Here is a 139,834-nt window from a genome sequence, read left to right on the forward strand (position 1 = left end):
GGACTCGGACGGCGCCGGGCGGGGCGCTCACCAACTTGGCCGACAGGGCAACGCCTGCTACTAGCCCCGCCCCGGAGAGTGAAACTCCGGGCTGGGGCAGGAGTGGGCGGGCCAGGCGACTTCCCGGAGCTGCGGAACCGCTGAGGTCACCTCACTATCCCTACTCTGTCCGCCCCACCCCGGTCGGTTCCGCTAGAAGCCAGCCCGCGCTCTGTGGCGGGAGGGGGTGCAGGACCCTCTCGCGATACTTGTTTCCTGGACCTCTGTGCCCCTCTATGGGGTCCTGACTGCCCGGGTGGACAAAGGGACGCCTTTCAGGCGTCCACTTCTCCCAGGACCAGTGCACCCGCTGTAGCCAGGACAGTGACCTCGGACCCCCTTTTGGATGCTCATGGGTCAGGTCGCTTACCGTTAGACGGCAAGTCTCAAAAAGAATTCACGTCTTCCTAGGAAATATTCCCTTAAGCTCTGGTTAACGTATCTGGGATAGGCTGCAGAGCCGTGGTCTCTGACACAGGATTACCATTCGCTGCAGACCCTAGGCTGGTAGCCAGGTGCACTAAGATCTGTGTCAGAGGGCACTGGATAGGGCAGATACGGTGGGATGGGTGGAAGATACACAACCACAGAGGAGCAACAGGAGACCCCCCAGAGTCAGGCAGGCAGGTCACAGGACATGTTAGAGAGACCAGGGCTGGCACCCTGGGCAGGGTGTTTTGGGGGAGTCCCGGTCAGGAAGGTATGAGTGGGGACAGCTGGTTCTTTAGAGGCAAGGAAATGGCAAGAACGATAGAGCTCTGGGTTTGGAGGGGTTGAGGCTGAACTGGTGCCTGGGAAGTCTTCTCTCCCAAGGGTGCATGTGGGGGGTATCCTTGACTGAGGGGGTTTGAAGTTGAGACATCGCTCACAATTAGCTGTCAATTAGATGCTCTCATTTACAATTCTACTGCGAGGGAGGGGCCTCATAGCACTAAATTGCAGGGCCAAGGTTTCTATGGGGCTAGGCCCATCTTGCATTTGCTAGAAGCCCAGGGACCAAGAATGTTGGGTGGGCACCACCTAGAATGCTAGAAGGCAAGTGGGAAGGAGGTTTGTACAAGGTAGGGTGTCCCCAATGGGCTGGGTTACAGTAGACAGGGTGAGGTCAGGTGTTTGGGTAGACTAGACAAGCATATTCTGTTTGTAGATGGCCTGCTCCTTAGACACACAGAAGAGAATGCCCAGGTGTGAGGGAGACCTCCTGACTGTTGGAGGGAGCCTTCAGGGTCCTATTCAAAGTTGATGGATTGGAAGCCTAAGGGGCTGGAGGGCCCCCGGAGGATCAAGACTCCACAGGGAAGAAAACCACATTGTTACACTAAACAGAGGCCGAAGCAGGGGTATTTTGAGTTCTAGACCAGCTTCAGTTATGTGGCAAGGCCCTGTCTCAACTGCCCATTCTGGAAAAACAGTGTATCTGAAATGCAAATTTGACTCGTTATATGAGTTATTTCCTAAATCTGGCAACTTGAGCAAGGAATAAGTCACACTACATTTACCCAGGCACAGCATGGCTGAGGGGCAGCAGAACGTGGCTGTCCCCAACTTGGGAGCCTTGCCTGAGGGGGGCCAGTTCCCTCCTCTGACTGTCCCCTACTCTGCCTCAGCAAAAAAGGCCCACATCATGTATTCAGGGTAACCCTGACCCTACTGACCCTCTCTGAGCCTGCCTGGGCTAGAGCCTACCTCTGCCTCAGCTCCTCCCAGGGTTGGTATGATTCTAGGGCAGTGCTCCTCAACCTTCCTTAATGCTGCAACCCTTTAATACAGCCCCTCATGTCGTGGTGACCCCCAGTCATGAAATTATTTTTGTTGCTACTTAATAACTTTAACTTTGCTACTATCATAAATTGTAATGTAAATATCTGTGTTTTCTCCTGGTCTTAGGCAACTCTTGTGAAAGAGTCGTTTAGAGACTCACAGGTTGAGAACCACCGCCTATAGCTTTAAATATCCCCATTAACAATATGGAAATCAGAGTACACTCTAGGATCTATGACAACTTTGGGGAAGGACATATTATAAGGTGATAGGCCTTTAGTTCATTCTCCATCCATCGCTGGCTCCTCTTCATTCCTGTCTCTGCATGAAGGTCACTTTAGCTAGAGTGGTCCTCCCTGGTCCCTCCTGGCCTGCAACCCATTCTCTATTTCTGTCTGGCCTTGTGTAGGGAGTCAAAGGTTGTCAGGAAAAGTGCACCCCGCTTCCTTTACCGGGCCATCCTTCTGTGCGCATCGATGAATCCTCGACCTGCCGCAGAACAAGTTTTGAGAAAATGATGACTGGAAAGTGACACCTGCCAGCCCCTTCCTCCATGCTGAGCATCTAGCAGTGCCCAAAGCCTCACCCCTCGCTTGCTTTTAGGACAGAGAAGTCATAGAGTACAAAGATAGTGAGCCTGCTGCCTGCAGAGCCTGGAGACCTTCGGCGTCACACCATATTGCTCAGGCTAGTCCATCGTCTGTGCTGAGAACCCTGCTACCTGGCATTCCAAGATCCTTTTCCACTAGCCAGTGATCTGTGGCATACAGATGACAGAAGGCTGTCACAAAGTCCCAGTCCAGGTGGTACAGAGAGAACCTCTCCAGCTGGCAACTCACAGTAAGGCAGGGCTCTGAGGCTTGCTTCTCACATGTGACTCTGTCCAGGAGTCCCAAGAGGGGTGTTGCTAAAGTGCCGGCCCAGAAGAGGGAGTTGCATTGAGCACTCTGTCCACAGGAAGACCTTGGACACTAGGAAGGAAGAAATGCAGGACTGGGCACTACAGAGAAACGGCTCACCACAGGTAGGAGTGTCGCAACAGTGGCTTCCAGAAAGAGCACCCAAGAGAGAGTAGAGAAGAGCCTGGAATTGCTATGTCTTCCACAAGAGGGCGGCCTGCTGGCTCCCAGTGGCCCAGCCCTGTGTAGCACTGGGATTAGGGAAGCATGGGAGGAGGATCAGGGGGCCTAGGGTGAAAGTTTGCTGGCCGAGTGAGGGGTGTGTGTGACTGTCAGTCTCTGAGGGTAACCCTCAGGTCAGGGATACAGCTGGAACATCACAGACCTGCTGGGCCTCTGACTTAGCGCCCTGGAGGTGCTCTGAGCTGGGGCAGCTGAACTGCAGAAACGACGGGCGTGTGTGCCCCTGCCGAGAGGAGAGTTTTCCCGGAGAAGGGTGTGTTTCCTAGGTCAGCCCCAGCGGGCTGAGAAAGAGCGCCGACTTTAGCGGCGACTCCTTTCTGGATGCTAGCGTGGACTAAATCTGCCCTCCTGTTTACACTCTAGGTGAACTCTGACCCTTGGATGAAAAACAAAAAATACCCCCTGGGGAAAAAATACCAAACACATGAAGGTATTATTAATTTGGGCCTCAGGGATGAGGGAGGGGCTCTGCGCAGGAACTTCTGGGGCAGGCTGAAGGGGGGGGCGGAGGATGGGTTAGAGGCCGGAGCCACCTTGACTCTTCAATTCCGGGACATCATAAGGAACCGCCCCCCCTCGTCCTCCCCCCCCCCCGTGCCTCGCCCATCTGAGTCCACAGCGAGGTCTTGGCTGAATGAGCCCTCCCCTTGAGTCGGCCCCAAAAATACACCGGCCCCTCTGGATGTCCAGGTGTGTCCCCTTCTCCCTGTCACCTGCCGAGTCCCTATCAGTTTCTGTGACAGACAATACTGAGTTGACTGAGCCCCCAGTAGCCTTCCTTTTTGTGTTGTGTGGCCTTTAGGACACCGGTGGCCGGCCTCTCCCGGCTCCCAAGATGGGGACAATTGGGCCTCTTGAGAAAGTCAAACTGATCCACTCCCCACGCCGGCCTCCGTGGGGTCCGGAGAGCTAGGCCGATAAGTGCCAGGTCGTTCAAAAACGGGGAACCTAGGCCAGAGCTGGAGCTCTGGATCCCCGGCGGGGCTCCGTTACCCGCAGGGCCCTGGCTTGGGGCCACCCGAGGGCGGCGCCCGCGGGGCCGCGCTCGCGCTCACGGGGTGCCTCGCCCTGGCCGCGGGCCGCGCCGGGGGCGCCCGGGGCGGCGGAGGCGGATGTGGGCGGGCGGCGCGGGCGCGGGGCGGGGAGAAGGCGGGCCGGCGGCCGGCGGCGGCGGCAGCACCGAGGCGGCGGGCGGCCGGCCCAGCGCGGTAGCGCACGCGAGTCCGGGACAGGCGGAGCGGACCGAGCAGCGGCCGGCGGCCGGCACCGCGGCGGCCTAGACCCGGCCAGCAGCGCGCGCTCGGCCGCCGCTGCCTCCAGCCGGCCCCGCCCAGCGCCCGCCCGCGGGATGCGGAGCGGCGGGCGCCCGAGGCCGCGGCCCGGCTAGGCCCCGTCGCCCGCACGCGGCGGCCCGGTGAGTGCCCGCGCCGCGCCCTGTTCCGGGCCGCGGCCACCCCGCTTTGTTCCCGGCCGCGCCGCGCCTCCGAGCAGAGCAGGAAGTGGCCGAACGGAGGCCTGGGCGGGGAGCGCGGGGCCGGGCTGATCGCGCAGGAGGCCCACGCCGGCGAGGGTGCGGGCGGCCGCCGCGTGACCTTGGGTGGCCGCCCCGCGGGGCCAGGCGGCGGGAGAGGGGCGCTGTTAGTTTGCGCAGTGGGGGCCGGTGTGCCCCGGGGCCTGGGGCTGTCTGGGCACTCGGCCAGCGAGGGTAGGAGAAAGGCTCGCCCCGCGGCCTGCGTGTGGTGGGAGGGCCCTGGGAAGGAGAACTCATTTCCCACGGACAGAAAGTTGTGCGCGGTGGCACTGTGCCCGGGCGCGCGGTGGGCACTGTGCCCAGGCTAGCCCACAAAGGACTGCTAGCCCTCATGGGCCCGGAATCTGCTTTCTGGACTAGGTGGTTTCTGGAGGTGCTGAGGCCTGGAGGACGCGTGGGCAGGGATCATAGTATCTGGGATTCAGGATACTGGTTGAGCTGATGGATTTGTCTAAAGAGGACTGATTTTTGAGTTAGGTGGTGGTGGCTCTGCTCCGTGGCCAGACTCTCCTCCCCCTGGCCCCTGGTCTTGCTCCAGTGGCTAGCCTTGACTGCTTAGAGCCACCACTCAAGTGAAGGGCGAATCGCCTTGGTGGGGCCCCAGCTGTGTGTGTGGGCCCGGTGTCCCAGAGGGGCTGAACTCTTAAGACTTAACAATAGCAACCATATGCCCTTAGAGCAAGGCCCTCCAGGGGCACAGAGGGAAGAAGGTCCCATGCTTAGGGCTGCTTGATGTGGACATTGGTTAACATTGCCGCGTCTCTTCACTCCATGCATATAAATTTATTTTTACAGGGCGCTGGACAGCTGACTGTCATCAGCAGACCTTGGGTCTGGGTGGGGGTGGGGGACATCCAGAGAGAGGTCTTGCAGTTCAACCCTCTGCCTCCAGGCCACACCCACTGTGACAGCCATCACCTGGGGTTCCTTTTTGGCTGTCTTTTTCATCCTGGCTTTCCATTGCTGCCTGCTTGCTGAGGGAAGGGTGGGTGCTTTTATTCTTGGGTCAGGTATTTGGCACTTGACACACGGCAGCCAGGCCTTTTGTCACATTTAGCTTCAGTCAAGGCAAAGCAACAGTGACTGGGTGCTAGATTGTGCCTTCTAGGCTAAAGAGGTCCCTAGGGCGTCGTCTGGGTCTGCTGTAGTAGACCCGAGCTGGCATCTCTTCCACACTGACCTGGTCTTTCCTGGGCCTTTCCCAGGACCCAGGTGGAGGGACGGTTCGCTAGTAAAGGCGTGCCGAATGCAGTTCCCAGAGTGCACAGACTTGGCGTTTAAGAATTGGGGCTTGAGAGATGCCCAGGAGATCCTCCAGCCTAGAAGCAGTGGTGCAGGAACTTTGCAAGATGAGCTGGCCCAGTGTGCTTCGACACAGGCTAGCTGGTGGGCCACTGCAGGACCCTAGGCCTTGTGTGTGGGCTGAATGCTGTAACTGTGGCTGTAACTGCTCTGCCCCGAGTGCTCCTTAACTGCACGCTGTCTAGACGTCTCTTTGTCCCTGGCCAGGCAAAACCACAGATGCCCGGTACACCTTAGCCGGATGAGTGAGGAGGCTTCAGAGGAGCAGGGACCTGTTTTTGAGAGAGTCTGGGGTTTTACTGGAGCAGGTTTTGCGTGTTGCCCTGAAGGAAAGACTGTCTGCATGGCCTGCTCTGCCTGGAGCCTTTTCAGTGTTTACATTCCTATGTTTCTAATCCGAGCAGGTAGGAACCCTGTGTTCTGCGTTAGGTGTCCTCGACTATAGGGTGATGAGAATGCAGGACAAGGATAGCGAACAAATACCCCTCGCTAGTGTGGGGCAGTGCAGAAGCAGTCAGGGCTGGCTGCCTGGAGGAGGTGGACTGTTTGCTGGGTAGCAGATCCTGCAAGCTGACTGTCAGGAGAGGCCTTCTGGGGATACAGTGTTTCAGCAGAGGCCGGGAGGGTAGGGGTGGGCCTCAGCCCTGCATCCTAGACGGTCATGCCTGGCTTTGGGTGCGGCGACTATGGAGGTGGGTCTCACACAGCAGTGTTTTGAGATAAATCAGGACACTGGCAGGGTAAAGGTGAAGAGGGAACCAGGGCCAGAGAGGGGTAGGCCCCATGAGGGGGCGTGGGTAATGGGGGTCGTCTGGAACTCACTAAAGCTGACCCCAAGTTGGATTCTGCCTCATATGCTTTCTTGACTTCTTCTAGACGCTGTGGCCAGGCCAGCTGGGCTCAGCCTGCTGAGAAGACACTCTGAGCATCCCTGGGTTACCCCAGTCTGTGGGGGCCACGGATACCATGAACGACGTAGCCATTGTGAAGGAGGGCTGGCTGCACAAACGAGGTCAGTGCCTGCTGCAAGAGCAGGTCTGGGCCTGGGTCTGCCCAGCTCTTGGGTGTAGAACTTGGGGGAGGAGCTATACTGCCCTAGCTGGCAACTTTGTGGCCATATCCAAGAGTACTTGCTGTGTCGAGGCCTGCTCAAGAGTGGCACCTCCCCACCATGGGGCTTTAGGTCGGCCTCAGGAGGAGTGTGCAGGCAGGCCCAGCTTTTCCCATAGTATGGAGGTCATGGCCTCCTCCTGGGGCCTCTTGGCCAGAGGCTGAGGCCCTGTGCAGGGCTTGCTTTGAGCGGCTTGGGGGTGGGGCAGACTGCTTCAGCCTCATTCCTGGCTTTCCTGGAAGGCAGCAAGGACATGGCTGCTGTTCCAGGGCTGGCAGGCTGGTAGCCTGGGCACTGCCCAAGGGCTCCTGAGGGCAGGCAGGGCAGGGTTGCTCCGCTTGGCCCTGTGCCCATCTCAGTCCTGGATTCCTGCAGTCAGGGGGCTCCTCATCAGCAGGGGCCCAGCAGGGCATGCTGCCATCAGAACTGAAGAGCTAACTGGCTCTTCCTAGGCCAGGGTCCCTCCCGGTCCAGCTTACCCACCAGCCCCTTCCTGCCAGCAGTGAGTTTCAAAGCCGGTTCCCCAGGACAGTCACTTGCTCTTTCTCCAGGGCGGGCATCTCAGCCCCTCCTGACTTCCTCTTCCTGCAGACCTGCTCCCACCGGAAGTTCTTATGATCCTTGCCAATGCGAGCCACCCCTCCCATTCCTCCTTCTGGCTCTCTAGCAGAGGGAATTGTGATCTTGGTGGGCGGAGGAGGACGCAGACACAGAAGACAGGGAGTGGGGACAGAAGTTGGTGTTAGGACATGAGATGCGGGATAGACAGAGCTCTGGCAGAACAGGCTTGAGAGCCACAGGCGCTAAGAGGTGGGGGAGGTTTTCTGGATGGAGACTCAAGGGGACTCAGGAGGACTCAAGCAGCTATGGAAGATGTGGTCAGCTGTTGAGAGGTCTCATTATGGCAGCTACTGGGAAGAATCTGACCTGTGCCGTTCATCTGGCTCCAGTCTGTCCCGCACCCACCTGCCTTCCTGTCTCCTCAGGGCCTCCTTCCCTGGCCCCCTAGGAGTCCTGCCTGGTGAGCTCAGCTCCTGGGCTCATGTTCTACTGTCTGCCCCACCTGTCAGTCTTCTTTGTAAGTGGGGCTCATCCCCTTTGGCTCCTGTTTCTCCTATACCCTGGCCACACACAGCTTATTTCATGGACAGATGGATATGTATGGCTGTTAGAGTTAGGGCCAGTCTTAGCGGGCCTCAAGTTACTGGTACATTCTCCAGGCAGGAACCCTTCTGAGGCCTAGGGAGTGTCGTATTGCTCCTTATGACTGAGCCTTCTGAGGGGGCCAGGTGGGACAGGACATCAGGCCCTGTGGGTATCCAGAAGCTGTGTTTGAACCTGATGTGGCAGCTGTGTCATTGTGCCTCTCCAGTAGAAGGTCATTGAGTTCCTTAGGCCTTGATTTCCACATTTATGGCATGAAAATCGTGGTGAGTGGGTGGGGAGGAGACTGTTATCTGTGGGATGGCCCAACTAGACACGACACCTACCCTGTGGAATGGACAGGGAACACCTGTCTGGGGTAGGAGCTTCCCACCCTCAGCAGCCTCTGGGGACAGCTGCCTGGTGACCAGCCTCAGGCCATTCTCGTGGTCCCTTATCCTCCTCTAGCTCCAGCCCAGGTGGTAAGGGCTCTGATGGGGATGATGACATCCATATTGTCATTCCTGCCCTGGGTTCTCCTACTGTGTCCTGCTCTGGCCCAGCCTCGTACCACTGCTTGGCCTACTGCTGCTTGCTGGGAAAAGCCTGTCTTGGTGACCGTGATTTCTCCCTTCTGAACACCCCTAGCTGTATATGTTATGGGCTCCAACTCATACCTGCATCATTGGTTTGGGATTCTAGCTCTCTCCCTGTCTTGAGTTGAAGCCAGAACACGTTAGGTCAACCTCTAACCTGAGGCCACTCTGACCTGGCTGGGGTGGGCAGGGAAGAAAGGCTACTACGATTGTCCCTCAGTTTCCCATGATCCCTTGCACACCTGGGTACCCCCCCCCCCCATCTTCTACTTTGTTGGCTCTGTAGGTTAGAGTACTTCTGACTGGTAATTGAACCCATCTGTTAGGTCTCCCATGTCCGGCAAGGGACTTAGAGAACATACATTGATTCTCAGCTAAACTCCCAAGCTCCCCATGGGCTGGCCATGCTTTCAGGGCTATTTGGGCATATAGAGAGGATGTTCCTCCTCCTCATTCCGTATCTACAGAGATACCAGATCCAAGTTTCTCCTACTCCGTGGGAGTTCACCCCTCAAGAAGAGTTCCCAAACTACTTCTTGGGAGCTCTATTTGTGTCCTGGACCAGAGGGTGCCCAGCCAAGTGCCCAGTGCCAGAGCAGACATTCTAACTATTGATCTGCAGCTGGACCTGAAAGCCTCTGGGCGTCCAGCAAGGGGCTCATAGACCTATGGAAGGCAGTGGGCTTGAACTAAAGATGAGCGGGCAGCAAGGTCACTGGTCTGATGAGCAGGTAGATGGGCAGTGAGGACAGCAGTGTCACCCAGGAGAGTGGACATGCCAGGACTCAGTACTGGTCACATGTCCCCAGTTGCAGAGATTTGGGGGTCAATGAACTCTGACAGTGTTTTGATAGCCAACCTGGGGTTAAATTGCAGGTGGCTAAACTTTTGTGACCTCTGATTTCAGTCCTCAGCTTGCAAATGAGCTCTGTACTGAGGCCACAGACTTATCTGTGTTACCCTTTTGGGTTGTTCCCCCAAATCCCTGATACCTGCTGGGCTGTGTGCACAGAAACTGTCCTATAGCCATCTACTTGGTCAGCTTAGTCATTATTGTGTCCCCCAGCCCACAGCAGGTGGCTGGAACAGGTGGGTCAGGAGAGGACACTGACACAGTAGATGGAGGGACTGTTGGGAGTAGGTGGCATATACCGGCTGCAGGGCCGACTTGTAGGCTCGCCCACTCAGCAAACCGGTAGTTGAGGGGGCCCAGCGTGGTAGGGACCATCTAGCTGTTCTCACTGGGTCAATGCCTGTCAGGTAGAGGAGGTTCAGATAGGGGTGGAGAGAAGCTGGAATATGGTATAGGGCTCTCTGGCTTTGGGTCTGGATCAGTGAGTGTTGAACTCATGATTTCTGGGGAGAGTCAGTGGTCCTGAGCCTAGTGGGCAGGTCAGCATTTAGGGACAGGAGTTGTGCTGGGGGGGGGGCTTAGCCTGAGGAGGGGTAAGTATGTGGCACCCGCTAGAGAACTGGACAGAGGGTGGCAGCTGAATGCCCTGGGCCCACCCCTGGAGGGACAGTCCACTGTAGTGTGTGGCTGTGGCTGAGTCTTGGCTGGTGCTGGGCTGAGTTTCCTGTTTTGTGAGCATGTTGAGTTCTCCCTTAAAACCAAACAACAAAAGAGGAAGCTGGGCGGCCTTCCACTGGGGTGTGAGGGGTCACTGCTGGCCCAGCCTGGTGATTCCGGAGTGAGCAGCACTTCTCTCTGCTTCCCGATCACTGTCCTCTAGTTGGAATTGTCTCTGTGGGGCTGAACCACGTGGAGATCCCAAGGAGGTGGGGAAATGTGTGGATATGGGACTCCACTGAGCTGCTGGGCCTGGGACAGCTTTTTTGCCCTGCCAGTTCTGCAGGGTGGTAGAGTGTCCTGTACAGAGGACACTGAGCCCTAGGAGGAGAAGGGGTGCTACATGGATGGGCAGAGCCGTGAACTCCTGCCTCTGCTAGGAGAAGCTTGAGTGGTTGCATCAGGCTGGTTCCTAGAAGTGCCATGGGTAGAGGGAGAACTGTCCTGTTCTTGGCTGGAAGTCCTCTCTGCCCAGTCACACCTGGGCCAGGCCCAGAGCCAGCACCAACCCTTAGGCCCCGCTGTAACAGTAGTTGAGACTGTCCTAGCCACCTCACTATGGCTGGTGTTCACCCACACCCAGCACTTCCCCAGAAGAGCCTTCCCAGCCAAGACCTCGGCCCAGCCCAGGCAGGTGGATGGAGGAGCAACCAGTAGCCCGTCTGCAAGCCTTTCTTCTGATGCCCAGGGACCTGTCCTTTGCCTGCTTCTCCCGCTGCCCCACCTCATTCCTTCAGTTGTTTTTGGAGATAGGGTCTTACTTTGCAGCATAGATTGGTCTGAACTCGCATGAGTTCCCCACCTCACCCTTTTGGGCTCTTGGTATAGGACTTAGGAGGTAGTGGTCCCTAAGACGCTGTTTTAGAGAAGGCTTCCTGCCCTTGGCCAGGGTCCGGCTGGTCTTTGTAGTCTCTGTTATCTGTGGGGTGAAGGCAAGGCTGGGGCTGGCTCTGTTTCCCAGCACAGCCTTTCTGCTCTATCTGAATGCCCCCACCCCTTTTAAGTATGCGTGTGTGTGTCTGTCTGTATGCATGCACACACACACGCACAGGGGAGGAGTGCTCACATGTGCTACAATATACATATGTTCTGAGGATACCTTGTGATGTGGATCGAGGGATCAAACTTGAGTCATCAGGCTTGAGGACAAGTGCTCTTACTTGCTAAGCCGTCATATAGAACTGTCTGGGCTTCTTGGGCTATGCCACAGATGAGGTAGAGAGGAAGATGGGTAACAGGAGGGCACAGCTTTTGGACTCAGCATAGGAACAGTGTGGGGTCTCTCAGCTGTGTCGTGTGTCGGGGGAAGTAGGATGGCAGCAGTGGTGTTGGACTGGCATAGAGATCTGAAAGCCAGGCAACAGGACAGAGGCTCCATGGCTTGCACAAAGACTGTGGGACTAAGCTGAATGGGATGATCTGAGTGGTCCAGGAGGCTCGGCATGTGTTGGATGTATAGCAGGGTGAGACTCTAGACTGGCCTTTTCTGGTCCAGGGAGGGTGGGGGCAGTGGTGTGGGGGAGGTAGGCATGTGCACCAAATACTCCCTGTGACTCAGGGAGGGGATCGGAGGTGCTATAGACACCCAGTGGGTTCTAGGAGGCTGGAGACCTGGGCACCACCATGTGAAGTAGACCCCGGAGCAGCAGGCAGGCGCATGGAGTCCGTCACCACATTTGCGAGGCGCTATGGTTGGGTGGTTGCTGTATCTTGGCCATTCTCAGCAGACGCCTGCCTGTGGCAGTTTGTCCTGGCAGACCCACAGCTCTGCTTATTTTCGGTCTGCTGTGACCTCTAGAGCCCATTTGTCTCCTCAACTTCTCCAGAGAGCTAGTGGGTACAGTGAGCCCTACCTCCTCCTAGAGATTTTAATGTTGTGGGCTATGGGGCTCAGTGGAGGGCCAGCCTTCTGCAGGCCCAGACTGGGCACTGGTACCCCGCCCTGGGAGACCCCCATGAGCACTCCTCAGAAAGGCAGGGCCCGTGGTGTACCTGTGACACCAGACTGGAGTTTCACTCTTCACCCCCGCCTTTGCCCAGCTCTTGCGCATTGAGTCTGTTGGGGGGGGGGTCCAGAGACATGGAACCCAGGGCCTTCAGGGAGGCCTGGGAGGCTGTTGGTGATGACCTTGCCAGCTGCTGACCACCCACTGCCCAGAAGGCAGCAAGAGCTGGGCTAGCGGCCCCAATGGGCTGCTATTAGCAGACCGCTTGCTCAATGTGCTGGAGAAGGTAAATGGGCACCCGGCAGCTGTCGGTGGGATGGATGTGCTGGCGGTGGGGGACGTTTGGTCGCTGCTGTCAGCTGGCGCCTGCTCCCCAGGCCTGCTGGGGCTCACTTTGCTGTGGAGAAACAGCTCGGTGCCGCCTGGCGCCTTGCCAGCTGCCGCCTGCCACTGCCACTGCAGCAAAGTGTTTACCCAGCATATCCAGCAGTTCCCCAAGAACCAGGGACCTGGAGAAAATGCTCACAGTGATCAGGGACCAGGCCAGTATCAGAGGACTCTAGTTGTGCCTAGGACATTGGTGACCCTAGGATGTGTCTGGAAGTATAGGTCATGGCCTTGGCTCTCATGTTGCCCTGTTAGAGTGCTCTGCTGTCGGGGGCCAAGCAGGGGAAGCCTCTTGTGGAGGTCCCATGTTAGGACCAACATCATCCCCTTCACTCTTCCCCCTCCTCCTCCTCCCCTCCCCTCCCCTCCCCTCCCCTCCCCTCCCCTCCTCTCCTGTCCTCTCCTCTCCTCTCCGTCTTTTTCTCTCTGTCTCTGTCTTTCTCTCTTTCTTTCTTTATTGAGAGAGGGGTTTTCTGTGTAGCTTTGGAGTCTGTCCTATAACTCCATCTGTAGACCAGGCTGGCCTCGAACTTATAGAGATCTGCCAGCCTCTGCCTCCCAACTGCTGGGATTAAAGGGGTACACCACCACCACCCGGCTTCTTTTATTTTTTAAGACAGGATCTCTGTATAGTCTTGGCTGGCGTGTTACTTCACTGTGTAGACTAGGCTGGCCTTGAACTGTAAGAGATCCTCCTGCCTCAGCCTTCTGAGTGCTAGGATTAAAGGTGTACACTACCTTGCCCAGCTTCCCTGTTTCTTTCTGGATGATTCAGGTCCAGGAGGTCCTGATGAAGGGATCTGGAGGTTAACCTCACAGATGCTAGGCCAGGTGGGCATCAGTGGGTGGCATCTCTAGGTATCCTTTCCTCCAGGATTGTACAGGATCTGGTCTTGGAAAGGTGGGTGGGCCTGAGGAAGGCCTTGCCTCTTCCTAGGTGCTACTGGCCTTGTTGCAAGAGGGTAGGATAGGCCTTTGGGTGAGGTGGGTACTAACAGCCACCTCTACATAGAGGTGTGTGGATGGACATGCACATGAGCTTAGTGGGGAGCTGGGTCTACTGTGTTGTGTGCCCCTGTCTGCTGTCTGCTGTTTTTGTTGGTCACCGAGAAGATGTTTTTAGGCTTATGGCCTCAAGGGCCATTGGGACCACACTGTGAAGGCGGCACCTAGTCATTTATCATCTGCCCATGTCTGTGTGAACACAGACCTAATAAGGAAACTCCAGTTGTAGCGCGGCACCTCTAGTGGGCCATGTGTACCTGCATTCCCAGAGGCTGCGTGACAGGTGGAGCGCTCCAGCTGGTGCTCTGCGCCCCCAGCTGGACTCTCCTTGCCCGGTCAGGGTATCAAGCATCCAGATGGAGTAAGGTAGTCAAGAAGATCCTGGTTGGGCCAGAACCTAGTACTTCTGCAGAGACCAGAATGGCTCAGTACCAGTCCCTTCTCGCTGGAGTATGAAGAGCTTGGGGGAGGCCTGCCAAAGTTCATGTCGCCAAAAGAGACCCCATGGTATTCCTAGATACCATGAGGCCATGAGGGACCAGGGAAGCCATCTCTTGTATTGTTTATCATATGTTGATAGAGTTCTGCAGAGGGGTGGGGCCTGGGGGTCTGTCTACACTGAACTTGTTAGCATGCAGGCCACATCCCTGGCTGCAGCTGGCTCAGCTGGTACCCCACTGACCACCTGGCTAGACCTTGAGGTAGGAGATGAAGAAAGAGATCTGTGTGCCAGAGCTGTGGCCCCCTTTCCTCTAGAAGGAGGCTGTCACAGGGAAAGATGTGGCGAGGTCACCTCACTTTACCTTTCTCCTTGGCCATGTGGCCTCTGTGAGACCTGGGAGGGGAAGGGCACCTAGGCCTTTCTGGATACCTGCCTTCTCCTCTGCCTGGTGAGTGCCCCTGCCTATACCTCCAGGTCCACATTCCGAAATCTACCTGGCCTGGGGCTGGTCATTTAGGCTAAGAGGTCAGGGTGGTGGTCTTCATGTGGGGGCCTGCACTGGGAGCCTGTACTGGGCACAGGGGGGTGGGCAGCAGTTGGTAAATCAAGATGAATTTCTGGGGCACGGGTGCGTTGCTCATCAGCTTCCATACTCAGTTAGTGTCCCGGGGAGCAGCAGCTGGTAAGATGGGAGGCACTCCATCAGGGGCCGACAGCTCCAGACTGGTGCTGGCGGGTGGGCACGCACAGTGGGTGGCCTAGGAAGGAGCAGGATGGGGTGGGCTGCTCACCCCCCAGTGGCTCTGCTATGTTACAAAAGCCCCTGCCTACCCACTGCGTCTTCTAGGCCCTGTGTGTGTGGTGGGGGGAGCTGTCGTGGTACTCCTGGGCATGTGAATACTTGCAGGTGTGTCCCACCTGGTCAAGAGCAGGCCTGGTGCCTGTAGGGGCTCAGGGGACTTTGCAGACTGGGTAAGATCCCTGTTCTGTTCCTGTTGTGTAGGCAAGTTGCTGAGGCCTTAGAGCCTCCTCCTGAGTGACCATTGCTTTAAGGCCCCCAGTGGCTGTGGGAGGTAGCTAGGCTTCTGGGAGCTAAAGATGGGAGGCAGAAAGGGTTCACAGGTGTCCTGGTGCTTGCATGTGAACTGTAGACCCTTGAAAAGAAGCAGAAAAATCTTGTCTATGCCCTGGAGGAGCACCAGCCACAGTCAGGAGGAGCTCATGCTTGCTCTTTCCATTGTGGTATTGGGATCTTTGTCAGTGCTGATGGCCGGCTTAGGAGACCTGCAGTGATGAGGGCACAGGATCCCTCACTCTGATAACTGCCAGCCCCTGCAGTGGGGGTCTTGGCCTGGTAGTGGCTTTATTCACTGCTCTCACCAAGAGCCTTCCTCCATCTCTTAAGTTTCCTCTCATCTTGGTTAGGGTCATACTGTAGCATCATGCAGATTAAGGCTGGTGTTTGGCAATGCCTCCCAGGGTGTCGACTGGAAGGGGCTAGATGGTGGAGATGGGGGAGGTGGATCATGTGTGGAGCCCTGCAATATGCTGCCCAGAGCCCCAGCTACTTGCACACTGGCCGGTCCTGAGAGCCTAGAGGGGGTCCGTGCTGGTGTACTAGACTGGGTAGACTGTATCTCACCTGGAAACCTTGATTTGGTACACACTGTAAGAGGATAGAGAAGGAAAGCTGGCCCGCCTCCCTGGTGCCTGAGACCAGGGTGTTTGACCTTGTGACTTGGTCTGTGCCGTGGAGCACCTGGTGGTAGGTAGCCTGGTCCAAGCAGTTGCTCACAACACATCCCTCCAGGTCCCCTTGTTTAGGGCTCAGTGGGGCAAACAGACTTTATCCCAGATAGAGCCCAGGGACCCCTGCCCTGTGGGCTGCCTCTCCTGTCCTCAGCCTAGTGTCCCCTCAGATGAAGAAGTTGCCTAATTAGTTAGTTCCCTGTTGTTCAGACTCCTTTGCTCGGCAAAATGTAAATTAAACATTTTTTCCGGGTGTCAGTATGAAAAATGACAGTCGCTGGGAGATCACAGAGGACATCTGCTCTGATTCCTGAGTATGGTGCCCGCTTATGGCTGATGTTGCAAAACTGGAGGGAACAATGTTCTGCGTACCTTGGTGACCAGGGCAGAACTCAGCTGGGTACAGCACAGGTCTCAGCTAGGACCCAAGGCCCCCTGTTCCAGCCGTGGCACCTCCTGAGTCTGCTACACAGGCAGAGCCCTAGAAGATGCTCCCAACAACATGCACTGGCAGCTTTGCCCTAGTGGCAGTGCCTTCAGGGGAGGCTGAAGTGGTCCAGATCCCTTCCCCACCTCACACTGCGCCCTTCACCTGAATCTGTGTGCCTGAGTCCTCTCAGGTGTCTGGGGCCACTGCAGTGGTGTTCACGTGCGACTCCTTATGTCACCAACCCTGCAGGGGAATACATTAAAACCTGGCGGCCACGCTACTTCCTCCTCAAGAATGATGGCACCTTTATTGGCTACAAGGAACGGCCTCAGGATGTGGAGCAGCGCGAGTCCCCCCTCAACAACTTCTCAGTGGCACGTAAGTGTCTTGGGTTGAGTGAGGTGGCTAGGCAGGCCAGTATGGAAGCTGAAGCTCTCTGTGCCCACTGAGAAAACTCAGAAGAGCTCCCTAGGTTTTGTCCTAGGGTGCTGGGCAGTGCTAGCTCTGAGTTACCTCCTCTAGGACTGGTGAGTGGCCAGCTCTGACTGGCCCAGGGAGCCCTTGCTAGGAAAGCTGGAGGTTCCAGCATGTGGTGACTGGACCTGATTCAGAGAGTGGACTGATCAGGGTCCCCCAATGGCACTAAACAGCCACTCAAGGGCATTCACTGGGAACTCTTGGGTAGTCAGTGGGAGGAGGGGCTCCTAGTTCTAGGAGTCTATAACATCTTAGGAACTATTTCTGTAATTCTTGGGAAGGCCATCAGAAGTCCTTTTCCCTGTGGGTCTTGTGGTCCCCTTAGCTGGAGTGCCAGTGGGAGTCAGTCCTATTCCAAGACTGGTGAGGGTGATAAGGTTAGGGATATTGTGACACTATCTTTGAGAGCTTGCAATTTAAGAAGCTATGTCCTTGTTCTCTGTGCCACATTGTGTTATGCCTGGAATTGACTAAGGGCTCAGCTAGTTTTGTAGGTGTGGTAGAGTTTGATAGTGATAAGTAGCAGTAAGCCTGAGCCATGAGGTTACTAATGGCAGACTCTGGGGTCATTCTTGGGCTCCAGTCTGGAGCGCAGTGTATGTCTGCCGTAGCTTGGTCTGCACTCTGCCCCTAGCACCTTTTTGATATGTTCCTGCTCTGCAGGTAGCTGTTTGACCTGCCTCAGATCCTAGAGATGTCCACTTTCCTTGACTTGGCCAGTCCCCGCATCTGCCCCAGAGCCTAGAGGTTTAACATAGTTTGCTACCTCTGCAGAAGGATGGGGAAGGAATCCCAGCTTAGTTATTGCAAGAGGTAGGAAAGGGGCCTCTCTGGAGCAGACCCATAGGTATGGGCACCAGCCAAGGGGGCTGCCGAGCAATGAGCAGGGCTTGGGCCTCAGGAGGTGGGTAGTGTATACCTAGCAGGGAACAGAGCCGGGTGGGACTGTGTTCATCAGCTTAAGTGCTTTTTCTTGGAGGTGGGTTTTGGTGGGAGGGGTTGAGACCCCAGCTTGGTGCTTGTATTCATCTGCTTGCCTAACAAGCTATCCCAGATGTGCTGACGGCAAGGCTCAGGGTGATTTTCCACCCCCATCCCCCACTCCATGTTGACACAGGCCTTCCCCAAGGCTGGGCCTCAAGCCCCTCTTGGCCCCTGGCTTGGCAGACTGCCCCCTGCTCATTCATTGGAGCTTGGAGGCCCCTCACATTGCCAGGACCCAGACGATGGAATGTGGGAGGCCTCTCAGCCCCTCCTGCCTTACAGAGTCTTGCCAGGAAGCCCTCATACCAGGAAGCTGCACACATACCCTCAGGGCCCCGGCTGTCCCAGGGATCCACCCTTATAAGTGTGCAGATTCTAGGTGTGTGCACCAGGCTTGCAGCAGGTGTGCATGTTCTGAGTATCCATATTCCAGTGTATGCTTCTGGTGTGGGTGCTGCATATGTGTGTAATTTTTCCAGGGACGCTATATGTGACTGGGGAAACAGCAAGATATTCCTGTACCAGACAGGGTGGGTGGGTTGTGTACTCCTGTCCCTCCTGGGGACATCAGTGTTCCTCCATCCTGAGGCCCAGCATGAGGTAAGGGTCAGAAGCTAAAGGAAAGAGGAACTCTAGAAATAGTTGCGGTGTAGGGCTAACTGATCTACCTAACACCTTCTTATAGGGCCTCACCTTGGAGCAGAGCATCCCAGCTGCCAGAACTTGGCTCTCTGTTCCTTTAGGGAGATTAGGACTAGAAGAGGGGCTGGAGCTAGGTGTGGCGGCTCATGCTGTAATCTTAGCACTCAGGAGGCCAGGGCATGATTGCCTCAAGCTCAGGACCAGCTTTGAGTACAAAGTGAATCAAACCAGGCCAGTCAAAATCTCAGAAAACAAAAAAGCCAGGATGGTAGTTCAACCTGTAAACTTAGCACTTAGGAGCGGGAGGCGGGATGCTTGCCATAGTCTGAGGCTTCCAGTCTACATGGAGTGTTCCAGGACTATACAACAAAGATCCAGTGTCAAAAATAAACAATTTGTTAAAATTAAAAAAAATTATTTTATGTGTAAGGGTGTTTGTTGTGTGTTTATATACGCATGTGCCTGGTACTTGTGGAGACCAGAAGATGGTGTCAGATCCCAGGAACTGGAGTTACAGATGGTTGTGAGCTGCCATATGGGTGCTGGTAATTGAACCTGGGTCCTCTGGAAGAGCAGTTAGTGCTCTAAACCAATGAGCCATCACTCCAGCCCTCAAAATAAATAACTTTTTTTAAAGGGAGGATGGAATGCACCTTCCTGGGATAGGGTGGGTGAGGTCTGGGGGATAGGGTCTGTCTGGCCAGGACTGTAAGGGTTTCATGGAGGGGCAAATAGATGCATCCCTGAGCTCTCCTTTAGAATGCCAGCTGATGAAGACAGAGCGGCCAAAGCCCAACACCTTCATCATCCGCTGCCTGCAGTGGACCACAGTCATTGAGCGCACCTTCCATGTGGAGACGCCCGAGGAGCGGTGAGTGGGAAGGGGTGGGAAGGGCCCCCTGCTTGAGAGCCAAAGGCCTCTGCTGCACCCATTCTGGAGAACTAGGCTGCTGCCACTTGCAGGGTGTAGGTGGCGAAATGATGGGAGAAGCCATTGTCCCTAGTACCTTAAGGCTTTCTGATACTCCTTAGTGTATGCAGACCCAGGTTCTGTGTGGTTGCCTGCAGCTTCAGGACTAGGTAGCCAGGCAATTGGTGGGTGAAAGTCATAGCAGAGCCCTTGCCTGGTGCCTGAGGCCTCACTTGACCGCTGCAGGGAAGAGTGGACCACCGCCATCCAGACTGTGGCTGATGGACTCAAGAGGCAGGAGGAAGAGACGATGGACTTCCCATCAGGTTCTCCCAGTGACAACTCAGGGGCTGAGGACATGGAGGTGTCCCTGGCCAAGCCCAAGCACCGTGTGGTGAGTCCGGGCTCTGTTTCTACTGGGGCTACCAGAGTTGTGGAGGGATCTTGGCAAGCCCTGTATCCCTGACTGACTGACTCCCTGTTTGGGTCTGGGTGCCCTGGCTGCCCTTACATGGGTTGAAGATATACCTCAATTGGCAGGATGCTTGTCTGGCATGCATGAAGCCACAGTGCTAAAAAAAAAAAAAAAAAAATGAAAATGAAGATGTCCACCATCTCCCAAGCCCCAGTGCTCTGACTAAATTTCACTGCAGGCTAGTAGATGTGAGAATGGGCCTGTCTTGTCTCAAGCTCTCTTGAGTTTGCTGTGGGTAATTTGGAGTCTTGTTTGCTCTAGACACTGTCAAGCTGAAGGTAGTGACATAGATATTTCTCCCCGTACGCTAGCTGTGGTGAACAAGCCTAACTGTCTACTATCCACAGACCATGAACGAGTTTGAGTACCTAAAGCTACTGGGCAAGGGTACCTTTGGGAAGGTGATCCTGGTGAAGGAGAAGGCCACAGGCCGCTACTACGCCATGAAGATCCTCAAGAAGGAGGTCATCGTTGCCAAGGTGTGCAGTGGGTGGTGCTGGAGGGCGGGTGAGAGGAATGCAGGGTGGATGAGTGCTCACTTGGTTTTGCCCTCTAGGATGAGGTTGCCCACACACTGACTGAGAACCGTGTCCTGCAGAACTCTAGGCATCCTTTCCTTACAGTAAGTAGTGGCTATCAGTCTGAGTTCATCTTAGGTAGGGCCGAGTGGGATAGAGTGGGTCAGTCACGTGGTGCTGCCTTCAAGGGCTTTAGGCGGACTGAGGGAAGGATGGGTGTGAGGTGCTGGCGTGGGACGGGAAGCGTGCTCACAACAGTCATGTGCAGGGAAGGAGGCATGACTTTGGTCTTCTGACTTCCATCCCCTTACTCTGCTCGGACCCATCTTTAAGCTGATTCCTCTAGAGGCCAGGTTTCCTCAGGGTTTGGTGAGTGAAGGTCAGGCATAGCAGCTCGATTGACTCCAGGGTCAGCATTTTGGGCTTGATGCCTTTAAACAGGGCCATCTGTAATCCATGAGGGGACAGCTACTGGGGTGGCTTAGCACACCGGGGCTAGAAACGCTGTTGTGCCAGACTCCTCCGCCTGGAGGCTTTGGGTAACCCCAGAACTTGGTACAGTCAACTTTTAAGCCAACTGCATTTGATCTCAGACCCCATGTCTCTCATCTCAAAATTTGCCATTTGACGTGGAGGCTTCCCTCTTGTGGCCCTTGCTCTTGGGAGGCTGAGGCAGAAGGATTTGCTGATGGCAGGACAGGACGGCGTGGAATAACACTTGAGACAAGTGTTACCTTGTCTCAGGACACTGAAGTGTGCCCTGATGTATCTTGGGGGTGGCTGGGTGGCAGTGTAATACCAGGATGTTAATACTTCGTCCGTGCTAAAGCTTGCTGTGCTTTATTGCAGGCCCTGAAGTACTCATTCCAGACCCATGACCGTCTCTGCTTTGTCATGGAATATGCCAATGGGGGCGAGGTAGGGCCATAGGCAACTTCAGCGCAGGGCACTTGGTGGGTAAACTTGTCCCTCTGAGAGCCTTGGAACCTCTCTGCAGCACCCCTGGCCGCGTGAGCAAGCCCATGGTCGCTTGCTTTGGGAAGTCCTGTTTCTGCTGAGTTAGAATCTCCAGATCCCTGGTTCTCTTTGGGGGTAATCTCTAACCTTCCCTCTGCCTTGTGGGTCACGTGTGGGGCCCCTCATGCAGTCACTCCTCAGCACTTTTCACCCCACAGCTCTTCTTCCACCTGTCTCGTGAGCGTGTGTTTTCTGAGGACCGAGCCCGCTTCTATGGTGCGGAGATTGTGTCGGCCTTGGACTATCTGCACTCCGAGAAGAACGTGGTATACCGGGACCTTAAGGTGTGTCCACAGACTGGGGGAAGTGGGGACCGGGGGCCTGGCCACGCTAACTGAGGCTTCTTACACAGCTGGAGAACCTCATGCTGGACAAGGACGGGCACATCAAGATAACAGACTTTGGGCTGTGCAAGGAGGGTATCAAGGATGGTGCCACTATGAAGACCTTCTGCGGAACCCCTGAGTACCTGGCCCCTGAGGTGCTCTGCCACTTCTTGTGTGTTCCCCCACCCCCACATATCCCAGACACATGGTGACAGAGTCCCCCATCCAGGTGCTGGAGGACAACGACTATGGCCGTGCAGTGGATTGGTGGGGGCTGGGCGTGGTCATGTATGAGATGATGTGTGGCCGCCTGCCGTTCTACAACCAGGACCACGAAAAGCTGTTCGAGCTTATCCTCATGGAGGAGATCCGCTTCCCACGTACACTTGGCCCTGAGGCCAAGTCCCTGCTCTCTGGGCTGCTCAAGAAGGACCCCACACAGAGGTAAGGGCCCTCCATGCTTCAGGCTCAGCCTCTGGACAGTACTGCTTCCCACTGGACTCACCATACTGCCCTGCACAGGCTCAGTCACATGCAGCCATGGCAGACCCAAGGGGTGGTCAGGCAGCTAGGGGATACCCACAGCTGCTCAGAAAGCTCCACCCTGCGACCATCCCCACGAGCCTGTCACCTTGCATGCAGTGTCTGACCTTGGACCCGTCTCCCACCCACAGGCTTGGCGGGGGCTCTGAGGATGCCAAGGAGATCATGCAGCATCGCTTCTTTGCCAACATCGTGTGGCAGGATGTATATGAGAAGAAGGTGTGCATCTGGCCACTGTGCCCCTCTCTGGATCACATGTGTGCACACGCACATACAAACACTCTTCATTTTCACTGGTTCAGATGCCCATGACAGGCTCACAGCTCTGTGGTAATCACATGCCCCCCAGAACCACAGGGATGTGCACAGGATGCTCACACAGGATAGGGGCACTCTGCTGCCCTGCAGGCCTCACTCAGTTGCTAGGCCTGTCCAGGCCTTGATTGGACTCCTGCATTGCCTGCTCCTACACCCTCACTCTTGCTTTTCCCTGGAGGTCTCCTGTGCCATGAGTTGAAAGCTAGCCGAGGGTGGCGGCTAATATTTAGGTATCTCCAGCTCCAGAGAGAGCACCACCCCATTCTCCTAGACAGTACCTGTTCTTTTTGGTATAGTGGAGGTCACTGGCAGAGAGCAGAACCCCTTGTACTCATCCGTAGGTGGGGTGCCCTTTGGCTCCTAAGCAGCCTTGGCACTGAGTAGCTGATGAGGCTTGGTAGGTGGGCTCAACACTGTATGTGTTGGGTGCCCTGTCACCAAGCCTGCCTTTAGTGTAACCAGCCCTCCTACCTTGAATGTTCTTTCTAGGCTACATGGGACCAGCAGCTGGAGCCCTGCCCTCTGACCATATGGGGGTGTGGCACACCTCTCCTGCCTATACCAACTAGAGATTCCTTGAGCTGACATGTAGCACTGCCCTTACACCAGACTTTGGGGAGATGGTATTTGAGGATCCTTGCCTGTGGGACTCTAGGGGACACTGGCAACTTATATACGCATCATTTTCTGGATTGCCTCTTGTCCCTGGGCTGTCAGTGGGGCAAGTGAGCTCACTTGAATCTGGTCATCTTTGTCTCCTTCCCTATGTATGAGAAAACTTCCAAGAAAAATGACAAACAGAAAAAAGACAGGACTATTCCTGCCACCGGGAGATGGGCACGGTTGCTGTCTTCTGCCTTGTGGGCCTGCTCTTCCCAGTTTCATCTATAGCTGCACCCTTTGCTAGTGGCTCACCCCTAGGGAGTCAGCACTACCTGGAGATGGAGAGGGCTGGAACATTGTGATTGGAATTTGGAACAGCTGACACCCATCATCTTGTGTCCCTCCACAGCTGAGCCCACCTTTCAAGCCCCAGGTCACCTCTGAGACTGACACCAGGTATTTTGATGAGGAGTTCACAGCCCAGATGATCACTATCACACCGCCTGATCAAGGTGAGGGCCACCCCGCTCTAAGGTGCCTCAGTGCCAAGCTTTTATTGACTCTGTTTTGGAACTAGAGTTATGAGATGCCATGTGGGTGCTGGGAATTGAGCCTGGGTTCTCTCAGAGCAGCCCATGCTCTAACCGCTCAGCCTTCTCTCCGGCTCCAAATGCACACTTTTAAAAAGCCCCTTCGGAGGGTGGTGTAACTAAGCTGGGAGTGAGCACTCTGAGGGCCTCCTCATATCCTCTGTTCTGTGGCGGGTGGGTGCGCTGTTCCAAGTCTGGGTCTGAGCCACCTCTTCTGTCCCATAGATGACAGCATGGAGTGTGTAGACAGCGAGCGGAGGCCACACTTTCCCCAGTTCTCCTACTCAGCCAGTGGCACAGCCTGAGGCCTGGGGCGATGGCTGGCAGCTATCACTCCTTTGCATTGCCGAGTCCAGAAGCCCCGCACGGATCATCTGTAACTGATGGTTTTGTTTCTCGGATGTGCTGGGGAGGAACCTTGCCAGCCTCCAGGACCAGGGGAGAGTGTTTCTACTGTGGGCAGCAGCCTACCTCCCAGCCAGGTCAGGAGGAAAATTATCCTGGGGTTTTCCTTAATTTATTTCATCCAATTGGAGGCCAGATGTGGCCTCAGTGCCCAGAACAATTAGATTCATGTAGGAAAATATTAAGGACTTCTGCGACCATGTGCAATGTGGGCTCATGGGTCTGGGTGGGTCCTGTCACTGCCCCCATCGACCTGGCCACTCAGGCTGCCACCTGTCTTTAGGGTCCAGGGCCAAAGTCCAACTGGAGGGCACCAGAAGCACCTCACTGTGGTATGCTAGCCGGCTCTCCCTGCGGTGGGAGGAGGCAGAGCAGCCTCAGCACTAGGGCTCATGGGATGGCCAGGGCTCACCTAGGTTGACAGAGGAACAAGAATTCAGTCTGTCGCTGTGTGTCATGCTGTTGAAAGGCATTTTACGGGGTTAATCATGGCGACAGAAGAGTGTCTGCCTCACACGAGCTCGTCCCTTAGCGCTGTCCTTAGATGCTTTACTTCTCCAGCTGTCCCCTGGCCAGACACTGTGGCCATTGCTGCACCGTGTCGTTTTTTACAACATTCAACTTCAGCATTTTTACTATTATAATAAGAAACTGTCCCTCCAAATTCAATAAAAATTGCTTTTCATGTTTGTGGTTTGCTTTTCTGGATGGTGTGAAGTGTGAACCCTGTTTGTGGGTTTGAGGTGGCAAGGGTCACTTGGGACCTCATCCCTAAGGCTCGCTCCAGGGATAGCCTTCAGGGGAAGATATCCCTCCAGTAAGACACTCCTGATGACAAGATCCTGTCTGTTTCTGGAGTCCACTGTCCTCTTGACCCTCCCCAAAGGATGCTATCCAAGCCACTGGCGAGCCCTAGCTGCTGTGTCTAGACAGAGCAGTAGGCAGGAAGGATCACAACTTGCTGGAGATACAGTTCAAAAAGGGCTCAAGAGGCCCTGATTGAGATCACATAGCACATCTGTGACTGAACAAAATGGGGCCATTATGGGTTTGGGTGGAGGTGACAGGAGCCAAGGTCATACTCTTATTAGAGTGTTCAAGCAGCCTCCAAGATATACTGAATATGCTGTTGGTGCCACCTGGTGGCTACTGGTGGCTACTGCAGCAAGAGATGAGTCAAAATATTAGAGGCATCCAAGTGCTGGGCTCCCTGCGGGTGTGGGAGTGGGAACCCAGTGGCTGGTGGCCTTACTGAGACGGTGTCTGGCTCTTGGAAAGATAGGAGTTGGTGGTGGTCTTGACCTCTGGAGGTGGCCGGACAGTGGTGGCACACGCCTTTAATCTTGGGAGGCAGAGGCAGGTGGATCTCTGTGAGTTTGAGGCCAGCCTGGTCTACAGAGCGAGTTCTAGGACAGGTACCAAAACTACACAGAGAAACCCTGTCTCAATAAAATAAGTAAGGGAAGGGTTATTTATAGGAATAGAAGTGACTCAGGAGACAAAGCATAGGTGACAGCTCACACACACACACACACACACTGCACAAACCACGGGCTGGAGAGTGGCCTGAGCTTCTTTGACAGAGCTTAGGGGGATTTTGCTTGTTCCAGGTAGTTCATGGGACCTGAGAATGCTTGAGACAGACCTAGGGAATCTGGTTAGTTTCAGGGACTTCTGAAACCGTTGAATTTACTTGCTGAGCTTCCCTGCAGGAGGAGTGTTTCACTGCTTCTCAACATCCTGTCTTAAAGAGCTCCCCCAAGACAGGACAGTTAAGTCCTGCAGGAAGCTGCTACACATCAGTCCAGTGACAGCAGCACTTGGCATGCAGTTTCCACGAGGAGAGGGGAGGCCTGCCCACAGATCTTAAGACCCTGGTGAGGATCCTCCCCATATCCCTTCTTAGCTGGGAATGTCGACTGCTTCTTGTCCTCTTCCTGGTTCTCAAAAACAACACTTTCCAGGTGGTGTTGGCACAGGCCTTTAATCCCAGTACTCAGGATGCATAAGCAGGTAGATCTCTGTGAGTTCGAGTCAGCCTGGTCTACAGACAGGACAGGCTCCAAAGCTACAGAGAAACCCTGTCTCGAAAAACCGAAAAACAAAATGAAAAACCCCAACAACAAAACCCGACACATTAACCCTTTCAAGGGTGCCCTGTTCCAGTGTGCAGGTCACACTGGCAATCTGGTGTGCAAACTCTGGCCATGCTAGCTCTAATCCCCAAAATCTCAATCTCAATCCTTTTCATAGGTTCTCTGAATCCCCTCCTGCACCACAGCAGGAGCTACACCCTGGGCTCATCTCATTCCCTTCTTTGGGGTTACCATCTGACATTGGGTGCTATCTAATGTCTTGGTAATTTCTTCTTTTAAAAAGTTGTAGAAGGGCTGGTGTGCTCCTTTGATAAAAATGCCCACGGTGTAAATATGACCTGAGTTTGATCCCCAGAATACATATAAAAAGCCAGACACGGTGGTGGCATTTGATTATCGTCCTAATGCTGGGGAGACTAAGACAGGCACGGGTCAAACCATTTCCAAGTCATCGCTACTCCACGGAAGGACGTTGGGCAGATCACAAGTCTGTGACACATAAGGTGCCATTTCAAGTGAAGTCACAGCTCTTGGGAACCCACCCACATCGCACCTGAAGGGTTAACAAATATATTCTGAATGGTGGAATCAGAAAAGTCAACGGGGCTGTGCATTAAGGCATTAAGATGCTTCTGAGCCTAACCTGAACCACAGGGACATCCAGAGGAAGAGCCTCCAGCCACAGAAGTGAGTGGAGCCAAGGAGAAAGCATGCTTAGCATGCTCGGGAGTGGACTGAACCCTAGAGGGGCAGGAGAGGTAAAATCTCCAGTGTTTTACATTTAGGGCCAGTCAGCTACTTATGAGGACAGCTTGAAGGTGGTGGGGGCTATGCAATGCTCCTAGCTGGTGAGAGAGATGGGCTACAACAGGAGCTCATACAAAACATGGCTGAGCAGGCTAGAGGACAGAATGGAGAGCCCGAGAGAAAGCTACAGCAGGATGAAGCCGCACCAGAAGCCATGGGAGTGACAGTGTGGTGTGGGGCCAGGGTTTGCTTTGGTTCCTGTGGGTACCTGGCAAGCCCCCAGCAGCCAGCTCCTTTCTGATACCTGCAGACGAGTGTTGATAGCTTTAGCACTTAAGACAGCCTCAGAATGTTTAAGATCCAGAAGATTGCCAGGCATAGTGGCGCACGCCTTTAATCCCAGCACTCAGGAGGCAGAGGCAGATGGATCTCTGTTGAGTTTGAGACCAGCCTGGTCTACATAGTTTGAGGACAATCAGAGCTAATAGTGAGCCCCTGCCACAAACACATCCATCCGTCCGTCTGTCCATCCTCAGACAGAGCTTCACTGGCTGGCCTAACTGGATGCCCCTCCTTCCCAGCCCTGCTATTAGCAGTCTAACTGCTACAGACCAGCAGCTTTCAGCACTACCTAACCCTCAGAACTAGCCAGGATCCCATTATCCACAGCAGTGAGGCTCTCTCCACCTGAAGCCTCCAACCCTCCTGCTTATAAAGGGGCTATGGGTAAACTGTCCAATCATACCAAGAAGCTAACCAACCTCATCTAGGGCAACACCTCACTGATGTGCATGGGGACCAACAGCCATAGCTGTCCTTACAGGGTGGGGCGAGGGGAGCTCTGTGCTGTCTACCCTCCCACCAGCCAAACCCTTCTAATTAGCAGAGCCAGGGGGCTGGAGTGCCTGGCCCACCACGACCTCCCAGGCCATCTTATCTCTGTGAACTCCTTCCAAAACCCTGCATAAACTACATCTCTGGCTGCCAGTGGTGGTGCACGCCTTTGATCCCAGCACTCGGGAGGCAGAGGCAGTAGGATCTCTGAGTCTGAGGCCACCCTGGCCTACAGAGTGAGTTCTAGGACAGCCAGAGCTACACAGAGAAACCCTGTCTCAAACAAAACAAAACACATCTCTGAAGATGCAGTGAGAACCGTCATACCCCTAGCATCAACAGGACTCCACTGGGCCAAACCTCTGGAGGGCAACAGCTCAGTAAATCACCTGGGGCCTGCCTACGTGGGTGTTGAAAAGGGCTGGTCATGTGACAGTGGCCATTCAGGGTGAGAGATCACCAGCCTCCTGAGATCCAGCTGCGCGAGGGCAGGAAAGAATTCTCTGGGCCTGGCTTGCCTGTCAGGTGGGTTGCAATAAGCAGGGGTCACACCATACAGGAGATAAAGTGCGTGCTGCTGGGAAAGCTGGCCCCTGAAGCTGTCACTGCTGCCCTCAGCACAGCTGACAGAAGAAAGGGAGTCCTCGTGCAAATATAAAGAGGTTTATTCACTTGTTACTGGGGTACAAAACATAATCTATAAAAAAGCCACCTCCTCTCTCTTCAGTGTGAGCATCTTGGTTGTCCATGGCCACATCAGTCTTCAAACATAGCACAGCTGGTGCAAAGTGTCTTCTCACCGTCATCAGCATAGCTGCATTTTCAAGAGAGAAAAGCCACCTAAGATGCCGAATGCTCCCTACTTACTGAAGCCCTTAATCCTAGGACACCTCAGCATGCGAACTTGTTGGAAGACAGACTCAGGAGACAGTAGCTTTTCAGGGACAGTTGGGGATGCCACTGTCACTGGGAGGAGGTGCAAACATCCTGTGGACCTGACATCTAGGCTTCAGTCCTTTCTAATTTACCAGATAGGTGAGCAGATGTCATGAGACACACACAGAGATGTGACATGAAGACAGAGTAACAAGATGGCCATTGACAGGAACACTAAGACTTAGAGCAAGCAGCCATCAGAAGCTGGGAGGCAGCCTGGCAAATCCTCCCTCCCAGCGTCAGCATGACCAGCCCTACAGGCACTTAAATCTTTTCCCCAGAGCACATCTGCATGGCACTCCTGGTTCCTCCAAACCACTGTAGAGTGGTGGCAAGGATCTGCCATGTGATGTGTGGTTTTCCATCTGATCCATTAGTTTTAGAAATGTTGGGTCTGAGCTTGTCTGGATCCACTGTACTGATTCCACACACATTTGGATGGGGACAAGCGGGCAGAGCTCTGCAGTATCCACCCACTGACCAAGCACTTCCAAACAAAGAGCTGGCCCAGCCTGACCTGCATGGACACAGTGGCACATGTGAGGCAATCCCCAAATGACAGGCACACTGGGTAAAAACTGAAGCTGAGAAACAGTGTGGACTACTGGAGTTCTAATAAGGACTCAGAAGACCAGACCACAAGGCTATTTAAGCCAGGCAGCTGCTTTAAGTAGTCCACAGACACTTGAGAAACATGAACTTCTTTCAAAAGAGTTACTGAGTCTTGAGAAGAGCTGAGCAGAGCATTTACCACCAAGTCCTGTCCTGTAACATGATGGCAAATGGTGCCTACAGAGTGCCCACCCAGGAGAGAGACCATGATTTCTGTAGCCCCACAATCAAAGCACTCACTCTGCAAGGCCACACAGTATACAGGCCAAGGCACCGCAGCCCCAGCAGGTATATATACATCGTCCACACAGGGCCCGGTCGCACTGGCTGCAGACTGCCTTCCCATCCACAGATCTCACGCAGGATGAACAAACGATGGGTGCTGTCCCAGGCAGTCCTGTGAGGAAAAAATACCCAGGCTGTCAAAACTGGAAATACACTGGAAGAGCAAGAGAGCAGTGTGCACCGACCTTCCCCAGCAACTGAGTCCTGACACCTGTCAGCCACCCAGAGGCACTCCCAGGACTGGTCATGGACTCCAGGACAGACCACCTGCCTGGTCCTACCACGAATGGGTCCACTCTTCCTGGAGTACTCTATCAGAACTCCGTGCCTCTGTCTAGGTCTCAAGATGTGGTTCCCTGTTTCACTGGTCAGCTAGGAGGTTTCTGTGCTGCCTCTGGGGCCGCCCAGATTCAGGGCTGTGGCAGAGTCCCGTTCTCACCAGTCACATGAGAACCACGTCTCAACAGGCAACGGACCAGCGTGTTCCTACTACAGATGGGACACAGGAGAGTGTAACATGAGGGCCAGGCTTGTTGGGGTTTCTGTCCTGCCCAGTTCCCATAGCCATTTAGCCCCAAAGAAAATCACACAGAGGTCTCCATAAGATTATAAATTGATTGGTCCATTAGCTCAGCCTTCTTATTAGCTCTTGTAGCTTATATTAATCCATTATTCTTATCTTTGTTAGCCACATGGCTCAGTACCTTTTTCAGTGGGGCAAGTTACATCCTGCTTCTTTGGTGGTCTGGGCAGAACTGGTGAGGGAGCTTCCTGCTTCCCAAAATTCTCCTGTTCTCAATGCCCCACCTCTACTTCCTGTCTGGTTTTCCCAGCTATACTTCCTACCTGGCTACCATCCAATCAGCATTTATTTAAGATATGATTGACAGAATACAGACAATTCTCCCACACCACTTCCCCCTCTTTTTTTTTTTTAAAACAAAGGAAAATATCCATAGTCCATTTTTTTTTGGGAATGTGGGCATAGTATTTCAAGCTACTTCCAGCTGGCTGGGGGGCGCTGATAATCTTATGGGGACCTAAAGAAAATTTAAATTATGATCAAGTCCTGACTGGGGTATCTTGTGAGTCTTGATCATTTCAGGAAGCAGTCTTGAATCTGTTCTGGATGTAGAACTCAGACATCTGGGCCATCTGTTCCTACTGGAGATTTCTCAGGTGGTCTTCCTTGATCAAACCTGATTTTTCTTAACTCAGAATGAATCCACAGCCTCTCATTTCCTGTGGAAACAAAAGCAAAATCTCTTCTCCAAAGTAACACACCTTTTGACTTCAATTTTGAAGCCAAGGTATTTTCAAAATACCTATCTTGGATTAATTCAGCAGTATTTATAAGCAAATATCTTTTAGCAGCTGTTGATCCTTCCTCAGCATTCAAACAATTCAAAGAGAGCACAATAGCATACAGTATCAAGATTCTCTGTATGTTTTCCAACTTTACGTGGCTTTATTTTAACCTTTATTTTATTTTTACTTACACTTTTTGAGACAGGTTCTCTGTGTATCTTTGGCTGTTCTGGAACTCTCTCTGTAGACCAGGCTATCTTTGAATTCACAGAGATCCGCCTGTCTTTGCCTCCCCAGTGCTGGGATTAAAGGTGTATGCTACCACACCTTGAACTCACAGAGATCTGTCTGCCTCCGCCTCCCAGGCATTGGGATTAAAGGTGTATACCACCATACTCAACTACTCTTTCTTTTTTATTTTAAGGACTCTAACCTTTTTCTTTTCTCTCCCAAGCCTGCATATATTTTTAAACACACAGTAAACAATTTAGAGGTTTTCTTCATCTTTGAATCTATCTTTACTGTATATCTCTCTTTTTCTGACCACATGAGTCTTTAATTTACTAAGCAATATGGGTAGGATTAAAGCTGTGGCTTTGACAGCTGGATCTAGCCCATTCCTTAGCTTTCTGCGATTCCAGCCTCATGGCGGAGGTACTGGCTGTAGCCATGTTTATTGCCACAATTCTACGGTGTTTCAAAGTCTCTGCCAGCAAGCAAGCTGCAGCAGTGTGCTCACAAACCACACTTAAATGTTCCATAGTTAGACCGCATGCCTGAAAGAGAGTTTGCCCTGGCAGGATGGCACAGAAAGCTGGCATTTTAAAACAGTGCAGCTTTTTTTCCTGCTACCGCTGAAAACCAGAAAGCATGCGTTCAGCTTTTCATCAACACCATTTAACTGTTTCGTGGCGGGACCTCTTATAAGAGCTGCAAGGTTTTACAGCTAAAGCTGAATCAGGAAGCCTCTCTTAGATGAGAGTGCTTGCTTGCCTCTAGCAAGCAAAGCAGACCTGAGAAATTGTTGCTACCAAGAAGCCATGTTTTATTCTTTTCTGTCTAGAATTACTTCCCAAACTCTTTCGGGCTTTATGTGAATGCAGTTGTCCCACGTTGGGCGCCATTCTGTAATATGATGACCAGGCTTATTGGGGTTTCTGTCCTGCCCAGTTCCCATAGCCATTTAGCCCCAAAGAAAATCACACAGAGGTCTCCATAAGATTATAAATTGATTGGTCCATTAGCTCAGCCTTCTTATTAGCTCTTGTAGCTTATATTAATCCATTATTCTTATCTTTGTTAGCCACATGGCTCAGTACCTTTTTCAGCGGGGCAGGTCACATCCTGCTTCTTTGGTGGTCTGGGCAGAACTGGTGAGGGAGCTTCCTGCTTCCCAGAATTCTCCTGTTCTCAATGCCCCACCTCTACTTTCTGTCTGGTTTTACTGCCTATACTTCCTACCTGGCTACCATCCAATCAGCGTTTATTTAAGATATGATTGACAGAATACAGACAGTTCTTCCACATCAAGAGAGCCCTGTTCTTCTTCTGATACAACAGTCTGAAGCTTTTAACTTCTACTCCTGGATATCTGTGAGGGGCAGGCTTCCCAACAAAAGGAAGCTTCCGAACCTTCTTCCTTCCTAATGCTGCAACCCTTTAATATAGTTCCTCATGTTGTGGTTATCCCTAACTATAATATGATTTTTGTTGCTACTTCATAACTATAATTTTGCTATTGTTAAGAACTGTACTGTAAATATTTTTGGAGATAGAGTTTTGCTAAAGGGTTGCAAGCCACAGGTTGAGAACCACTGCTCTGAGTGGATCCTGCTTGCTCAGGTAGTCAAAGTCCCTGAACAGAACATTTGCCAAGGTCTTTCCTAGGTGCAAAACCCAGCAAGTACCACTGGCAGCCACTCACCAGCTTCTGAAGCCTGAGTTTGGCACCGTGTCAGTCGGCCATCAGGTCCAATCAACATCTGTCCCCTTGTAGCTTGAGGGGCCCCAGCCAAGTCAGGCTTCAGTGACTCCGGCAGGTGGATGATGGAACAGCCTTCTCCCAATACATGATCTCTATAGGCTTGGGCCCCTTGGAAAAGGAGCTGCTTGGTTCTTTCTGGGGGGAAGAAGAGTCTTTCTAAAGACAATACTGCCAACAGCAAAGCCCTTGCACAGCCGTTCTATGACCCTGCAAGTCCCTCTTGGTGCCTGTCCCCTAAGTCGTGACACTGCCAGGGCCTCCCTGCCTCCAAGCTGAAAAGGCTCTCCTTCCTCTGGTTCCACTGTTGTGTTCTCCCAGAGCAGCCTTCAGTTCCTGAAGCCCAACCCTTCTGCCAGGCTGTGCACAACACTGCTGTTCCTGCCGGGCGGTGGTGGCGCACGCCTTTAATCCCAGCACTTGGGAGGCAGAGGCAGGCGGATCTCTGTGAGTTCGAGACCAGCCTGGTCTACAAGAGCTAGTTCAGGACAGGCTCCAAAACCACAGAGCAACCGTCTCAAACTTCCCCCCCCAAAAAAAAACAAAAAAACAAAACAAAAAACACTGCTGTTCCTTTCATTAGCCAATTTCAGCAGCCACAGCAAATCTCCTCCTCATCCCCCCAGCACTCCTGAGAGCTTGTCTTATAACCAGAGAAAACTCTGGCCCTAAAGCATTCATTCTCAACAGCAAGTGCCCCAAGGAGGCAGGAAACAGACACAGGTTTAAAACAGCACCGACAATCACTGTCAGGCCAGTGAACAACTGTACTTACTATAGGGGACATGGCCAGCAACCTCTTGACGAAGTCTGTCAGAATCTGCCAGGCCCTCCCACCCACCATCCCAGGATAAGTGGCTGCTCACACCTTTAACAGTGGCTTCCCTTTAGGCAACAGGCCCAGGAAACCTCAAAGCAAAACAGTGTTGCTAGTCCCAGAAAAACTCACTCCCACATACAGCCACAGCCAGGGGAGACCTGCCAGACCCAGGGCTCTCTGTGAAGTTGGCAGCAGCAACATCAAGCAAAAATTCAAAGAGAGTGACTGTTATCAGCCTAGCTACACTCAGTGCCACCTCCTACTCTAAGACAGCAAGTGGATGTGGGGTACATCCTAGCATTCAGGAGGCTGAGTAGTAGGACTGTTGAAGTTCAAGGTCAGCTTAAGATACATTGATTGGGGAATAGAAAGAGTTCTGTGTTGAGAGTAACCTTTGTCCTCAAGAACTCCTGACCCACAGAAGAGTCCAGAGTGTGGGCTGAGGCTTGGTATTCATCCTTCAGGCCTCAAATTGTGTGTCCTGTTTTATTATACAACACCCCAGAACCCAGCACCCCTCCCTGACCTGGCTGACTGGCTCTGGCAAGTGCTCCAGGACATAAGTCCTTAAAAAGGTAGAGCCGGGCTGAGGTTCCAATTATACGCAGGTCTTCTTTTTAACTGCATATTTACATGTAAAAAAAAAATGAAATCTGGCTTATTGTGAATGTGGAGGTCAGAAGACAACTTTCAGGAGTTGATTTCTTTCCTACAGCGTGTTCTTGGGCTCTGACTCAGGGTCAGGCTTAGCCATCTTCTAGATCCTGTTTGCATTTTGTTATTGCTGTTTTAAGACACCTCACTACGTAGCCCACGCTGGCCTCGAACTCAAGGGCTCCGCCTGCCTTTGCCTCGTGAGTGCTGGCATCAAAGGCATAGGTCACGAACCACCCCCCCACCCCCGCCGCCATGTCTCCATTTTCGAGGGCACGACGGTTTGCTGTTCAGTCCTCACACTTCTTCACCCCCGAGGTGTCGGCAGGGTACAGAAAGGGAAAAGGCCAATTAGCTACAAACTTGGGGCTGAATAGGGAGTTTGTACTTCCGAAGCCTGGGCTTTATGGCACATTCGAAGGCACAGCGGTACCACTCAGAACTACAGGTGAAAACTTTGCGCTAAGCAAGGTAAATAAATCGCGTTGCATCTACCCCAGAGAGTCATTACGGCAAAGCAGTGCTCAACAACACCCATCCGCTAGAAAGCCCACTTGAGAGGGCCTACTGCAGCGCACGCCTTCGCGCCCACCCGGTCCAGGCCCTCCGCCTGTCCTGAGCCAGGCTGGACCACTCGGCAGTAGTCGGCTTCGACTCGGATTTTCCCGGAGCGGCCTTAGGCCACCTCTACCCATTGGGGTCGCGACGCTCAGGCCAGTTGGGGTCTCCCGCTGCCCCACGCGTGCAGCACGGCCTGCTCTACCACAGAACCCCGCACTCACCGAAGACCTCGCGCGAGTAGCGTTCGGCGAACACACCGCGGCTCAACTCTCTCGGGCCCACATGGACCTTGAGCTGCAGTGGGGAAGCGTCCGCGAACGGGCAGCTCCGCTTGGGCATGGCAGTGGGTACCAAACACAGACCACAGCTGCGCACTGCGCGCCCAACACACGTCACGGCGCGCTCACACCGCCGAGGAGGGTGGGGCGGACGAGGGAGCGGCGCCGGATAGGCCGGGGAAAGGCTGGGGGCTGGGCTCAAGGGCGCGGGATAGGTCGAGGGAGGCAGTGGGTGGGACTCAGAGGCGCGGGAAAGGCCAAGAGGGATGGCCCCGTGGGCGGGATATGTGCGTGGCGTGGAGCAGGATAGGTGGTGGTGGGCGGGGCTAGTGCATGACACGGCTCAGGATAGGCCGAGAATTAAGAGGCGGGGCTTTGGCGGGTGTGGCGCGGGAATAAGCAGGGAGGCTAACGCGGGGGCGGGACTTAAGCAGGGTGGGACTCTCGGTAAAGTAGTCCGAGGTCTGGGATAGGGCTCCGCCGGCGGAAAGAAGAAAGTCCCCGTTGTCGCTAAGCAACTGTGGTGGATGGTATTTCTGGCTTACGAGTTACTAGCAGTAGGGTGGGGCACTTTGTCCGGGCGTGGTGAATCCTGGCACCCATCTTCCCCTCAGAGTTCCTTCTGCATCCCTGAGGCCTGACCTTGGGGGAGGGTTTACAGCGTCACCGTGGGTCCTCTGGTCAGAGCGGATTTTAAACTGCCATAGGGTCTTCTAACATATTGAACTCGGGCAAAGCAGCGATGCTGAGGTATTTCCACACGATCTAAACGTAAGGGCTACTTGCTGAGTTGCATTAAGTTTTGCTCTCGTCTCGGCGTGCGGGAGACCGGAAGCATGCTCAGCAGGCATTTATTCTCCAGATTTTGGAGATCGGAAAATGGGTTCTCTACAGGCCTCTCATCTTCCTCGATCTGCAGACGGAAACTTTTGTGTCCTTACTGGATGGGGTGTCTGTGTCCTCATCTCATAAAAACACTAAGTACTTTGAATTAGGTTCCACCATAAGTACATCATTTTAACTTGTTAAGACTATATCCAGGAGCCAGGTGTATTGCTCACGCCTTTCATCCCAGCTCTCAGGAGGCAGATACAGGTGAATCTCTGTGAGTTCAAGGCCAATCTGGCCTACGGGATCTAGTTCCAAGACAGCTAGGACTGTTACAAAAAGAAACGCTGTCTCGAAAAGTAACATTCTGAGGTCTTAGGAGCTAGGTCTTCAACATGAATAGGGGACACAATACAAGAACCAAGTAAGTGTACAGGATAAACCCTGTAATAAACATCTGATAAAAGTCACTGTTCTGGTGGAAGCTTCACCCCAGCCTCTGGCATAAAGAGTCTGGAATGTTCTGGTAGAAGTTCCATCCCAAATCCCCTCTCCATCTCTCTTCAAACCTTGCAGCCCTTCCCCAGAGATGCTCAAGACCACTCCCACAGGGTATTTAAGCTGTCCCCCAGAAATCAGACTGGTTTTTCAGTCTCTCTTTCCCATCTCCTCTCTGGGGGGCTGGAAAATCATCTGGGAACATTTTACCCATTAAACCTGGCTGTTTCAAATTTGGTTTGATTTGGTCTGATCTGGATTGCTGTGTCAGTGGAGAGGCTTATGGGGTGCAGAAACTTTTCAGTGACTAACTACTGACTTCTGTGCTTCCTTTCCCCTGGGTGGTGTCCCCTGTTGCAGAGCTGTAAGGAACTGACTCTATGTGGAGACACACATTCGTCTCCTACTATAAGGCTTAAATCCAGTGGGACAGTCGGGGACCTGGCTAGGGAACCACTACCAGCAAAGCTGCTCACATTAAGATAATGAACTCCCTGCACCGAATTCCCACTTCCAAATGCAGTCCCTGCAGGCTACCACGGGGTTCCACTGGATCTGACTGCCACTCTGAGTTAGAGAGGTGTAATTATTTCTTAGTTTCTTCTGTCTGTTTCCTTCAGATGGAGGCTAGAGCCTGAATATGCTTTTAAAATTTCTAACATTGGGCTTTCTTCCTCTTTTTCTAGGGCTCCCACCAAATGACATCCGAATCTCACGCAGGGAGACTCATTCTTTGTATGCCATTATATCTGGCTGCTGTCTCATAGTTCTGAGTTTGCTCCCCCTAGCTCACATCTGTTGGCAGCTGGTTCCTTTTCATACTGCTTGCTCTCCTGCCTATGGAGCCTAAAGTTTGTTCATCAGCCTGTTAGACACTAGGTCCCTTGGCAAGTTTTGGCTATGATGAATTTAGTTCCTGTAGACAAACTTGGATCAGACCATTTATGCTCACTCAGTGTTGGTGGCACTTGGGAGTGGGGCTCCCTGTTCCATGCTGTGAGTGTGTTAAAGGGAGAGGGGTCATGTGCTTTCCTCTAAACAAACCAGCAGCTTCCCAAGGTGTTAGGAATAGGGTTGTCGTGGTGATTTTCCTCCCACATGGTCCTTAGGGGAGCTCTGAAAAAAGGCCTTATCTCTAACCCCACCTGACGGGTCAGGGAAATTTAGTGTGAGCCTTTCGTGGGTGGTCTGGTGTGAATATGAAGTCTTCCCTCAGAGGTTCCACACAATGGCAGCGTGATTGAGGGGTGTTTGGATCACGATGGCTAACTTCAGTAGATGAATACTTCAGTGAGTTGATGTCGGAATAGGCTTTTCGGTGAGACCCAGTTGGAGGAGGTGCCCCCCTGACAGTGTGTCTGAAGGGTGGATGGTATCCCTGTCCTCATCCCATTTCTCTGCTTCCTTCCTGAAGCCTTTCCACCACGATGCATCTGCTCCACCACAGACCCACAGGGGCCAGCCTGGAACTGTGTTCTAAAATAAAGTCTCTCTCTCTCTCTCTTAATTATTTTGTCATAAAGGTGAAAACACAATGAGATATGTCCCTAGACTGGGATAGCTTAATAAGGTACCCCGAACTGTGGCATATTAAATTCAAAGAGGCCCCTCGGTGTCCCAGTGAGCACAAGGCAGAGGCAGTGCTAGTTAAGACCAGTGTGTCTGGCTAGAACGACAAGGTGCTGTCTGGGCTGCTCTGTCCCAAGAGGCAGGAAAGACTGTTGTTCCTGGATCCCTGGCAGCTCTGGACTGTGTATTCTCTGTATGTTCTCAGATGGTTAGTTCTGGAAAACGTAATATACCAGGTCTGTCTTTCATGGGCTTGATGCATTTGCTTTCTGAGCAAGCCCAGTGCTGTGGCTCCATACACCAAGGCTGTAGGAGTCCAGCTGTAATGACATCTTGGTTATAACACCCGTTATTGCTCTGGCACTCCTAAGCTCTGCAGGACAGTGTCACTAAGCCATCCCAGTGTGAAGTGCAGGCCACAGACACGGATCATCTCCTGATTGACATTGGACAATAGTGTTGTTTTAAAGGCAGGTGCCTTCCAGATAACCCTGGCCCACTTTTGTCTGGCTTTGGGCACATCTTTCCCCATGCCTTGGGAAGTGGCCCCTCCTGCTTTGGTGTTTTTAAGTTCGCAGTAAGTTGCACTTTGTGTGATCCTGGCTCTGCTGGCTTCTGATTTGGGTCTTGCAGACCCCATGCTGTGGGCAGTGCTCCTCATACAGTGACTTGGGATTTGCTCTCTGGGAGTGGCATCATACAGACAGACCATGGTCACCGGGAAAGGTTGCCATTAAGTGATTAAGAGTGATAAGGACAAAGTCAGGACAGGTGTGATAACTTCCCGGTGGCTCCTGGGTGTACGTTTATTACAACACGGCTCCAACTAAACCCATGCCATTGACAATCAGTCATCGAAGGCCTCTGTTTTGAGCACGTAGGCTCATTTTAAAAGCAGATTTTTAAAAAGTGTGCACAGTGCTCCTTTCACACACTTTAAGTTGTCGTAGAAATCAGTGGGTCAAGCTGAAGACGTACATAGAAAAATAAAAGTATGGGAAGTGGCTTCAGATTGTCTCGTTGAAGGTGTTGACTGCACTGTCAAGGGTCTTGGCTGCAGCTGCTCATTGAGGGCGGAGCTGTGCAGTGTGGCCTGCTGGCTTCTGCTTGGCATCTAAAACAGCTGGATCATGGACTCTCTGGACTTCCCAACGCCGACCCATTTGACTGAAAGAGCAACAAAGAGCACAACAGAGAAACCGTGAAAAAATATGTTCCTCAGGGCTTGGGGAAACAGCCCCATTGGTAGAGCTTTCTTGTTAGCACAAGCACCTGTGTTGATCCTAAAAGCCCAAGTTAAGATGCTAGGCTGGTGGCATATGTTAATCCCAACACTGGGGAGGTGGAGACAGAGCCTTGGGACTCACTGGCCAGCCAGTCTAGCCTGCTCTCTGAGCTCTAGACCAGCAAGAACTTCTGTCTTAGAAAGAGGTAGCTAGCATGCCTGGTTCCTAAGGTGACTCCTGAGGCTCTCCTCTGCACACAATGCATGCATGTTACAAAATGCCCTTTAACACTGCATCATGTGGTTTTCATTCCCCTGGCAAAGGTGCTGCTAGTTCACCAAATGGAGAATTTTTAAAATAATTTTTAGAATTTTAAAAATTTTATCTTATGTGATAAGTGTTTTGCTTGCATGCATGTATGTGTACCATGTACAAGCCTGGTGCCCACAGAGGCCAGGAGAAGATAGAGGATCTCTTGGAACTGGAGGTACAGATGCTGTAAGCTGCCATGTGGGCACTGAGAACCAAACCCTGGTTCGCACAAGAGCAACGACACTCTTAACTGCTGAGCTGCCTCTCCTGCCCCAGAAGGGGAATGTTTTAAACTGTACTGTGGGCCCTATAACAGGCCATTCATCCACAGGCATCAGAAAGTAGCTCCCTGTCCTATCCTTCTCTTTGCTTGAGTCATGTGGATGCAACCCTGAGTCTTCTCTGGGTGACAGAGTAAACACAGCCACAGGACAGGGACATCCTGCCTGCTTCTTTGCACCCTAAACTACACACTAGTCAGGGTCGCTGGGTCCCAACCTGGCTGGAGCTGTGGAAGGGACCCTCCAGAGATGGCACCTGTTCCCAGCTCCACCTCTTCCTATCTGTTCTGTTCTTGGGGTTACTACCTGGGAGGGGTCTTATTTCTTACTAGGCCTTGTGCTGGGATACCAGCCCCTTAGGGTATCCAAGGCCTCGGGCCTGGGGGTAGAAAGAACAGACCCATGGCACATACTTGCAACTCCCAGGTGATTCTCCACGAACCGCACATAGCTCTGGGCCTGCGGTGGAAGGTCGTCCCACTTCCTGGCACCAGTGGTGTCTGCTTTCCATCCAGGCAGTGTTTCATACTCTACCTCCACCTTCTGCAGAATCTCCTGGTTAGCTGGGGGCGGGAGAGTGGGGTTAGAAGGGTCCCACAGACGGTCCGGCTTCTGGGGATGATTGTCATCTGACCTAGTGACTCGGCAGGCAAGAAACTGCTGAGGACAAGTGGACCCTGATGGCTTTTTAGCATTGGGCAGTGAGCAGGGATTGTAGTGGGGCTCAAACATCAGCTGTGTTCCTTCCAGCCAGGAAGCATGACCAGCTCTGAGACACTGGCTGACTGATCTGCCCAGCATCCGCAGAATGTCAATGGAGGGACTCCAAGGCACAGCTGGAAATGATAATGGATTCTAGAGTCCTGAAGCCAAGGTATCCTTAAAGATACAGAACTCTCTTCTTCCCTGGTACTGCCAGCTCTGTCCCGGGGCACCATGGCTATAGTGGGTCTACCATTTCCTGCTGATGGAATATTCTGGATAGGCAGCCTTCTAGAAGGGTTCTCAAGTCTCAGAGCCAGATACTGACTTACTGGGTATTCCAGATCACCACAGAGCCCTAAGCCAGCAGCAGGACTCTATCAACTTGAAGGGTCACCCTTTCAAAGGTCAGGGGTCAGAAGAGCCAGAGGACTGGGCCTCAAGGATGCACATGGCTCCCCCAGCTAAGGGGTACTACTGAGTCTGTGTGGGTTTACTGAGAGGTGACAAGCAAGAGGCAGTTCGTCTGTAATATGCTGCAGGGGAGGGAGTCTCGGCTGATAAGATGCCCCTCTGACCTGAGGCTGACGGGCATAGATAGGCCAGATGCACAAGAAACTAAAAGCCAAAAACAGTGTCATTTAACAAAAGACAGTACGCATGGGTGCAGGAGCCACGCCATTCCTTAGATACCACCCAGGGATGAGGACACAGCTCAGGGCCTAAGCACCTGTTAGCATAGGTGGGCCCTTTGTTCTAGCCTCAGCAGCAGGAACTCACAAAAGAAGGAATCCACCCACGGAGCAGGTTTTCTCTCTGAAATGTATTATGTTTCATAGCAATCCAGATTTTTCAGAGCCGCTCATGTCTCCTGACTCTCCAGGCTACCCGTCTCCTTCGAGGTGGACCTTTCTGAGGCTGCTGAGGGTCCCCAGGAAGCTAGGGCAAGTGGCGGGGGGGGGGAATCTCAACTGCCTTTCATTTTAGCCTTGTCCCACGACACTTCCAAGCCACCAGAAGGCCTGGAGTTTCCCAGAGATGGGCCAGGCCTATCCAAGAAACTGAGGGACTACACCAGGTGTCTGCCAGTCTTTGGAAGCAAGAAGTGACCCTCATCTTAGAGTCTAAGCCCCTCCCCTAGCCACCTAAAAATTAGTGGATGTCTTTTCTATTGCTCAAGAAGTGTCCCACAGCCGGGAAAACCTGGGTTCATCTCACATACCAGGGAAATAAGGAATCCTCTTCCCATTGAGCTTGTAGGAGATGCCAACTTTAATCTCGCTCAGGACATCCAGAATGTCCAGCTTGGTCAAGGCCAGCCTGTACCCAAAACAGGAATAGCATACCATCATGGCTTCCGTCTGGTTTTCACCTTCTCCTTTCTCCTGCTGTTTGCACTGAACACGGTAAAGATTAGGTGATTCCTCGCAAAATGCAGTCACTGCAGGGGCTGGAGCACAGAGACATCTCCTCTGTTCATCTCCCGCAGCTGGAGCATTCCTGAAATCTGAGCTTTCTCTCTTGCCAGTGGGTGCCTCCTCTGCCTGGGCTCCCACCATGTTGTCCATGTTGCTTGGGTCATGTGGGGCCCAGGCCTCTGAGCATGGTACCCACTTTCCCTTCCACTTTTCCAGGATGGATCTGCTTGAACACCGCTCCAGAGCTGGGACCAGTGCAACATGGCAGTGGCCTTCCTTGGCCTTCAGCACTGCCTTGTACTGGTTTCCTTCCTTCCCTCTCTTTTTTGCTCTCTCCCTTTCCACACAGCCTTCACAGATGATCTCATCTGGGCAGGATGTGGGGTGCAGACCCCTGCCACCTTGCATCTACTTCACAAGGCCTCAGACACCTCTTCACCAGCCACACGGTTTACTTCTAGTTACCTGTCAGCTGTTTGCACCCAGGAAAGCTCTGGTTAAGTCTTGAAGCCAGCAGACACTTCCTAACACTGGTGGAGAAGCCTTGGCCCCCTTTCATAGCTGGGGAAGCAGCAGGGAAGCCAGCATCCTACAATCCCCTTTTCTGTCCCCAGGAGAGGGTCCTGAGCAATCAGACCTGCAGAGGCCCCCTGTGGTCTACCCTGAGCTCCCTGACACTCTTGCAGAAAACTGTTCTAGCATTCCAACTAAACGCATCCTTGGAAGCTTTTCCTTGCAGGCTCACAGAGGTGGGGGGTCCTGGGAAGCTCCTGCTGTTGCTGCAGGGATACCTTGCTTTAGGTCTTATCCAACCTTGACCCCCTCCCATGTTTCCTGACTCGGGGGAGGGTTTCAGGTTCTTCATAGAGAGCCTTTCTCACTGGGGTTCTGTCTCCTCCGGAATGTTAAGTCAGCTCCCAGAGGTACATGGGAACTACAGGGCTGGTCTGTCTCCCGGCCCTGCCAGGGGCATCCAGACTCTGCCTGCCTATCTGCTCCCCCAACCCAGGCTTTTGCCTCTTCCCAAATCCTTCTGAGAATTCCTCCTGTGGACAAGTCTTCTAGAAATGACAAGTCCTCTGGTCTATAAACTACCACTGTACTTTGTAGAATGTCCCCAAGCTCTGCAGACAAAGCCAGGGGCCATCACCCCCACATCCTCCTAAACACACCCTTCTTTTAAGCCTGCTCTGCTCAGGCCTGGTAGCTCAGCTCGGGATCACCCTCGCTGTGCACTTGGCCCCACACCGTGCTGCACAGCCAGCCAGCTCACACTAACTCTCAGATGGCCACTGCAGTGATTTTGTGTTGGTCAGGATGGAAGAGCGTCCCTGTGCTGGGTTCGCTTCACACTTATGTCTTCCTTGTCACTCCCTGGTGCTGGCCTTGCTTGGGGTTGGGACTTGGTGGGGTGGAAAGACTCCATACACATGTTGGGGCCCCAACCCCTGAGGTGAGTTTCACTTGCCCTGTGGGCACTGGGATCAGAGAAGTCTCCTATGTGATATAGCTTTTCTGGTACTAGTGTACAGAGGGGCTGCTTACGCAGTGAAGCCATTAACCATGTGAGCATATCTTAGGATCATCAGGTCCAGCCAGCCGCAGCGTCTCTTCCTGCCTGTGGTCACCCCCCACTCATGGCCACGGTTCTGTAGTAGATCTCCAATTTCCTATGTGAGAATAAAGGACTGTTTGTGCCAGCTGTGTTGGGCACTGGCCAGGACAGGTGTGGTGGGTGCCCACTGTCTCCTGTGCTCCTGGCTTCCTCTCTTCTCCATCTCCGTCAAGCTGAGGCACACACATGGGGCTCTGCTCCCCAGCACCACCCTAAGAGCACCCCAGAGGTCCAGCCTGTTCGTTGGGGCTCAGGCAGCTCACCTTCTTTCCTCTTGTTTACAAGAGGGTAAGTGAGTGAGGGTGGGCCTTGTCCTGCAAATTGGGGTAGGGGGCAGGATTTATTCCCACCCTGAAAATAGCCCCAACTTAGACTCTTTCCCAGGACAAGAGCTGTGACCCATCCCAATCAGGTGTCAGGGAAGGAAGGCCCGGAAGATTCTGAGGCCTCAACAGCTTCCGGAATTGCTCCAAGACTAGAGAGCTGAGGAGAGGGTACTGTGTTCAGCCTCAACTCCAAGTTAGTGCTAAAGGATTCCCACTCGTCTGTGAGCCTTGGTGGAATAGTGGAGTTTCAGACACATGCGCGCACACACACATACACACACACATTTTGTGAACTGTGTTGCCGATGGTATGGAAACAGACTGTCTTTCAAAGCCCCTAACACCCTCACTCTAAGCCTGTGCTGTAAAAAGACCCCAGTAGGACATGGAGAATTTTTCTTCAGGGTCCCCTCAGCATGCCTGCAGTTCCACCTGCCCACCATGCAACCCCAAATATTCCACCCAACCCCTGTGCTGGAACTCACGTTGATCTGCTCCGTGGGGAAGGCCCCAATGCCGACACGGGTGGTGTAGGCCTTTACTACACCATAGACATCACCTATGTTCTGAGGTGGGATGCCCAGGCCTGTGCACACGCCGCCCACGGTGCAGTTGGAAGAAGTCACAAAGGGGTAGGTCCCTGCAGGACAGAATAGTCAGTGACTACCAATCACCCTTTGTAGATCCCAGGGCCCAAGGGACCTTCTCAGCAAAGGGCAGTTGGACTCCCTCTGTGGGAATTACTAAAGCCATCATCTGAGGTCCTACCTGGGACAATGGCCTACATAGGATGCTGTGTGGCTCACATAGGAGCCTGTACTAAGGTGGCCTGGCCTCCCCAACAATGAGGGCAATAGACTGGTATGACACGGGGCTGGGGACTTGAGGCACCCAGCCTTGCAAGGCTTTCTTGTCCTATTTCTGGCCTCTCAACCTCGCCTTAGTTCAGCCTTTGATGCTCTCTTTATCGGGCTGAAGTTGGGCGAGCAGGAAATGGGCTGACAGTGGTGGGTATGGGCAGCACTGTGGCCTTGGAAGGTGACCTGTTTCACGCAACTGTTCCACGAGTTTTCGAAGTCCCAGGCAGATACAGAAGGCCATGTGAGAGCCCCTCAGGATGGAACTGCCTGGAGGAGGACTCACCGAAATCAATGTCAAGGAGGGCTGCGTTGGCTCCTTCCACTAGGATCTTCTTGGGGGGGCCATGGAGTGCCTCATACATGAAGTAGACACCATCTCGAACCATGGGTCTGATCCGCTCAGCAAAACCCTGAGAGGACGGACCATGTGACCACACGAGGCTGCAGAGGGGCAGGGTTTACACAGCCCCCCAAAACTGGCAGCTGGCAGTAGTGCCTACCTGGGACTTGTGTGCTCGGTGGCAGCTCCCTTGCCACAGAGGGGTCTGCCCCACCCCCACGTACCAGCGCCTGGCCCAGTGGTGGCCAGTTTACCTTGAGCCTCTTGAGTTGACCTTCCACATCTATTTCCAGGGTGGGGAACATGGACTGGTGCTGGCGGGCCAGGTTCTTGAATCTGCGCAGGCAACCCTCACCGTGACCCTCTGAGGGCGCACACTGGACCCGGGGGCGCTGCTTCCCATCACTGTCTCCCACCACCTTTACCGCTGAGCTGTGGGAGGGTGGGGCACACTCACCTGGCGGAAAACTCGTCAAAATCCGACAGGAGGTCACAGATGCGGAGGCCTGTCCGGGCAGCTTTGGAGGAGTAAGTTGGTCCAATCCCCTTCTTGGTGGTGCCGATGCTGAAAGATGTGAGAAGGCGCTGCTGAGGAGCTCTGCTGACCCCACCCCAGCTCCCAGCAGACTCAGGCTCCACCTCATGAACCAAGGACAGAAGGTGAGGGAGGCCACTAAGCCGAGGTAGCGGGGTCTGGGGCTCAGCTGCTGCAGAGACACCTGGACAGCTCGAGCACACAGATCACAGTGCAGGAAGCTGGGTTCCATTATCAGGGCTTCTCCTGTCTTCCTGCCTCTAAGCATTTGCATTTGTGCTCTGGCTGCCCTCTTGTTTGGCAGCAAGAACACTGTTGGAGTGTTGGAGCTACACATCTAGCCCTAAGATCTGCACAGTCAATCAAATACTGCTGCCCCGTGTCTTGCTCTGTGCGATCATGTGAGAGTCTATGTGTGCTAGTGTGTACATGTGACTGCAAGTGTGCTGTGTGAATGTACCTATGCAAGTGCAAGCACACGTGTGAGTGTGAATGTGTATATACATGTGTGTAGACATAAGTGTACCCATGTGTACATGCAAATACACATGAGTGCTCATATGCACAACTATATAAGCAAATGTGCCTTGGCATGTATGTGAGCTCCGTGTGCCCGTGCAGTGTGTATGTGGCTGTTGACTGCTCCCACATGCATCCCTGGCATATCTGGGGTCCTAACAAACATTTCTGAATGGACAAAAGTGCAAACATTACATGAAAGAGCCGGAGTTGGGTGCAGGGTGGCTGTTTGCCAAGCAGACAGTCAGGCCATTTCAGTGTTTCTTATGTTTTCCTGTGAGATGTGTACATGGTCAGGGTGGTGTTGCTATGGCAGGAGACAGCAGTGACAGTCAACCAAGCCAGGGTGTGGCACCCCCCACCCAAGGCTGGGCGACCCTACTATTCTTTCAGGTTTTATTCTCAAGGGACCCTAAGTGGGTTGATGATTGCCCCCTCTCCTGCTCAGACAGGACCTGTACCCAGGTCACCAGATTGTGAAGCTGGGGTCCCAGGAAGAGGAAGAGTGTGGCATGAGGAACTTACTTCTTCCCCTCCTGGGCTTGACGCTGTACCTCCTGCAGCCCGTCCACTGCCTGGTGGAAGTCAAACACTGTTGCAGCGGCCAGCACATGGATAGGAGAGAAGAGAGGACAGTGTGTGAGGGACCTCATTTTCTGAACGGTATCAGGAGAAGGGGTTAGCAGGTCCCTGGCTGGGAGTAGGTACTGGGATCCCAGAGTCCCAGGTTCCACAAAGAGGTAACCAAGTATGTCCCTAGCTTTGACCTAGCTCCTACCTTGAGGCCCATTAAAAAGAGTAAACTCAGCAGCATATGGGACCAGGCAGGTCCTCCAGGGTCTCCTGAGCTCTGGGTGGAGGAAGCAAGGAAGGGCCACCCCAAGAGCCCCATGGGAACCTTACCAAGGTGGGCCCGGTCAGAGATGATGAGCCGCTTCTCCCAGTCCTTCAGACCTGTGGGGACAGGGCAGAGATCACAGGTATGTCCAATCTTAGATGATGAGGGCCATCCTCCCAAGTACTGTTGGCTTCAGTGTTGCCAGGTTCCAAAGGACCACATGCATTGCCCAGCAGTCACGGCCCTGCCCTGGCACCTGTTCCTTACTGAGGCTTCTGAACTCCAAACCCACAAGACACCACAGCCATGCTAGAGTTCCGCCTGCATCAGCCTCCTTCCTGGATGGCCTGGGTCTTGAAACTCCAGGGGCTGGAGATGCCAAGGCAGTGGCCTACAGTAGTTTTGGAGCAAGTGGGTTGCCCAATTGCTGCTCTTGAGTGAGGACTCCACTCTGCACAGTTAGCATGCAGTGAGCAGTCAGCTAGGACCTCAGCAGGCCATGGGCCCGTGGGTGGGAAGATGACCCACCTTTCTTCTCATTCTTCTCCGCCTCTTCAAACAAGCCCGGCAAGTGGATGACCACACCATTGCCTGCAACACAAGGGACAGGATCATGTCCTAGGTCTTGGACATTTATGCTTCAGATGGTATTGACAGATGGCAGCAGCAAGAGACTCAAGTGCCCAGACCCAGGCGCTGCATGAGAAAGGTCATTCCATCACATGCAACAGCACAGTTACACTTGGGGACACTGGGCTTAGACGCTGAAGACGTGAACCCCATGACCCACTTAGGTGAGATCTTGAGGTGCCATGCTTATGAAGACAGAAAGTAGAGGAGCAGCTTCTGGAATTGGGGAAGTGGAGGGGCGAGCAGGTGGCTAGGACTCCACAGTGTAGGTGCGGGGGAAGGAGAGTTCTGCCGCCAGTGGTGTGATGGCCCCATACACCTCTCTCCTGGGTGTTTGCCTGAGGGGGCTGAGCACTGAGCCCGCCCTGGTGGTGACAGCAGCTTATTATAACTGACAAATCTTGAAGGCTAGCAAGACTTCTGGAGGGGGAGTGGATGAAGACCTGTGCTGTCAAATGCTGGGCTGTTCTTAGAGGAGGCTGTCTATTCAGCCCCGGCTGGTGTGAAGCAAGGGCAGTTATGGAGGTGGTCCTGGTTAGTTTATTCATTTACTTGACAACCTAGAATTACCCAAGAGAAAGAAACCTCAGCTGAAGAAGCCCTTGATCAGATTGGCCTGTGAACATGTCTGTGGGACATTATCTTGACTACTACTTGATGTAAGAGGACCTAACTCACCGTGCACGGTGCCATGCCTAGGCAGGTGAGCTTGGACTGTATAAGAAAGTTAGTTGAGGCTGGGTCTGGTGGAGCATGCCATTAGTCACAGTGCCCTGGAGGAAGAGATAGGCAGATCTCTATGAGTCGAGGCTAGCCTGGTCTATGTTAGCAAGATCCTGTCTCAAAAAAACGAAGAGGATGAGGAGAAGTAAAGAAAGAAAGGAAAGAAGGAAGAGAGTAAGGGAAAGAAGAAAGGAAGGAAGGAAGGGGTGGAAGGAAGGGAAAGAAGGAAAAAAGGAAGAGAAGGAAGGGAAAGAAGGAAGAAAGAAAGGGAGGGAAGGAAGGGAGGAAAGGAAGGGAAAGAAGGAAGGAAGGAAGGAAGGAAGGAAGGAAGGAAGGGAAAGAAGGAAGGGAAAGAAGGAAGGATAAAAGGCAGGAAGGAAGGGAAAGAAGGAAGGATAGAAGGAAGGAAGGAAGGAAGGAAGGAAGGAAGGGAAAGAAGGAAGGGCAAGAAGGAAGGATAGAAGGAAGGAAGGAAGGAAGGATAGAAGGAAGGAAGGAAGGAAGGAAGGAAGGAAGGAAGGAAGGAAGGAAGGAAGGAAGGAAGGGAAAGAAAGCTGAGCATGAATGATCAGAAAGTGAGAGATCTGGTGAACAGAGCTCCACTATGGTTTTGTTTCAGATCCTACTTAAGTTCGTGCCCCAACTTCCTTCAGTGATGCACTGAGACCTGGAAATGTAAGCGAGATAAACCCTTTCCTCCCCATTTAGTCAGAGTGCTTTATCAGCATCAGAAAGCAAACGAGAGTAGAGGCTAAGTCTTCCATGTGGAGACCTGGTGACCACAGCAAACCAGAACAGAGGGGCTGTGCGGGGACCCGATGACAAGATGCTCATTAAAAACAGCCAAACCCTGGAGACTCTGCTCCAAGTCAACCTAGCAAGAAGTCCTCCCTCTAGCCCCGAGGAAGGCAGCTGGATGCCAGGGTCCCCTGCTCCTGCTGCTCCCACCATGTGTGCCTCCAGAGCTCCCCTCTGCCCAACTCACCAGGACATCCTGATCTAAGGGGATGTGACTTTGCATCTCTTCAGTTGACCTCAGAACAGCGGGTCAAAGCCCACTAGAAGCATGAACTGCGCTTGGGAGGCTGAGGCAGGAAGATCATGAGTTTGGGGCCAGTCTTGGTTTCTCAAAATCCCAAATTAACGCAGCACTCAGGGTGAGAATAAGGAATTCAAGGCTAGGCTTGGCTTTGGAGCAAGTTCAAGACTGACCTGGGCTACAGAGACCCTGTCTCAAAAAGCACAGCACAGCAAAGCAAAGCAAAACAGCAAAACAAATTGAAACTATTGCCTAGATGACACCTGAAGGCCAGCGACACAGGGAGCTTCTGAGTGACCAAAGCATTCTACTATCCCCAAACATGAAATCAAATGTGGTGGCCTCAAAACTGTACCTTCACAGTGGATAATTTTTAAAAAAATTATTCTATTTTACTTTATGTGTAGGGGCGTTTTGCCTGCATATACATGCACACATGGTCTGGTGCCTATGGAGGCCAGAAGAGGGTATCAGATATCCTAGAACTGAAGTTACAGATGGTTGTGAGCTGCCACGTGGGACTCAGATATGGGTCCTCTGGAAGAGCAGCTAGTGTTTTGAACCATTGAGCCATCTCTTCAGTCCCTACAGTGGGCGGATTTTATAATATGTAAATTAAGGTTTAATGAAGCAGTTCCATTTATTGAAATTATATAAAAATAAAAAAATAGGAACAATGGAGAAACGTGGACCTTAAAGGTTCCCAGAATCCTACCAGCACCCTGGGAGCTGTTCTTTATCATGGAAAAACAAACATGGGATCTTCAGAGTTAGTTCACACAGCTAGAGTCAGAAGCTCAGAAAGTGAAGTTGGCCTTGCTGAAGACCACATGGCATACCAGTATAGGGTCTGGGCCGAGGAGATCCTAGCAAGCAGAGACTACCATTGCTCCTGTAGGAATCCTATACCAGCCTCATGGGGCTGGCCATGGCATAGGTTTGGCAGAGGGAGGTGAGAGACTAGTCCAAATCAGAGTGACTCAGAGATTCCACAAGCCACAGAGAACACAAAAGGTCACCCAAATGCCACAGCATCTTGAAATAACCCCACAGCAAAGGCAAGGAGTGTCGCAAGCTGAGGGGCAACATGAGCTGGTACTCTTGCTGAGTGGCTGCTCTGGGCACCCTTTGCGGTGAGCATGACCCCTCTGCTCTCGAGTGAGCTCCCAGATAATTGCCAGCCATTCTCCTGCTGTGGGTTCCAAGCCATCCTCTGGGCTAGGAAGCATGTGCCATGTGCATCTCCACTGTGCTGCCTTGTTCCACCAAGGAGGGTTCTGGATGAAGGAGAACCAGGCTGACAGGTTGTTTCCTGCAGCTTTCCCGAAGGACGGACAGCACCACTGTCCCGCTGTTCTGCTTGGCACACAGGTAGACAGGCCACCTTAGCAGCTGGGGCTCCTCACTGTGGAATCACCACCACATGATTCTACCAGGAGGGCTAGAGACAGCATGTACTTGAGAGGAGGGGTCTAAGAAGCCTGAGCCCTGACTCTACCCACCCCAGTCCCTACCTTTCAGATTTCCTTCCTCTGCTCCTACACAGTGGGCCAGATCTGTGCTATCTGCTGGTCAGGGACAGGCAGTACCTTGTCTTTGCTTCCTGACTGAGATATGGGGTCATCTAAGCCTCAAGTATGTCGGTCAGAGCTAGAAAAATGAGGACAAGCGGGGCTGGGGCAGAGAAGCCTTCTCAGGCATCTGGAGTAACTGTCCGAGTGGTAATGGCTGTGACAGCCCAGGCAGCATCAGGAAATATACCCAGGCTGTTCCCAGACCCATGTACTCTGAAGGCACACTTTTGTACACTCACCACACACATACATACATATATGAACTTAAAGATACACACATACATACACACACACACTCTTGCTCTCTCTCATACACCTCTCTCTCTCTCTCGCACACACATACATGCACACTCTTGCTCTCTCTCTCACACACACACACACACACACATACACACACTTTCTCTCTGTCTCCTCAGGAAGTCAGGCTGAGGCTAGAGGGGCACTCACCAATGAATGACACGGCCTTGGTGTTGATGATGCCGCTGGGTAGGAGGTGAAAGTCATACTCCTTGCCGTCCACCACTACTGTGTGCCCAGCGTTGTTGCCCCCCTAGGAACAGAGACCCGAGTGAGTGGCTGGTACCTGAGTGTTGCAGACAATTCCAGAGCCAGCTCTCTCCCTACATGGTGCTCGAGGCCCCAGTATTATGCAGTGGTACGGCTTGGGCAATATAAGTCAGTGGTCAGGGCTTTGGGCTGAGTTAGTGTCTGAGGCTGGGATGACCAGGGATTAGGTGGGGGGTGCTCTGGCCCAGCCTTGCCCCAGGGCTCAGTACAGCCTTGGCAGGTGGACCTTACCGAGCACCCCTCTCCACCAAGGAGGAGTGAGGAACTGAGGATCAATCCCTGTGGAAAGAACAGACCCAGACCCCACAGCCCAACTTGTGGCCCTCTTCAGCAGGGCTCTGTCCTGGGTAAAAATGAAAGGAAAAGGTGACTCCTAGGTCACCCTCTTCCAGGGAGGCTCCTTGTTGGAATTCAAGCTGATAGGGTAGGTCAGTTGAGTTGGGGTTTTCAGGGTGGGGAGAGAGCCGAGCACTAAGGCTGGGCTTCAGGCTCCAGCATCCTTCCTCCATTAGTCAGCCATCTGACCACAAGCACACAGCTCCACACCCTGGACACTGTGTCCCCAGGCTCCCAGAGGCTGCTGATGCCAGGGAAAAAGTAGAGACCATGGTGGTGGGTCACCAAAGCTCTCTTGCCTTTGACTGTGGTAGCCTGTCACCCACACGGGGTTCCAGGGACTACTTATTAAGTTTCTGTCCAGTAGGAACTTGTAGTTTGGGTGTGCTGGAGGCAAGGCACAACGGGTCAGGCTGAAGCCATGAATAGGTGGAAGGCCACACTACATGGATGTCTGCAAGTGGGAACATAGACTGGTATAGGGAGTGGCAGGCTTAGCTCCCAAGCTGACTTGATGTCCTTTAAGCCAGGCACCTCATACCCTGCATATGGTACCTTCTAGAGCAGAGGTTCTCAACCTTCCTCACTCTATGGCCCTTTAATACAGTGCCTCATGTTGTGGTGACCACAACCATAAGTTATGTCTTTGCTACTTCATAACTGTGATTTACTACTGTTATGAATCATAATGTAAATATCTGATATAGGATCCCAAAGGGGTTGCGACACACAGGTTGAGAACCACTGCTGACAAACTGTGGTCAGGCTTTCAAAGGTCAATAGAGTTATGACCTGCGGTACCAAATTCCACCTGCAGGTAGCACTGTGGTCCTCCTGATTGTGCAATGGGGCTCAGCACTTGGGTTTGGCCTCTAGTCTTGACCCCTGTGGCACTCATTTCAGCCTAGGGACTCTGAAGCTCAGCTCCAGATCACCTCCCTGGCCCATCTTCTGGAAGACACACCGGCCAGACACATTGTCACTTTGTTTACCTTGCTGAAAAGAGCTGAGTTGGTTTCAGCTCCCACATCTCCCTTGCCTACCCAAGCAAGACCCTCAGTGAAGGTTCACCTCCCTTTGTGACCATCTATCATGCACAATGTGCTGGACAGAGTCACGCCTACCAGCTCCTCTGTTGAAGCAGGCGGCAGAGAACACTGATGCTGAGATCCTGTGTGAGGGGCTTTTCCTCCAAGGACTTCATTTTCCACATGGTTTAAGAGTAGGCCACAGACCTGTATGCCTAAGCTTCCTGCTCCTTGCTTGCTCTCTGAGAAGTTTAGCACCATGTAGATGACATCAGATGAAAGAGATGGGTCAACCAGAGGCCAACTTCATGGCACGGGCCCAGGCACCCAACTGTTAGGGAAGGCACACTTGTGCAGTCTGTTCTGAAACCTCTGAGACACAATTCTGCTGGAGCTATGTGCCGTGTAAAGGGTAGAAACCATCTAGGAGGCTACTCGCTTTAACATGATTTGCAGCGAGCTCCTGGTTTTTAGGTGGCTCCGGGAACATGGAGGTACCTCCTTGGGAAACCCAAAGTACTTAGCCGTCTGGCCTTACAGGCTCTGTGAGCAGGTGAGAGTGACACTGGACTGCCCATGGAGTAGGAGAAAGTGACGTGGAGCACGCCAGACAGAGTGCTAGAAGGTGAACTGCAAGAAAGGCCCAGAGGGGCTGCTGGGAAGAAGAGAGGACTTGTGGGTAGGGCATGAAGGAGGTGGAGCTGAGGGAGATACCCGCAGCTCTGGCTTTGAACTTGCCATCAGCTGGTTACGGTGGACGCCTGTGTCTCGCTCTTGAGCGTGTAAGGTCAGACCATCAGAATGGCCCCTGAGGAACCTTGGCAAGCCTTAGGGTTTGGAGACTCCAGCCACAGCAGATGCAGAACTGCCACCACCCCCTTTCAGTTCCCAAAATATGTGAACACCCACAATGCTGTTTCTTGCCTGAGGCAGTCAAGGTGGTGTCCAAGAACAGATGGGGAAACTGAGGCCCCTAGAGAAGACAAGCTTGCAACAGAACCTAGGGTAATGAGCTTTTCTTGGGCTGGCAGGCCTGCAGGGACAGCAAGGCGGCCAACCTGCATTCCACAGTGGTTAGGGCCAGGGAGCCCAGACACCCTAGGTGGGATGCTCTGTCCCACCCTCTCTTCGAGTGCCCAGGGCCATGTCAGCTGGCTTGAGAACACAAACAGCAAGCCACCCGCCTGTCTGTGTTGGGGTAAACACTGGTGCCTGGGAACAGGCATGAGCACCACGGGCCAACAGATATCAGATGACCTCAGCACCAGTGCCTGCTGCAATGCCCAGGCATTAGGCACAGGCCACTGCTAAGACTTATACCATCCCAGGACACTGGGGTTCAGCAGCCATGTGGAGCCCAGGGTGATGGCTCCCTCTTCCCACTGAGGTTTTAGACTGATGGGCTGCACAGGTGGAGATGGAGACAAACCCTCCCATGCCTTTTCCTTGGCTTTACTAACCTGGTCCAGACATTCAATAAAATTTGGGCATGATGGGAGTCACCAACCCCTGAAAAGGTGGGGGACATTCAGACCTGCCTGGTACAGCTGATCAGACTCACCTCCATGCAGGAGATGGGGTGAGGAGAAGCGAGGTCAACTCTGGTTCTGAGGTTCAGCAGTTCCCTTAAGTGGGCAGGCTCTTGAGGACCCTGTGGGGGCCTGCACAAGTGAGGAAATGCTACCTGTGGTACTGTCGGTTCCAGCTCTGGGGGTATGGAGAGGTCTGCCAGCCTCAGACTGCTCTAGGGCATCTTAGAGCCCAGCATCTCACTGACCCTCAATACGGGGAAAAATCCAGCAGTGCACTAAGTGGTCACTGGCCAATGTATGTCAGGAATAGCCCAAAGGCCTGCTATGGCCCTGCCCTGTTGTGGGAGCCTTCTGCTTAGGATGACCACAGGTGCTGAACACTAAGGAGGACCTGAGATGTTAGAGCCAAGCTCTTGTTCAGGACCCTTCCTGCAGGTCCACTGGAAGATGACCAGCTGTCTATGTTGGCAAATGAATCCTGGCTACAGCCTTCAGGATCCATCAGCAAGGGCAGGTTCTCTCCACCTACAGTATGAATATTGTGGAATAGTGCCCTTGGAGGCATGGTCACCATGGTACATCGTGACACCTTTCACCACCGGCCAGGTAAGGGGAATGGCTACATGGACAGCCCAAAGCACATACCTCAAGATGTCTGTCCTACAGGAACTCAGATCAGGCTGCAAGCCCATGGTCAGGGGCATCACGGAGCCTGCTGGGCACAGCAATACCACTTGGTGTCTCCAGGATCCTCCTCTACAGCAAAATTCTGAGTCCCCCGAGTACACTGCAATCCCCCTAGCACTCTCCGACAGCCTGGCTAGTCACCCAGAACCCCCAACCCCTGGTATCCAAGATTTTAAGACAAGAGACCTTTGTCTTGGGCAAACAAAGAGGGACCAGGGCCAAACCAGATTCTATCCCAGATCAGCTTGGTCCAGACCTCTGCCATGCCCTGTAGCTGTGACCTAATGTCTCTAGTGTGAGGCAGGGAAGGGTTCTGGTGCAGACCTGTAGGGGCACCTTCTGAATGGGCTGCATACGCAGTGGTTGTGGACATACACTGCAGAAACCAATACTCATTTCCTCTGTCTACCCATGCCTATCTTATAGCTGGAGAGCCTACCTGCCCCCACAACCCTGAGCTCCAACCCCAATGTCCAGAATGCTCTTCTTACAGTCATCCATCTTGTGGCTATCTGGACACAGCTCCTGACTATTCAGGGCCCTGTCAGTGCATAGACCTAAGCTAAGCAGAGGACCTCAAAGTTGCATGCAACCAGCTGGTGTCCTGGCATCTTCTTCCAGGACAGACCCAGAGCCCTGCTGGGCAGAGACCTGAAATAGACCTCCATGGCCAGCTGGGCCCCTCTACCCAGGAGATCTGTGTGTGGACGCAGGGCACCTATAACACATCTCTGAGTTCTTCCTTAGCCTCTCCCACCTTTGTCCTCTAGGCCAGGACCTTCCTTGCCTTGCAGGTCCTTGAACAGGGAGCGGTGGCCTTTGCCTTCCACCAGAGGGTGCTCTGGGCTCCTGCCTTCCCAGTCCTCCTCAATCCCTATTCTGGCCTGGTACCTGTGGCCCTAGTATGGTAGGGTACAATGAGATGGCCGAGATAGCTAGGAGTCCTCTGCCCTCTTCACGGCCAGCAGGGAAGGGCTATGTCAGAGTGACGTGTGTTACTGTGCTGTGCACCCAAGGGGCAGTCTAAGGAACAGTGTTTAGCTCCCAGGACCTCCGCAGCACTGGGTTCCTGTTTACCTTAGCTCATCCCCACTCTTACAGCACCTGCAGGGGTTTCTCCACCCCTCTGTTGTCTCTGGCTGTCCTTCAGGCCCTGGATGGTGCTATGTGACTGCAGGACTGAGCCTGGCCACTAACATGTCACAAGCTCAGTCACCGTCCTGTTCTGTCCGTGTCTGCCACAGCTCCTGCCCTGGGACCTGCCCTGTACCAGATTTCTAACCTGCTGATGCTCCTCCCCTCAAGGCCTGCCTTCTAGGGGCTATGAGGGGTGGTGTCTAGGCCTTCACTTCCTTCCCAGATCTTCTCACAGACCTGTAGCTCACTTACTTCTTTCCTTATTGGGAGGAATAGGTTTGGGCAGGAGTGTGAAGGTCCTGCCCAGGGTAACGTGGGGCTGTGTGACTCTGAGAGTCCTCTCACTGTTTGGCCATCAAAGTCATCAATAAGTACAGCCATTGAGAGACATGCTTCTGGAATCAACACCAGGCACTCTCAGCACAAAGCAGTGACTCCTCTTACCTGCCAGAGGCCCTGGAACATCCTAAGACCCAAGGCCATGCATGGACAAAGTTCCAGAATTCCTGTAGACCGCGAGGCAGGTCCTCACACAGAACTTCAGCTCTAAGAGTGCTACACTGTTAGAGAAAGCCCTGGGATTCGTGGCCTGTGGTCACGGCTATTCACCACCGCCTGAGGCCAACCCTTCCACAAGGGTGACCTCAGCCGAACAGAAGCCTCAGACATGGGAACGGTATGTGGGTTCATACCAAGCAGGCCCCCAAAGCAGCCCAGTACTGAGCATGACCTAACACTCTGAGGGTTCTGACCCTCCAACCACATGGAAGGAGAGTTTTAAATCCCAACAGGCCTGCATGGCAGTCTGGCAATGCCAGGCAGGGCCCCACAAGTATCGGAGAAAGAGTACTATGGACATGGAGGAAAGAGCCTAGGCCAGCAGTGGGGTGTGTCAGGAGATGGCGGTCAAAATGTCCACGAAGTAACAGGAACATCGGGCTCACCTGAGGGAGCAGTTGACACAGCTGACCAGTCAGGCAGCAGAGGAGGAAACATGGAGGACACAGAAAGAGGAAACCTGGGCAGAGGTGCCTGGGACTCCAAGGAAGAAGAAGAGAAAAATCCCCCAGCACAAGAGGCAAGTGATGGCCTAGAGCTGCATTGTTCCCTTGACCAGGAGGAGGTCAGAAAGGCTTGCCTGGAAGGGGGTGAAGGGTGAAAGAGCAGCAGGGGACCCCGGGAGGAGGACAATGCAGCCCTCAGCAGCCTCAGAGATTCAGGGTGGAGGAAGGATGCCCAAAATGTCAAGAGCAGGGGTGGAGTAGGAACCATGCCAGAGCAGGGACCTACAGGCAAAGAAAAGAAGCAGGCAGGACCTAAGCCCAGAGGTGCTAGCTGGAGGGTGCTCCTGGGGGCTCAGTGCTGCATTCTGCCCCATAGACCCCAATTAATCACGATAGCAAAACAAGAAAGAAGAGCAGCTGTCGAGACTGGGCAGAGCCAGAGACCAGCGTAGGTAAGGTGGAGAGCTACAACAAGTGTCTGTGGCCACAGAAAGGTGTGGAAGCCGGATTTGGAGGATAGCCCTGTTGGCATGGAGTGTTAGCAGACTGCCTGTGCCTGCCAGAGACCAGGGTATCCCCGGGGTCACAACTGCCACTTAGAGCAGTGATGAGCCCAGGTGCTAGGCCAGGTCATTCTCCAGGAGCCCAAGGAACCAGTAGCTTAGTTGACTGTAGCCTCTTTAAGTAGCCAACTTGCTACGGGGCAGGTTGGGGGGGGGGGGACTTTGACTTACAATCTTGTCCTAGCCAGTGGGTCCAAGGCTTCAGACTGGCCTCTGGACCTTCACTCGGTTCATGCGCCCATCCAAAGTCAGAGACAATTTGCCTAGACTCCCACCCTGCCAGCCTCTGATCACATAGGGTTGGCCATGGGGACAGAAGACCAGAGAAGATGTGAGGCCAGTGGCAGGCAAGAGGGATCCAACTGAGGAGAGAGACAAGCGCAGGAAGGATTTTACTGCACTGACCAAAGATTTTGCAATGACCAGGGCTGGGTACCCATGGGAAAAGGACTTGTGGTGCCTTCCAGAGGGGGCTAAGTTGTGCCCGATGGAATTCTGACTCAGTTGCCTTCTCCACGGAGTCAAGGGAAGGAGGGCAGGCCTGTGCCGTCATGGCAGCTTGTGGTAAAGGCTATAGAGGACCCAAAGGGACAGTTAGTTTATTCTGCAACCCTGAGCCTCAGTGTCCCTACCTGTGGAGGAGCTATCAGTGGCTTATGACCTGCTCGCTCATTAGAGACTGGAAGGGAACCATGTCTCCCTTCCCTTGTTCTCTAGGGGGCACTTGCTTGGGTCTGCTGGGGAGGTCAGGGGGTGGGAGAGAAAACCGGTCTAAGTGGATGGTGTGCTCCAGCTGGCTCTCATCTCTGCAGGCCCTGTCCAGTAGTGGGGATCTGGGCCTGGCATGTTGACTTGGGCATAGATAGAGCAGGGAAGGACCATCCCCACCAGAACTGTGTCCACAGCTGGAGGGGGAACCTGGGGCCATCAAGGCACACCACAGTGTAGGCTTCTCTGACAGTGCTGACCAGAATCAGCAAGTTGGAAGGAGGGGTTGTAGACACCACAGGAGTAAATGACCAAGGGAAGGGTGGGGATGTGGTGCTGGGACACTTTGGAGAGAAGGCATACAGAGCCCTGGGAGTGTACATACCCCGGCTGCACACACTCAGCTGGACAAAAGCATGCAAGGCGTAGGGAGTAGGGGTCCAAGGATTGTCCTCAGGACCTAGAGACTTCGGGAGGGAGGGGGGAACAGGGCAAGAGAATAGGAGAACTTTCCAGGAATCCTCAGCCCCAAGCTCTGCCTCTGAGCCCACAGACCCTGAATCCCTGCTCCGAGTTCAAAAGGAACTGAGCAGGAAAGCCATAGAACCAGGGAGAATGAGCTCCAGCAGGTGCCTTGCCTCCGTTGAGGTCAGCAGCCGTGTAAGTGTGGTTCCAAATCCAGTCATAACGGGATGTGCTCCCTCAACCTGAACCCTTTCTGCTAGAGCTGACAGCCCGGAAGCAGTGTGGCTGCCAGGAGCAGCATGGCACCCCCCGGGACCTAAGGAGGCCAGGCTACTAGCCCACTGTCCAGAGCCAGTCAGCACAAGCGTGGGTGCTCAGAGCAGTCTGCAGCTGGCCGAGAGCACGAGTCAGTCTCTGGCCTTCTCTGAGCACTCCCAGACACTAGATGACCCTGCCCAGAAATCTGTGGCTCCTCCTTTCCCCATGTCATTCAGGACCCCTGTGAACTCTGCTTCAGGAGCCCACCCCCTGCCCAGAAAGCAGCTCTTAGCCACTGCGGTGTCTTAAGGGACCTTGACTCACCCCAGTGGGGCTCTCCCCGCCAGAGGGCCCACCATCACTGCCCTGGAACACCCATCCCTAAGGATCCCATGTCTCCTACTCAGCAACTTATATTTTTAGCTCGGGCCCCTGCCATCGCCCTGGGGAGGGGATGGATGGGTGGGAGGACAAGAACTTTGCGTGAGAGGGTGTGTGTGTGTGGGAAGGAAGGGTTTAGGCATTGGGGAAGGAGAAGGTGCTCCTGGAGGGGAGGAATCCAAAAGGCAGTGACCCACTCAGGACACAGGAGGACAGGGTTCATCCGGATCCCAGGGAAGGGGAAAGGCTCGCTGGGCGGGTTGGGGAGGGACTCGGCGCCTGGCCCGCACCTGGCAGCGACTGACGATGTCGGCGTCCGTGGCCAGCAGGTCCACCACTTTGCCTTTGCCCTCGTCCCCCCACTGCGCGCCCAGCACCACGGTCACGCGGGAGCCTGTCGCCGCCACCTCCTGCTGTAGCCGCCCCCGCTTGACTCCGCCCGCGCCGGGGGGCCGGTCGTTGGAGGCTCGGGTCCCCGACATTCTGGCTTAGCCGGTCCGCTGCGCTGGGCCACAAAAGAGCCGGCCGCCGCCAGCGCTCTCTCACCATTAAATGCGGCCGCCTAGGGCTGGGGGCGGGCCGGGGGCGGGTCCTGCGCGTGCGGTGACGCGCCTGGGTGACCTGTGGCCTCAGCTCCCCGCCCCTGCCGCTGTCGTAGCTAGTGGCGCGTTTAGGGCGCAGACACCCCCAACACAATTCCGGCAAGCAAATGACCCAGAGATCCAGGGACCCAAGGTGGGTCAGTGTTGTGTGACCCGGACACTTAAATCCTCTGCCCCCTAGACTGCCAGGACTAGGGTTTGTGGTTGCAGGAACTGCAAAGGTGGCTGACTGTCTTTTACCGGGCAAGAGAGTGTTAGCAAAAGCAGAAGTAAAAATGTGTCCTTGCCGCTAACCTGGAGGATCTGCCTGCGGGATCTCCTGCTCTCCCATGGTGAACTTCGAGTCCGAGGACTGGGCACCGGTCTCCTGAGGGCCGCCCAGAAAGTCACCTTAGCTGAGGATGTAGCCGAGCCACATAGTCACCCCTCTGGGCCCAGGACATGCTGTGGAAGTGGCATGCAGCTCTGGGATGGTTGTAGCTCGCCACTGGACTCTAGTCCCAAGAGTAAGATGAAGCACCCCAACAACCCGATCAGAGCAACTTGAGAGACACAGGAGTAGAACAGGGTCCAGGTTTCCCAGAGACCCACGTCAGACCTCGGTGACAATAGCCTCTAGCACTCCTGGGAGCCCACCGGGGTGCTCTGCTTCTCCTTGTTCTTGCTGGCTCCTGGGTGGTAGATGAAGCAGGTCAGTCCAGGATGGAAACAGGGACAAAGGAAGGCCTTGCGGCTGGGAGGACTGCTCCACCCCCGGGGGCTCATATGTGTATCCAGAGTGTGCTGACTGACCCCTGGACAGGTCCGTAGAACCGTCAGGCTCCTTGTGGCCCTGGGGCCAGTTCCCAGATCTGTCACAAGACCAGGGAGACTTGACACACCCTCTTGGGGCCTGGCCCTCATCCCCCAGCTTGGGGAAGCGATGCTGGTCCTACTCAGCCTCAGTCACGCTGCTGCTCCCTCCCTCCCACCTCCCTGTATGCAGATGACTGTAATGTGTCCCTGTTTCACAGGGGACGTAGACCCTCGCCCTCTTTCAGTTGCTGTGGGTGAAGCAGTCAGGGACTACCTCCAGAAGAGAGCTTCAGCCTTTATATGCAGACTACATATCCTTGCTTCCCTCACTCGGCCACAGTAGGGAGCTGACAAACTAACAGAAGCAGGATAGAGTCAGTGGTCCAGACCAAGAGCTCCCGAGAAGCAGCTGAGGCAGACAGGAAAACCCGAGGAGAGCTTACTCCTAGAAAGTGAAGCAGAGGCAGCTGATGCAGGAACGAGTCGGGGTACACCGGAGAGGATGAGGGTCATAGGAGGTGGGGGTGGGGGGCAGAGCAGTTTCTGAGGAGTGAAGCAGGAGAGAGGCTAGCAGAATGATGCAAGGGTTAATGAGTTTTGTCTCCAGGTGAGAGAGATTAGGAATTAAGAAGGCCCATGTTGCAGCAGGGTGATGGTGGCACATGCCTGAAATCCTGGCACTCAGAAGGTAGAGGCAGGAGGATCTCTGTGAATTCAAGGGCAGCCCGGACCCACGACTGCTGGGGCTACACAGAGAAACCCTGTCGAGAGAGAGAGAGAGAGAGAGAGAGAGAGAGAGAGAGAGAGAGAGAGAGAGAGAGAGAGAGAGAGAGAGAGAGAGAGAGAGAGAAAGAGAGAGAGAAGCAGGAAAGGAGTCCTGGGGTTCTGGGTGAGAGACACGGGTCGGGGGCTCAGAGGGATCTGCTATGGGGGCTTAGGTGGGTCCTGGGACACTGACTCTCTTAAGCCAGGGACTATAAATAGCCAAAGGCCCAGATAGAAGGGGGAAGGTGTTTTTTAAAAATAGCTTCAGTCAAGCTCAACAGCTGAGCCCTGACAGTCATGAGGCTCAGCCGGAATTAGCACCCCACCCCCTCATCGAGCCGTTCCAGGGTGGTGGGCAGTGTAACAGCCACTAAGTTTGGGAGGGGGTCTGGTTTTGCAGCTGTGTGACCTCAGACAAGTGGCTTCAACAGTGTTTTGCATGGCCTTAGGGAGAGGGTGTGTAGGCACGGCACCACTATGGTTCCCTCTGGATCACCATGAGACCGCGACACAGATGCTGCACATGAACTGGTACCCGTCAGCCTGCAGGTGCCAGGTGCTTCATAGTTGCCACAGGGCTGGCTTCTTCCACACCTGTCAGCCACTAGGCTGACTTTCAGCAAGCAATGGGGACAGAAGGCTAGGGGAGCAGCCCTCTGTCTGCAGGGCAGTGAAATGCTGGCCTCACTTGAGGCTTCAGCAGGTTTGACTGATAAGGTAGGCATTCTACCCAAAGGTCGACAATTTACTACTCAATTTTACTTTAATATCTGGGAGCTCCAGAGTGAGAAAAGCAGAGTTAAGTTGCTTAGAAACAATAGCCTGAGGGGCCAGCAAGATGGTTTGAATAGTTTGGACCAGAAAGGCACCAAAGCCGACAACCTGAGCTCCACCCCCTGGATCCACGTGGTAGGAGAGAAGCAAACACCCCCTTCCCATTAAAAAAAAAAAAATAAAAATATCCATGGTAGGAATAAGGCAGCAGTTTTGGGAACGCAGTCCAGGCGGGTGTGTAGAGCAGAGATGAAACAGTCCACTCTCGGCCTTGCAGACACACGCTGCGTTTAGCACCATCCCCACACCCTTGCGGAATGACCCACGCGCAGAGGTAGTTAAGTGGAAAGCACAATCCAGCTGTGTCACAGACTGTGACTCAACCATAAAATAGGAAGCACGGTTCCATGCATCTCAAGAACAACTGGAAGCAGCCAGCCACAGAAAGAAACATGTTGAATGCTTCCATTATACAATATGCTTAGTATGGGCAAACCCAGTGAAAGCCAGACCGTAGGGGCAGGGCCGGAATAGTGGATGCTCATGGGTGTGAAGGAATTCTGTGGTAATGGAAAACTTTGATCATGGAATTTTTTGTTTTTGTTTCTGTTTTTTTTTTTTTTTTTGAGACAGGGTTTCTCTGTTGTAGTCTTGTCTTGGAACTCACTCTGCAGACCAGGCTGGCATCCACCTTACAGAGATCAGCCTGTCTCTGACTGCCCACCCCCCACCCCGTGCTAGGATTAAAGTTGTGTGCCACCATGTCTGAATTGATCATGGAGCTTTTTAAAAAATGTTTTTATGTGCATATCTTGCCTGCATGTATGTCTGTGCACCATGTGCATGCCTCTTGCCCACAGAAGAGAACATCAAATTTGCTAGAAACTGGAATTACAGATGGCTGTTCGTACCTGTGAGGGTGCTGGGAAAGGAACTTGGGTGCTCTGTAAGAGCAACCAGTGTGCTTAACTGCTGAGCCATCTCTTTAGTCCCTTTCATCATAAATTGCTAACCACCACACAGCCTTTAGATAGGCAAAAAAGTTTGCAGTATGTGGGGTGAGGTTTGCAGAATGCAAATCAGCCACCACACCAGGGTAGCCGGGGCTGCTGAGCGCTTGCCTTGTTTGGCCTTAGTTCCCACCACCTCCCCAGGGCTCAGGAGCCCTCAGCAGGTGCCTGGTGAGCAGCTGAGTCTGAACAAAGCAAGGGAGGACTGCAGCTGACTGTCCCAGGCTGAACTGTGACCTTCCTGTGAGTCTGGGAACACGCTCCCTGGACACTCTGCCCGGCTGCTGGCAGACAGCCAGCAGCTTCCAGGGGGCTGGGCCAGGCCAGCAGGTGCTTGAGCTTGGGTAGTGACATGAGTCCCAACATTGCCTCCATGCCGCAGGCCCCTACGTCCCTCTCGGGCTGGGATCCCCAATGGCAGGGGCCTGGGGGACAGGGCAACTCCCTTCTTTACTTTACCAAGGATCTCTGAGGAACATGGCCTGCACTTGCTCACTGTTGCCCCAAACATCACCTGGTCCAGGCACAGTTTCAGTTTCTCTGGGGCTCAGTCCCAGCCTGGCCCCGAAGAGCCTCTCCAGGCAGCACATCCAGTATCTGCTGCCCGTTACCCACTCGGGGGTTTGGAAGCTTAGCTATGTGCTGCACCCATCCAGCCCACCACCCCTTTCTGGCTCATCCTCTTCCAGTGGTGGGGGACACGCTGCTGAAGATGACTGTCAGCGCATGTCTTTATGTCTCACCCCGCTGTCTGCTGGGCGGCGTGAGGGGTGAGGGCTGCGTCTGGAGAGCCGGATCATTTAGGCTGGGCGGCAGCATGCATGGGGCCCAGGCCCTGCCCTTGGATACAAACCCCAGGTTGGTGCTTCCTCACCTGCTCCTTTTCCACGTCTAGAAAGAGAGTAGACGGTCTTGACCACTTGTGTGTCACCCGCCTGCACCGGCTCACCCATCCATCTTTCTACCTGTCAAGCAACCCTGCATGCTGCACCTAGCCTTTCTCCGGGTCACTTGCCTTGATGTCGTCCCACCTGAGCTTCAAGGGGAAGGCCTTCTCCACAATGTTGCCACTCGTCCCATGGTGTAAACAACACGGTCATGACAGACAAGGTTGCTTTTTATTGGTTAAAATCCCCGCTGGGCTCCAAACTCAACAGTGCACACCTGGAGTGGGGACAGGGGAGCCGAGCAGGGGCAGCCTGCTCCTCACTGGGCAGACACTGAGGGAGATGGCAGCTGTTATGGTCCCCTCTCATTATTCAGCTCTTCTTGTCCCTTGGGGCCTACCAGCCAGGATCTTCCCACAGCACTGCCAGCAAGCCTCCCTGGAGCCCTCGCCATCCCCAATTCAGCCACAGCAGAAGAAAGATGCAGAAGACAGTACTCAGCTAAAAATCAACTGCGCCACGGAGGCAGGCTGGGGATGTTGCAGCCCACTGCAGGCATTTGTATCTCCCTCCCTCCCCTGCGGTGCATGCGGTAGGGGTGGGTAGGGGTTTGCAAAGCAGATTGTGAGCCTATGAGCGTGCAGGTGGTCCAGGGTGATGCCAGGTCAGGTCCTAGCATCAACGGCCAAGGCTTTCAAGGATCCTGGCTGGGTAAGGCACGGAGTTTCGGTTTCTCAGGGGCCCAGTCCCAGCCTGGCCCCGAAGAGCCTCTCCACACAGCAATCCAGCATCTGCTGCTGTACTGAGCCATTCAGGACACTCACTTAGCTTTGGGCCTGGACCTGAGGCCTGTGGGGAAGGAAATGAGAAAGTCAGGAGCAACCTTTCTCAGAAAGCTATAGCTGCCCTCTATGGGTCTCAATGCCGAGGTTATGATGTGTATCCAGGTCCACTCTGACCCCAGGTTCTTCTCTGGGGCAGCAGATTTCATCTGAGAGGATGGAGCCAAGGTGATACCAGCAGGCTGCCCCTGCAGAAGCTGTCCCAGCCAGGCTTGGTGCCTTAGCTCGATTCCACCTGCAGTGGGGTCCGTAGGGTCCATGGGGTCTACTTCTCACTTCTCAGACCCACACCACTCTCTATTCTCACCAACCTGCATTGGGCCCTTTGAGCTGGACTTGGTCCTTCCTGCTTTCTTTCTGGCTAGGTGCTGACCAAGGAGGGTCCTGGACCGGCAGTTATACACTTAACTGCCACCAGCCTGCCCCTGTAGGAACCCTGATCCCAACACTCTATGTGCTTCCTAAAAAGCCTGCTTTTTCCACCAGTGGTAGGTGGGGGTCCAGGCTCCCCTGGAGGCTTGGGTTTGAGAATCTGTTCAAGACGAGAGAAAATGAGTGGAGCAGCAGCTAGCGGCCAAAATTTCGCCCAGGGTGTTATCAGGACATCCACAGGGAGTGCGGAAATGAACCAACAACCAAGGCAGGGGTGTAGCAAGTCCGGGTTAGTTAGAATAGTGGTACGCAGCATGGAGAGGCTGCTGGCCCAGGGACACAGAAGCTGGTCTCCATCAAAGTGCATTATACAATGGGGCAGTCCATGTGCAGGATTAACACCACTGAAAAAGTGAGGGAAGACACTGTGAGCTTGGGCCCCAAGGGGAATGGTGTTCTGACCTCCCTGTGGGTCTTGCCTGCAATGAACCAACAGCCCTCATCCTTGTACCTCGATCCTGAGACTTAAGCCCAGTGGCCAGCGGGTTCTAAGTGCCAGGCAGACCCAGGGTCCCTGAGCATAGCCAGAGGTGCTTGGGACTTGTTCAGCCTGGACTCACAGCTCATGACGGGCCAGGATCTATTGTCCTAAGCTGGACCTTCCTTCATCCACGAAGCCTGGCCACGGAGCAGGGCCCAAGCTGGTCCAACAGCATCTCTAACCTCTAGAGTCATGTCACTGACCCTGGCTGTCTTGCCATGAGTGGGGTCCAGAAGGCCCCTATGGCACATACAAGGAAGACCTGGCATCCAAACTGATCCCTTTCTGCTCCTGGGTACAGGAACGGGGAGGCCCAGGGACCTTTGCCTCTGGCAGCAGCTGCACTTGAGACATCTATTTCCTTCCAGTCTCTTTGGGCATGCATTCGGCCTTAACCTGTACCATGGGAGAGCTGGAATAGTCTTGGGAGGGTTGGCTCCATGCAGAGGGACCGTGTCTTCTGGGGAGTTGGGGTTAGTAAAGCTGCAGAGTTACCATGACCCTGGGTAGGGCCGAGGCACAGATAGGAACAACCTCAGTCTGTCCTGCAGGACCAAGAAACAGTCATCCCCGAAGATCCCACGCTGTACCCACAAAGGCTGAGATCCCACTCCCTACAGGAAGCTTGACTTTATCTACCCTTCCTTGGAAGCCCATTTGGAGTCCAGTTCTGAGGTTGTGTCCAGCTGGGGGAGAGAAGACCTTGGGGCAGGAAAGGCTTGGCAGCTGGGCCTTCTCCAAAAAGGCAGGAACAGCAAGGGCACCAATACCAAGAGCCAAGGTTGGGATTTGCTGATAATACCCAGAGGGCTGTAGAGAAGCTAGGTTAGTGCCCAGGAGGGTCAGGCAGCAGGCTGAGGCCCCAGCACCCGCTGCCACCATTAGTCAACATAAGCCAGGCTGCATACGTACCTCACTGGATCACACACAGCCTTTTTGTTTTATTATCATCAGAATCAGGGACAAACTCTGCTTCCAAATAAAAGAAACACACTCATCAGCTCATCACAGGTGGGCAGCCCTGAGCTCAGGGTGGTGGGATCTGTGGGGTCCAAGCTAGCCATGCCAACACTCTTGATCAGGGGCAGAGATAAACCGCCAGTCCGAAGCCCAGATTCTCTGGGTCACAGTGACAATGGTGGCTGCACCCAGGATCTTAATGCCAGACCACCCTGCAGCAACAAGAGCCAAGGTCCACCACCCTGCTCCACGCCCTGCAGAAGGGGTGTGAAGGCAGGAATTTGCAGGCAAGGGTGACGTGAGTGGTGGCCCCCAAAGCGGCCCTCTGTGTGAAGTGCTGTGTCCCATTGAATCACCCTGTCTCCTGGACGCTGGTTGAGCCTGTAGTACCCGCAGGGATAGGGGAGGGACCAGCTGGATGGCAGGGAGAGGTCCCAGGCCCTGTAGTGGGACAATCAGCTCTAACCACATGCCCAGACCCAGGTGCCCCCAGCCTTGCTCACCGCAGCCCGCTTCCCACTTACCTTCCTGGTTTCTTGAGGGACGTTTCTTCCTTCGCTTGCTTGTCCCCTTTGAGACCCGGCCTCGAACCCTGGGGAGGGTGCCAGACCCTGAGGAATCTGTCACTGCATCCTCAGAGAAGGACCTGTCCAAGGACGTGTCAAGCGCAGACTCTGGGGCTGTGTCGTCCTCGTCCTCATCCTCTCCAGGGCCTGTGCAGGGGAGGTGGGTGCTGTGTCCGCGCTCAGCTGTATCCTCTGCTCCCTCTCTCACGCTGTCAGCCTTGGCTTGGTGGACACCCCTCAAGGCTTCAGCATCCATAGCATCCTGCTGTGAGCTCTCGATTCCAGGAGGTTTATTGCTAGAGAACTCGAGGGGCTTCAAGGCCTGAGCATCTCCCAGAGTCACTGGCCAGACGCCCTCAGAGGGCTGGGCATTCGGGGTATCTTCAGGGACCAGGAAGTCACTGGCATCCACATACCAGGAAGAACGCCTCTCCAGGGCTGGGGGGCCACCTTCCTCCTTGGAGGGCTGGGGGCTGGGGGCTAAAGCGTCCACAAGGTCCCAGCCCTGTGGCTCGCCGGCTGCTGTCGTATCCAAGCTTGGCTCTGAGATAGGGTGGTCTGTGCCTTGTATAGGGTTGCTGGCAGTTGCTGTGGATGGAGGGATGTCAATGACATGAAGAGCCATGTTCCGGGGCATTTTGGTCCCACTCCTGGAAGTGTTCCTGACCCTGAGCCCTCCTAAACTACTCCAAACTTCAGTCTCAGGAACCCTCCAGTATGGCTTCTTATGGGTCAAGGCAGGGCAGTATCTCCACACACGGAGACTGGGAGGATACCCAATGGGCCACAAAATCCAACCGTTTTCATCAGAGCTACAATGGTGGAGCCCTTCCTAAGGTCTGCCTGTCTTAACATCTCAGGTGCCCTGAACTCGGGGTGTCTATCAGCGGACCACAACTCCCACACCTCCTGGCCACCCAAAGGCACAGCCCTCTCAGGGGGCCTTTACAGAGCTGTGCCAACGGGACCTCCACCATGCTCCCCACTTTAGTATCTCCAGGGACGTGTGTGTAGGGTTCTCAAAGAGCCTCAGATCCCAGAAGGCTTCCTAGAGGTAAGCATAGGTAATTGGTGGGAGGGCATGGGAAGGTCACAGGCTCGGGTCTCACCAGGCTCTGTGGCCTCTGTTGGAGCCACTCTGCTGCCCGCTTCAGCGTCCCCTCGGCCCCGGGCTGTCTTCCGTAGCTGGAAGCCCTTCCTGATGTCGGCCAGCAGGGCATCGATGACACACACCTCTTCTTGTTTCCCAGGCCCCTTCCTGACTGCAAAGCCACAGACCTCAGAGGGCAGCCCAGAGACCCCAGGCCACACCAGGGATCCCCAAGAGAGCCGGAGAAGCACAGGAAGGCTTGGGAGAGGAAGGACAGCAGCTCCACCTGGATCCCAAGCCTTGTAACTGTTCCCACCTGTCCCCGAGACCCACCAGGCTTCCCATCCTCGCCCCTCGGCCTCCGTGCCTCCTCCTCTGCCAACTGCTGTTTCCTCCTCTCTGCCTTCGCCATCTGCTCCTTCCGGTCCTTGTTCTCCTGCTCAGACAGACAGGAGCCTCGTCATCCATCCCAGTAACCCACAGCGGGAATACCGAGGGACAAGTATGGTGGGGCTCACGGCTGCACCTATCACAGCTGGGAACAGAGGGGCTGGGAACCCCACTCTGGTCTCAGGCATCACCTAACTCCCCCGGGCCCACCACACCTTCAGGGCACGGGTGAAGAGGTCTCGGAAAGTCTTCATGGTGTTGAACGTGTCCTCTAGAGACAGATGCTGGGCGTCTTCACACAGGTAGTCGGCCAGCTCTAGCTTCTTCTGCTCAATGGCCTCAAATACCTTGTCTAGTGCCTGAGAGGCCTCGATGCTGGCCTGGGGACATAAGCCACAGTCACCCCACAGTGAGCCAGAGGAGCATGCCGGTGAGACCTTACGCCCAGGACCCTTGGGCAGAGTAGGGCCTGGGGCATGCTGGATGAACCTGGGAGCTTTAGCCTAGGGTCACGGAGTCCATACCCTACAGGAAAGGCTAGGACAGGAAGCAGAAAAGCGGTCTGCTGACTCAGGCTCTCTTGTCCCCTTGGCCTATGCTCACAGCAGAGCTGCTCACCCATCAACTCGTTCTACATGGTCCTGGACATCCCAGGATCTGTGCTCCTCCCTCGACTGTACTGAGAAGAAGCCTCTTCTGCCAACCATAGGATACCCACTGACCAGCCTTACCTGGAGGCGCTCAGCATACTGTTTTTTCACCTCAGGGATTGAGGCGGACACCTTCCGCTCTGTTTCCAGAAGCTTCTTCAGGTTGGTGCTGGCCTCTGAGCGGATGATCTCCAGGTTGATTCTGAAAGGCACCGAGGGTCAAGATGGGCAAGGTAAATCAGGCATCAGCTGACACCTGTCACAGTGGGCCCCTGTCTGCACAGTCCCTGGGACTGTGTCAGCCCTCTTCACGCACCCCCTGCCAACCCTGGGTCCACCACAATTCTCACATTGCAGGTCCCAGAAGCCAGCCAATCCTGATGACCCTGTATGGTAGGTGAGGTGCCTATTCTAGTGGCACTCAGATCAGTCAGACCTGACAGGATACTGACCCCTCACTGTAGAGTGGGCTGTTTCATACTGAGCACACCTGGGAACCTTTGCCCAGCTGCTAGGCCCACTGTCACTCTTGTTTGACTGGCTCTAAGGTCCGGCAGCTGCTGGACCAAAAGCTCCCAGGGCAGTGGAGCATGACAGGAGCATAGACTCTGGAGCTGGTGTGTCCAGTTAGCCTCTCCGCTGTGTGGCGAGACTCCAGGATGACGACACCACTTCCCTGAGTCTTAGTTTCGTCATCTGAATCATGAGGTGGCGGGACCTATCTTAGGCTGTTAGGAAGGTTCACTTTGTAGAGACACTGTGCCAAGCCGTCACCCCATCCCTTCCAGACTTCACTTTCTGATCTAGGTCACAGAGCGGACACAGTCCTGTCCCAAAGTGAAAGTCGGCATTCTCTGGGGTAGGGGGTCCTGAGGCACCACTGTGGCCAGGCTCTACGGCAAGGCAGCTGGGATCAGAGGTTGGGGCCGGAGCTGCTAAGGCATTAGGCTAGCAGGAGCACCCACCCTGCAGCTTGAGAGGGCGGCTCCAAGTCCCGCGGCAGCTGTAGGAGGTCTGGGTGGCTTTTCTCTACCTCCTGTAACACAAGGTGCCCAGTAAGATCTTGGTGACCCTGCTGAGCCTGTGGCTATTACCCTGTACACGCATGGGTAGAACCTCCACCAACTCTCTGACCCTTTGGGGCCTCTAAAATCCTGCCATGGGCCTGTGGTCTTGTAACAGTTTTGCCTTCCAGAGGTGGGTGACAGTAGAGGGGCCTGTCCCGATGTGTATGGAGGGGGGAGGTAAGGCCTGCTGGGTATGGGCAGTGTTGTGGCTCAGTCTCTAGAATAATTAACAGGCCTAAGGCCAGAGTAAGGTCTGGCAAGAGGAGGGGATGCCCCATCCGCAGGTTCCTAGAGGTCACCTCCAGCACATGGTGCAGCAGAGTCACGCGACTCTGCTGGGACTTGGTCTCTGTGAGCTTCAGCAACGTGCTAATCTTGAAACCGTCTGCATCTCCTGTATGGCTGCCCTGTGAGGGACAGGGGGTGAGTCCCAACTCCCCTCCGACTCCCAGGGTATGGGATGAGTCCCTCAACCCCGGGGTGTGGTGAGTCCCCCGACTCCCAGGGTGAGGGGTGAGCCCCCCGACTCCCAGGGTGTGTGTGGTGAGCCTCTGACTCGCAGGGTGTGGGGTGAGCGCCCTGACTCCCAGGGTGTGAGGTGAGCCCCCCGACTTCCAGGATGTGGTGGAAGGTGGGTCACAGGACAATTTCGACTTACATAGTTGAGGAAATTCCCAATCTTGAGGATCAGCTGGCAGAAGACAGGCAGCCGTTGGCTGGTGAGCAGGCCTGTGATGGAGGAACAGGGTTGAAGTAAAGCCCAAAGTCTCCATGTATCCCAGAGTGTGGCTGTTCGCTTTGCTTCCTGACCCCGGGCCTATCACAGCACCAGAAAGGACACTTCCTGCCATGGCCACATTTGCTGAGCCCTCAACTCCAGCAGGTGTCCGGCCATTACAGGTCCTGTGGGCGAGGACTCTGGAATGCTAGAGGAGCCCCTTCCGATCTGTGGCCACCCTCGTTTTCAGGTCCCTGTCCCTTAGGCTGCAGGGAGGACACTCCTGGCTCAGGGGCTGAGATGGGAGCAGCCATGCACCATGCTGTGTGCCGGAGAGGAGTGAGCTGTCCCTGGACTACTGGAGCCTATCTATGTCCCTGCTCTGGTGGCTAAGCGGGTCTCTGTCATTCTTTAGTCACAGAAGGGGAATGCATATATACCTTTGTGTTTCTGTGTGCTGTGAGTGACTGCATATGAATATATCTGCATGCATGCTATACCTGTGTGTATGGACTACGTATCCTCACTCATGTGTGCAGTAACTTACTGTGGAAGTTACTGTACTGAGTGTACAAGCGCGTGTGTGTGTGTGTCATGTGGAAACGGTAGAGGTGACCATGGGCTTTGGCGGAGAAAGCCAGCAACTTCACAGCTCTCGATGGCCATGCCATGGCTACAGCAGGGGTTGACGCGTGGCAGGCCTGTCCCTCCCAGCCCCATAGGCATTTGGGCCCCACTCACTCTTGCAGGCGGTGAGCACCAGCTGGGCCTTGGGCCGCACCATGTCCAGTACGATGGACGTGCCCTCACACAGCATCATGCACTCCACCCGCAGCTGGTAGCTGGTGTGGCAGAGCAGGGGGTTAGGGCCCGGAGGCTCCACCATGCTTGCCACTGGGAACATGCTCTGCCCTTGGTGGGTGGACTGAGGGAGGGGTCCCCATGGCCTGGCTGGGGAACGTGCACATTTCTAGGCCTGTGCCCAGGACAGAAATATGGCCTGGACAATTAGGAGTCAGCTTAGGGGGCCTGGAGCGTCTCAGGAAGACTCTGGCCTCAGGACTTAAGAGGTCACCTCTGCTTTCTGAGAGAGGACGAGGAACATGGTGACACTTAGAGATGACTCATTCTCGGAGTCCTAGGGACTGTGTACAACTGCCTTCTTGACTCCTTCTTCCTCTCCTAAGCTTGGCCCCTACCCTGCTCTCCCCATCTTTCCCTCCCCACAGGCTAAGCAGGAGCCCAGGGCTGCTCACCAGGGAATGTCCAAGAGGAGAATGTAGAACTGGTCAGCACTGGCCAGTTTGGCTCGCTCCTCCGTGAACGTCCGCAGGTTCTCAATCTGCACGGATGCCACATGTAGGAACCATGTCTGCCTGCCCGACACCTGCCTCCCTGCACTTCCTCATCAAGGTCCATGGTGGCTCCTGGCCTTCCAGTGGCCCTCCACGGGGGTGAGGCGGGTCAGGACCTCACTATCCCTGCTTCTTTGGTTGGTTTGGGCCCCTACTCACCTCATGCTTTTCTGGAAGGAGCTTTAGGAGCTGTTTGAGAATCTCTACATCAAACTTGGTTGTGTCTCCAGCCCGGATCATTGCAGTGACTTCTTCATTGGAGCTGGGGAGGGTGAGGGCAGGGGTCAAGAAGCATGACTTTCCCTCTTCCCCTTGTCTCCTGCCATGCTCAGAGATGAGGGTGGCTGATGGGCATCTTGGAAGGGTAAGGGTTTAGAAACTGGCAGGCAGGGCCTACCTAGTCTTCCCTTGACTTGGTCACAGCTTGCTTATGGCCTAGGAGTCTACCTCAGGGATTTTCTGGGCCTCACTTCCACCCTGGCCTCTAGAATCTTCCATGAGACAGTCTGTGGCAGTTATACACTATCTCCTGCCCTGGGGATGAAGCATGCACAGACATGGCGAGTCTGCAGAGGGCGCTGCTGGACAGACCTGGGAAGCTCAGAGCAGAGCTGGCCGCTTGCCTGGGGCTGAATTTGACAGTAACATTATGTCCCTCACTCACCATTTAAATTGCTTCAGGAAGATGTTGAGGTTCAGGCTCTTTTTGGAGTCCAGAAAAGTGACCTAGAAAACCCACCTTTTAGCTGGTATCTGGAGGGTGGGCAGAGCAGGTCATTCTATCCCCGCAGGAGATGGTCAGAGTCCACCTTACCTCTTTGGGTTCCTTCCTGACGGGGGCAGCAGAGGGCTCCTTGGGCTTAGCCGTGGGGAAGGAGAAGAGCTGCTCAATGCTGGAGAAGTCAGGTTCCACCACCTCTGTGCAAGGGCTGCTTAGTGTTGCCCACATGGAGTTGCGTTCTACAGGGGAGGGATGGACAAGGTACCCTGCTGAAACTTCTCCTTAATGTGGGCCGGCGGGTCCAAAGGCAGGTGTGCTGAGGTCTCTGGGGAGTGAGCAGGAGCCTGGAGCCCAGCCTGGGTGGCATATCTGATAAAGGAAACCTCCAAGCTGTTTCGGGCTGTGTGCACGCATATGGGCACACACACCCATGCTGGCAGGTGACCTGGGCTCTCTGGCTGGCCTTCTCTGAGCATCAGCACCTGACACCTAGGGCACTACAGAGAGTCTTCAGAGGAGGGTGGGGCCTTCGGCAGCAGACACCTGACACCCACAGGGCTCTGAGGTGGTGGCTTTTTCCCATGCAAGACAGGTAAGAACTGGACTCCGACAGGGGCCTGGCTGTCTTGACTAAGTGAATGTGGACACTCACAGGAGGAATGACCAGTGTGTACCTACCCTCCCCAGAGGCTGGCTTGGAATAAGGACTCACCTCGTGCCACATTGGACGGCAGCTTCTGCCAGTTCAGCTTCTTCATACGCAGTGTGGGTGGATTCACCCTCCGGTGACTGGGGACCCAGGCTGAGCCCAGGCCGTGGTCCACCTGAGCCACAATGATCTCCTCCACACCACCCACCATGGAGGGGACAGAGAAACCAGGCAGGGGAGGAGGTGGGGGAGGAATCCCTCCTGTTCCAGGTAGTGGGGGAGGGGGAGGAGGAAGAGGTGGACCACCCATGCCAGGGAGTGGGGGTGGGGGCGGGGGCTGGGTCCTCCAGGAGTCAGACAGAGGTGGAGGTGGTGGAGGTGCTGGGGGGGACACGGCCTCTGAGCCTGGTAGGGGAGGTGGTGGTGGGGGTAGAGGAGATATGGTCCTTGAGCCTGGCAAGGGGGGTGGCAATGGTGGGGGTGGAGGAGGTGCTGGGGGAGATATGGTCCCTTGGCCTGGCAGGGGGGGTGGGGGTGGAGGGAGCACAGGGGTGGAGCTGGAGAGCGGTGGGGTAGGTAGAGGTGAGGCTGCCTGTTGGAGGGCTGTCTGTGGAGCTACGTCATCACTGGGTCTCTGGCTGCTGCCCACATGCTGGCAGGTAGAAGCCACTGCCGGCTGCTGGCCTTCCACTTTAGCTGTGGGAGTAGTAGTGTTTCGGGAAGAACTGTCCCGATTCTGGCCTAGGTTGGCCTGGACACTCTTGTGGGCCTTGTCCAGGGGGCTTGGTCGGGGCCGCCCTTTGATGGACAGCAGTCGCTCAACTACCTCCTCCAGGGTGCAAGCCTGGGCTGCAGGAAGTGTGCAGAGTTAAGGGAGAGGGCCAGAGATGAGAACAAGGCAAAGGGACGTCACCTTCCACATGGCGGAGGATCTCAGGGTCTTCCCACGAGGCTGTGCCCCCCTGCATGCCTTGCCCCTCCCAGCTTCTCACCATCGCTGGCCAGGAGCACAGCCCGGTTCACCAGGTTCTCCAGGGCCTCCCAGAGCAGCTGGCCTGAGCGGCCGGCAGGCTCCAGATGCATGAGACCCTGCAGCACCGACAGCAGCTGGGCTGACGCTGGGGAACAGCTCACCTGCAGTAACCAAAATAGAAAGGTAGATGGTCATCCCTGCCCTTGGGCAGGTGGCTACCCACCAGCCCATGCGCCAGGGGCGTCGTATAGTCCCTTCACTTGCAGCCCGGGTTATGGGTGGCACATACCCAGAGCTCTTTGTGGTACTGGTGGTATGAGGATCACCCTATATGCTATAAGATGTTAAATGGTACCCATGGTTTCTAACTATTACTGTCACCCCCAGATGAGAGCTGCTGCATTCAGTGACTAAGACTGGGTGGGGGCATGTAAACTCAAGACTCCTGACCCCTCACCTTGCATTAAGTTACCTGAAGTCCCCAATAATCACTACCTAGCGGAGGCACAGGAAGACACAGTCAATTTGGACAATTTTGACCTCTGGAAGCTTGTCTTGCATTACGACCCCATCCCCAGGACAACGCATTCCCTGCCTTATGACCCTAGCTCTGTGCTTGGCCATGGTGGGACTGCACCTTGTGGAACAGGGAGGCGAAGACTTCCTGGTGGCTGTTCATGTTGATACCGTCGCAAACACGCTGCAGTTCCTCCTCATCCTCTGCTTTGGCCTCTTCGAAGGCTTCCAGCTGGATCAGCAGGTCAGCATCCTCTAGGTCTCTAGGGGATGAGGACAGCCAGTTGAGCCGCTGTCCCACTGGACCCTTCCCCACAGTCCAGGCTGCATGCAGCCACCTCTACTCTGGCCACCTGAGCAAACTGGGCAGCGTTCCTAGCCAGGCCCAGTGAGCTGCAGCCAGCACTGCAGCAAGAATGGATGTGAGTCTCTCACCCTGCCAGGCTGCCCAGGGGTCACCTGGGTATGTCCAGGCATGGGGTATGGCAGATTCTCATGACAGGTACAGGATGGGGTTGGGTCCTCATGTAAAGGTTTAACAAAACACAGTCAAGATCATACTTAAGGCAGGCCACCAAGAAACATGAGAGGGGATGGGCTTGGCCTGAGTCAGTTGTCAAGTGTATATACTGGGGCCGGGTGCTGCTACTACCTCAGCCTGGCCACTAACTGACCCCCTCACTGCCCACCTGGGGACAGGTCCCAGAGCCTTGCACTGGGCTAGTTTCACAACAGTAGAGTCTCTACGGCTGCTCATGCTGACTTCCTGGAGGTAAAGAGCCCCAGCGGGGTCTGTCTTGAGTGTATTCAGGATCAGGGTTCTCAACTGGACAGGCTCCCTTTGGAGACACCAGGGTCAATACAGACTCCGGGCTGTGTTACACCCGAGCTTCGGAGCAAGGCGAGCAACTGTCCACAGAAGTGAGTTCTACACCACAGCTATGGCCTGCTGTGCACCTGGATCCCGAGTTAACCAGGCATTCTGGCTCCTGTGGACAGTGCCTGAGTCCTAGGTTCACTCCTAGAAGAAACTTTCAACCCTTCTGCAGACACTGCTTGAGTCAAATGGCTGGAACCCCAAGGAGGGACTGGGGAAGGCGCAGCTGGCAGAAGCAGCCACAGCAGGGACTCACCGTAGCCGGGTCAGAATATCCAGCAGCTGTAGCCCTGGGTTAGACGGAAGGGATTAGAAAGTCTGGAAATTGCCTTTGGCTTCTCCCTGCCTCCAGCTCCTTGTCACATGATCAGGACTCTCCGTTATCTCCCCTCTCCCTCCTTTAAGACCATCAGGGAGTCTTAAAGTTCCAGAGGGGACAAAGTCTACTGCTTGTTCAGTGGCCACTGCTTGAAGGGGCAGAGCTGGAGTTGAAAGCAGGCCACCTGTCTGCCCCTACCACACAGCCAGCTACGAAACAGAACCCTCAGCGCTGATGTCCTATCTGCCATAGGAACCAATGGCAGTAGGAGGCACTCAGACCCTGGAATAGTGCCTGACTTTGGGGTGTTAGGGGATGTGGGGCAGGGGCAGGATTTGCTACAGTCCCACTTTCCCAAGGGGGGGGGGGACAGGCCGAGCTGGCCCAGCAGGCAGGCACTTTGGAGGTCTTCTAGATGACTGGTCAGCACGTGAGGGCACTTACCGATGAACTCGCTCCGCAGCTGGGCACGAGTGCGGAGATCCTCAGGACCCAGAATGATGGCGTTGATCACGCTGAGTAGAGTGACCACATAGGGCACGTTGTCGCTGTCTGACAGCTCATTCATGATGACGCTGAAGCGGTACTGCTGGCTGCACACCGTCTGTAGGTTGGGCAGGGTGAGGACGTGCTCCGGCAGGAGATCCTGTGTTGTTGACCCAGGCCCCCACCACTCACCTTGTAATGGTCCAGGGCATCTAGCGTTAGGGCGTGGCCCTCAGGTGAATAGATGCACAGAGCAGCCAGCAGCTCAAACACCTGCTTCTTGACCATCACATTGGATGTATCCAGGGCTGTGAAGGGTCAGGAATGTCTCAGCAGGCCCACTGTCCTGCTGCCTCCATGAGTCTTTAACACACCTGTGATCTGGTTCTGGCGCTGGTGCCTAGGATGCCAACCCCGGCTAAACTTATGGCCCAGGATCTTTCCCATCCCCTCTTTCCCAGCACCCTGACTTTGCCTCTTGGGACACACACAGGTCCTTTCGGGGAACGGCAAGGGAGGTATTTGGAGTCTACAGAGCCTAGCCCAGCCCAGCCCCTGCAGCTGGCTCCAGGCTCAGTGTGTTTGAAACTTGACAGCAAGGGATGGCTCCTCATCCCTGTGAGCCCTCTCCTTCTCCATCCTGAGCTAGGGAAGTTTTGGGGTGCTTTCTCATCTGGCTGTGCTGAGAACAACAAGGGCTTGATGGAGGGGTACAATTGGGTCCAGGCTAGAGAGACAGACTACAACTGGTATAGGTCTCGGGCTAGACATATAGCAGCCTCTGGTTTCCTAGTTCACACCCACACCACCATCCTAGTCGCTGCTCCACAGAAGGTCTTAGCGCCGCAGTGGGATTAGCTGCTTTCACTGAGGCACATACAGAGACTACTATCCATTCGCCACAGCCAAGGCACTGCGAGAAGCCAGAAGGTAGAGCTGGTCTCGAGATACGCAAAGGCAGAAGCAGGAGGCATAGCCAGGGTGGCCAACTAGGTAGAGAGAGAGGGGTGGGGGCTGGGGAAGGGGCTGAAAGGCAGAGGGCAATGTCCTTAGCAGGTGAGGGCCAGGCTTGAAGGGCTGTGCTGTGCTGTTACAGGGCGTGGAACCCAGCAGTGTATGTGGGGACCTGTTCTGAGGTCAGAGGGCAGGTAGAGCCTGCAGAAGGCTGCTGGTCACAGAACTGAGGAAACAAGTAGGAGCAGCTAGTGGGAGGACTCGGGCCCGACTGGGGTGAGCTGTTTCCACCTTCCTCACCTCAGGGCTGGGTTTTCCCTGATGAGCCCCCACACCCTGCCCTCACACAATGGCCTCCAGCTCACCCTGGGAGAGCTGGCGCACATAGCCCTGGTTGCTGAGGATGTATTCAATGCCCTGCTGCGAGTTCATGACGGCACGCACACAGCTGATGCAGGTGAGCTGCAGCAGGGCGTCTGCAATGCGGGCCACGCCGCGCCCCGACAGCCGCGCCAGCGCCTCCAACAGCAGGTCCAGGCCGCTCTGCTCCAGGAACTGCACCATCCAGCTGCCATCGCTGCTCTCCAGGCGCTTGCGCAGGCCCGAGTAGTTGACCACGGAGGGTATCTGCAGCAGCCGGATGCACAGCTCAGGCTCCGCGCTCTCCAGGTTGGCCTCTGTGGGGTCTGACTCCTGAGGCCCCAGCTTCTCCTTCAGCGCTGCCCACTTGCGCTGTGCACCTTCCTTCACAGACATCTTGCTGACCTGCAGGCACAGAGGAGGACAGAGCCATCAGCCTGAGCAGGGGATACACAGGACCCAGAGATTAAGAGGTCAGAGCTTGGCCGTAAGTGACATGTGGAGGCACTGTTTGCTGCCTCAGTTTCTCTTTTAGGTCTCTGGCTTGTAGTCCACTAATGGAAAGTTGGGACAGCTGCTTTGTTTCTAACCCTCATAAAGGCTCTTCTTGTTCCTGGATCGAATGATAGACAGGCAAGCCCTATCATATGCACAAAGACCCTAAGGCTCAGTGAGAGACAGTTCCGTTAGACCCCTGTGCCTGGGTACGGGGGCATGAGCTGTGTTGCCCTGACAAGCCCCAGTTCAACTAGGAAACCCTGGGGTAGGCAGCAGGCAGCCATGCCAGCTGGAATGATGTGACATCGTGGTGACGATGCATCTCCGAGGTTCCCTTATCTGGCTCCAGCTGCTTCCCCAATGCCCACAGCCTGGGAGGTGGGGAGAGTGGGGGTGGGAGGAGGGGCGAGTCATAGGAGCAGGCTGAGGACACAATGTGATGAGATGCCCAGGGCTTAATGGAGTGGGTTCACCCAGAGAGAAAGTGAGTCCTCGGCATACAGAGCCTCACCTGGCTCATCAGCAACAGGCCCTACTCCGACTACGGAAATGCCCCCCAAGTGGGGCAGGGGCAAGCCTGGCCTAAAACATTCTCCACATCATGTCTTTCCTCAAAGCGTAACTGTAGACAAACTGCACTCTTGTCTCCTCCATTCATGCGGTTTTCCTGGGCCAGCCGCTAGGCCCCGCTGGCTGTAAGGCTGTCCATCACAGCCCCTGGGGACAGCGTCAAAGGTCAGGGGCATCCCAGGCTCTCCTGCAACCATGTATGGCTGGGATCTTAAATTTAGCATCTGAGAAAGGCATCATGGAGCCGTGGGAGGAAAACGCTGAGGGGAAGGGCTTGGTGGGGCAAGCTCCCATAGCAGTATCCATCCCAGGGGCTGTGCACGCAGGACAGGCTTTTTACCTGCCGAATGGGAGAAGGGTTGTGGGCAGCGCTCAGAGAGGCTACACTGTGGCCACACTCACAGCGACTGGGCCCTGCAAGTGTTTCTGGAGCCCACTGAATGCTGGCAGGCTGGTGCTCTTCGTATCAGACTTTACTCAGCTCCTTCAGGAAAGGGGCGAGCTCAGGCTGAAGAGGTGCCCAGAAGATCATCGCCTGAGTCGAGCTAGAGCTCAGGCACTCTGCTAGTGTGGCTCTGGCTTCCAGGCGTCTGCTGTCCTCACCTGAGGCCCTGCTGCTCTCAGAGAGCATGCCTGACCAGCAGTACTAACAGAGCCCCTGCCTGGCTTCCCATCCAGTGGGTCCCTCTTACAAGTAGCCCGGTGAGCGGCAGAGACAGGCCTGGAGACCTATGGGGGTTTCAGTCCAGTCACTCGGCCTGTTTGAGCCTCAGTTTCCTCCCCTGTGATTCTGCCTGCGACTGGGGCTGGGGTTGTTCCTCCTGCCTGTAGGTCAGAGGAATGTCCAGGAAGACCAGCCTGGGTCCTGTGCTGCACCTCACTGGGGGAGGAACCCACTACCCTCCATCTCTGCTTTCACCAAATCCTAGGCCCTTCCAGCTGTCCAGTTGTCTACTCACCCAGATGCGCAGGACTTTCCGACCATCTCTGCCTACCCATTCGGGGCCCTGCCTCCAGCTTCTCATCCCTGCTGCCAGCTGCCGATCTGGACTGGTCTCTCTTGGGCAGCGTTGCGCCCTTGAAGTAGGTCTTGGTAGTAAGTGTGGGAGCTTTACCACAGAACAGAGCTGCCTGACGGGCCTCTGCACACTCCCTAGTTTCTGTGCTGCCCAAAGAGGTGCCTAGAACTGGCCTCCCCGCCCCCATCCCAGCCTCCATTGGCCAGAGGCCCTGTCCCCTTGGCACAGGCTGAGAGGTTGGAGTATGAACTCACCAAGACCTGGCCTCTGGCATCCAGAGTTCTCTGGCCAGGAGCTCTAGTCTTCCGTGCTGAACCCACCCAATCTTTCTGGGACATCAGGATCACCAGAGTCACTGTGCCCCAGGCTTGAGGCCCCCAGATACAAAGGTCAGGGTACCTGCTTGCCTTACAACTGCTCCTCTGGCACTTTCCAGTCCTCCTGCCCTATGTGTAGCCTGTCTAAGGACTATGGACTCACTCCGTGATGGGATCCTCCCTGCATCTGTGGGGTGGGCCCTGGATTCATGCTCACTTTCCTGGGAATTTGTTTGTGGGGTTAAAAGGCTAAGCCCTAAAGCCCTACTGATGACTGTGTCCACCTGGGAGAGCCAGTCTGACTGGAAACCAGGATGCCAAAGTGAGGGGCACTTTCTTCCTCTGCCAGGCTTCCTACCTCTCTTGGGATGACGCCGAGTGTGGACAGGTGACAGTGGCCTAATACTGTGACAGCACCTGGATACTCCACAGTCTAGCAGCTTTGGCCAGGAAGGTCAACAGATTAAATCTGACTAATGATTGACAGCTGTCATCACCTGTGTGCATGTTTCCAACTCGGCACCAATCAGTGAAAGGCAAGTCTAAGCAATAGGATGTCCCATTTCTGGCTGGCCTCATGCTGGCCCCAAACTTAGTATGTAGCTGAGACTGTCCCTCACACTCCTGACCTCTTACCCGTGCCTCTGAAGTGCTGGGACTAGAGGTGTGTGCCACCACAGCTGGCACGAAGCTGTCTGAATGGCATCTGTGCATTCCTGGCCTCCCACTCCCAGCTCTGGGGCCAAGTGCTCAACTCTGAGTCAGACCTGCTGGAGGCTTGGAGGGGCTGGATACCCTGGTTTTGCCCAAGGCGTGGGGGATGGCCCAGCACGGGACCATTTTCAGGTGTTTTTCCCAGTCAGCATCCTAGGGTGGAAAGGCTGGCTCTGTAGCCAGGCTTTGGCAGATGGAACCAGGACATGGAGACTGTCCCATCTGCCTACACAGATCGCTCAGAATAATGGGACTGCAGTGGGCAGGGCCTTTGCCCGTAAAATCCCCAGATCCAAGGGCTCAGGGCAGCTTGTCCTTTACCCATGTTTTTGTTATTGTTGTTTTCCTTTTTCTTTTCTTTCTTTTTCTTTTTTAAAAATATTTATTTATTTAGTATACAATATTCTGTCTGTGTGTATGCCTGAAGGCCAGAAGAGGGTGCCAGACCTGTTTACAGATGGTTGTGAGCCACCATGTGGTTGCTGGGAATTGAACTCAGGACCTTTGGAAGAGCACGCAATGCTCTTAACCACTGAGCCATCTCTCCAGTCCCTTTCTTTTTCTTTTAAAAACAGGGCATCCCTCAGTAGCCCTGGCTGGCTGTGGCTGGCATTGAATTTACAGAATTCTGGGATTAAAGGTGCGCATTGCCATGCCCAGTTTACACGTGTATGTTTTTGTTTTTTGTTTTTCGAGACAGGGTTTCTCTGCAGCTTTGAAGCCTGCCCTGGAACTTGCTCTTGTAGACCAGGCTGGCCTCGAACTCAGAGAGATCCGCTTGCCTCTGCCTCCCGAGTGCTGGGATTAAAGGTGTGTACCACCACTGCCTAGATTTTTTTTTTTTAATTTATCTTTATGTGCACTGGTGTTTTGTCTGTATGTATGTCCATGTGAAGATTCTGGATCTCCTGGAACTGGAGTTACAAGCAGTTATGAGCTGCTGTGGGTGCTGGGAATTGAACCCTGGGTCCTCTGGGAAAGCAGCCAGTGTTCTTAACCACTGAGCCATCTCTCCAGCTCACACACATGGCTCTTAAGGGATACTTTCCCACAAGTACAGGCCTTCCACTTTGAGACTACTCATGAAGGCAGGGTCTCCCTCAGGGTCAATGGTGACCAGCCCAGATCTGAGCATTGACAGGACTCCTAGAAAGGAGAGGATCAGGGCCTGTAAGCCTCAGGGTCACTGATTGGGAGGGTGGCTCTCAGTAATAGTTGGCTGTCTCCTGCATAAGCTGTAGGCCAGCCTGGCATGGCGCTGTCCGCACCTCCACCCCACATGCCTGGGCAGCTACTCTGACTCATGGAACTCCAGAGGCTTCCGCCCCTGCCTAGTAATCAGACATGAGCTGAGTGGGTGTGGAGGGCCAACTCCACTTACCCAGCATGCCATGCAAACAAACCAAGGGAGAGACAGTAGCAGGAAGCCCCGCACTGGTCCTCTGGTCTCCAAAAGGGTGGCTGTGGTGTTCCAATACATTAGGGAATCTGGGTGAGTCACATGATTCCACATCTCAACTTCCTCATTGCTACATCCAGGAAAACAAGGAATATAGCTCCAGGAGCCAAAGGCCCTGCAGCCAGTTAGCTACACTGGGCCTTTTAGATATGCCAGAGTTCAGGTATCCCTTGAGCAGCAGCAGGCCAGGCTTTGCACCTAAGCCCTGGGGCAGGAGGCGCTGTTATCTGCACCCAACCCCTGCAGGGACTGCCAGCATTAGGGAGTTGGTGGGCCAATTCAGGGGTAAGTGGCTAGGGCAGGCATAGACCAGGTAGGGGACCCCTGGAGGGGCTGCTGCCTAGGGTAGAGGGGCAGCTGAGGGTGCACCTTGCCAACCAACACCAGAATCAAGCCCAGGGTGTTTCTGGGCCCAGAGCCAGTTGGGGGTTGGGGGAAACACAAAGGAGGGAGCTCTCATTCCATGGGTGGGAGGGAGAAATGGCAGAAACGGGATTCCGGAACTGGGTGGCAGGGGCTGCCACACTGTATTTTTAGCTCTTCCAGAAGCCCAGATTTTCCACTGCTTGACAACCCTTGGTTTTACAGAAGTGCACACATTCCCGGCAGCTTCCGGGACTCAAGGACAGCCCCTGTCCTACCCGGACCCCTACTGCCTTCTCTCCCAACCAGTCTCGGTTCCCAGCAGGGGTCACATCTTTCTGTGAGTCCTTCAGGGACCTCAGCTGGCCTACGGCTCAACTCAGGTAAGACATCCTATATGCACAGTAGGCCTCAAGGAAGAAAAGAACTCATCCACCATCCTCAGAAAACAAAAGAATCCATCCACTGTCCCCAGGAAGAAATAATCAACCCATCCGCCATCCCTATATCCACATACATGGAAATATACATGAGGCCAAGTCAAGAGGCTGGCCAACCAGCAACTAGCCCGTTTCCACTTGCCAGCGCAGCTCAGAATGAGTGTGCAGAATCTCGGACTTCCAGTTCCCAATTGGTTGCCTATGGTGTGCAAGGAGAGCAAGGATTCCACTGGGCCACCTTAGCATGCGGCATGGGATACACGGTCTCAGGGAGGGAGTGTGCATGAGGGAGCTCTTGGCACTGGAGTTAACACTGTCACCAAGACACCTGCCCAAACGGCAACAGAAGTAGTAAACAGGAAATACCTGCTAGGGCTAGGGGACACCCTCTGTTCCTGCTCCCGTCCCCTCTGTTCCTGCTCCTGTCCCCTCTGTTCCTGCTCCCGTCCCCTCTGTGAGAAAGGTGTCCACAGAGCAGCTGTGGGGGGGACCCTGAGGGCAGGCTGGGGTGCTCTCGGTGTCCCTTTCCTCTACAGGAGTTTCACTCAGGCAAGCTGGAGACAGGAAGGGTGGCGGCACCCACAGCGGGAAGCTGCTTTCACTTCCACCCGCTCTGGGATGATGTGGGGACTCCAGTTGTCCTAGACTTGCAATGTCACCCCAGCTGCATGAAGTACAAGGACAGCCTGACCCCCTCGGACATTCATTAAGTACTGGGGGCTGCAGAGAGGCATGGGGGAAAGCCGACTCCATCGGTGAGGGCGCTCCTCCTGTGACCTCGTCCCTGGTGGGGTAGGAGGTATGCAGACCTGGGGTTCTGGGTTTGCTAAGCTCCACAGGAAGGAAGGCAGGGTTGTGACCGAGGGTTATGGTGCTACACAACCCAGCTCCATCTGAAGGGCTCAATTCAGGGGTTTGTGGTCATAGGGACCTCAGGCTCACCCTAGAATCCATCTGCTTTGGTTCTCTCTCTCTCCAAAATCAGACACCCTTGGAAAGTCCTTCTCCAACAGGCCCCATGTGCTCTCTGACCCCTCAGACGTTTTCGGCAAGGCCTCTCCCAACCTGGACAGGACAGACTTTCTTCAGGATTCGTGTGGCAAGGGTTATGTGCTGGTCTGAGCTCAGCCCTGTCCGTGCCCAGGATGGGAAAGCTGTGCTGTCCACCCACATCCCAGATCCCAGTCTCCACCCTCCGCCAGTGTCTAGCTCCAAGCTTCCCTTCCAGGGGCAATGAGAACAAAGACACACTGAAAGTGGGGGAGGGACAGCACTTGCATCCTCCAGCATAGCCAGAGGCATAGCTGGGTCTCACGGAGAAGACAAGGCTGCCTCCAATGAGGAGGGCTTCACCTCCGACCTGCTGGTTCCTTGACAACCTAATGGACTTCCTGTTTCTGTCTTCTTACGAGCACGTCACTGCCAGCACCACAGTTTCTTGGTTGTCAGGAAAAAATGCCACTTTAGCTGTAACTATTACCGCACAAGGTCATCTCAGCCCTGACAGTCTCTATCTATTTAGCTCAGAGACTGGAGCCCTGCTCAGAATTCCTCAGCCACCTGGCCCCGGGGAGCCAGTCAGGCCCAACTGGGCGAGCAAGATCCTCAGTGCACGCTTGCCGTACTGGCTGGGAAATGAGGACACCAGGGTTTCTGCAAGAGAAAGCCTGCTCTGGACTTGGGTTTTCTTATTTGTACAGTGGTCAGGATGGCCACCAGGGAGCCCTGGACACTCCGCATGGATTGGCTGATCTAGCACTGTCAGAATGACAGCCATCAGGCCTGCAAGCACCACACCTCCACGGCTCGGCCTTCACTCTTCTCAGAGGCGACCTCCCATCTCCCTGCAACCAGCTGCGTGGTTCTGCAACATGCCAGGGCCCAGTTCATACTCCTGTCGATACCTCCACAGCCCTCCCTCTGTGGAGACAGGTCTTGCACTAGGCCACTCATGTCTGTCTATGACGTGGGGCAGAGAGGCATGGGACAGGTAGCGTCCTCCTCCCAGCCGTGGCCAGGCGGGAACAGACATCTACCTCCCTGCTATGAGCACAGACAGCAGTAGAGCTGTGTCTGCAGCAGGAACGAGGACACAGGGGTGATGAGGAAGGGATGAGTTTGCACACGGAAACCACGGCCCAGGGTTGCAGGGGCCTGGAGCAGCAGATATGCCAGTCTGCTTTGCAAAGTTTGGAGGGGTCCCAGGGAAGCCACACCTACTGCCATGAGGTGTGCTAAGCAGGAAGTGTTCTTCCTGACCCTACTGGGCCTGGCTGGCCTAGCACGTGGCTTCGATGTTGGCTTCGTTCCTTCATGTGAGTTTTACACTGGCCTCTCATTCACTAAGAGGCTCACATCCAGGCCCCAATCAGCCTGACCTCTGTTAGCGCAGGCCACACGCTGGTGAGGCTGGGCCCATGGAAACACAGTACCCACGTGAACCTGGGATGCTCTGACCAAGTCCAGCTCTGGAAACACATGGAACGCTGTGGCAGCATAGGCAGGGGCTGCCCTGGTACTCGGACTCTGCAGAGGGTCAGCTAGCTCTCCTCAAGCCCACATGCCACAGAGGCAGGAGACTGGCCAGGGCTACCTAGCCTCCTCTCTGGACTCTCCCATCCCCTCTTCTGTCCCATGTCTACTTCCTACAGAAAGGAAAGCCATAGTGAGGGTGAGCTAGGAAAGCAGCCTTGGCCATCCTGTCCTCCATTAGGGGTGAAGGGCCCTGGGCTTCAGTGCACACCTCTGTCCTGATTGGTTTTTCGTTAACTTGAGGCAAGCTTGAGTTATCCGGTGCTCCTCAGCTGAGAAAAATGCCTCCATCAGATTGCCTGTGGGCAAATCTATCGGGCATTTTCTTGATAGACTGATGGGGTGGCACTACAGAGGGCGGTGCTACCCCCGCGCAGGTGGTCCTGGGTACCGTAAGAAAGCAGGATGAGTAAGCCCATGAGAAGCAAGCCAATAAATAAGCAGCTCTCCTCCTGGCCTCTGCTTTAGTTCCGGCCTTTAGGTTCCTGCCCCGAGTTCCTTCAGTGATGGAACTGAGTTGTAAGAAGAAATAAACCTCAGGTTGCTTTGGTCAAATTTCATCACTGTTGTAGAAACCCTAACTATGACACATCCCACTCCACCTACCAGTGCCCCATGAACCAGGCCCAGGGGTCTAGGGCATCTGACCTCATTATAGTCGCTGGGGGGGAGAGGGAGCCTAGAGGGTGAGCCTGCTTCACCCTATTTAGAGACTCAGCAGGAGCTACCTGACCAGGGCAAGGCCGTCTGATCATCTGAGCTGCAGTGGCCAGTCCTGAGATGCTGTCCTGTGGTGAGTGCTTGCTCACTAAGGTCAGGCTACCAGGGTGAAGGCCACATAGTAGGGCGTCATTCTCAGAGCTCCATAAGGGTTAGGGAGATAAGAAGGCTTTGCGTGGCATATCACTGGATACCACCTCCTGGGGCGGGGGGCGATGTCGGTACAAGGAATCGATGTCTACAGCACAGTCATTCTAAGGGCCTCTTGTCAGGATAGACAGAAGCACACACTCTCTCCCAACCGAGTGGGAGCCAAAGGGCCAGATGGGCCCCGACAGCCCTTGGCTTGTCTGCGCTCAGCACGCAGACCTGCTCACAGACGGGAAGAAAAGGAGGGCTCGAGGCCAGTGCTTGAAGGATCGTGGAGGTGGCCCCAACAGAGGAGAGACCCCGATCAGCCCCTGCCTGTTCCTATGTCATCACACATTAGGAGAGGGCCATAAGGGGGCACTGGCGCAGCTGGCACGGTCCCCTCCCCAGTTCCTGTACAGCTGGAAGCGCCATGTGCTGGGTGCTGGGCAGGTGGGTAGTTCCGTACAGATCCTACTTTGGCTCAAGGCCCGGGCTGTCTGAACTTCTCAACAAGATCGTCTTCACTCAGGTCAGGCTACCAGGTCGAGGCGACATCACAGGGCTCCTATTCTAACACCTCCGGAGACAGGGACTCCATCCTCTCTGTACACGCCAGACGTGTCTCAGTCCGCTTCAGGCCACAGGGGCATCTCCGTGGAGACAGACTCTGAAGCTCACTCTAGAAAGAGGCAGGTAGCCCTTTCCAACACAGGACGCCTGCTGCCTGAGGAACTGTGCACCTATTAAACACTTTATGTGTGTAAGACAGAAGAAGGGGAGTCAGGTAGTATCCCCCAGATCCCAGGAACCAACACATCAGCACCCTCACAGAGCCCAGGAGTTCTGTCTCCTGCAGAAAACGCCATCATTCCTGCCCAGAATGGGCCAGCAGTAGCCAGCCTGCACCCAGCATCCAGCAATTCCCCTGCCTCCCCCAACAGCTCTCATGAGCCTGAAAACTTTCCCTCTGTAGCAAGTGCACTTTGGTAGAAGGTGAACAAGTCTATTTAAGGTAGGTGCTTTCAGGTCCCAGCACAGGGAGATGTGTGCAATTAGCTCCGACAGCCATCAGCACCCCCACAAAGTGAGGGGCCTCTCCTGAAGGTTAACTCGTTGCTGCTGTTCAGGAGCAGAACCCTCGCTAGCAGCTTGCTTGGGTAGGGTGGTGGAGGGCAGCCCTTCCTAGGAGGGCTGGACTGGGGCTAGAGAGTTTAGGGAAGGGGCGGGAAGGTGGAACTGGCAGGCTCAACTCCTACCTGGTCCTAGGAGTACCCTTCTAGGTCAACTTGGACAGTTGTCCCTGAGCCAATGGGTGGGGACAGGGAGATCTTTCAGTCCCCAGCCTTGGAACAAACACCCATTTTTGCTACAAGTGTCTGCTCCCCAAATGCTCCCTGCCCTGAGTGACACCCTGAAGAGATCTAGATGTTTGCTCATGTCTGAGCCACTGTCCCCACCCTTCAAGAATGGGAGAAGAAACTGAGGCCCAGAGAAGGCAAACGCCACATGAGGACTAGTGAGAAGGGAATTCCCAACTGTAGCTTCAGCGTGGGTGTGCGGGCGTTCGAGAGGGTGCACTGGCCTGGAGCTCAGGCAAGATCAGGGCCATTTTGCCATTGACTCCTGGTGTGCCCAAACTGCCGCTGTGTGACATGGGACCTCGGTGGTTAGAGGCCTGGATAGATAGGCCTACAGACCCCCCCCCCCCTCAACCCCATAGTCCTTTGGGAGTCCACCAAGGCATAGTTGGGGTCACTCAGCTTTCCTTCTAAGATCACGTTCATTCCTAGCATCCTTGGCCAGGATGGTGGTTGACAGACGTTGCCACAAGATGCAGACCTGTGCCACTCCCTCAGGTCGGCCAGTAGGGTGCAAGAGTCTGCAGGGGCATCTTTAGAAGCTAGCTTTCTAGGCGGGGCCGCAAGCCCACATTGTGCTACTCTGTAGGCTGACCTCGAGTTGAAGTTTATTTTCTCAACTGTGGCTGATTCATGGTCAGGATGTGGTAGCCGCAAGGTGGGGGAACTCCTCCACCAGTCAGACCCTGGGCAAACACCCTGCAGGCAGTGAGTGACGTTCCCCTGCCGGTAGTCTAGCGCCTAGAGCGCGGAGCGGAATTTTGGCTACATTGGTGCCTACGCGGCAGCTCGAAGCCCTCTCCTCAATCTCAACTGTTTTGCTCACCGTCCCCAGACTCAGTTTCCCTATGGTTCCAGACTAGCCCGAAGCCTCAGACTTACCGGGTGGGGGCGCAGCGAGAGGTAGTGCAGAGGTTCCTCTGTCCGGGCGCCGGAGCGTCTGGTGCTGCGGGCGGCGGCCCCGCGGCTGCTTTCCGCACGGTCTAACCTAACCGCGCTCGCGGGCCGGGTGGGGCGGGAGGGAGGAAGGGGAGGTGCGGCCCCGCCTGGCGGCGGCCACGTGGGGGGCGGTACTGCCCGGGGCGGGGCGGGGTGGGGTCTCCAAGGAGGCCCTGCCCAACCGGGTTTGGCTTTTCTGCAAGGGCGGAGAGATGGGAAGGAGTGGTACATTCCGGGCCAGGCTGGGTACCCGACGAGAGTGACCCCTTTGCCTCTGACCTCACTGTCAGTTCCCTCCCAGGCTCCCTAGCACGTTCTTGGTCCGCCCCCTACGCTAGCCACCTGGTCAGGTTCCCCATCCACTCTGGTCCCATTCTGCCTCCTCCATGGGAGCCCTGCTCTGGGCTGCTGGTTGTGGGTTCTCTGATGGATGCCCCACCCTCGCCCTTCATGGGAGGCAGCTCTTTCAGTTTCCAGTTCTGTCCTGAGGACCTGAAGTGCAATCCCTGGCCTGAGTCTGGGCTGTGACCCTGTGCAGCTTCAGTTTCTCCGGCTTGAAGCAGTACCTCTAAAAGTTTATGAGCATGAACAAAGGTTCTCCACTCCCTTGCGTCTCGAGTACCCCAAGCTGAGTGGAGGACGTGTGGCTGATGGGCAAAGTGAAGGGCTTTGGGTCTCTGTCTAACCTTGTAGCCACTTCTATTCTGGATATAACCTCATGTGGGGGTGCTCAGGATTCTCCTCGGCCACATGGGATTAAGCCCACCCTTGGTTGCCTGTAAATGTCATCTCCCTCTTCTGTGTCCCTTGGGAGGCCCCATCATCTCAGTCCCTGGAAACCCTGGTTGGGTCCCAAGCAGCAATAGTCTTTGATAGCCAGCCAGTGCTGGGATGGCCCTGAGTGCAGGGTGTGCACTGGGGAGCCCGCCAAGGCAGGTGCTGACTGGCTGTTGGACACTGTCCAGCCTGGGATGTAAGTTGTGGTCATTCCTGTACTGGGGCTGGCTTGTTCTTAGAATGCACAGTCCTCGTAGCCTCTACCTAAGAAGCCAGTCAGCCCCCAGTAACCCTCAGCACAGAGACCTTCCTGCCTTTTCCAAACTGCAATTCTGATTACCCAATATCACCTAGGTCTGGCACCTTTGGGAAAGGGGACATCAGATGGACTCACCTCTGTCCTGGACTTCCTTTGGTCAGTGGGTGTGTTTCTTTATGCATAAGGAAGAATGTGACTTCAGCCCCACCCTGGAGGACTGCTGGCCTCAGCTTGACCACCATCCCTCATCTACCTGAGCCACCCTAAGAGGCTCTGAGGGAGCTGTGCCATCTTTCCAGGGGCCTCTGCCCGCAGTAGCCCTGATTGATGGAGATGGAGAGCCCCTCCCCCCAATCCTCCCCATTGGCTCCCTAAGTAGCCCTGATAGGGGTGGAGAGCCACTCCCCCCAATCTTCCCCATTGGCTTCCTCAGTAACCCTGATAGAGGTGGAGGGCCATACCCCTCCCCCGAATCTCCCCCCCAACCCTCCCCATTGGCTTCCTCAGTAGCCCTGATAGAGGTGGGGGCCATTCCCCTCCCCAATCCCCCCCCCCTTGGCTTCTGCTTGGAGATTTTCTTCCCTGAGTGGGGTTGGCTGGACCCAAGGGTTACATTGCAGGTACCATATGGGCACTGCTGGGGGCCTATTGGAGCTGTACCTCAAGGTCAGGCCAGGTCACAAGAGGCCAGAGCAGGTTGAAGAGGGCAAAGTAGATAGTGGGTAGCTGGAGTGAGGGGTCAGAAATCTGGTAATTTGTGGCTATGGCTCCTGGAGAACTGGGACTTTCCCTTGGCCCTCAGCTGGGGATCTGGCAGAGCAGGGAAATCTCGGCTCCAGGAACACCACTTGCTATGATTGCTGATATTCCCAGCCCCTTCCCATTTCCCTTTTTCTTCATTTTTTTGAGTTGTTGTTCCATGTAGCCTAGAAATCCTGATTCTCCTGTCTCAGCTCTTGGGAAGTAATAGGATTGCAGGCCTGTGTCAAAAATACTTGATCTCTCTCTCTCTCTCTCTCTCTCTCTCTCTCTCTCTCTCTCTCTCTCTCTTTCTTTCTCTCTCTCTCTCTGTATTACCAGACACATCAACCCCATCCTGAGCTTTCTTTCTGCATCCAAGGGCTAAGAGGGAAGAACAAAGTGGCCTCAGAAGTGTGCTTCTCTGGTCATGCTCAGCACACTGGACCCTTTGTGACTTTAGGAATTTCGTTCTAGAAGCCCTAGCTATGGATAGCTCATATCCTGGCGTGTGAGTTTGGCCTTGCAGCTGGAAGCGCACAGTACTTCCTCACACCTCGACACTAGATTCCTATAGACACATAAGCACGCACCTGCCATCCACGCCCTGGGCCAACAGCATACCTAGCAGACGCCCACACACCTGCCCACACTGCGAGTGTGCCCCCAAGCTGACATGCCAAGGCCACCGCCTGAGGAGAGCTCACCACTGCCTCACCAGGAAGCAGAGACTCACTGCGATTGGAACCAGGGAGAAGCAGACCTTGGCACTGCCAGCTTGAGCTTCACGGGAACAAAGCAAGCAGGCGTGGGTGTTTCCAAAAGAGAAGTCTTCCAGCTGGGTGGGATGGTTAGCATGGTGTACAAGGCCCAGTCAAATAGCAGGCGTAGCAGGTGACCCCTTGAAAGGCCCAGAAGGGATACTTGACCCTAGGATCCCAAGCAGTAGTAGTAGCAGCAGCCGCCAGGCTTGGATTTCATTTCCTCCATCATCTCTGCTCCTGGAATGTTTTTTATCTTTTGCCTTTGAAACCGTTTCTTTTCCCTTCCTCCTGGGTGCCCTGAGATGCCTTCTGATGCTGTTCTAGAACGAAGCAAGTGAAAGCTCGTCCGCACACCCACTCACACCCACCTCCCCGCCGATCCGCCCATCTACCCTGGACAGGTGTTCTAACAGAGACAAGACCAGTCCAGTTACCTTGGCTTTAGTGAGAAAGCTGCCATGGGTTCTGGCCCCAGGCCCAGACTTTCGAAATAAGCTCTGCTGTGCAGCTCGAAGGCCTCCATACCACTCACAGCGGCCCTTGGCATTCACCCTTTCCCCTGTGTGTCCCTAAGTGCCTGTCTGTCTGCAGGAGGCAGATGCTGGAGAGAGCTCATCCCTGACCCCGGGAGGGGGCAGGTTGGAGCAAGGACTAAGCATCTTTGAAAAGGGACAGAGTGCAGGTTGGTTAGCCAGGGGCTTGGCTCTGGCAAGGCCTTTATCCTCCTGGTCTAGATATTGCACACCACATCAGAGCATCTCAGAACTGCAGACTCCGTGTTTGTGAATATGCCTACTCACTGAAATTTAGCTACAGCCCTAAGATCAATAGTGGAAGTACATTGGCAGTCCTTCACAGACGTGCACACATTGAGAAAGTCAGGGTCACCAATGGACAGGTGGAAATTTCCTCCAACTATTTAGGGCAGGATCATGCATTTTTGTGTGTCTTATTGGTGATCTTACCATTAAAGTGACCCCAGGCATAAGCTCAAAAGGGCCGTACTGTGTCTTCTGCAGGAAGAGTGAGTGACTCATGTGTGAGATCTAGTGCGCAGTCCTGAGTCAGTGCTGAGCAATGGCATAAAGAGCAGGGAGTCTGGACGATGGGACCCAGAAGCTCAGAGACACCTACGCTTGTATTTTCTCAGAAGTCTTTGTTAGCCACACCTGGCTGATGGCCCGTAGCTGAGACATATCAGTCTTATTATGTCGGCAGCTTTATGGGACATAACAAATGATAAAACAATGTATGTATTTAGCTGATGTGTAATCAGATCTTGGTTTATAGCATGGTGTGTTTTCATTCTTGTGTTCCCACGGAAGCTACCAGACACGAAACATCCTAGACTCCGGGAAGTTTCACTGTGTCCTCTGACCCCAAATTTGTACCGCCAGAGATGAGGTTATTTCTCTTCTTGCCTCTTCATTTTCAGATTTTTTTTTATTTTTTTTGGCCAGGACTAGAATTTTATGGCACGTTCACCCTTGCATTTAATTGTTTTTTTTTCTACAGTAACCTGTGGCTCATTGTATGCTTTCCTGTAGTTCTAACCCATTCTTTCTTCTCTCTCTCTCTCTCTCTCTCTCTCTCTCCCTCTGTATGTATGTATGTATATATATATATATAATATATTAAAGATTTTACACATGAACACTGAATCTATATCACTTCTGCCCCTCCCTTATGTTCTCCCCAAATTCATGATCTTTTTAATTATTATTGTTGCACATATATATTCACATGTGTATATACAACCTACCGAGTCCATTTAAAATATATTTATTTTATTTTACTTCCATTATGTGCATTGCTGCCTGCTCTGCATGCCTGTGTACCATGCGAATGAAGAGGGCAGCGGATCACCTGCCGGAGTTACAGATGGTTGTGAGCTGCCACGTGGATGCTGAGACTTGAACCAGTGCACACTGGAACCTCAACCAGTGTTCTTAACTGCTGAGCCATCTCTCTAGCCCCTACTGAGTCCATTTAGCTTTGCTTGTACATACATGTGTCCAGGGCTGACCACCTAGGATTGGACAACCTGTGTGGGAGCTAGCTGTGTTTGCCAGAGGAAACAGATTCTCCTCCCAGCAGACATTGGCCAACTGAAGTTCTTTACTTAGGCGTAGGACCTTGTGGTCTTACTCCTGGCCAAGCCGGCATGTCAACTGGTATTGTCATTATGCTGGTCTTGCTGAGCAATCATATTGTTAAGGGTTCACAAATACCTCTCCCCGTCATGTCGAGCGGATACTATCTAGCAGTAAAAGTCCTAGACTCATTATTTTTCATCGCTTCGAAATATACCCTCATTAAGCACATCACAACCTATACAGCCATTAGACGGCTGGTGGTCAATGAGGTTGGTGCAGTCAGCCATTGGGATATGCATCTACACATCCGGACATGCTTCCTGGTTGGTTTAGCTCTTAGGTGGACTCCCAGCACGGGGTTGTCCTACAGGCACTCATTCTTCCCCCGGCTTCTTCCTCTGCTATACAGGTGACACCTCACTGTTGGACTCTGAGCTAGACTGATGTGCATGGATCACTAACTGCTTGGTGGCCTTCCTTATCCCATGCCCGTGGCCAGCCACGGTAATACCTGGAACCATGCCCAGAGCATAATTTGGGCCTTTCTGCTGACCTTCAATGAGCCCAACCCTAACTCTACCCCTCCACACAGACATACACATATCTCCCTTCTCCTGTCTGAGACTTTGGTTGCCCTCCCCCACAGAGCATAGCCCAAAGACTTCCTTCGTGCAATGGGGGTGGGAAGCCCCTTAGTTTTAGCTTTTTGATAGGGTTGGGTCATCTTTTGCTAAAAGGATGGTTCTGTAGTTAATTCTGTGAGAAATCACTGGACCTGAAGCCTGGGTGCTAGGAAATGGAGGGAGGGGAGGAACATGTGCACAAGATGAAATCCCTTGCGGTGTCCCATTGAGGCTTTGAGTGGAGGGTGCTTGGATTCCACCCTTGCCTCAACCCTGGCCTCTGAAGGAAAGTAGTGTTATTCTTAGTAGCCTTGGACCTTTAGATTTTTTAGGAGGCAGGGCCAGGCAGGGAAATGGCTGGAGCAAAGGATCACATCTGTGCTCTTCAAGTGATATGAACAGACCTACATCTCCCCTCTGCTGGCTTTGGCCATGGGCTGACCTAGGGCTGGGCTCCAAGGTCTTGGGAAGCAAGGGGTGTGATAGTATTGATAACTGAAACGAAGGGACACCACTGTGGGCTGTCTCAGCCCTTCCCAATGCACCCCAGCACTCCCAACTTGCTCTCCACAGACCTCATCTCCGGGGGCTCCCTGAATGTCTCTCCCCACTTACCACACTGGCCTTCAGGTCCCCTGGTCACTATGGACAACCCACTCTACCCTGCCACACCTGGCAGATGGTCCAGAAACTCTGAGAATCCAGGTGAAAAAAACAGTGGACAAGGGCATGTGCCCCAGTGTGTAGGATAGGAAGAGAGCGATGCCACGTGGCTACCAGGGGATATCAAGAGGTTACCAATGGTTACTGAGCACCCCAGCTATTCTACCCCTACCCCTGCTCTTGCTCCCTGTCTCAGGTTACTGTATGGTTTAGGTTCAGAGTTACCTCACCCACGAGTTTTCAAGGCTGACAATCACCTTATTACAGCACACTTAGAGTCACATGATGGTTCTTTAATTGACCAGTCCTGTTATTCTGCTTACTAACCCAGTAAACACTATCAGTCACTCTCTAGGGCCTCACTTCCATTTTCAGGTGCATTTATGATTGAAATACATGTGATCTATCTTGCCAGAACACCAAGCATCAGACTTGACATCAAATAGAGTGGTCTTCAAGTTCCTTTAAGAGTCCTACTGTGGGGAGTTACAAAGATGGCTTGGTAGGTGAGAGTGCTTGATGCTTTTGCGGCACCTACATGGTGGTTCACATTATCTTTAACTCCAGATACAAAGACTCTGACCTCTACAAGCACCAGGCACAAAAATGTATACACACACACACATGCACACACACACATACACACACGCAAAACACTAACGCTATAAAAAATAAATCAAAATAAATTTTAAAAATTAAAACTAGACAAAAAAATCCTTCTATAGGTCGCTGAGATGGTTCAGTGGGTAAAGGTGCTTGTCAGCAAGCCTAATGAGTGGAACTCGTGTGGTGGAAGGAGAGAAGCTACTCCCAAAAGTTGTCTTTTGACTCCATCCACACACACTGTGGAAAGTACACACCAACACCACACAGTAGATAAATAAACAGATAAACAAATAAATAAATTTAACAAAAACTTTAATATCGTCTACAATGGCAAACTCATGCTTTCATTCCTTTTAATTTAAATCAGAGATCTAAGTTGGTTACTTGATTACCTGTGATTAATCTTCAGGGAACAGCCACACCCATCTAAGCACCTGGCTGTCACTCCTCTGAATCCCAGCTCCTTTGACCCTCTCAGCCTCAGGTCACCGAGATCCCTGCTTTACAGAGGACACTTGGACCTAGGGGAGGGATGGTCCCTTCTTGGTCTTGTGCTGAGTGCTGTAGCAACTTTCCTGAGTGACAATGGGACACCCTGGACATACCCCTACGTCTAAACAAAGTCCAGTGAGTCCCAGATAACCCCAGGGTTTGTTGACTTCCTCTTCATACTCAATCCTAGGAGGGCCTGGGAAAAAGGGAGGGTGATATGGCACAGCCCCTAATACCCCTGTGCTGGGGTGCTGGCCTGCAGCCACTCTGGCTTCCCCTGGGGCTTGGGCTGATTGCACAATACACAGCCCGAATTAAGTGAGTTAAGAACATCCAGTTCTTATATAACATCTGCCCTCCAGTCTTATGGCCATAAGACATAAGCTATGGCTGCCCCTCATGCAACTTGCTTCCCAGCTTGATGCCTTATTCATGGGCGAATGCTGATCTAGAGCTTTCTTTACCTGCCTGGCAGGAACCTCCAGGCCCTGCCCCAGCTCCCTGTACACCCCACCTACCTGCTCATGCCCAGGTAGCACGTGGCTTGTGTTGGGGTCCTTAAAAGTTCAGCTTCTGAGGATCCCTCCCAGGGTTCAATGAAAGACACCACAATAAGTGAAAGGAAGCAAAGTCTGAGGGTTAAGAAATCTACTCACAAGAGGATCTGTCTATCCATGCTTCTTCATTCTTCTTCTTTTTCTTTCTCATTCCTTATTCCTCCGTGTTCTCTTTTTACAAACGTTCCCAGTCATATGTACCCTTATAACCAGCAATTTCCCGGCCCTAGCCGGTTCCAGAACTTGAATTCCTTTTTCCCATAAAAATCAGATAAGAGTTTTCATACACTCACACACACACACACACACACACACACACACACACACACACAGATCCATGAGTGTTGCTCAAAGGTGGGAGTGGCTACTGCACGTCTGGTGAGCTCCTTAATGGAGAGAGTTAGTTAAGAAAGGAATTAAATCATCAGGGAATTCTAGAGGGGAAGGCTAGTATGCTACGCTATACTTTTAGGTGTCTAGATAAAGCTAAAAGGTTTATTTTCAGTAAAAGTATGAGCAGGTCACAGATTGTTTTTTAAATCAGTGAGCCGCTTTTTTTTCTCCCAGCATGCATGGAGGATACCCAGTAACCTTGATGTAAACAGTCAGGGGACCTAATGGCTCCTGATCTGGTTAGCACATTCACCAGACGCTGCAATTTCTATGGGCCTAGGTCTGGAGTTTACACTTATTGCTCTAAGTGGTAGAAACAAAGAGGAGACCCAGGCCTCTAAGTGATCAGTTCTGAACACTGACCAAATGCCTGCTGACAAAGATAATTGCAGGAAGGCAGGAGAAAGGAATGAAGGCCTGGCAGTGGGAACCTGTTTTCACCCGTAGCTGGGGAATATGATCAGTAAGCCCCAAAGGTGTAGGAAACAGCTCTGAACTGTGGAAATTAACTCCCAAATATGTAGCAGAAGGAGAGTCAGCTACAGTGAAAATCTACAGCAAAAACCAGCCACTCTATTCACAAAGCCTTGCCTTTGGATTAACCTTGACCAGCTAGCCGACTTGCCCCTGTTTTGCCCAATCACTTCAGGTTAAAGAGACCTTTGTATGTCAGTTCTCCAGGCAGGGACGAAGGGTTTTCGGACTTGGATTGGAGGATCATCCCTTATGCTATAGGCAGTCAGCAGCACTCTGCCTGGGTCGCTGCTCTCCTCCCCCTTGTCCTCCTCTCACGTCCCCTTCTAGGGCCTGAGCATATCTACCGCTCCCTTGCTCCACTTACGGCATCTCTGCTGCCTCTCTAGCTGGTGGCTCACTCTTGGCTTTCAAATAACTCCTTATTAGCTTGGCTTTATTTGCAAGTGACATTGACATCAACTTCTCTTTCATGACCTGTGATATCGGGGTTTAGAGAGGGACAGTGGTGGATCCAATGCTGATGGAGGTGGGTCTTGTATTAATCTGTTGCTTTCATTGGTTAATTAATAAAGAAACTGCCTAGGCCCATTTGATAGGCCAACCCTTAGGTGGGTGGAGTAAACAGAACAGAATGCTGGGAGAAAGAAGCCGAGTCAGGGAGTCACCATGATTCTCCCACTCCAGACAGACGCAGGTTAAGATCTTTCCTGGGGCTACACAGAATATTAGAAATGGGTTAGATCAATATGTAAGAGCTAACCAATAAGAGGCTGGAACTAATGGGCCAGGCAGTGTTTAAAAGAATACAGTTTCCGTGTAATTATTTCAGGTAAAGCCATGCGGGCAGCCGGGTGCCGGGGATGCAGCCCTGCCGCTCTTATTACAACACAATGCTATTTGCTGGACTTCAGGATATCTGTGTGCTGTGCCCCAGGGTCCCATGGGGGATGTGGCCAGGTGCTGGATGCTAGACTGAGCCCTTCCATAGCAAGTCCTTCCTGGGCATCCCACCCCACTCCCAGCACTAGACCCCAGTTGTGATGGGGCCACTGCCTTATCTACTGTCTGGGAGTTGGGAAAAGCTATGCCAAGCCCTGAGGGTTGACTCCTTCTAGAACTTCTTCTTTACACTTTGAGTGATAATGCTTCTCTGTCCAATAGATAGACACTCAGGAAGTTCATGCAGGAGTAGGGTGTGAAGGGCTGCTCATAAGCTCCCTTTCCTTCCGCAGGGACAAGGACGCTCCCCTTTCCCTTCCCACCTCTGGCAGCAGTTTATGATGTTTGCCCCTCCAGCGCCCAGTTCAAGGAGTCAGGATGTTTGCCGAGTGAGTCAGTGTGTTGTCAGGAACAGAGACTGCAAGTGCTGCCAGCCAGCAGAGCCTGAGCCCCTCGAGCCGGGGGCTCCCGTCAGGGGCACCCTGCTCCTTGGACTCTGCCGCAGCGAATATTTTCAGGATGAGTCAAAGTAAACTTATTGCCAAAGCAAAAGGACAGGAGGCCCTTCAAGAGAGTCAAACGTGGACGTCAGGAGAGGGCTGCATCCAAGCGCCTCCGTGACCGCCTGTGTGCTCCAAGGCTGTGAATCCTTTATCTGCAGCCGAGTGTACATGTTTGGGAGGGTATGTGCTGATCTATCTTTTTTAAAAAATACTTTATTTAAATTATACTGCATGGGGAGGGCAGGACAGGATGTGCAAGTGCCTGCAGAGGCCAGAGGCATGGATTCCTGCGGTTCCAGACTACTGTGAGCCACCCATCGTGGTTCTTCTCCAGGAACAGTACACACATGCTTAGCTGCTGAGCCATCTTCCCAGTCCCTCCTTTTTTCTTAGGAGAATTTTTTCCACATTTATTTGTGTGCGTGTATGTCTCCATGCACACACATGCACACATACAAGTGTGAGCACACATGGCACGGTCCATGTGCAGAATCAGTTGTCTCCACCCATCAGGGTCCTTAGGACTGAACACTTGGCAGCACCATCTTTGCCTGCTGAGCCGTTCTTTTTTCTTCTCCACAGAATTCTGTCTTTGAAGAGATTTTCTTGAGATGCTTGAGTGGGCTTGCCACTGGAGAAGGGGGTGCTAGGAGAGCTGAACCCTGGATCAGAGACGCCACTTCCCTAGGACACGAGGAAGGCTGACTCGAGGACTAGTTTCTCGTCTGCTTTAACCGTCTGCTCTGTGATGTTTCTGGGAAGGACAGGGGGGCTTTTTTTCAGGTGGACTGCTCGATTATATCAAAATTGTAAGTGTCAATCGTAAATGGTGAAGAATTAAAGCACGGGGCCTTTCCCTTCTCATGTCTCCTCTATGCCATCTCAAGTGTTGCTGGGTGCTGCTGGGTAGTCTGTGGTCAGGGAGGCCGAAGAGGAAGCCTTCAGTCCAGAGACCCCACTTCACAGTTGGGTCTTCCCGCGCTGTCCAGTTCCTGGTAATGGGCAGTGTGCGCTCGTGTGTGTGTGTGTGTGCGCTGTGTGTGCACGTGTGTGAGTGTGTGCATGCGTGTGTATGTGCGCTTGTGTGTGCACGTGTGTGAGTGTGTGCATGCGTGTGTATGTGCACTTGCACGTGCACCTGTGTTTGTGTGTGTGCGTGCGCACGTGTGTGTGCGTGTGTGTGTTCCAGGGCTCCTGTACTTGTATTTGAGCAGCCCTGATGCAGCTAACAGAGCTGAGGCCCTTCCTGTGTTCGTGAAGGGATGGTTGTCCCCTTTTCTGGAAGTTGCTGACTCAGGCAGGGCCTGAGTCATCTCCCACCTCCCTGCTGTAGCCACACTCGTGGTTTGCTGGATCATGGGATGGGGGAGGGCAGGCACAGACTGACCACTAAGGCATGCCCTGGCTGGGCTACAGAAGCTCCTGCCCCTGGGGTTTGGCCTGCCAAGGGAATTCTCAGAGGCAGGAAGTGCCCGTTAGTTGTGTTTCCGATGGTCTAGGCCTTCTCTCTGTCCCTGATGAGATGCTTGACCTCAGGCAGGTACCTAGGATGCTGGGAGCTGGGAGCTATGGCCTCTTAGACCTTGGAACATTATGTTAAAGACCCAGCTCCTAGTCTCCAGAGGCTGCTGGAGAGCCACCTGGAGATGTGTGTCAAGTTCTTCAGGCCCTACCCAGATGTGGTCAAGACATCAAGGTCAGGTAGAGACAGGAGAAGTGGCGAGGAGCCCAGCTAAGGACTTGACTGAGGTCCAGCATGGAAGGTAGCTGGAACTCTTCAGCTGGGGCTCATGGAAGGCAGAGACCATGGGCTGAATCAACGCGAAAGGGCGGATTCCTTCCAAGAGTAGAAGCAGGGGAAGGCCCTGCTTTGCGACCTGCTGATGAGAAGCTAAAGTGGGACAGACAGAGGCATGAAGCAGGGCTGGGGATGTCAAATGGCAGATCGCTGGGCGTGAGTCCCCACTGTGCAGCCTCTTAGTCTGTGAGCCTTGGAGCACAGTCCCAGTGACTGGGGTCCCTGGAGAGTGACATTTGCCCCTGCAGCCCTCGTCGGACCTGGTTCTGAAAAGACAGCACCAGAGGGCACAGCAGACCTCGCCTTGTAGTCCACTCTCACCTACCTGGTCATGGGCTAGGGCTCAAGTCCAGAGCAGGGCAGGCACTCCATCCCCCTGTTTGGTGGCACACACTTGTAGCAGGTCTTCCGCATGTGGCGTCAGACACTGGGTCTCAGGAATGGCTTCGCCCAGCAGATGTGGCCACCTCTCCATGGACAAGTAAACTCAAGGTCCTGGAGGCTAAGAGTTGGCTCAACGGTGGAACCCACATCTGGTTAGTGCTGATCTGGGCTTTGGTGACACAGGCCCTGTTGTCAAAGGCTCAGGTCTTCTCAGCAGTCAGGACAGCGGAGATCTTGTTATTCCCAACTACAAATAGAGAAACTGAGGCTAAAGATGGGAGAGGCTGGTAGGGAGGAGACCTTGAAGGTAACAAACTTGAGTGTGCCCAGCTGGATACAAGCCGAAAGCATAGCTGCTAAGGAGCGTTCTTAGGAGTGGGGCACCCGTGTGGCCACAGGATACAGCTGGGCTTGTGAGTGCCTCCTGGCAGAAAGCCTCTTAGCTAGGCCTCTGGAGACGGGCCACAAGTATACTTCACAGGACTGGACCAGGTGCCTCAGGTTGGGTGCCTTGGGCTGGGTTCTACAGTCCTGGCACCTTCAGCCCTGGGCCTAGGAGAAGGGACTTGACTGTAGGTCAGTCTCTGCAGCTGTTTTCCAGACTGTCTGGGGGGGATGAGGGGCAGGAGGTGAAGGGTGAGGAAGTCTCTCACTGCAGCGCTGGGTCTAGGTTATTCTGCCTCGTCCTGTCGCATTCCAAAAAGGCCTCACCTCCTACTTCTGAAAAACTCCTAGTGTTTTCCAGTTTCCTTATGCTTCCTGGAAACGCCTCCCCGAGCTCCCGCCTTTCTTGACCTGACTGTCTTTTTTTATTCTCTTGAACCAGGGTGGTCATCTGAAGATCTACTGCACATCTGGGCAGCTGCATCAGGAGGCTGGTGGCGTCTCCCCAGGGGGCTCTTTCCTCCCAGGCTGAGGTCGTAGAAGGGACTTCCAGCAGGGCTCCACATATGAAATAGACGGGTGAGGGGGAGATCCAGCTGGGGGTGGCAGTGGGGGAGGAGAAGCTGCCTGGCTGAGTCATGTTCCGGAAAATGAGGGAAGAGGAGTTTCCACCAGCTGTCTCTACAGGAAGAGCAGGCAGAGGGCCGGGAGGGGAAGGAGGGAGGATCAAGGAGGGTCAGGAAGCTCCCTGGCTACATAATAAGATGTGTTCTCCACTGCAGCCTCCCACCTAGCGAGCTCCTATTTCCCTCACCCCTCACCTAAACCAAGGGGTGGGACTCCTGATTCTGTTCAGGGAGACCCACCTAAGGGACTCTCTCTGGAACTGCCCCTGGGGCTCTCTCTTGCCCCCCTTCAAGGCATCTAGAATCTCCAGGAGGCTCTGAACTCAGTCCACTCCGGGTTCCACCCTCCCAGCAGCACCTGCAACCTCAGCTGTCCTCTGTCCCGAAAGGCATGCTTGTCTCAAAGTGCCTTGGGCCAGGCAGTGCCAGAAGTCTCTGAAGTCTGGAGTTCCCATCCTGTGGGGTGCAGATGGGTCTTTTCAGAGTGGGGCAGGGTCTTTCAGACCGTGATCTTGAGGGTGTGGCCACGCGGTATTCTGGATCTCTCTCCAGCATGCCTGCAACCGTCAACATAGCCGCTGTCTGTGTGAGAACTTTCCTTACTGTTGACAGGTGAATAATCTCAGCCAGGTGAGCGGAGTTGGTGCAGTCCCGCACTCAGGAGGTTGAGGCACGGGGATTGTCAACTGGAGCGTTGTAACGTAAACTGAAGCCGCCAGATACAGTCTTTGTTGGAGATTATACAAGGCTGACTGCGTGGAACTTCACGATTGCAGACAATTGGAATGCTGCTGATGCACAGGAAATTATCTTTACTCTATCACCAGCTTCTCCTCGCCCACCTCTGTGTCTGGCCTAATACCCTTGGGACCATCGGGTAAGACGTTGGGAATGTGTTAACAGCCACCAACCTAAAAGGTATGACTGTCATCAGAGAGCCTCTGACCCGCTCAACCACTCCCTCCCTCTCCCCCCCCCCACACACAGAGGCTGCCTCACTTGCAGTTCCTGCCCACCTGATGTTTCTACCAATGTATTACTTTGAGTTTTTGATACAGGGCCTCTACGTAGCCCTGACTGTCCTGGAACTCACTATGTACTGAGGTCGTCCTCAAGCTCGGAGATCCTCGTGCCTTTGTTTCCTGAGTGCTAGGATTAAAGGCACGCTTCACCACATCCAGTTTACGAAGTTTGCAGCTGGGCGGTGGGAGCACACTCTTTTAATCCCAGCACTTGGGAGGCAGAGGCACGAGGATCTCTGTGAGTTTGAGGCCAGCCTGGTCTCGATAATGAGTTCCAGGACAGGCAGGAATGCATAATAGAGACAACCCTTTTCAAAGAAACAACAAACAAACAAAAACTTGATCGATTGAAAACATTGGTGAATACAAAAAGCGTAATAAAGCAGTTCTAGAATTTGCTTTAACATCAACTCAGTCCTACAACTAAGAAACAACCGTAGGTAAATTGCCGAGCCTGAGTCTAGAGAGAGGAGGGCTGGACATAATGGAACGGCAGAGGGGAACTGCGTAGATACTATGTGTAGGAAGGGAACATCAAATTGCAGTTCATTTGCATTTAAGTGGATGGAACTACTGGATTCTGGGTAAATATCTTATCAGGAACAAAGACACTGACTGTCAGTAGCGGCTAGGAGACAGCCCCTCAGTCGCCAGCATCCCTGTCCCCTTAGGAACACCCACACAGGTGAAGCTGGATCCTTGGCTCCAGCTAACTTCATGAGTTGGTTAAGTATTTAAATGGAGCATCGTGTAGGAAACAGCAGTGTGAAATCCTGGTGGGAGTTCCCGTGGAGGGCCGTAGAGGGACACAGGGCTGTACCCGGGCCTGTAGAATTTTAAGTCACATTTCTCAAAGAATGTCTTTACAACAATGTTGTAAGTGAGGCATAGCTGAGACTTCAAAAAAGTTTAAGTCTAAGTAAGACACACGAGCTGTTTATTTTTCTCGTTTTACAGAGTTCCTTGTGTAAATGCTGTTCTCAGGTGGCTGTTGAGGCCACTGTGTAGACCTGGGAGGAGCGCCAAAAGAGTGAGACTCTGTTTCTGATGCTGGTGGGATTGGATAGCCCTGTGTGGCCCTACTTCTTACCTACCATTTTTAGTACAGGTGAACCCATTGTGCCTTTGGATACCACCCAAAATATTATCACAGGGCTTTGGAAAATTCCTCAGTTGTAGATATTTCTGTTAGCAGAATTTGCCCAGCCCAGGAAGTTGCTGCTGGCCTGGGCCCTTGAATTAGTCTTTCTGTACTTTGGGCCGAGTGTGTTACCACCTCCCTCTGGACTCTTAAATCCCATTCAGCAAAAATCCGTAGTTTCCGGGCAGGAGTTTGTGTCACTGCCCCTTTCATTTTTGTTGTTGTTCATCCTCCTGCTAATATTTCTGGAGTTTTAAAATGTTCTGAGCAGGGGGCTGGAGAGATGGCTCAGCGGTTAAGAGCACTGGCTATTCTTCCAGAGGTCTTGAGTTCAATTCCCAGCAACAACATGGTGGCTCATAACCATCTGTAATGAGGTCTGGTGCCCTCTTCTAGCCTGTAGATGCACATGCAGACAGGACACTGTATGCATAATAAACGAATAAATAAATCTTTAAAAAAATGGTCTGAGCAGGCTGTCAACTGAGGAGTTGCTGGGGTCCTGAGGAGCTGGCTGTGGTGGTCCGAGTGCAGAGGATTGTTCCTCTACCTGTCAATCAACTCATCCTGCATTGAGCAAGAAGAAATTTTGGCATTACAGCAGCCATAATGGCGGCCATTTCTGTGGCTGCCACAGCAGCTATGGCTGCTGGAATTGCCATTAATCACTCAGTTGCTTCTGTTAGCACAATGGATACCTCTTCAGGGCAGGTTGCAAATGCTTGGCCACTCAAAATGATATTAATATCTATATTCACAAAGGAATATTGCAGTTACATTTGCAATTGATTGTGGTTCAAGACCACTGCTAAGGTTACAACTTAACAGATACAGTGAAAATGCTTAATGCTGCTATTCATGGACCCTGGAGTGCACAATTTACAAATTGGCTCATGAGATTATTCTAGTTAACAACACCAGGGTTCCTCCCACCAGTGCTGAGACCTTACTTAAAGAGCTCCATTTTATGGGCAGACTCATTAAGGATTGAACAGGCACAGCCTCCTTTGGAATGCTTATATGTGCTGGAGCATCATCTTCATGTTTTCATGGCATCAGAGTTCAGTAAGTCCTCTTAGCTATTGCCTCAGAGGATCCTTCAGTGAAAATCTGGCTGAACATGGTAAAGGGTGACTAGTGAGCCAATGATGGCAAAGGTCTTTGGGGGGCTGCTCCAACCTAAGACAGGAAATGTGTTTTGACATGATGGGTAAGGGGTGTCACCTGATGTCCAATGCTACCTAAGACAAGCCTAGTCATGTAATTTATATAAAAGGGGGACCTGTAGGGACCACAGGGCTACCCCTCCTCCCGGGGTTCATCTTGAGGACAATTTCTGGTCAATCATCTTGTTGCAGTTTCCGGCTAAACATCCTGTTTGTTCCTGTGCTCTCTCTGCCCCCACTGGTAGTTAGTTTAGGGATTTTGTTTACTCTTGAGCCTGGTAATTTCCCACCTGCCTGGGGGGGATTTCCATTGTGCACAGCTAAGTATATAAGGTTTTTATAAGCTTGAATAAATGGCATTTGGCATTCTCTCCTCATGATGACCCATGTCTCTTTGTGTTCCTTTAATCTCTTTGCCCAGCCTTGCAAATGATATAGTAGTGCGAACTGTACCATAGAGAGTCATGCAGGCATTACACCCCTTTACATGGGTTCTAGGGATTCAAACTCCAGATCTCACACTGGAGAAATCACTTCACTTACAGGGACATCTCCCCAGCCCTCTGAAGACAACTTTGGTTTTATTAGTTGTTAGTCTATTAGACATTTCCTGACTCTCATTCATCAGGAAAAGCAAACTGGACCCCAGAACGTACTAGTAACTTTTCTCATTGCCCCAACAAAAGCATAAGGAAGTATGTGTATACGTCCCTAAGTATAAGGAAGGGAAGTTTATAGCCGGGTGGTGGTGGCGCACGCCTTTAATCTCAGCACTCGGGAGGCAGAGGCAGGCGGATCTTTGTGAGTTCGAGGCCAGCCTGGTCTACAAGAGCTAGTTCCAGGACAGGAACCAAAAGCTACAGAGAAACCCTGTCTTGAAAAATCAAAAAAAAAAAAAAAAAAAAAAAGGAAGGGAAGTTTATCTTGACTCAGTTTGATGGTGCAGCCGATCATGTCAGGTATATTCATGGCAGCAGGAGAGTAAGCGAGATGGCTGTGTTGTGTCTGCAGTCAGGAAGCAGATGGACACTGGTACACCGCTTGCTTTCTCATATTTATTTAGGCTGGGATCCCAGCCCATTTGGTGGTGCCACCCACATTCAGGTGAGTTCCCTGCTTAGCTAACTCTCTCAGAAAACACCATCATAGACATACCCAGGGGTGGATGCTAATCCCACAGGGAGAAAAAAAGACCATTACCACATTTTTGAGTCAAATTTGAAGCAAGTTTTATTAAATAGTGGCCAGGATGGTGGATACTAGCCAGGTTCATAACTGGCATTCCCAGAATATGGTCCTTTATAAGTCCAGAGACTTATAAAGGCAAGAAGCCCTTTATAAACTATAAACTTCTGCGTTTGTACAATAGGGGGCAAGCTCACATCCTGACATGTTCCTGCCTACCTGCCTATCTCCTGCCTATGTGTGGTCAAGCACATTCTGTGCAGTGGGGGCAACCACGCTTGTTTACAGAAGTGAAAACATGAACAACACCCCACAGCATTCCAGTTATCTGTACTTGGGCAAGTGGGACTTACAGGTTAGAGGCATATTTATTTTATAGATCTCATAAGCACAGTAATTTAAATTCAAAACATAACTTTAGCCCTCACACTCCCCCTCCTTGAGTTGTATTCTGAGTCAAATTCTTGACTCTGTGGTAGGTACCGTTTATATCAAGATCTAAGAACCATTAACTTAATGGCACCCAGATGGGAAGTTATGTATCTGGTTAAGGCATTAATGATAACGAGTCAAGTGTAATTAGAAGAAGCTGACAAGCCAAAGGCCCTGAGATGGCTGACGTCAGATTTACTATCTAGGAAGAACATGAAAATAAGACACCAGTCATTTATTTCATTTCAAGTCCACCTTTCTTGAGATTTTTTTTTTAGGACAGCTAGATTATCTCTGAGGGTTCGTGAATGGTTTTGTGTAGAAACAGCAATTTTCTCTTAAAGCCATAAATAACCCCCGAGTTCTACATAGAGCAGGCTGAGTGTCCTATCACACTGTAGAACCTCAGCTAATGAATCTACCATTGACAGATCTTGTTCTACTTAGTTTTAACAGGTGCCTTTCCTGGTATGTCAGTAGGCATTATAGGTAGTCATTTTATCCCCTTTGCCAGGGAGTTTCCTTTCAATATAACATAAGGGGTTATGTACTCTCTTCTGTAACTACTTCCTGCTAAAATTAGGATGCCGTGTCAGGGCCCAGGAAGGCTAGTCAAAGGCCAGGAGGGGATTCAGACAATGGGGCATTCATCAGAAGCATCTGTTGGCTGACCCAGCTGAAAAGACAGTAGCCATCACGTTGGCTGGACTGATTCACATCAGTAAGTCCAGGGCTTGTGGCTGTTTGAATCATTTATATGTAGATGATTCCTGAATGGTGCCTGTCAGTCAAGAGGAAGTCTGCTAAGACAGATACAGACTAGGGACAGAAGTAAAAGTTAAGAAACTTACAGGAAAATCTTACATTTGGAGCTCCCCCCACCTCCAGAATAGGCAATAAGCAGGGAAATGTAGGTCATTGGTTGACATGACGGGCATACTTACCTGGAGTACATTTGACCAGTGGCGGGCAGACTCAAGCCTTAAGACCCCTTTGACTCTTTGACGCTTACATGAAAATTTAGTTTATAGAAATTTATACTAGCATTACCATGGTGTGTAATCTGCACTGGAATCCACACTGTAGAAAAAGCAGCTCACAGGTGTCTGTAAAACAGCTGGAGTAGACTCACACCTTTGAGTCATCACAAAACTATGGCCCTAGGTTAAAAAGCATGGACACTCATTTCTCTGTCCAGACGGCTGAATGTTTAGACTGGACAGAGATGTCTTTAGCCTGATGAGAAGCACCTTTAAGTCTATACTTAGAAGACAGCCAACGGATTTAAAGTCTTGAGCTTGTGACAGAGCTTTCCCAGCTTGTCAGAATTCCATGATCAATGTTAAAACTCTGATCCTTTGAAATCTTAATATAACAATAGCACAGAGTGGGGGAAGAAATCTGAAGCGGTCCTCTCTCTCCTTCTCTTTGAATCTTTTATATCCCTTAGATCACTTCCTTATACCTTTATAACTTACACTTGCACATTTTATATTCTCACAGTTTAAGCTTTCACAGCCTCAGAACTTGACAGTTTGTACTTACCTTACAACACTCCCTTGGACCCTCTGAACTTTATAAACTTTAGACCTTTTTATTTCCCTCTAATCATTTACCAGACACATGGTAGTTATTACTGAGAGCAGTCATTGAAAACAAGTTCTTTTAAGTGGAGGAATAGTAAAAACTCACATCTCAAACGTGTTTATTTTTTTAATATGAATCCCGTTAGCAAGGCAAATCTATCTGCCTTTCTCAGAAGGAGACCTAGTAACTCTATAAAAAAAACAAGACCCGATTTTTATATATGAGATGAACTAACAAGGTGGCTGCAGCCTTGGAAAGGAGATGGTTTGCTCACAGTTGTTCATATAAAGCCATAGTTAGCCATAAACGCCATCAGAGATCTGAGAAGGATAAATTACAGCAGAACATATAAAACAAATGACCTATGAATAAACAAAAAATGACAGAGACTTATTCACTACCTAGATGATTACCCTAGGCCCCCATGGTCTCCATGGCTTAGCTGGGGCAGAGGTCCCAGGGAAGCATCAGTCTTTGGCCACCAGGTCTAGAAGAACTGAGACACTTTTCTGTGGAGGAGGAACTGGGTGACTGGCCTAACTTGCCTGAACAAAGTGGAGCAATCAACTTTCCAGTGTCCTGCTTGTCTACAGTTTGGGCAGATCCTTGTGGAGGAAGGGTCATGGTGCAGTTTTACCCAGTGGTTAGCATTGCCACAGTCAAGATGGTGTTGTCTGTGCCCTATAGTCTTCTTTGGAGACCTTAGCATCAACACTAGGTGCTAGCCTTTCTGTCAATTATGGAAAATTTTTTCCATTAAACAATTAAAATGTCATATCCAGCAGCTCTCTGAAGAGTTTGAGGACCTTGAAAACATGTACAGGAGGATACATAAAGCTTCTGCTTGTAACTGAATTACATAACAGCTTACAATAAGTTAGTAGCTTTTTAAAAGATTAGGCTTTTACAGCTTTATTTCTGTTAAATTTGAGCCTAAAAAATTCATCTCTGTTGTCCTGTAGTGAAGGTTTAGAATTTAGGTGGATGATCTGATCTTGCTGGGGCCTCCAGAAAATGTTAATCATGCCAGGCAAGAACAAGACCATTACCACAATTTTTGAGCGAAATTTGAAGCAAATGTTATTTAATGCTAGCCAGGATGATGGACACAGGCCACGTCCATATCCAGGATCTCCAGAATATGGCATCAAATTACATTAGTTGGAGGCTTATAAAGGCAAAACCCTCAAGGGTACGTACTTCCCACCTCATTCAACTGGGGACAAGCACACATCCTGAGGAACTTCCTGCCTTTGTACATCCGGCCTATGTGTGGCCAAACACATCCTATGCACTTGTGGCAACCAAGGCTGTTTCCAGAAGGAAAAAAAAAAACATGGCTTACATGAACAGCAGTCCCCAGCATTCCATGAAGTTATCTGTCCTTGGTCAGGTGAAACTTACAGGTTAGAAGCTTTGTTTTGTAGTACTCTGAAGTGCAGTAATTTAAACTTAGGCCATAACTTTAGCCATCACGTGTGTTTCTGTAATGATTCTAAGTTCTGTCAAGTTGACAATCAAGATAGACCATCACATGGGCAACAGGCTTTAGCCCCTTTTTATGTTTCTTTACTTTTCTCTGTATTTTTGTAATGTTGCTTTGGTTTCTAAAGATGTCTGGCTTGTGTGAGTAAATTGCTCTGAAGAGCACCAAGTAGAGGAGTCCCCATGCTCATGTGTAGTCAGTCATATGGCTTCCTCCATATCCCTCTGTCTGCTGATCACAAGTATGCTGCTGTAGGGTCACTATGCTCAGCCTCCTTCTGAAGTCTATTCAAGATACAGAAAAGTGCATCGAGGTTAGAGCTGTGAGCTCCAGGTATTCCCACCCAGGGAAAGGGCTAGCATCCAGTCTAGCACCAGTCCTTGCCCATACACACTCTATATCCTTCCCTGTTAACTCCTTCCCAGGACAAAAGAATATTACCACTCTGACTGCCCTGTAAGCTTTCGTAAGTGGGTATCATGTGGAGGTCCAAAAATGTGAGCCTATTTCCACGTTGACCTAAGGTCAGAGACTTGGAACTTACCTCTCTATTCCTTCAAGGTTATTGGGTTTCTATATCAAACAAAGGTCCCACCTAGACTTAGATCAGAGAGTTAAGCTCTCTCAAGGTTATTGTCAACAAGTGTGGCTAATATTTCAGGAACAGAGAAGTAGTACACCAATGTGTGTGCTGGTGGCTTCCAGCACCACCCTGAGCATTCTAGCACTGTTTGTGTTGGGATAATCCTTTGTATACTGTGTGAAAATGTCTTTGTTTTACCTCACGTGGCTAAGGCACCTTCTGATTGGTTTAATAAAGAGCTGAATGGCCCTATCTAGGCAGAAGAGGATAGGCACAAGGTTCAGTTCTCGTGGACCCGGGGAGGGGGGCGGGGGACAGAGCCAATCACCAGCACCATGTGCTAAGCAGAGACACAGAAGGGCTTTACAACATTTTCCTGGAGCCACATCACACAAAAAACCTGGTCCAGACCAATAAAACCTTGGAACAGGTACAGAATGCTTGAAAATGTGTTTAGGTGCTGAAGAATGGATATATACAGTCATGGAAAAAATAGTTTGAAAATAACGAAGTCTTTAAGGAGAGACTAAAGTAATATAAAAAGAATAAGCCACGTGAGGATGGGAAATACCATAACACAAGACATTTGCACCCTTATAAAGTGCTTTATTAACTAGGTTTTTAAAATACTAATGAGCAAAAAGCAGCAGCTGTTGAGAGACATTGGATAGTAGAAAAACTTGAATTGAATTTGCCCATATAGTTTAAGAATGTCTTAACTTCAGAATGGAGGTCAGAAAAATGTGTTGTGTTGGGGGAGAGGTTGTGCCTTTGTTTCCACAGGTAACAAAAAGCTATGGATTGTTCCAAAATTAATAAAGATCAGATCTGACTGGGGAGACTTCTTGAAAATCTTGGCTGCAGACATGAAGAAAGAAACCAAGAAAGACTACACCACAGGTGACATGGGACAGCTCTGGAACTGGATGAGACACCATAAATCTTGTCGTCTGCAGAGTCCTCATGACTTTTTATTACATGCCACCCTTCCATATGGCATGGATGGAGACTTGTATTACAGTTTGGTTATGCAATCCAAATGGGCTTATAAACCTGACAAATGTCTTTTACCTACTCAAACACAGAGCAAAGATCTGTAGCTGATCTGTGTATACCACACATTCCATATTTATGTTAGTGTAGATGTGTACGTTACCTTTAAAAGTTTGTGTGGTTTTAGAAAAAAAAGGGTCAGGACCAATGAAAACTAGTAGCCTAGGTGATCCTGCCTCTCAGAATGCCCCTGTTACAGTTTTCTCAAAAGTCTGCATCCAGAACAACTTTAAAGTGGTTATCTAAGATGGTACAGCCTACAGACTACTCCAGCCAGGGCTTCAGTTTCCTGTCACACAGAGACTGTACAACAAATGATACAGGACTTGACCATTATCTCCATTTTCTCAGAGTCCCCTAGAGATGCCATCACCCCCAGACAACAGGAAGTAACTTGAAGAACACTATGCCCACATTTCCAAGAGGTAGGATGGGTGGTTCGACGGTTTATGGATGTTTGTCATCATTTAGGGAGGTTAGTTGCAAGTTGTCAGTCATGGTCAGGGAAGAAACTAAACAAAGGAAGTTAGATTAAGGGATTTCTTTTCTTTCTTTCTTTCTTTCTTTCTTTCTTTCTTTCTTTCTTTCTTTCTTTTTCTTTTTTACTTTTTGTTTCCTCTATCTTTTCTCTCTTACCTAGTTAAAAAGGAAGGAATATAGGAATGATAGGATAGAAGTTTAAAAACATACTTAGAGCCGGGCTGTGGTGGCACACGCCTTTAATCCCAGCACTTGGGAGGCAGAGGCAGGTGGATCTCTGTGAGTTTGAGACCAGCCTGGTCCACAGAGCTAGTTCCAGGACAGACTCCAAAGCCACAGAGAAACCCTGTCTCGAAAAACCAAAAAAAACAAAAACAAAAACAAAACAAAAAAATACCTTAGATTTTTAGTTTAAAAATCTACTTTTAAGCTAAAAAGCAACTAGTTTCAAATATTTTCCATTGGTATGGATTTTTGTATATTGATACAAATTTAAGGTTCTTTTTGTTATAATATACCGTATTTATATTTCTACTCTTATTTCAGGTATTATAGTTGTGCAGTTTATTTGAAATGTAAAGTTCTAGTTCTTGAACTATTTCAAACTGTTTAGAATTATTAAGAGAGGCAGGCTAGTAGTTTAATAATCTATAACAATCAAACTTGTAGGGCCGGGCGGTGGTGGCACACGCCTTTAATCCCAGCACTTGGGAGGCAGAGGCAGGCGGATCTCTGTGAGTTCGAGACCAGCCTGGTCTACAGAGTTAGTTCCAGGACAGGCTCCAAAACCACAGAGAAACCCTGTCTCGAAAAACCGAAAAAAAAAAAAAAAAAAAAAAAAAAAAAACCAATCAAACTTGTAGTCTTGGTAGGTATGTCTTCAAGGTTAAACAAAAATATATTTTGGATAGATAAGTGGTCTTCAAACACTTCAGAGATCTAAAGAATATAACATTTAAGATGTTTTCATAACATAAGGCTTTTCATGACAGTGAGAAACATCTGCTCCTGCAGAACCAATCTACTTCAGAGAAGATGATGAGCATTGAAGAACCTCCATATGGAGTTTGCTTTTGAGGTGGAAAATCTAGCCACTGGGAAGAAACTTCTTCTGTCTCAACTGCTGACTGTATGCTTTCCAAATTGGACAAGTAGTACACAAAAGAAGTTGACTTCTGCATTTAAGGTAGGCCAGTCCTTCAAAATTTCTGCTTCACAGAAAAGTCTGTCAGATATTCTGGGCCTGTGGGCCAAATTTGAATGCCTCAGTGTTACAGGGGAATCTTGAGTCTAGGCAGTCAGGTCTCTCTGTCACTTCTATAGTTTTGCACTTCCGTTTACTCAGGTAATATTTTATCCTTCTCAGGTTTCTGATGGGGTTGAAGATTAGATAGTTATAGTTTTACCATTTTTCTTGTTACTAAATTCAGAAAAGAAACTCACAAAAGAGATGCAAATTTTATAAAGGCCGAGAGATATAAAAGTTTAAGTTGTTTAAGAAATGTTTTAGGGTATATATTTTTAGGCTGGTAATGCAAGTTATGAAAAAAAGTGATTTAGGTAAAAAACCTTGGACTCACTAAGATAGGACAGATAATAGTGTGCTTTCTCCAAAGTTGCCAAATACAAATAGACTGGACATTGTGGATATAATTCTAATCTGATAATTGCTTTATTGTATAAAGTTTATTAATGTTAGAGAAAGAGCCTTTTATTGGACTAAGGGGGGTTATGTTGGAATAATCTTTTTGTATAATGTGTAAAGATGTGTCTCTGTTTTACCTCACCTTCCTAAGGTACCTGATTGGTTTAATAAAGGGCCAATAGCTAGGAAGGACAGGACAGGTGGGACTTCCGGGCAGAGATAGGAACTCTGGGAAAGGATCTTGCAAGGGAGGTTTGTCAGCCACACATGAAGTCAGATGTGTGTGGTACTGAGGCGAGGTAACAAGCCACATGGCAAGATGTAGATTAATATAAACTGGTTAATTTAAGTTTTAAGAGCTAGTTGGGAATGAACCTAAGACAAGGGCAAACTTTCATACTTAATAAAACATCTCCATGTCATTATTTGAGAGCAGCAGTCCAAAGAGAGACCTGTTACAGTTTTGTGTCACTGAACCACTGGATGCATTCTGACAACTGTGTCCTTAGGGAAATTTATGGTCATCTGACATACAGACTAAAATAGCTATGAAGTAACTTGGGGAAACGGGATGATTGGGATAAACGAAGGTTGGATAGGGGAGCAGGGAAGCACATATCTTAGTTAAGGGAGCCACCTAAGGGTTGGCAAGAGTCTTGAACCTGGAGTAGCTATCAGGTGCCCAGGGCAATGTCCCCAGTTAGTTCCTTGGGCAGCTGAGGATAGGGAACCTGAAATGACCCTATCCTATAGCCATACTGATGAATATCTTGCATATCACCATAGAACCTTCATCTAGCAATGGATGGAGATAGAGACAGAGACCCACACTGGAGCACCAGACTGAGCTCCCAAGGTCCTAATGAGGAGCAGAAGGAGGGAGAACATGAGCAAGGAAGTCAGGACCATGAGGGGTGCACCCACCCACTGAGACAGTGGGGCTGATCTATTGGGAGCTCACCAAGGCCAGCTGGACTGTGACTGAAAAAGCATGGGATAAAACCGGACTCTCTGAACATGGCAGACAATGAGAGCTGATGAGAGGCCAAGGACAATGGCACGGGGTTTTAAATTTTTATCAATAGACCAAGGCCCATACCACTCCAAAGTATTCATGTTCTGGCTTTGTGGGAGCCTAGACAGTTTGGATGTTCACCTTCCTAGACCTGGATGGAGGGGGGAGGACCTTGGACTTTCCACAGGGCAGGGAACCCTGACTGCTCTTCAGACTGGAGAGGGAGGAGAAGAGGAGTGGGGGGAGGGGGAAAGGGGCAGGAGGAGGGGGAGGGAAATGGGAGGCGGGGAGGAGGCGGAAAATTTTTTTTCAATAAAAAAAAATTTAAAAAAATAGCTATGAAGTCCATAGGGGCTCTGTTGCATAGTACTTCATGGCTGGCCAAAAATGTGAGTCTGGCTGGCTCTGAATACATTTCTATTGGGTGCTATGAGGAGTGGATCTGCATATGCTCAAATTTAATGGGTATGGTCTAGTACTTTATCATTGTGAATACACCATTAGTCACCAGCAAACAAGGAGCCCTGTTCTTCTGTGTCCTTCTAATAACTAAAAATGACCCTTTCTTCATACTGACCAGTCCAGCTGAGATCACACTATGGTTCTAATTCACATTCCATGGTGCCATCTCGCATGTCCACTGACCTCTGAGCTGGCCTCATACAGTTTTTCTGGTTCTTCAGTCCATTTCTCTTTGAATGTCTGCCCTTTCCTTATTGATTTGAAAGAGTTCCTTTTTTTTTTGTTTGTTTGTTTATTTTGAGGTAGAGGTAGGATCTCCTTATGTGTTTATTTTGAGGTAGAGGTAGGATCTCCTTATGTAGCTTGGACTGACCTGAGATTCTCTATGTAAATCAGGTCTTAAACTCACAGAGATCTGCCTGCCTATGCTTCCTGAGTGCTGGGGTTAAAGGAGCTCACCATCATGCCTGACATGGAAAAATTCATTATATACAATTTGTACAAAAGTCCCCCAAAGTTGCTGTACACACATATGTAGGTAGAGGCTGCTCATTTGTTTCCAGCTGCCTGGACCTGAAATAATCACACAGAAACTGTATTACTTAAAACACTGCTTGGCCTATTAGCTTAGGCATATTTTTGGCTAAGTCTTATATCTTAAATTAACCCATTTCTATTGATCTGTGTATCATCATGTGGTTGTGGCTTACTGAGTAAAGTTCCATCTGACATCTGTCTCTTGCGGCAACTACATGGCATCTCATTGACTCTGCCCACTCTCTCTCTACATCTATCTGCTTGTAATTCCTGCCTTCCCTGTTCTTTGCTGCAATAGGCCCAAAGCAGATTCTTTATTAACCAATGCTATTAACAGCATACAAAGGGGAATCCCACATCACCTCCCCTTTTCTGTCTAAATAAAAAGGAAGGTTTTAACTTTAATATAACAAGATTACATATAACAAACAGTTATCAAGCAAGAATTATAGTTTCAATATTTATATATACTTTATTTTTATCATAACTAAGGAAAACTATACCTATCTATTCTTTAACTCCATCAAAGTCTCCAGAAGGATATAATATTATCTAAGTAAGCAGGAAGTGCATTGTAAGCAACTTCCAAAACTCTAGAATTGATAGAGACATCTCACTGCCTGGACAGTCACCCAAAGTTCTTCTGATTGGGGCACCCATCTTTAGCCTACAGGGCCATAGTATCTGGCGGACTTTGCCATGAAGCAGGAAATTTCAAAGATAGTTCCACCTATATTGGCAGTTTGTCAGTCACTTTCTTCTATGTCCTGAAGAATGTCTGGCAGACTCTTTCATGAAGCAGGAACCCCGAAGGACCATCTTACCTTTTGACAAGTTCAGCAGTCATTTTTCTGTGGGTCCTGCATGTCCAGTTCATACAGCATTAACATCAAGCAGTTCAGGCAAGAACAGTTTCTTGTCTAAATGGCTAACAAACTCCTTTTCAATGCCCATCATCCTCTTGAAGTAGATTGGTGCTGCCAGGAGCAGATGTGTCTCATTATCATGAAAAGTCCGAAGTTCTTAAAACATTTTGAATGGCATATTCTATTAGTCTTTGAGAGGTTTGAAGAATAACTAGCCATTTGAAATGTATCTCTGTACATCTAGAAAACTGTTGTAGGAGGCTGCTTGTTCATTTCCCGGCCACCCAGCCTCCCAAAATAATCACTCAGAAAACATATTATTTGCAATACTGTTTGGCCAATAGCTTAAGCATATTTTTGACTAACTCATATCTTAAATTAACCCATCTTCGTTAATCTGTGTATTGCCACAAGGCTGTGCTTGCTAGGTAAAGTTCCAGTGTTCTGTCTTTGGCGGGGCTACATGGCTTCTCCTTCGAAAACCTAACTAACATGACTATAAGCTTGACTATTATAGATGACTATCTAGTAACCTGTATTTTTAATTATACATTATGTTTTTAAATGAGCTGCACAAACATAATACCTTAATCAAGAGCAGAAATATACATATAACAAAATTGACCTTAAATTTTTATCAATAGACCAAGGTCCATACCACTCCAAAGTATTCATCTCTATAGCATATCCCCTTTAAATGTAAACAAATATTTATAAACAATATTTGGGAATTTGGACATAGTTCTCTCCAAACTGCTTTATGTTTTTGTTGAGCAAAGTATTTTTTAGGGTTCATAGAGACCTTTCAGGGGGTCTTGTCCCATCAAACCACATTAGCCTGGAAGGAATCCACAGGTTCATATCTTCTGTGGAAACAAAAACAGAACCTCCTTTCCAAATTAACATATCCTTAGACTCAAATTTTGAAGTCAAGATACCTCTAAAATATATATGTTGGTTTATCTTAGCAGCTCGTACAATGAAATGTTTCTCTGTACTTAGGTCATTCACAGTAAAAAAAAATTAAAAGAAAACACAATAGTATGCATAATCCAGACTCTCTGTGTATATTCCATCTTTATGTGGCTTATTTTTCTTTACTCCTTTAATCTAAGACTGTCTGTACTCTTGTCTCTTTAAAGGCTTTGTTTTATTTTTTTTTAAAATGATTTACTACTTTTTATAATTCTCTATAATCTTTTCTTTCTCTCTCCCAAGCCTATGTACATTTTTAAACACACTGTGCCTCCTTTAGAGGTCTTTTATGTCTGAATCTGTCCTATTGAGTGTCTGAAGTTCTTTTCTGTCCAGGACCACTTCTTAAAATGCTAATGTCTAGGACTAAGGCAGCTTTGCCTTTTGGCTCTGCCGAGTCCAACAAGGTGGAGGTACGCTCAGTGCCAGCTCTGCAAGCCATGCTCACAACCCCATTTCCAGGCACACAGTGGGTCTATGTTGTCAGTAAGCAAGTTGTAGCACTCTGCTAACAAACCCCATTCAAGTGCTTGGCCTCCTGAAAGAGCCAGAGTTTGTGCTGGCAGCATGCTGCTGTTTCTTATGCTGAGTCAGTAAGCCTTTTAAAGGAGCCATGGTGCTCCTGCTTGCCACCAGCAAACAGAGCCCTTTTGGAAAAGAAAAAAATTCTGGCTATCAAGAAACTGCGTTAAACTGTTTTTTGGTTTTTTGTTTTTTGTATCTAGAATTCCTTCCCAAGCTCTCTCAGGTTTTATGTGGATATAGATGCCCATGTTGGTGCCAAGTTGTAGGCAGAGACTGCTCATTCATTTCCAGCTGCCCAGACTCAAAATAATCAAACAAAAAACACTGCTTGGCCTATTAGCTTAGACATACTTTTGGCTAACTCTTATATCTTAAATTAACTCATTTCTATTAATCTGTGTGTCGCCATGTGACTGTGGTTTACCGGGTAAAGTTCCGTTTGGTGTCTGTCTCCTGCAGGGCAGCTACACGGCGTCTCATTGACTCCGCCTACTCTTTCTCTACATCTTCTGCTCAGAATTCCCACCTTACCCTATTCTTCGCTGCAAGAGGCCAAAAGTAGCTTCTTTGTTAACCAATGGTATTCATAAAATACAGAGGGGAATCCCACATCACACATACATAGCAAACACTCCTAACTTTTTTCATTTTTTCTATCTTTCTCTTACTGAAAATAGATTTTTATACAATATATTTTGATTATTATCAAGGGAGTTTTACTAATTGAAAAAACCATTCTGTGTAACAGCTACTGTTCTTCACAGCCTCCACTCAGGCAAGTGCATTGCCTATTTTTTCCTTTCTGGTGAGCCCTTGTCCTGCTCAGTATATAATTGGATGAACCCCAATTTTACTATTGTCAGTTTGGGGAATATTTTTTCAGATGTCATCCAGTAGCTGGCAGTTTTGATTCTGAAGCCCCATGTCTAATGCTGTGTAGATCACAGTATGGGAACCTCCTGCTGCCAAGTCATGTGGAGTCATGTGGCTGTCCCATGCCACAGTGGAGAGATGACCCAGAACAAGATTTGGCACATGGGCCCTATGTCTCTGTCTACATACAGCAATCCCAGAACTGTGCTCTTCTCGCAACTCAGCTCTCTAGTGTGCTTGAACTTGATGAGTTCTGGGAACATGGCAGACTAGCCACAGTGCCCTTGGCTGGCCCCAAACCGTCATTCCTCAAGCTTCAGTGGCATCTTGAAGCTGCCTGCTGTCTTACTTGGGGTTTTTATTTCTATGAAGAGATGCCATGACCATGGCAACTCTTATAAATGAAAACATTTAGTTGAGGGGGCTTTCATAGAGTTTCAGAGGTTCAGTCCATTATCATCATGATGGGGAGCATGGCGGCACGCAGTCAGACATGGTGCTGGAGCTGAGAGTCCACATTTTGACTCAGAGGCAAATGGAAGTTGACTGACTGTCACACTGAGAGAAACGTGAGCAAAAGAGGTATCAAAGCCTGTCTCCTCTGTGATACACTTCCTCCAACAAGGCCACACCTCCTATACTGCCACTCCCTCTAGGGGTCATTTTCTTTCAAACCACCACATTCCACTCCCTGCCCCCCCAAAGGCTTATAGTCATATAATAATGTTTAAAAAAATGCACTCAGTTTAACTTCAAAAGTCCCAATAGTCTATAACATTCTTAAACTTGTTTCAAAGTCCAAAGTCTCTTCTGAGACTCATGGCAGTCTCTTACCTATAACCCCCTGTAAAAATCAAAATCAAAAAGTAGATCACATACTTCCAACATAATAATGTCACAGGATATACAGTACCATTCCAAAACACAGGGAAGGGAGCATAGTGAGGAAATAACTAGACCAGAGTAAGACTGAAAACCAGCTGGGCAAACCCCAAACTGCGCTGAAAAGCTCTTCAGCTCTCTGGCCCTGTTCAGCTTTGTTGACTGTAACACACTTCTTTCTCCTGGGCTGGTTCCACTCCCACCCAGGAGCTCTCCTCAGCAGGCATCCCACATACACACTCTCTTGATGGGTTTCTTCAGACCTCTTCTTTATTCTTTTTCCATATTCTCTATTATTTATTTTGCTGGAGATTTCCTTCTCATTCTTGATGTTTTTCTTCAAATTCTATCTTTATTCTTTATGTTTCCTTCTAATTCTTTCTAACTTATTCTTTATCTTTTCCTTCTAAGTCACTTTATATTTATTCTTCCCCTTACAGCTTATATACCCCAGAAAATTCTTTCAGCCAATATAAAAATTACAACGTGGGTATATTCTGTTTTTCAAGTGAACGATTACAATAAGTACAAGTAAAAATCATCATGTTTTCCATTTCCCTTACATGAGCAAACATTTTTACCAACATTTTACAGGAGAAAAACAAATTATTCCAAGCAACTTGTTATAGATTAACAGCGTGTAAACAAGCAAGGTATTCTTTTACAGGCAGGCTTCATTCTGTGGTTACAAAGAAAGGACCAATCACTTTATTACTTATCCAGAAAGGTCAGCTTAGAAGGAATCTTAAAAGAATCATAAATATAAACCTTTATATATGGAAAACAATTGGTGAGCTCTACTTTAAATCTTTAGGGTGCATACCCAGTCATCAAGAGATTGAGGACAAAAATGAGTATAAAGAATTAATCATCATGTTTGGTCATCAACCAATCCTAGCAAGAGAGGCACATCAGACAATAATAATTGGGCTGCTTTGTTCTTGTCCCCTGACCTTAACGAGTTCCCCACTCAACCTTGTGCCTTTCTCAAACTTTAGATTGTCTTGCTGGGATTTTCACCTCAAAGCTACTTGACAAAAACATATTAGTCTAAGTTATTTTCAAAGCTTTGGTACAGCTATGATGCACTCTGAAACCTGTGAACACATCTCCCAACATTAAGATTAGGAGAATTTAAACTAACTGTGCTACCGGGACTCAATGTTTTTCTTAATCATCAACCTAAGCCACAGTCTATATGACCCTTCAATAGAAACTCACGTGTTCTAGCCGTGTGACACTTTCTTGTTTCATTTTTTTTTTATCACCAAAACTCTACTTAAACTAACATTTTCATGATCAATTCGACAGTGCATCTTAAGAAGAAATCATCTCCATCATAATCCACAGGCAAAAACGCCCAGGAGACTAGGTGATTCCATGAGATAAACACGCTACATTACAGGCAGTGGGGATCGCTCCACACCCATTCACACCATGCCGGATACCATGGAACAATGGCACAGCAGAAGCAAAGAAATTCTGGAGTCTGTGTTCTGGGGCCTTGCTGAGCCGAGATTCAGTCCTCAGGGATTGACCCCCGGTGAGCTGACGCCTTGAACCTTGGTTACCACCTGATGCTCCTCCGATAGGGCCGCCAGCAGATACGCCGGCCTCTGCTCCGAATGCCGGGATTAAAGACACGCACCATTACATCTGGCTTTGAGCTTTTCTTTAGTTCCTTTTCATTATAAATCATTAGAGTCGCTGCCAAATGTCACAGGACAGAGTCTATACTAGGCTGTTTTGAGATTTCTTCTGCCAATGAAATTAATCCAAAATTCTTCACTTTAGCCTCAGACAGACTGACTCTTTGGACAAAGGCAGCCACTATTTTCACCAAAATATCTTAAGAATGATCTCTAGATAACATACTAAAATTCTCCTCTGAATCATCTTGAGGCAGCCCCCGCCCAGTTCATCAGCCCTTGCTCAGCACTGCTCTCTTCCATGCTATACTAGGACAGCAACTAGGCAGCACCTAATATATACAAATGCCTTTCTAATTTACAGCCCCAAGGTCCACATTACTCCAAACAGAAGCATGGTCTGGACTATCACAATACCCCAGTCCCTGGTACCAACTTCTGTCTTAGTTTGGGTTTTTATTGTTGTAAAGAGACACCATGACTATGGCAACCATTATGAAGGAAAACATTTAATTGAGGGGGCTCACTCACAGTTTCAGAGGTTCAGTCCATTATCATCATGACAGGAGCATGGTGGTGTGCAGACAGACATGGTGCTGGAGCTGAGAGTTCTGCATCTTGACTCAGAAGCAACAGGAAGTCAACTGACTGTCATTCTGAGAGAAGCTTGAACAAACGAGACCTTGAAGCCCACCCTACTGTGACACTCTTCCATCAACAAGGCCACACCTCCTGGTAGTACCACTCCCTCACCGGCCATTTTCTTTGAAACCATCACACCTGGCTCTGAGGACACCACAGCCTTGTACCAAGAAAGTGTGTGGCATGCAACAAGGGGCGGAGGAGAGAGCTCTTACATCGTGGGGACGTAAGGACAAGGGGTGGAGGAGAGAGCTGTTACATCGTGGGGATGTGAGGACAAGGGGTGCAAGAGAGAGCTCTTACATTGTGGGGACGTAAGGACACAAAGCCTTTCTTTCTGATCTGCTGTCTGGGCTCTGGCCTCTGTCCAGGACACCACAAGCCAGTGAGGTGATTAGACAGCCCTGTAACCAGTCTCTGCTCCAGGACAGAAGGCAGCCTGTCTGGAGCCCAGGCAGTACCAAGATTCAGACACCCAAGGGCCTGGCCACCTGGACTCAGTGGGGTCCTAGTAGTGTTCCCGGGGTAGGGTTCACCCACAAACCTGAGCAAACTGCTGCCCTACTCTACTTCCTTCCCTACATGTCCATTGGTCTAGCCTGGTCTGCCTGGTTCGTCTGCAGGGCTCACTCCCAGGTGTCAACAGGCAGTGAAGTCTCTTCTACGGTAGAAGAGGTGAGAGGACACCCATCTTGTTTTTGGTTAAGAACCAGCAGCCCCTGATAGAGGACATGGGGGCATTCATGCCCTCTTAAGGGGTGGGGTGCTTGTTCCTCAAGCAGCGAAAAATTGAGGGTTCTCTATATTTTGCATCATTTAAAAACTTTTAGGCTAATGAGTTCTTGGACTTTCTTAAGCTGGAATGTCTCACCAGAGTTCTCTTTGGCTTTTCTTGTAAGTACTGGAGCACAGAAAATGCCAAGAGGTGTCAGGCGGTGATGGCGGATGTCTTTAATCCCAGCACTAGGGAGGCAGAAGCAGGAGGATCTTTGTGAGTTCCAGGCTAGCCTGGTCTTCAGAGTGAGTTCCAGGATAGCTAGGGCTACACAGAGAAACCCTGTCTCAAAAAAGAAAGAAAGAAAGAAAGAAAGAAAGAAAGAAAGAAAGGAAGGAAGGAAGGAAGGAAGGAAGGAAGGAAGGAAGAGAAAATGCCAAGAGGCTTGAGAGAACTGTAGGCTTTGCGTCAGAACATGTGGAGATGCATGCATGTGTGCGTGTTGCATGCGTGTGTAGAGGGTGGCCCAGGCCCCACGTTGGGGTAAGATCCCCTTTCTTTCTCTTTCCCTTCTTGTCCCTTCAGCCCTTTGCACATGGCGACAGAGACTTCTCCTCTTGACTGTGCAGGTGGCTATTGTTAAGATGAAGGGCGCAAGTGACCCTGGCAGGTCCCACTGCTGGTATGGGGGACCGTGGCAGGTAAGGGACAGACAGATGTGCCATGCAGAAAGAGCTTGGGTATGGAGAGTGTGTTTAGAGAGTAGTGGGAGGGTATAAGTGTGGGAGAGTATGAGGGAAGAGGAGAGAGAAGAAGAGAAGGCAGAGAGAGACAGAAAGCTGCCTCCTCAGAAGGAGAGGAGAGGAGAAAGAGGGGGAGGGAGAGCAGGAGACCAGCTTGCAGGAGAGACTGGGAGTGGGCGGAGCTTGTCTCTTAAAGGCACAAGGCACTGACAGGGAAGGCCAGTAAAATTATAGCAACCTATCTCAGAGAATCCCCGGTTACAAGGCAAAGGTATCTTCTACTCCCACTGCAGGTGGCAAGAGTGGCCAGGCTCCTTGGTCACTGTCCTTTGTCTACAGCTCCTAGGGCAGACTTGGGGTCACTGAGGAACCTTCTTTCCAAGGTCAAGTCCATCAGTTCTCTCAGAGCCAGCATCCTGGGCATCTCCACTTCTTGGACCCTCCCTGTAGAGGGAGCCTGGGCTCCTGCCAGGGCAGGTAGATAGGCATTATCAAGTCCTCAGCTGGAGAACTGGGCACGTGCTTATCTAATATGCACAAAGCCAGGCCTGGCTAGATCACCCCCACTTTGTTGCAGAGCATCACTGGGAGGGAGGGAGAAGCAGAGGGTCAGGAGTTCAAGGTAAGTTCTCATCTCTTTGGTAAGTTCTCATCTTGGGCTACAGGAGATCCTTACTCTAAACAAATCAAAACAACAACAACAAAAACAAGCAGGATGTGGTGGCACACAGCTTTGACTCCAACACTCAGGAGGCAGACGTAGGCAGATCTCTGTGAGCTCGAGGACAGTCTGGTCTACACAGTAGTTCTAGGCCAGCCGGAGATACACAGTAAAATGCTGTCTCAAAACAAAACAGAACCAGCCAATTAAATAAACAAACAAAACAAAACAAAACAAAAAAACGAGTCCTTGATTGAGGAGTCATGCCTGCAGGAGAGGAACCAGGCATTTAGAGCAAGAATGGAGAGGTACCAGATGTATGGCTCAGCTGACAAAGATGGTTACTGTCAGCCGGATGAGCTGAGCTCAATCTCCTGAACTCACATGGCAGAGGGAGAGATGCAAATCGTCCTCTGATCTCCACATGCAAACTGTGGCACTGCAATAGACAGACACACAGACACACGTGGACAGATAAACAGAGACACAGACACATAGACACACACAAACACAGAGACACAGACACCTAGACACACATAAACACAGAGACACAGAAACACAGACACACACGGACACACAGACATAGACACAAACACATAGACACCACAGAAACACAGACACAAACACACACGTTAGATAGATAAACAAACAAATGGAATGTAGCAAAGTAAGCCTGAGGAAATGGATTGAAGGGAGAGAGGAGGTAGACAAAGAAGGGTGGTATCGAGGAGGAAACTGCCAATGGAGAAGAAGGGGAAACCCCAGGTCTGATGTTGTTGAAATGACACCAATCATCATGATCGCAGGAGGAGCTAGCTAAAGACAGGTTGGTCAGGAGGGCAGCCACAGTAGCAGCTTTGAGAGATTAGATGGAGACGAGCCAGCAGGTGTGGGGCTTGAGCTGCCTAAGTGGTGGAAGTGGTGAGGTGTAGGGAACTGGAAGGTTTTCCCCTAAGTCCGTGGTGGATACTGGAAGGGCTCAGAAGGAGAAACAGAGAGGGGAGTGCAGCACCAGACATGGCTTATGCTTCCTATTCAAAGAAAGTTCTAAAAGCATCCAAATAATGAGAAGACTCTGATAGAAGTCAGGCACCCCAGTCCTTTTCTCCCAGAGCAGCTCGACAGCCATGTATCAGGGAGCTGGAGAAAAGCAGGTGACTCAGAGTAAGTCTTCATAGAAGCCACCGTGCAGTACCAGGATGAAAGAGGAGTGTCTTTGGGCACAACAAGCCACACAGTTACTCTCACAAACCTGCCTGGGACCTTATTTGAAGAAGCACTCATGTGGGGAGCCTCAGGATGGACAGTAGAGGATGTGCCTGGGTTTGTTTAGGTTGTCATGGTTACAGGAGATCGAGGGGGCAAGCTCTGGCTTAGTGCTCTAAACTAGCATCTCTGGAATTCCTTCTTGTGGGCTTGAATAGAAGCCTGTGTGCTAAGGCCAAGGGCTGTGCGGTCCTGCAGAGCCTGGGAAGCCACCCCAGCAGAACATGCATGCATCTTCCTGTCTGACTGTGCTGCCTTGAAGCTTTCTTCTTGTGCTTTTGACCCTTGAGACCTGGGGCTGGATCTTGATTAATGTATTAGTGAGAAAAGTCACTTATTACTGTCTAATAAATTAGAATTTTTATTACCTTGGTAATTGTATATCAAATAATTGATTTCCTGTGTAACATAGAGCATTTATCTTTGTGCGTTTGGAAATTGTAATCTAAAAGTGATGCTGGAGTTTTAGGGCAGAAGTCGTGACTCTGGGCTACTGTCATCTCTACATGACTTAAACAAATCTCTTCACTGCTCTGCGCCATCTGGAAAGGACAGGAAATTGTGGGGGCCCTACAAATGTCATGGCTGGCAGGGAAGCAAAGTGAGCAAGGCAAGAAGGAAACCTGGCTTAGCACAACTTAGCTGGTGCTGGTTCATACCTCTGACCCCAGCCAGTTTATTTAAGACATATGTAATATATATATTGTTTTTTCGAGACAGGGTTTCTCTGTGTAGCTCTAGTTATTCTGGAACTTGTTCTGTAGATCAGGCTGGCCTTGAACTCACAGAGATCCGCCTGCCTCTGCCACCACAACCTGACTATTTCAGATATATTAGTCCAGTACGATTCTGGAAAGAAGCTTCCTGGTAACAATTATCCAAATCCCATGTGCACAGTAAAACATAAGGCATAACCACATAGAAACCCTTTTGCAAAGCACATGTGAGCTCTACCATGAAGATGGGTTCTCCAGCTTAGAGGCCTAGGATCCGGTGTGGTCTCTGACTGAGACAGTGTAGAGGTCACCAGGCTCTAAATTACATGTGACATCTCCCCTAAGGATGGGCTCTACGGGCGGAGAAACAAAGCTAAGACAAAGGTCTAGGGAGGGAGGGTGTAGCATAAACATTCTGAAACATTCTGGGGGCTTTGGGTGAGATTATTAAGTACGTCCACTCCCAGCCTTCCAGAGGGAAAGCAGGTAGACGTCCTTTCCTTGAAGAGATAAGCACAGATTAACAGTCCTGGTTTCTCTAGAGCTTATCTGTGAGCACAGGACTTCAAGCCCTCTACAGAAAATGAAAGTCTCTTTCTCTGAGGTGCTGGGAAGATTAGGCGAGGGCACAGCCCGTGTTTAGGCTAGCACCTGCTGCGAGGTCACCATGCACACAGGAAGGCTTTACTATTGCTGCCTGACTCCCATAGGGAAGGAAAACAGAAACTCTTAGAACTCCGCAGGAAGTGTTCACCAATGCTGAGATTTGCAAGGTCGAGTTAATCCGTGTTGGCAAAGAAAGCAAATTTAAAATAATTTAAAATTCAAATAGATTTAAAATGAGAAGAGGGGAGGCCAGGTGTGGTGGCACACCTCAGCACTTGAGAGGCAGAGGCAGGCAGGCCTCTGTGAGTTCAAGGCCAACCTTATCTACACAGAGAGTTCCAGACCAGCCACAGCTACTTAGTAAGACCCTGTATAAATAAATGGGTAGATAGATAGATAAATAATTTGGGGGGTAATTGAGGAAGACATCTCAGGTTAACCTACGGCGAAGACACACATATACTATACATGAACACACATGTACACACACTTGTGCACACTCATCTATACACACATATATGCCCACGTGCGCGCGCACGCGCACGCACACACACACACACACAGGTCTGGCAGTCCTTTGATAAGGTGAGAGCTAATATTGAATTTGAAACCAGCTAAGTATAATTAAGAAAGAAACAGATTTGTCTATTGCATTTCGAAGCTAATACTAAAAATCTCTTTTTCCTAAGACAGGAAGTTACTTTGGGAGTTCTTGGGTCAAAGCATCCCAAGCTGGGCTTGTCAATCTGTCTTCAGTGGTTTGCTAAAGAGACAAATCAGCGAAAATCAGAGAAGAGAGATTTATTCCATGTGGCTACTTGTGACGAGCAAACAAAGAGGTGTAGTGATACTCTAAGTCCATCTTTGGGGTACTGACATGAAGCTGAAGTCTAAACAGAAGGCAAGAGATTCACGTAGCTAAGAGGTTCTGGTCAAGATGTGGTCCTGCCCATCCTGACTTTCTGGGCTCCAGTCTCTCCCTTGGTTTGACAAGTTGTTGGAGCTGTGTGAAATTGCTCTCTGGGAGACAAGCCCTTCTTCTGGCAGACACCAGGCTTCAGACACTGCCTTCCTTTAGAATGGCATTTCTAGAGGCCCATTGTTTCATAGTGTGAGCGCTGAAAGGAGGAGCCGCAAGTGTCTCTCTAGAACAGCTCCTATTGCAGCAGGGAAGGTCTCCCTTTTGCACCAGGCTAGTCCAATTGCTTTGTAGTCCAGACTGTATTCAAGCTTGCAATTCTCCTGCCTCTGTCTCCGGAATGTTTGGAAGGCAGGCCTGCATAGTCATGCCCATGAGGAGACTAAATCTTCAGTAACACATTGGTTGAGCCAGGCTGGGTCTGCTGTCTTCCATGTGTCCCTCCCATGGTGCCCTCTGGCTGGAAAACTTACTCCACCCTGGTCCAGAAGTATGCAGGAGTGAGGGCCTTGTTCCCATCTGGATCCTGCAGAAATGGCTCCATGAGTTCTACACTAAACCTACTTTTAAAAAATAGACTTTGAAGTTTAGAGTAATTTTAGGTTCCAGAGAAGGTTCAAAATGGCGTGGCTCACCTCCCGCGGTCAGCAGCAGGTGTCCCCACTTGCTCAGGCACCTAGTGACGACTGCCAGCTAAAGCTCGTCCTTCATCCATGGGAAGCCCACGTGGTATTTAGTTGTCTCCTTAGGGTTTTCTAGATGGAGACAGATTCTCACACTTTTGTATTGACTGGCAGTTCAGAGAAGCCCTGGTCAGGTGGCACGTGTGGTCCCCGGCATGGCACGTCCACCCGATTGGGTGTGTGTGTCAATGCTTGTACTGTCTTCTCTACCTCCTGTTGAGGGTGAGCACCGTGGCTATGAGGTCATAGTTAGTGCTGACCTTGATTAGCCGGCAGAAGTGGAGTCAGTGATGCCACCCTGAGGTCTTCCTCTGCCTGCCCTTTCATGCTGGGTCTAATGTTGCAGCGTCAGGGGCAGGGGGATGAGGATGTCTCCCAGTTAGAGCCACGGGAAGGCAAGCCTGGCTGCACCCTCATGGTCACGGTAGTCTTTTATGTAAAGAGATCTCTGCAGCAGTCCTAGCACAGTCCACCACACTTTCACCTATCAGAGAAGTCCCTGTGCTGGCTCAGGTGGGAAATACTCTCTCCCTAGCCTAGGCGAAAATGATTATAGAGTCAACCAGAAGCCGACTTGTGATGCCTGGCCCAGAGTCTCCTGAAGATGAAGGTGGCTTCCTCAAGGAAGTATGGAGTGTCCAAAGCGTGGTCGTGGCTGCTGGTCCAAGGCCTTAAGCTCTACTAGATATCCACGGTATTAGAGAAAGCTCACTTCTTTCTTAGGAGTCAATAGCCTCAGGCACCAAGATTATAGCCTATTTAAGGGGAAATTTAATGTTACCTGGATGTTTGCAATGAAGGACTATCAGTATTAATAGTGGCTCAACAGCACTCGCCTGCTAAACCCTTACCCCAGTGCCCCAGGGAGGGGGAGAAACTTCTCATTTGCAACAGTTGTCCAAGGTCAGAGTTCAACTCCTCTCTTCTTTCAGTTTTGCTGAAGTGGGGACTTGTTCCTGCTCTTCTTCTCAGCAGGGGCGGCTGGAGACTGAGAGACACAGGGGCATTGGCAGAGGGGGAGCTAGGGGCCTGTGCTCTTGGGAGTGAGTCTGGGTCTGGAGGGACAGACAGAACCTAAGAAGGGCAAGAGGCAGCCGTCGTTGCCCAGGGAGCAATGCACCTTGGGTGAGGGAGGCAAAGAGGGACACAGAGACGGCCTGTCCCTCAACCTTACTGGCTGTCTGTCCCTCCGTACCCCCCCATCTGGGCCCTGTCCCTCAGCTCTACAAACCCATCCTCCTTCCTGTCTTTAGGGGAGCACCGTGAACTGCAGTTGAGTGGGAGTTGTCCTTGTGTCTAGTCTTGTTTGTGCAACATTTGGGCTCAAGTTCATCTGTGTTGTCGGGTATGACAGGATTTCCTCCCTCTCCAGACTGAAGTGACCTTCCTGTGTGAAAACCAGAGCCATTGTCCCTGTGGCCCCTGTCCTGCCCTGGGCCTTGCCTGCAGTTCCTTCAGGTTATTGGCTTGTTCACATGGTGGCTTACTTTTAATTGCCATACTGTTTTCTGGAAGCTGCACACTGTTGAAGTTAGCTCGATTTGGGAGATAACCAGCCTAGCTAAAAGATAAAACAATTATATTTTTATTTATTATAAGGGAAAACAGAAACGAGAAGTCCAAGCTCAGCTGTGCTGCGAGAGGAACCACACAGAGAGGGCACATGGGCTGCAAGGTTTCTCTCGGGGGGGTCCCAGAAAGCCACACCCTAACTTGGTCCCACCTCTTAAAGATAATTGGTTGGCAAAGGTTCCCCATCAGCACACCAACATTCCCACCAACAGGGCACGAGGTTCTGAGATACCTCTTTCCTGCTACTTTAGGAATTCTTCTGAGATAGAATCTCGCTGTATAGCCCCAGCTACCCTGGAACTCACTCTGTAGACCAGGCTGACCTTGAACTCACAGAGATCCACCTGCCTCTGCCTCCAGAGTTCTGGAGTTAAAGGTGTGCACAACAGTGTCCCATCTATTTTAAGATATTTTTGACTGTATTCATCTTAACAAGCAGGAAATGACAGCTGAGTTTGCTGTGTGTGTGTCAAGCATGAACTGGCCTCGGACTTTCAGTCTTCCTGCCTCGACCTCCTGAGAGCTGGAATTACAGGTGTGGGCCACCACACCCAGATGCTAATTTCAATGAATTGGTACTTTTAAACACTTATTATTATTGTGTCCGTGTGTCCTGGCTATGTCCACTTGACACAGACTGAGAGTCATCTGAGAGGAGGGGACCTCAATCCTGCTATAGAGCATTTTTCTAATTACTGGCATCTGTGAGACCGCAGTCCATTGGGCATGGAGCCATTGCTGGGCTGTGTGGAGCCATTGCTGGGCTGTGTGATCCTGGGTTCTATAAGACAGCAGGCGGAGCAAGCCAGTAAGCAGCACCCCTCCATGGCCTCTGCAGCAGCTCCTGCCTCCAGGTTCCTGCCCTGTTTGAGTTCCTATCCTGACTTCCTTCAGTGATGGAGGATGCTGTGGAAGTGTAGGCCACATAAACCCCTTTCTCCCTGTCTTATTCGGTGTTCTGTGAGAAGACACCATGACCTTGGCCACTCTTATAAAAGAAAGCACTTCATTTGGGCTTGCTTAGTTTCAGAGATTTAGTCCACTATCAACATGGTGGGAAGCATGGGCAGATGTGGAACAATCTTTTCGTACACTTTGAAGATGCGTCACTCGGATTGACTTAACAAACAGCCAATAGCTAGGCAGGATTTTGAAACAGAACTGCCAAGAGATGGAGAACGGGCAAGACAAGCAGAAGAGGTAACAGCCACAAGATGCGTGACAGCAATAGATGAACAGAAATGGGTTAAGTTGTAAGAGCTAGTTAGAAACAAGCCTAAGGTATCGGCTGAGCTTTCTTAATTAATAATAAGACTCTGCGTTGTTTTTTTGTGAGCTGGCAGCCCAAAGGAAAGTCCATTTGCATTTCTTGTACCACCTAGAATGGAAAAAGGACACGGGGCACAAGGCTCCATCCTGCCAAACCACATGGGATCCCCAGGGTGGCATGGGCAGAGACACCACACTCCCTGAATGGCTGGAGGGCACTGCCATTGGTTCTGTCCTGGAGTCTCTGAGCCAGGAACTTGGGCAGCTAAGCAAAATTCTGTAGAATCTAGAGGGCATGAGGGGGCTGAGTGGGCCAGAGCTTGAAGAATAGCTGGCTACGAAGGAAATTAAGGAGGAGGGAGACACAGAGAGAGGGGAATGAGGAAGCAGGGAGGAAGGGAGGGGAAGAGAAGAGACTCAGAAGTCCTGAGTCAGGAGCTGTGGGGCTGTGACAGAAGTAGAGACCCTGGGAAAACTGGACCAGCCGCTGTCGTTCAGGCCTGCACAGGAGCTACGCATCCAAGGTCAGGGAGGGCAGACCACCTCTCCCAGCCATGAGCCCTTGTACAGGTGCACCAGTCCCTGTGACCACCGGGACGACCACTCTAGCACTGGTTGTTTCTGGTAGTGCCCCGGGTTTTCTCTTGGTTTTTGTGAACAAGCTGAGAGCAGCTTGCATGAAGGCCTGGGGTACAGATTCTTTGTGGCAATGCCATGTGAAGGCTCAGTAGGGCCACAGGCCTCACTTCTAGTGACTTTTCTGAACATGCTGGGTGTCCCCAGGATGGGATGGCATCTATAATGCGATTGCCCCTTTTCTGATCCAGCCTCAGGGGTTAACGCTAGAACCCTCCCTGCCAACCAACATTAGAGACCACCTAAGTGGTCAGCCCAGTTGGCTAGAACTCCACTGAGCACAAATCCAGGATTCAGAAGTCATGGTCCAGGGGCATAGCAGTCTGGGAAGTCAGCAACCACACACAGAGAGACAGGACCTGACACTCCAAACTGGATTCAGAACATTAAGGCCATCTCAGGGCTCTGCTTGACTGTGGACAGCTGTAGTCTTAACTATCACAGTTGCCTGGGGAACTCCAGTGCGCTTTCCTCACATTTATCCTAGTAACCATTTAACAATAAAACACACACACAAATTGCAGACAGCCCTGGCTCTCGTCAGAATCTCACTGGAGGATCACAGCTAACCTTGGCCCCAGGGACACACCTGGTGTTTAGACTGCAGCTTAAGGGAAACCAGGAGCATTCCAGACAGCATGAAGTCACTGTCATCCTCGCCATATAGACTGACTCTTCTTCACAAGATCATGGAGATCTCTGGTCTTGCTGTTGCCTAGTGCTATGCTGCAGTCTGTAAGTCTGCAAAAAAAAAAAAAAATCGTCACTCTGCAGTACTGGGTCTTCAGTCCTTAGTCTACTGTTCCGGGTCTGAGTTCACAGTACAGGGTCTACAGTCCCGGGTCTGAGTCTACAGTCCCGGGTCTGGGTCTGCAGTACCGGGTCTGGGTCTGCAGTTCCGATTCTGGGTCTGCAGTCCCGATTCTGGGTCTGCAGTACCGGGTTTACAGTCTGGGTCAGCAGTACAGGGTTTGAGTCTGCAGTATGGGTCTGGGTCTGCAGTCCTGGGTCTGCAGTCTGTCTGGGTCTACAGTACTGGGTCTGCAGTCCCGGGTCTGGGTCTGCAGTTCTGGGTCTGCAGTACCGGGTCTGTGTGTCTCTTGCTCTTCACAGCCTCAGAGCCATTCTTCACACACTAAGACAGAGGTGAAGCAGGACAGCGATGACATCACAGGCCATCAGATAAATGAGAATTAACAGAATCTAGAAAGGAAGCAGGAGGACTTAGAAAAGACAAACAAATAAATACAAACACTGTAGGAAGCAGAGTAAAGGGAGGGGAGAGTGAACAGGGTCCATGCTGAGGACCAAGAGAAACATTTTAGAAATGAAAAAGATTAGTGCTGTTCTCAGCCTGGCTCAGAGAGACTTTCCGCGGTGGTCAGCAGTTAACGCAGACTCATAATTTTGAAGTGTCGTTTGAGGGCTCAGCCCTGAGTGGGACGTCTATGTCACCCCCACACCCCCAAACTCAGGGACCATGTGGAGTGGGAGCTGGAAAGAACATGAGACACAGGACAAGGACGAGTGCTGGGGAACGCTGCTCTGGACACACGGGCCTGTGGCAGCTGCAGTTACCTACACAAGATCAAGATGGTCGGCATTCCGGCGTGGGCGGGGAGGGCTTCCGGCATGGGCGGGGAGGGCTCCCAAGGCTCCGCTCCGCTCCAAGGAGCTGTTTGCACTTAATGGCATCTGGAGCTTAGCTATTGGTCAAGCTGCTCCTGCTCCTGTACGTCGTCCCACATCCACACACACATGCGAGAAACACTAAACTGTCATAAAAGAGGTCATATGTGCAGGAGGGTGATGACTTCTCGAAGGAGCCCAAAGGGAGTGGGGTGGGGCTGAGAATGGAAGGGTGATGGAGAGTGACCATTATAGATGATGGAGAGTGACATTGTATACATTAAAAAAATAAGGTGCTGTCCAGATGGCTCAGCCGGTAAAAAGTGTTAACCACCAAACATAACATCTTAAACTCAATCCCTGGGGTCCACATAGCGGAAGGAAAGAATCAACTGGTGGATTGTATTCTGACCTCCGATGTGTACCCTCCCACACAGATAAATAAAGAAACATACAAATTTAAGGAAGATTAAGGACTAGAGGCAGGGCTCAGCAGATAGAGCACTTGCTGTTCTTGCAGAGGACTGAGGCTTAGTTACCAGAACCCACATGATGGCTCACAAACGTCTGTGACTCCAGTTTCAGGGGATCCGTTGCCCTTTCCCGACCTCCGTGGCACCAGATGTGCACATGATGCACATATATACATGCATGAAAAACACTCACATGCATAAAACATATAAATCTGAAAATAAAAGTGAAAGAAGCCTGGGCTGGTGTTTCCCAGCACTTGGGAGACCGAGGCAGGAGGGTTGCCGTGAGTGTGGCACCAGCCTGGATTCCATAGCGATTTTTAGGAGAACCTAGGCTGTAAGACTCCATTTCAAAAGGAAGGAAGAGGATGAAGAGAAGGAGGAGGAGAAGGAAGATTGCAGCAGCAGCCGAAGGGAGAAAAGTGAACTACAAGATAGCATTTCTTCAAAAAGGATGCATGAAGGGCCCAAGTTCATGAGGGATGCTCAGCGTGTAGGGAGTGAAAATCAAAATCACAATGAGATACGCACACTTCACATCCCACGGGAAGGCCAGGCTGAAGCAAACATTGGAAAGAATGAGAGGCCCTGGGCTCCTACCCTTCAGGGCTGGGGAATGTGACTCAGACAGCTCCTCAAAGTGCTGAGGGGAAAGGTGCTACGGGACCTGAGGCCACAGAACATCACAGGAGATGCAGCATGGCTGGCTAGGTACCCCTAAGTCCTGCTTCCCTCTGGTGCTTACGCCTGGCCTACTGCTTCTGAGCAGCACTATGCTGGCTTCTCTCGGAGCTCTTGAATGCCAAGCATGATGCAGGGTCAGAGCTCACGGAAGCTGGGCCCATCCCTACCTGCCTACCATAGCCTTGGCCAACCATTTCCAGAATCCCACAGCCTCCATCTACAATAGATACCACCATCTTGGAGTTGCCCAGCTGTTGGGTGGAGCTGAGGTCCTGGAGGCCCAGAAGTCCTCTTGGGTAAGCTGGGGTCTATGGTGTCAATCCCTGCAACTGCTCAGCTGACTAGCATCTTCCAACCATAGGGCCCTTTCCCCTGAGCTTGGGCCATAAAGCTATGCCTGGTTACCCACATCAGTACCGGGACATCCCTGGCCCTGGTTGATATTAGCCTCTCCCATCCATGATGATACCCAGAGACCCACTAGCCCCAAAGCCTCCAGTTCCCATGTCCACACTGGGACTCAATCGTGAAGGCCCACGGAGTCCCTGATAGTCATTTCCTTGTTAGTTTCCACCTAGGCCGGGGGAAAGGAGCAGAGCTCATCCAGCAGCCAGAAAATGCCCAGTGGCTGGAAGGAGGTCAGGTTAGGCATCTGGCCAAGCTCTCAGGGCCAGACTGACAATTCCTCGAATGCCTCCCTCCTTCCTGCAGCTGGAGTTGACACTGCCAGGAGCTGCAGGCAAGATGGGTTGTGGACTCAGCCTGGTGGCAGTCAACAGGCTGGGATTGACATTGCAGACAGCGCAGCAATGGGAGCCCAGGGCCTCCTGGGTAATGTCCTGGGCTTGGGGGACGAATTGGAAAGTGCTGTATTCTGGGCATGGGACCCATGCCAGCTTTAGGATACACAGCCAGCTCACTCTTCCCGCTCAGTCACCAACACTCCTGCCCTGCAGATGGGTAAGCAGAAGCCCAGAGAGGTGAAGCAGCTCCAGGGGGAGGTGAGCCATGCCAGAAGCTCCAGTCTTTCTGTGTGGCAGGGAAGGAAACCTGTTGGTTCCGAGCCACCAGCACCAGCATATGCTATATAGCCGGCCTAGGGCACTTCCAAGGCTCAGCATCACCCCACAGCAGCTGGACACACAACTCCTACCAGGTTTGCTTTGGATGTGGCCAGCCTTAGGTGAGGGCTGTGAACCCGGGAGCCCCTCCTTTCATTTCTTGTGGCAGGGATGGGATCCGTTGCTTTGCGTATGCTGGGGCAAGTGCTACCCTGCTTTTCTCACTCCCCTTTCAGACAGTGGTCATCCCTTGGAGCATGGGCTCTGCAGCCTTCAGAAGGAGGAACCTGTGTCCCTGGCAGCCCCTCATCCTGGGTCCTTTTCAAATCGGGTTCCAGCATGATACCTGCTTGTTCAGGGATGGGGTCAAGTACGATTAAGGAAAGAATCACCAGGGCAGAATTTCCAGGCATCCTGACGCCACCAAGACCCAGATCCAGAGGTTTTGCCCCAGGGTGGAGCCGATGAGACAAGGCTGTGGGTCGGGACTGATCCGGAGCTGTAACCTGGCGCACGTTCTCCAGCGGGTTGGGCTTGGTAGTGGCAAAAAGAGGAGTGCGCTCATTGCCCGCGTGCTTTTGGTGGCGCGGCGCTCTCTGGTGGCGATACGGGGCATTACTCGCCTTTGTTCCATGACCATTCCGAAAGGTTTGAAAGGGTCCAGGCTGGCCGACTTGAGCGGCCCAGATTTTCCACTCGCATTCTGCTCCGTCTTTTGCACCCAGATTCCCCCCTGCAGCACAGCGGTCGCATGGTTGCAAAACAAAGCGCGTCTTGGACAGGCACAGAGGCTGCGTGGCTGGTAGCCTTGCCCGTCAGCTGACTACTCCCATCCTTTCTGATAATGGAGCTCTGTGTGTTTTGGAACTTGCTGTGACAAAGCTCCCTTTGTTTCCATGTGCTTGTTTGTATGAAGAAAGTTGCTTAGTGCTCACACCATTTAAACCCAAACTTGGGCGGGTAATTGGGGCTGTATGCATGTATTAGACGAGGTTTCGCTGTGTAGCCTGGCAACCTGAAATCACTATGTAGACCAGTTTGGCCTTGAACTCGTAGAGATCCACCGACCTCTGCCTCCCAAGTGCTGACATTAAAGACCTGAGCCACCATGCACTGCTGGGCCTGGCATCTTTGAGAGATTCAAGTGGAAAAGCAGTGCAGAGATAAAAGAACCCCTTTGACCCAGGGGTGCCATGACAAGGGAACGTTGCTTTTCTGTGTGCTTTTTTTTTTTTTTAAAAAAAAACTATTATTTTGTTTTTGATTGTTATTTATTTTTTGATGGCCTCTCACTATGTAGCCCAGACCAGCTTCAAACTTGGACTCTGCCTCAGTCCCCCTGGTGCTGACATCACAGGCATGAGCTGCCACATCTTGCTGTGCGTAGCATGTTTTCGTTTGTTCTTTCTGCAAAACAAATCACAAATTTTATTTATTTTTGAAACACTTTTTATCAAAATGCCTAATACATTTTTATATCTGAGCCCATGGTTTTGATGAGTGGAGTGCAGAAATTGGCGTGATAACTAAACCTGGCAGAAAAGGGTTATAATGATCTTTAGGAAGAAAAGAATAAAAGGTGACGAAAGTGATCTTTTAATTCACACACTAGATTCTTCATGTCTCAAGTTTCTGCTGCAGATAATAACACACCAACTGGGCTAACTTAATGTCAATGTTGAGTGTTGAACCCAGGGTTTTGTGCACACTGGGTGAGCAGTTTACGGAGCTACCCCAAGTCTTAAATTGGCTCTGGAGGTCCAAGGCGGAAGGGTAGCGCCCAGTGGTGTACATCCTGCTGTCAGTGCCCAGGGTTCGAATCTGACACACCCCAGTAGCTCTTTTGAAGCTCTTGCTTCAAAGCTTGGTTCCCAGTGGGTGATAGTCTTCTGAAGACCAGGAGCTGTGTGGGCGATGAGTCTGGCTTTTGAAGGTTGAACTCAGCTGTGGTTCTGGCCAGTTTTCTTTGCTTCCTGCCAGCCTCTTAGTGACCAATACATTGCTGCAGCAGCCCTCCCACCACCAGGGAGCCGGCCACTTCACTCTGTTTGCTCTACCATGGAGGACTTGGTGAACTTTTGAGGCTGTGAGCCCAAACAAGCCTTCCCCTCCTACATTGCTTCTGGAAGGCATTTTGGTAACAGCAATAAAGAACAACTAACACGCATGCAAGAGGCAGGGGAGTACCTCGTAGTTTGAGTAAAAATGGCCCCCATATAGTGGAATGCTTAGCCACCAGGGAGTGGCACTATTTGAGAAGGATTAGGAGGTGTGGCCCTGTTGGAGGAAGTGTGTCACGGGGGGTGACCTTTGAGGTTTCAAAGGCCCACACTAGGTCTGGTGTTGCTCTCAGAAGCTGCCCCAGCACCTTCCTGCACGCAGCCATGCTTCCTGCCATGATGTCAGTGGGTTAGACCTCTGAAACTGTTAGTGAGTCCCCAGTTAAAGACTTTCTGTTGTAAGAGCTGCATTGGTCCTGGTGTCTCTGCACAGCAACGGAACGGTGACTAAGACAGAGTGTCATATAGATGTATGTGTACACACACTGGCATACATGTGTGCATGCATATGCGTTTGCCTGCCTCTTCTGGGTTCTCTCTCTCTTCCTATAAAACCACCAGGATTCAATTATGGGGTTTCACCTGTATGACCTCATGTGATCCTGACCTCTCTATATCACCACAGTGAATTAAAACCCTCCTGATACTTTACGATGGAAATGAAATTTCATCATAGGAGGCCTCAAGGTCACTCAAACCACATCCCAACCACAGCACAAACACACACGAAATATTTTCAGCCATAATGTTTATCATATTAATATAAAATTTTGTGGGCAAAGATGAGAGGAAATACAAAGCAAAGGAGAAGACCATTAGTGCTACTGTGCTGTGAGCTTCTTTTTGTGATGAGAACTCAGTGTAAGGGGCGACGGGGCCTTGATCCCGACTTCAGGGGTTTCAGCTCAGGGTTACCCTCTCCACTGCCCTCACGCCTGCGGAGTGGCAGAGCTCAAAGGGGTAGGGCACAGTGGGAGAAAGCTG

At 51.8% G+C, this 139,834-nt stretch overlaps 5 protein-coding genes across 11 annotated transcripts in view; 1 reads left to right on the forward strand and 4 right to left on the reverse strand.

Moving 5' to 3' along the window:
- The window catches only part of Zbtb42 (zinc finger and BTB domain containing 42), a 3,923-nt gene extending 3,894 nt beyond the window's left edge, over positions 1-29 (reverse strand). The window contains exon 1 of the mRNA XM_057782789.1: positions 1-29. This exon is cut by the window's left edge and continues 521 nt beyond it. The gene's annotated coding sequence lies outside the window, so the exon portion shown is untranslated.
- A 4,100-nt stretch (positions 30-4,129) lies between these two features.
- On the forward strand, positions 4,130-24,651 carry Akt1 (AKT serine/threonine kinase 1). The gene is made up of 14 exons (XM_057782625.1): positions 4,130-4,356; positions 6,652-6,787; positions 16,404-16,532; positions 19,017-19,128; positions 19,414-19,561; positions 19,990-20,121; positions 20,199-20,264; positions 21,010-21,078; positions 21,336-21,461; positions 21,530-21,658; positions 21,733-21,947; positions 22,178-22,265; positions 23,377-23,479; positions 23,783-24,651. The coding sequence occupies exons 2-14, from the start codon at positions 6,742-6,744 to the stop codon at positions 23,860-23,862; spliced, it is 1,443 nt and encodes a 480-aa protein (XP_057638608.1). The 5' UTR covers positions 4,130-4,356; positions 6,652-6,741; the 3' UTR covers positions 23,863-24,651.
- Positions 24,652-28,280: 3,629 nt separating this feature from the next.
- Positions 28,281-35,198, reverse strand: Siva1 (SIVA1 apoptosis inducing factor). Of its 2 annotated transcripts, XM_057783366.1 has the most exons (4): positions 35,018-35,198; positions 32,705-32,899; positions 29,428-29,584; positions 28,281-28,453 (listed from the first exon to the last, which is right to left on the reverse strand). In XM_057783366.1, exons 1-4 carry the CDS (start codon positions 35,133-35,135, stop codon positions 28,396-28,398), a joined length of 528 nt encoding a protein of 175 aa, XP_057639349.1. In that variant the 5' UTR covers positions 35,136-35,198; the 3' UTR covers positions 28,281-28,395. The 2 variants fall into 2 exon arrangements, with proteins under 2 accessions (XP_057639349.1, XP_057639351.1); XM_057783368.1 differs by lacking the exon at positions 32,705-32,899.
- A 3,549-nt stretch (positions 35,199-38,747) lies between these two features.
- On the reverse strand, positions 38,748-60,131 carry Adss1 (adenylosuccinate synthase 1). Its single transcript, XM_057783337.1, has 13 exons — positions 59,863-60,131; positions 51,354-51,456; positions 47,469-47,531; positions 47,006-47,056; positions 46,628-46,694; positions 45,506-45,613; positions 45,303-45,384; positions 44,992-45,118; positions 44,334-44,488; positions 43,454-43,578; positions 41,713-41,810; positions 40,202-40,351; positions 38,748-39,136 (listed from the first exon to the last, which is right to left on the reverse strand). Exons 1-13 carry the CDS (start codon positions 60,052-60,054, stop codon positions 39,084-39,086), a joined length of 1,374 nt encoding a protein of 457 aa, XP_057639320.1. The 5' UTR covers positions 60,055-60,131; the 3' UTR covers positions 38,748-39,083.
- A 4,486-nt stretch (positions 60,132-64,617) lies between these two features.
- On the reverse strand, positions 64,618-89,944 carry Inf2 (inverted formin 2). 6 transcript variants are annotated; one of them, XM_057782512.1, is made up of 23 exons: positions 80,839-80,927; positions 78,817-79,216; positions 77,690-77,805; positions 77,456-77,615; positions 76,949-76,982; positions 75,937-76,078; positions 75,319-75,460; positions 74,390-75,175; positions 73,771-73,916; positions 73,621-73,682; positions 73,116-73,218; positions 72,858-72,943; positions 72,343-72,443; positions 71,542-71,612; positions 71,183-71,290; positions 70,782-70,852; positions 69,898-70,018; positions 69,382-69,546; positions 69,110-69,212; positions 68,796-68,948; positions 67,645-68,274; positions 67,073-67,129; positions 64,618-65,254 (listed from the first exon to the last, which is right to left on the reverse strand). In XM_057782512.1, exons 1-22 carry the CDS (start codon positions 80,902-80,904, stop codon positions 67,074-67,076), a joined length of 3,822 nt encoding a protein of 1,273 aa, XP_057638495.1. In that variant the 5' UTR covers positions 80,905-80,927; the 3' UTR covers positions 64,618-65,254; position 67,073. The 6 variants fall into 6 exon arrangements, with proteins under 6 accessions (XP_057638495.1, XP_057638498.1, XP_057638497.1 ...); XM_057782514.1 differs by lacking the exons at positions 64,618-65,254; positions 67,073-67,129; positions 80,839-80,927 and adding exons at positions 67,140-67,561; positions 85,134-85,256; positions 89,816-89,944; XM_057782515.1 differs by lacking the exon at positions 67,073-67,129.
- Positions 89,945-139,834: the final 49,890 nt, after the last annotated feature.

Source organism: Chionomys nivalis, chromosome 10 (genome assembly GCF_950005125.1).
Source record: "Chionomys nivalis chromosome 10, mChiNiv1.1, whole genome shotgun sequence".
NCBI lineage: Eukaryota > Metazoa > Chordata > Mammalia > Rodentia > Cricetidae > Chionomys > Chionomys nivalis.

Coding starts and splice junctions, on each gene's coding strand:
- Akt1 (XM_057782625.1), top strand. CDS start 6,742: ATGAACGACGTAGCCATTGTGAAGGAGGGCTGGCTGCACAAACGAG. Junction 21,079..21,335: donor AATATGCCAATGGGGGCGAG/GTAGGGCCATAG, acceptor TTCACCCCACAG/CTCTTCTTCCACCTGTCTCG. Junction 21,948..22,177: donor AAGAAGGACCCCACACAGAG/GTAAGGGCCCTC, acceptor TCCCACCCACAG/GCTTGGCGGGGGCTCTGAGG.
- Siva1 (XM_057783366.1), bottom strand. CDS start 35,135: ATGCCCAAGCGGAGCTGCCCGTTCGCGGACGCTTCCCCACTGCAGCTC. Junction 32,900..35,017: donor CTACTCGCGCGAGGTCTTCG/GTGAGTGCGGGG, acceptor TCTTCCCCCCAG/AAAGAACCAAGCAGCTCCTT. Junction 29,585..32,704: donor AACTCAGGCTTCAGAAGCTG/GTGAGTGGCTGC, acceptor TTTTCCTCACAG/GACTGCCTGGGACAGCACCC.
- Adss1 (XM_057783337.1), bottom strand. CDS start 60,054: ATGTCGGGGACCCGAGCCTCCAACGACCGGCCCCCCGGCGCGGGCGGA. Junction 45,614..46,627: donor CAAGCCCAGGAGGGGAAGAA/GTAAGTTCCTCA, acceptor CACATCTTTCAG/CATCGGCACCACCAAGAAGG. Junction 41,811..43,453: donor ATGGTTAATGGCTTCACTGC/GTAAGCAGCCCC, acceptor TTTTGGGTACAG/GCTGGCCTTGACCAAGCTGG.
- Inf2 (XM_057782511.1), bottom strand. CDS start 80,904: ATGAGAAGCTGGAGGCAGGGCCCCGAATGGGTAGGCAGAGATGGTCGG. Junction 73,219..73,620: donor TTCCTGAAGCAATTTAAATG/GTGAGTGAGGGA, acceptor CACCCTCCCCAG/CTCCAATGAAGAAGTCACTG. Junction 72,944..73,115: donor TCCTTCCAGAAAAGCATGAG/GTGAGTAGGGGC, acceptor GCATCCGTGCAG/ATTGAGAACCTGCGGACGTT.